Genomic DNA, 144,179 nt, shown 5'->3' on the forward strand with positions numbered 1-144,179 from the left:
TACCATTACAGAACAGGAAATGTGACCTGGGAGCAAGGATAGATTCATTTTTAACCTGGAAGGATCAAATTGATCTCGTCAGGAAGGCCGACACTAATGTCCGATTAATTCGGCAAATAAGATTATATCTCAGTCACAGATTTACGACAAATGGTTCAGGCTGCAGTACTTTCCCCCCATTATTAATTTGAGATTCTCTAAAAAAATTGATGGTCCAATTATGTTATTTTGGGGCATATTTCAGGAGTTTTCTGTTCTTTACATGAGACTGGGCCTCTGTATTTTAGGGCCTATTTCAGTTTTCTGTTCTTTATATGAGACTGGGACTCGGTATTTTTGGGACCTATTTCAGGAGTTTTGTGTCCTTTACACGAGACTGGGCCTAAGCAGTTTGGGGTCTTTATCATGAGCTTTCTGTTCTTTACACGAGACTGGGACTAAGTAATTTGGGGCTTATTTCAGGAGTTTTGTGTCCTTTACACAAGACTGGACCTCTGTATTTTGGGGCCTATTTCAGTTTTCTGTTCTTTCCAATAGACTGGGCCTCAGTATTTTTTGTGGCCTATATCAGAAGTTTTCTGTTCTTTACACGAGACTGGGCCAAAGTAATTTGGGGACTATTTCAGGAGTTTTCTGGCCTTTACATGAGACTGGGCCTAAGCAATTTGGGGCTTATTTCAGGAGTTTTGTGTCCTTTACATGAGACTGGGCCTCAGTATTTTGGGGCCTATTTCAGTTTTCTGCTCTTTCCAAGAGACTGCGCCTCGGTATTTTTTGTGGCCTATTTCAGGAGTTTTGTGTCCTTTACATGCGACTGGGCCTATTTCAGGAGATACATCCTTGTTCGAATTTTGTGGTTGCAGGCGGATATTACTGAAACTTTTGTCTGCAAGTCAGTTTGGTACAGTTATATTCAGGAAACGAACACTCTGGCAATAGGCCCCATTGAGTTAGAATTCTTTAGCAGTAATTTTAAGACAGGAAATAGATTATTTGCCATTTCACAAACCACATTTGAGGCCTCTGTTTAATAAAAAAAGGTTATTTAGTGGTCATATTCTGAATTGCTTTGCTGGCTGGATGTTTAAATGGCAGATTTGATCTGAAAAGATGGTTAGCTGATATATATTATGTGTTAGGGTTTTATTTATGGATTGAGCGGATATAAGATAAGTGGTCCAGATTTATGGCCATGCTTACTGTAAGGTTAGGGGGCTTGAGACACTAATCTTAAGTATATGGTATTTTATAATTCATATTACATATTTTCCAATGTGTAGATTTTTATTGCAATTCACTGACTTGTTTGGCTATGCAGAACAGAACTGTTATATTATATTGAATAAAATTAACCTCCATGCCTCATTTTTAATCCCTGGTTCTGTCACTGACACTCTCTGTGTGTAACCTCAGGGCAATTCACTTTATCTCCTGTGTCTCAGTTCTAATCCCCGGCTCTGTCGTTGCCTCTCTGTGTCTAACCTCAGGGCAATTCACTTTTGTCTCCCTGTGTCTCAGTTCTAATCCCCAGCTCTGCCACTAATTCTCTGTGTGTGGTGAGTCTCTTTCGTCTCCCTTAGCCTCAGCTCTAATCCCCAGCTCTGTCACGGACTCTCAATGTGCAACCTTGGGATGGCCACTTTATCTCTCTGGGCCTTTTTATTCAAAGACATCAGTGCAAGAAAACAAATCCTGCCCCTTCCCCTTGCAGTCCTGCACTCCTGTCTTGCTGCATGTTGTGGGGTGAGGGGGATGCATTTTGGATATTTTGGAATTTAAAAGCAAATTGAAAGACAGATATTTCTATAAAGTACAAGAAAGAGACCTGGAGAGATATTTATGTAGATTTCTGGCCTGACAATGCAAATATTCTCAGGGGGTTACAAGGCAACATCTGAAACATTCATAGTAGGACAAGTTAGCAGAGAAGGCTCACACTTAATCCAATGTAAGGAAATTGGTTCAGAAAACCCACTCCAGATAAAACGCTCTTGTGGAATCTCAAATAATTATGCAGGGCCCTAGAAAGGACATTCCATGATGCAAGACCTACCACAGGCAATACCCTGAACCCATATGTATGCAAGAGGTATTCCCTTTAATAACGGAAAGCTAACAGTGCTGCATTTTGAGACTGTAATGAGGGTCCTGGAAGCTCTCCCAGAAGACTGATCTTCAGCTGTCGAATTTTGGCAGTGGAATCAGGCTCAATGAACTTCCTGGTCCCCCAAATTGTTTTGCCTTGAGAGTCAGCATCACCTCTTCCTCCTCCCCTCAAGCACCCCTGCTGCACCCCACCCAAAGACATTTTTAGGTATCTTAAGCATGGTGGAGGGAAATGACAGCTGAAACTGAGCAGAAACTACAAGACCCAACATGCAATGGGACAAAACCAGGCCTGGATCAGATAGCCATCTTAGATCTAAGCTATTGAATAAGACCCCTTTCAAGGAGAAATCCCAGGACATTGACTAAAGTGTGTGTGCACAGGTTTAGGGTGGGAGGGAGGTGATCTCTCCTTTTTTTTTGTCTAAATCTTCCCTGGGGGCTATTTGCTCTTCCCAGTCAGCCCAAAAGGGCACCTCATTCCTGGACTCTGGTCTCTGCTCTTCTCTGAATGTGTTCGGACTAACTTGGAGCTGGGAGGCCTGGGACTGAGGAAGGCTGCTGTCTCAGGAGACCTGGTTGTGCTGGGGTCAACCACAGATACCCATTCAATGAAAATTTCATTTCAAGGAGGCGGCATTCCATCCCCCACCCCAAAGAGGCATTCGAGTGATTCTGACTCTTCTTACATTTGAAAATGTAAAGCTCCTAATAAGACTTTCTTTTTTTGCTGCAAATTTGTTTTTCTAAGATGCACCTGTGGACCGAGATGGGGATAGAAGAATTTATCTTGTTCCTCCCTGGAAATTAATCAGAAAGAAAATGAAATCCATATGTAACATGCAGCTGCATCTCCAGCACTGAGGAAGCTGATAAAGCACAGCTACAGAAGAAGCAGCTTCTTTTCAGCGTTACAGATGAAGTCTGTGTTCCTCTGTTTAAATCAGAAATTTTTCAGTATTATCAGTCTGATGCATACTCCATGGGAAAATCTTTACCCTTCCAGTGCTATCAGTGTGCTCCTTTAAGAGCCAAATAGGTGAGTAACTCGTGGTTCCATGGAGAGTTGGTGGCAGAAGTGGGATCACATCTGGTTCATGTCATTGACTGTGGGCCATGCAAGTGTTTTCATGCTTGCCTTTTCTCCCTTGGTTCTGGTTCTGTCAGTTCATTTTAATTTGGCCTGGTGGTTTCTTCCTGTTCCTTGGGGCTTTCCGTTTAGTTGAATCTGGCTTTCACTTGAATTATGGCGTCACGAACCAGCAAGACCATGAATGTTTAGTTAGAGTTGTCTTTAGAACTCTAAACCTTGTGCATTATTTGTAGCAGATACATAGCTGAAATAACCTTTCATATCAGTGATATTAAGGGCTATCTGGTGTGGCTAAAGACTGAACCTCCTGAATTACCTGATGATCATAGGGAAATCTTGTTTCTGGTTGCTTTTACTTGAGAGGAGGGGAGATCTGGGCATCCAGCTGCACATTGTTACAAAGCTTTTTGGGCTACTGTAGGTTACTGGCATGGGGTCTTTTGTCTGAAACCAGGGACTCTCTAGGTTTGGGAAGTATTGTGGAGGGGGTGTGACAGCTAGAGGGGAGGAGGGAGGGATGTTGTGATGGAGCAAGGACATGTATTAAGGTGAATGGAGATGGAGGAGGGGGCACTTACAGGGTTAGCCTTAGAGCAGGTTCTTTTTAGCCTAGGGCTAGCCAATAGGTAAAACATGAATACACATAAACAGTGACACTCACACACACATATATAATCACACAGTGTAATGCACACATATGTACACACACATACAGTGACATACATACACATACAATCACACATGTGCACACACAATTCACTTACATACACATGACACCCACCCACAGATGCATGTGCATTGACACACATGCACACACATGTGAAAACACACATACAGTGGCACACAAATAGTGACATTTACACACAACACAGTTACACACATATACAATTATGCACATGCACACACATCTCACAATTACACACTCACAGTGACATGCACACACACACATACACACATATACAGTGACACATACACATGCATGCACACATACACACATGCAAACACAAAGCGTGACCTACATACATGACAGACAGACAGACACAGACACACTGACACAGTCCTGCACAACTGGTAACCAAACTCCTGTCTCCTGTCAGTTTTTAACTAAATGGTATCTCCTGACAGGATAAGAGGTTCCCTCCTTCCTCCCCCGCCCCTTCTCCTTGCTGCTTTTGCCTACCTGACGAGACCTGCCTGGGGTGAAGTAGGATCTGTCTAGAAGGATTTATGATGTAAAACATGTTTTCTCATGGGCCGGGAATGCCCAGGGGTTTTGGTTACAAATCACAAAAGCTCTCACTGCGCAGTCTGACACAAATTTCATGTGTATGTAGAGGGGAGGGATAGAAAAAGATAGGGGGGAGGGAAGCAGGGCAATGAACGGAGAGAGAACATCATAGCGGCAAAGTCCCTCAGGGACTTGATGTGAACCAATTTCCAGGGGAGGGTGCAGAGCCTGGGAAAGACAGAGAGAAGGGAAAACTAGAGAGAGGGAGGGAGAGAGACTTTTGCACACAAAAAGAGCTCTCAACACATCTGACACCAGCACAAGAGAGGGGGGAGAGCCTGGGCAGGAGTCGATCCCCAGTGCCAGAAAGGGAAGAGGAGACTGAGACTGCCTACAAGTTCCCTCTTTCCTGATCTCTCAAGTTTGCACCAGGAACAGAGAGAGAAGAGACACCAACAGACCAGGAATAACACCCCCCCTCCATCTCTTCCCTCCATTACCCCATGGCTACATCACGCCTGGAAGGGCTGGAAGCACCGAATAGGATCTGAAGTACTTGATCCGTGGTCTTGGATCCTGGGGAGATGGAAAAGTGCCCAAGATGCTGCCGGAGTTTCGGGAATCCTTCATTCCTCTTCCTTCTCTTCATTCTTCAAGGACTCCCAAGAGCTCAAACAGGTAATGACAAGAACTAACCCTTTCCTCCCTAAACACCCTTACAAATAAATCCCCAGCTTAATCCCAGACGTTGAATGTCTTTAAGGGATGCATGGGAGGAGGGAGCTTGGACAGTTGAGGCTTTGAGAAAGCTTTTCTTCCAGAGAGAAAGTTGCATGGTTGCTGGGTTCATCCACCTGAATAAGTTCTAAGGTGACACCTCTTTTGCATCAGCTAGTCTTGCTATTGGGAGCTGTCACTCCCTATCCTGGGTCTAAAATTAGAAGTGATGCCGATTCCTCTCTGTGGAAAAGTGGGACAAGCAGGGAAAGCAGCCTGCTGGCTAGAGACCATCCGTAACCTGATTTCTAAGGCTTTGCCATCAACTACTGACCAAATCCAGGGATTTGAAGAGCTCAGGCAGCTTTTCTCTTAGTAGAAGGGCATTCGCTGTGGCCTAGGCAAACAGGCTGGGTTGGTGATGCCCCTGCTCCTAAAAGAATGGAATTATGGTGACATCTGTTATCATGAAGTATAGAGCTACATGTATGTCATGTTACTCGTAAGCAGATGAAATATTTATTGGTTCAGGTTCGTTTTATTTCCTTGTAAGTTTGGGAATTTCTTGGAGCCTTGTCCCATCTAACTGCCAATGCAAACCCCCCCCCCCCTTCCAGGAATAGAAGAACTGATAGAGATGGGACTGGGGTCGTCAACTACACCCAGATTCGATTACCCCCATGGCATGCAGGACCTGTGGTTCCGATTTCTTCATTGGATTCCCTAAGAAAAGCAAGACTACAAGTCCCTGCACGCATTGGGGTAAGCCCAGGACTGGATCAACCCTGCCGGCAAGTCTGGATTTAGTTGGCAACCCTGGATGGGACCTACAGTGCCAAACCCTGTGCTCAGTCTGAAACCAAAACAAAAGCAAACAGAAAAAAAGATGCACCTGGATTTTAAAGCTTCTGGGTTTGCCTCAAGTTTCCAGGACCTTCAGGGTGCCCCTTTAGCTTAGCTGGAGTTTGTTCTCCAATGACAGTTGACTGACCTCCTAGCCACCTTCCATGAGTTTAGGTGGCCATAGAGAGGGGTATAACCAGCAGAAGAAAGGAGGTGTTGATGCCCCTCTACAAGTCATTGGTGAGGCCTCATTTGGAGTATGGTGTTCAGTTTTGGAGGCAGTATCTTGCTAAAGATGTAAAAAGACTGGATGCGGTGCAAAGAAAAGCTACAGAAATGGTATGGAATTTGCATTGCAAACCGTCAAGGGAATGACTTGCAGACCTGAACAGGTGTATCTTGGAGGAAAGGACAAACGGGGGTGACATGATGTAGACGTTCAAATATTTGAAAGGTATTAATTCGCAAATCATTTCCAGAGACAGGAAGGCAGTAGAACTAGAGGACATGAATTGAGGTTGAAGGGGGGCAGACTCAGGAGTAACGTCAGGAAGTATTTGTTTCATGGAGAGGGTGGTGGATATGTGGAATGCCCTCCCGCGGGAGGTGGCGGAGATGAAAACGGTAATGGAATTCAAATGTGTGGGATAAACACAAAGGAATCCTGTTTAGAAGGAATGGTTCCGTGGAATCTTAGCGGAGATTGGGTGGCGACACCAGTAATTGGAGAGTAAAACCAATGCTGGGCGGACTTCTACAGTCTATGCCCTGATCATGACTGAATAGATAAGGAATGGACTGGAGTGTAAATTTTAATGGACTTTGATGTTAACTTCAGAAATGTTAGTACAAGAACAGTGCTAGGCAGACTTCTACAGTCTGTGCGTTGAAAATGGCAAGGACAAATCAAACTCGGATATACATATAATGTATCGCATACCACGAATAATGAGTTTATCTTGTTGGGCAGTCTGGATGGACTGTTCAGGTCTTTATCTGCCGTCATTTGCTATTTTACTGTGTTACTGTTACTATCCCAGATAGCCAACATGGAGGCAGCCATTTGGTTTCCTAGTGATGTCATTGATGACATCCATTATACCCCCAGTTTTCATGGAATCTCGTTTGCTGGCCTTTTGCATTTCCTTCCATGGCTTCTTTTAGGTTGTAAATTTGCATTGCTAGAAGAGATTGTAGTCTTTCCCTTACCTTAGGCCAGTTTAATCATTTTTGATGACTTGTTGCGTATAAATAGTAAGAGAGAGAAGCTATGAAACATTAGTATTTAAAGAGCAACACAATGAAGAAAGGAGAGCGGTCGTCTTGATTTCTGCTAGTCCTGACCTCCCATAATACACTGCAAGTGATGACCTCAAAGTGCTGGAGATGTTGATGATGAACTTCAGTCACAGGGTTACATGGAGAAACCAAGGGGAATTCATAGAAAAGTTGACTTCAGCCACTTGCTAACAGAGGAAGAGTGACTCTGACCTTGTACAATATTCCTCCAGGTTCGCCAACCCAACTTCCAGGTCTGCAGCAGACGATGGGGTTGGTGGCGGGATTACCAGCTCACATCCCAGTGCAGGCTGTGCTTTCTGGACCTATATTGGGTGCATCAGGGTGGAAGTGGAAGCTTTGGAAGACCAGGATGGGATCCTGATAACCTCCCAACGTCATAGAGTCTCTTATCTTAAGCTTTCATGATCTCGGCAAAAGAGGTCCTCTGTGAATGGCAACCTAACAGCCAGAAAGAAAAATGGGGGAATTTAGCCTCAAGAACTTGGCGTATGGAGATGAATATTGACAAGACATTTCCCCTATAATTAGGGATGCAAAGTTGTGTGCATGCTTGCCCTATTGGGTAAAGAGTGTATACTATTTTTGGTAGAGGAGTGTGGTAGCTGTGTTAGTCCACTCTTAAGGTTATCAATAGAAATCTATTTTTGGCAAATGACAAAATGGACAAATGAAAATGAATAAAATAAAAATGTCCAGACATTTTCTGGCTGCCCATCCCTACTCAAATATAATATGTGGGTGAATGTTTATAAAGGCAGTTAATAAATCCCAATAAATAAAATATAGTTCATTAATTCTAGAGTATTTTTGGAATATTTTGCTAAAACAGGTTAGACTTTTGCAAAATGTTTTGAGCTTCTAGGATTATTATTATTTATTTATTTATTTTTTACCAGTGTTCATAATTTGGTAAAATACCTGTAAGGTATTCATGAAATGCAAGGCTGTCTGCTAATATTTTTCTGAAATTTACCCTGTTTTGAAACCTTTGCTTGTTCATCCGTTTCTCTGCGGTTTTGACAGAAGTGGCTTGTGCAGACATGTCCGGACGTTTTTTTGAAGTTTTTAGAGGAATTTAAGAGGATGTGGAGGGCTTTGTCTGAAATATTGGGACGCCAACTTTGTGTTCTCAGAATAGAAGTTGGGAAATCACCCAGTCAGACTCCAAAATATCTTGAAGTGTCGCTTTGCATAATCGAGTACCTGGCAACATGCTGCCTTTTTAGACGTTGATGTGAAAGGTTGAGTTTATATGAAATAAATATATTTAAAATTAAATGCCAAACAATGAAATGCAAATGAGCCATATTGCTGGGACTCAATATATTTGTGATGAGTTTTCCAGTGCTCAGCTCCTGCCATTATGGTCAGTACAGAGAGAGATTAGGGAGTAAGGCTGCCCCAAGGGAACTGCAGTTTGGAGGTGTAAAGAGAGGCAGTGAGTGCAGATGGGGACCTCCATGTGGGGGTATCACAGGAAGTGCTGGTTGGTAGTGTGTGGGGTTGGGGACCTCGGTGTGGGGGTGTCACAGGAAGCACTGGCTGACTGTGTATGGTGTTGGGGGTCTCAGTATGGGGGTGTCACATGGGTGCTGGCTGGCAGCGTGTGGGGTTGGGGGTCTCTGTGGGGTATCACAGGGAGTGTTGGTTGGTAGTATGTGGGGTTGGGGACCTCGGTGTGGGGGTGTCAAGGAAGCACTGGCTGACTGTGTATGGTGTTGGGGGTCTCAGTATGGGGGTGTCACATGGGTGCTGGCTGGCAGCGTGTGGGGTTGGGGGTCTCTGTGGGGTATCACAGGGTGTGTTGGTTGGTAGTGTGTGGGGTTGGGGACCTCAGTGTGGGGGTGTCAAGGAAGCACTGGCTGACTGTGTATGGTGTTGGGGGTCTCAGTATGGGGGTGTCACATGGGTGCTGGCTGGCAGCGTGTGGGGTTGGGGGTCTCTGTGGGGTATCACAGGGAGTGTTGGTTGGTAGTGTGTGGGGTTGGGGACCTCAGTGTGGGGGTGTCAAGGAAGCACTGGCTGACTGTGTATGGTGTTGGGGGTCTCAGTATGGGGGTGTCACATGGGTGCTGGCTGGCAGCGTGTGGGGTTGAGGGTCTCTGTGGGGTATCACAGGGAGTGTTGGTTGGTAGTGTGTGGGGTTGGGGACCTCGGTGTGGGGGTGTCAAGGAAGCACTGGCTGACTGTGTATGGTGTTGGGGGTCTCAGTATGGGGGTGTCACATGGGTGCTGGCTGACAGTGTGTGGGGTTGGGGGGTCTCCCTGTGGAAGTCAGTGAGAGCACAGTCACTCGATATCACTTAATCCTCCAATGACCCAGATACAAAATAAGTACCTGTATATAATATATAAACCACTTTGATTGTAACCATGTAACCACGTGGGTATCAAATCCCATCCCCTTTCCTTTGCCCTTTATGGTGTAAGGTCAGTCCAGGACAGTAACTCCAGCAAGGCTGCCTCTGACCCCTGGATTGGTTGGTTTCTTCTACCCATCTCAGCTGTCTGTGGATCTCAGTGAGGAGACCCCCCTGGCCTTAGTTCAGGCCAATACTAAAGCAGATCTGAACACAAGAAATGTCATCCAGGTTCATCTGAGGACTGTAGGGTGGGTTTTGCTTTGTGTAGGAGCAGGTCTGCCCAAAGGGAGCTCTCCAAACCTCTCCCTGAATACCAGAGCACATTAAAACAGATGATAGACACTATTCCAGACTAATATGAACTGCTGAATTCAAAGAGCTGCAGACTGGGGAAAATGCTCTTAGAATGGGGATAGCCTTAGAACAGAGATTCCTTCCCTTGCAGGGCACAAGCTGAGCACGGATGCCAATCCTGAGATTATTCTGGGGTTACCCTTCTCCTTAAGTGGCGGAAGCCACGTCGTCTTCAGGGACCCTATGGAGAATTTTTTAGGGAGGAAGGAGGAGGGAGCTGGCTTTGATTCTCCATGTCTACTACTACTACTACTATAAATCATTTCTATAGCGCTACCAGTCGTACGCAGCGCTTCACAATTGAACATGAAGAAAAGACTGTCCCTGCTCAAAAGAGCTTACAATCTAAATCAGGACAGACAGACAGGACCAATAAGGATAAGGGTAAGACAGACAGAAGGACACATAGGGAAAGGGACTATTGAAGAGAGGAAGACAAGATAAAGGTTACGAGCAAGTGACAGGAGTCAAAAGCAGCATCAAACAGGTAGGCCTTTAGCCCGGATTTGAAGGCGGTCAGGGATGGAGCTAGTCGTAACGGCTCAGGAAGCCTATTCCAGGCATAAGGTGCGGTGAGACAAAAGGAACGGAGTCTGGAGTTAGCGATGGAGGAGAAGTCTAGGGCTGGCTTAACCATTACACAGACCAGGCTGTTGCCCAGAGAGGCAGCTCCTAGGGGTTGGCAAAGAGCAGCTACAGTCAAAGCAAAATAAGAGATTCTGACAACTTTTATGCGATCTGCATGGAGGAATGTTTGAAGAGGAGGTTGGGTGAGAGTAGAAGGAGTTGCAAAGTTACATTCATAATTACAAAATCCACGTATACATGTATTTCACACATGTCCATTTAGACCTCAAGCATTTGGAAACATGCACAGGTACATTTTAGCCATGATTGTAGCAGGCAAAACACAGAGGCACCTTCATGGCTCCTAGCCTATGAAATTATCCTTGTTATGGCACTTAAGTTTGATTATCAAAATCTTAGTGGGGGCACTAGGGGCCTGAACATAAACTAAAGGAGGCAGAAGGCAGAGGGGTCATCAAGGGGACTTAATAGCTCTGTTTGTCCCTGTAATAAAGCAGCTTTAGAAACGTGACCGGAAGACTGGATTGGTTAACGTTGCCCTCTCTGACCTTGTTCCATCTCCAGGCGCTGAGTAACTTTGGATTCTTATAATTCTGCTTATAAAATGATTTTCTCACAGTCTTACAGTTTCCCACTGCATGCCAGAGCAGGGAACATAGCAGAGGCACCCAGAAAGAAAGTGACTGTCTCCTGCTCCTTCTCGCCACTAAGGGTTCACAGAGCTGGGGATTAGGACTGAGGAACAGGGAATAAAGTGATTTATGCTGAAGCCACACGCAGACTCTGTGCCAGACCTGGGGATTAGAACTGAGGGTCGGGGAAAAAAAGTGACTCACTCTGAGACCATACACAGTCAGTGACAGAGCCGGGGATTAGAACTGACGAACAGGGAGATAAAATGATCCACCCTGAGGTCACACACACAAAGAGTGAGTGACAGAGCCAGAGATTAGAACTGAGGCACTGGAAGATAAAGTGACTCACCCCAAGATCACACAGAGAGTCAGTGACACAGCTGGGGATTAGAACTGAAACACAGGAAAACACAGTGATTCACCACGAGGTCACCCAGGGACCAGATGTGAGCCCAGGAGTCCCTGACACAGAGAGGTGGGAGTAGAATTTGGGGAGGGATTTCCAGTGCAGTGTTGGAGTTGCCCGTGAGACATTCTTTAATCCCTGTTGATAAATGGAATGATATACAGCCTGAAGCAGCTGAGAATGGAAGAACTGGCAGTGACATATTGTGTTAATGTTTTGCCACTGTCACGGGGAATGGGAGTTAGTAATGTGCCCTTCTCAGTGGGACAAAGCTGATAAGATGGATAGTGAAGAACCCAGTAGCCACGTAAACTGTGAACTCCAGAAGAGGGCGTTCTGACACACTGCAGATGTTAACCTGAGCATTAGCAGTAATTATGAACCCCAGAAGGGGGCGCTCTGGCATTCTGTAGGTGTTAAGGTGAGCAGCATTAGCAGTGAATCTGAGATGTTGAGATCATCTCCAGTGTAACCCGGCAGGCAGGTGAGATTCATTCCAGTCATGCTATGTGTATGAGAGACCTCATCCCGGACACCTGTGGCACTTAGATAGTGCTGCTATGAGGAGGCCTACTATCTACTCCTACTTTAATCACAGAAATGTGGTAAAAGCAGTTAGCTTAGCGGGGTTTAAAAAAGATTTGGATCGTTTCCTAAAAGCCATTATTGAGATGAACTTAGGAAAAATCCACTGCTTATTTCTAGGATAAGCAGCATAAAATGTATTTTACTGTTTTGGAATCTTGCCAGGTACTCGTAACCTGGATTGGCCACTGTTGGAAACAGGATGCAGGGCTTGATGGACCTTCGATCTGTCAACATGTGTGTGTGTGGTGAGGTGGGGGGGGGGATGTTTATTCCATTCTCTTGCCATATAGGGGATCTTCTTTGTTTGTCCCACACCTTTTTCAATTGTCACCATTTTTAGTCCCACCACCTCCTGTGGAAGAGCATTTCAGGCATCCACCACCCTGTTCATGAAAAAGTATTTCCCATGTGACCATCGTTCTAATTAGGCAGTCGTCTTGTGCACTGTGTAAAAGAGACCTGTCCTCTGCTCAGGCCGGGATCCTGTCTGTAATCTGTATAGCAGACCAAGCCCTGGGATTTAATTACAAGTAATTTGTGGAGTGCAGAGGTTTGTCTGTAAACAACTGCATGAAAGTCTCAGCTGTTCAGATAATTCTGGAAAACGAGATATTTGGTTTCTAATTTAATAGTAGGTCTGTTGTATTAGCCCGTGTTTCCTTGTGGAGTTCATAGAAATTTGGAAAGGATGCGTGTATTTGTAATGCTTTCAGCTGTGGTAAAGAAAGGTGTTCCCGGAGGTGGTTTCAGATCAGGAAAGTGAACCCCGTGCATAAAACTGGATTTAGAAATTCACGCGTGCAGTGTTGCCCTCAGCCCATGGAAAGCACAGGAGCAAAGTTGTATGATCGCAAATTTCATGGGTACGTTGCACTCAGAGAGACCACTGGAACGTGAAACTCTGCATTTCCTTTCAGTCCTAGCTCTTTTCTCCTGCACCTTTGCACTGCCAGCTCAACAGAACCAGGGCTGGGATCTGGTACCATGATCCACCTAGGGACTTCTCCTCTACTCCCCTTCCCCAGTCAATTGCAGTGATGGTCCTGGGCCATCTCCCCCTATGGAACCTGCAGTCAGAGGCCTTGAATACAGCCACTAGATGGTGCTGTTGCATAATAACTGAGGCGCTTTCCTCTTCAGGGGCTGTGAGTGCTACCCCTGCAGCACAGCCAATTCTGGCTGACCTGGGGAGTGGAAGCCCTAAACTGGGAATCCATGGATCCTCTATCTCTTATAAGAGACTGTGGCTGAAGGGTGGAGCTTTGGGGGTGGGAGGGAGAGAATTCACATTATTTTAGGATGTAACAGTAACACTTAACTCCATGCAGGTTTCAGGTGACCTGTGCCAGGAGGAAAGCAGGCATGCAGCCACCTCTGAAATTAGGGAAAGGTGTGTTGGGGAGGGGAAAGGGGGACGATGAACTGGGAAATCAGTATTCAAATCCTGCACCTCCTACTGGTGTTCCTTGAGATCATGGGCAAGCCATTTGATCTCACTGTAACAGGCAGGGACTTATTTAACATAAAAAATGATCAGCACTGGACAATGCAGCTTGGGACCAGCAGCAGCATTTTGTAGAAGGGGAAGGAGAACCTTTGGAACTTTTCTTAAGCTGAGATTTTACCCCAAAATGTAACTTTTCGCTTTGATTTTTGCTAACCTGCATTCCACTTTCCCTAGATTCCTCCGCGCTGAAAACTGGTCTCTAGCACACTAGCAGAAGCAGTCGGAAGAGACAGAGACAAAATTGTGGGGGAAACAAGTCAGAACAAGATAGGAGCAGGTTGAGCATTGAGAAGTTTGGCTGCTCCCTCCCTCCTTTACTCTCACGCCAGGTTCAGATTGCACAGAATCCTTCTGGTATTTCCATTCCCAAATTTGAGTGACTGCCCCATTGTCCATGACTGTGAGTCAGAGAGTAGTGTGGTGGCTATCAAAGGTTTGGAAGAGATAGGACCAAAACCTTCAAATACTGGGCAGATTTCAACAAGGTGCCGGGCTAATTCCCACGGCATGCTGGGAACTGTAGTTCTGACTCCTCTGTAAAACTTCATCCATGTGGGATGGAGATGGGGATGGGGATGGGGCTGGGGCGGTGAAAGCCAGGACTGGCTCAGCTTGTTTGGCTACATCGGAGTGAGTTGGTGATGGAGGCATTCTTCATGGAAAAAGGAGCTCGGGACAAAGAGTACAAGACAGAGGTGATCCCAAGAAATATTTTATTACCGAGGTGGGGTCTAGGGTGCTTGAGACTGTAGAAATGGAAACTGATGTCAGGGGTCCAGCCTGTCTCAGAACTGACCCAGTTCCAGGAGGGAGACTATTTGGCCAGTTCTGGTTTTAAACTTACATCCCAAAAGCAGTGTAGGTTTTTTAGTCTCCCGATACTACCCATTGCAATCCTTCCTGCAGGTCCAGTAATCCATTATAACAGGAGTGTTAGAAAGCCAGGATCAGTCTAAAATCTCCCTTTTGAAATTGGCTCACTTGCCTGAGTATTAGCAGTAAATCTGAATTCCAGGAGGAGGCGCTCTGATACACTTCAGATGATAAACTGAGCCAGACCACACTTACTTGACAACAGTGCTGGGGATTAGAACTAAGGAAGAAGGAGATAAAGTGACCCACCCTCAGGTCACACAAAGAGTCAGTGGCAGAACCGGGGATTAGAACTGAGGAACAGGGAAAATAAGACTTACTCTGAGGTCACAAAGAAGGTCAGTGACAGAGCTGAGGATTAGGACAGAGACACAGGGAGACGGGTAGAGTGAGGGCGAGGGAGGAAGAAGACCTGAGATCAAGGAAAATCTGTTTTCCTGGGACAAGCAGGATGCATCAGCCACGTATAGGTGACGTCCCCAATGGCTCCCATTGAACAGAAACTTATTCTGCTGACCACAGAGAACCTACATTACAGGTAAGTAGCTACATTTTCTGAAATGGCAGCAGCGAGAGTTTTGGTAACTAAGATTGAAGGTTGCCAAGCGGTGCCACATTTTCCTAAAGGGCAGATCCAGTCCTGGGTTTACCCCAGTGCATGCTGGGACCTGTAGTCTTGCTTAGAGACTGCAATAGGGAAAATCAGAACTACAAGTCCCTGCAAGCCTTAGGTGTGAGCAAGCTTATTTCTTACCTGTGATGTCTGGTTTCTTTTCGACATGTTTTAACGGTTTTATGTTTGTTGCTTTTTGGTACTGTTGTACTGTGCTTACATTTATGATTATGAAATCGCCCCTGAATGCTTTGTTCAGTGAAAGATGAACAGAAATGTTTCAGATGAAATGTAATTTTAACTGTTTTGCCTTTCCTCAGGATGTGCAGGTGTTGGGATGCAGGTATATTGTTTCATTTGCTGCCTTGCTGAACCTTGATGTGATTTATTTCTTTATTATTATGGATTAAGAACTGGTTGAAAGATAGGAAGCAGAGAGTAGGATTGCGTGGCCAGTATTCTCAGTGGAGGAGGGTAGTTAGTGGGGTCCCGCAGGGGTCTGTGCTGGGTCCGTTGCTTTTTAATGTATTTATAAATGACCTAGAGATGGGAATAACTAGTGAGGTAATTAAATTCGCCGATGACACAAAATTATTCAGGGTCGTCAAGTCGCAGGAGGAATGTGAACGATTACAGGAGGACCTTGCGAGACTGGGAGAATGGGCGTGCAAGTGGCAGATGAAGTTCAATGTTGACAAGTGCAAAGTGATGCATGTGGGTAAGAGGAACCCGAATTATAGCTACGTCTTGCAAGGTTCCGCGTTAGGAGTTACGGATCAAGAAAGGGATCTGGGTGTCGTCGTCGATGATACGCTGAAACCTTCTGCTCAGTGTGCTGCTGCGGCTAGGAAAGCGAATAGAATGTTGGGTGTTATTAGGAAGGGTATGGAGTCCAGGTGCGCGGATGTTATAATGCCGTTGTATCGCTCCATGGTGCGACCGCACCTGGAATATTGTGTTCAGTACTGGTCTCCGTATCTCAAAAAAGATATAGTAGAATTGGAAAAGGTACAGCGAAGGGCGACGAAAATGATAGTGGGGATGGGACGACTTTCCTATGAAGAGAGGCTGAGAAGGCTAGGGCTTTTCAGCTTGGAGAAGAGACGGCTGAGGGGAGATATGATAGAAGTGTATAAAATAATGAGTGGAATGGATCGGGTGGATGTGAAGCGACTGTTCACGCTATCCAAAAATACTAGGACTAGAGGGCATGAGTTGAAGCTACAGTGTGGTAAATTTAAAACGAATCGGAGAAAATTTTTCTTCACTCAACGTGTAATTAGACTCTGGAATTCGTTGCCGGAGAACGTGGTACGGGCGGTTAGCTTGACGGAGTTTAAAAAGGGGTTAGATAGATTCCTAAAGGACAAGTCCATAGACCGCTATTAAATGGACTTGGAAAAATTCCGCATTTTTAGGTATAACTTGTCTGGAATGTTTTTACGTTTGGGGAGCGTGCCAGGTGCCCTTGACCTGGATTGGCCACTGTCGGTGACAGGATGCTGGGCTAGATGGACCTTTGGTCTTTCCCAGTATGGCACTACTTATGTACTTATGTACTTAAATGAATTTGTGCAATGTACACTCCCTTTCATCTCTTGTCTTGTGTCTATCATCTGTGTTTCCTAATTCTGCCCCTTCATCACTGCCGTCAAAACCGCCAACCCCTATATTAAAAGACTATTCCATTTCTGAAAACATCTTTTCACCCCCATGAAAGCAATTCCAGAGATGATGACACTCAAACTATTGGCATAGCAGACTGGGGTGCAAGGGGGTGGGTATATCTTTCCACCTACCACCCAACAAAAGCTGTCCAGCAGTACTGCCACCCTTACACTATAGGTGTCTGCACCAGGATCTGGAGGGAGGATCATTTGCTGTCAGGATGCCTGAAATGAAACCAGGACTCCCAATCTGAGCACAGAAGTGAGGGCAGGAGAAGGATCCAGAAAGCAGAGTGTCACAGAGTTCGACTAAAGCAGGAGGAGCAGGAGCTGAGTCTTCCATATCCCATTTTGTCCTCTTTTTCTAAAGAAGCCTTGGAAAATGCTCCAGGGGATTTCTATGATAAACACAGAGAAAGGCTTTATTAAATGGGGGGAGTGAGAAGCCGGAAGTGACTGGGAAGAATTCAGGGCAGAGTTAGTTTCAGCATCCACCCAGCACTGTCTTCCCACCAATGTAAGTAACTTCACTTTAGAAATATATATATAGTTGAAGGGCATGGTAGGAAAATAAAGAACCCATCACCACCTCACTGGAAGGCTCAAGGGATGGGCACAGGGATACAGAGCCTGTCACCTCTACGACTGGAAGGCTCAGGGGATGGAGACAAAGATACAGAACCTGTCACCTCTAGGACTGGAGGGTTCAAGGGATGGACACAGGGATACAGAGCCTGTCACCTCTATGACTGGAAGGCTCAGGGGATGGAGACAATGATACAGAACCTGACACCCCTAGGACTGGAAGGCTCAAGGGATGGGCACAGGAATACAGAGCCTGTCACCTCTACGACTGGAGGGTTCAGGGGATGGACAAAGGGGTACAGAGCCTTTCACCTCTAGGACTGGGGGGGGGGGGGGTTCAGGGGATGGACATAGAGATACAAAGCCTTTGACCTCTAGGACTGGAGGGTTCAGGGGATGGACACAGGGATACAGAGCCTGTCACCTCTATGACTGGAAGGCTCAGGGGATGGAGACAAAGATACAGAACCTGTCACCTCTAGGACTGGAGGGTTCAAGGGATGGACACAGGGATACAGAGCCTGTCACCTCTATGACTGGAAGGCTCAGGGGATGGAGACAATGATACAGAACCTGACACCCCTAGGACTGGAAGGCTCAAGGGATGGGCACAGGAATACAGAGCCTGTCACCTCTACGACTGGAGGGTTCAGGGGATGGACAAAGGGGTACAGAGCCTTTCACCTCTAGGACTGGGGGGGGGGGTTCAGGGGATGGACATAGAGATACAAAGCCTTTGACCTCTAGGACTGGAGGGTTCAGGGGATGGACACAGGGATACAGAGCCTGTCACCTCTATGACTGGAAGGCTCAGGGGATGGAGACAATGATACAGAACCTGTCACCCCTAGGACTGGAAGGCTCAAGGGATGGGCACAGGAATACAGAGCCTGTCACCTCTACGACTGGAGGGTTCAGGGGATGGACAAAGGGGTACAGAGCCTTTCACCTCTAGGACTGGGGGGGGGGTTCAGGGGATGGACATAGAGATACAAAGCCTTTGACCTCTAGGACTGGAGGGTTCAGGGGATGGACACAGGGATACAGAGCTTATCACCTCTAGGACTGGGGGTTCAGGGGATGGACAGAGGGATACAAAGTCTGTCACCTCTTGGACTGAAGGCTTAGGTGACAGGAACAGGGACACAGGTCAGTTCACCCAGGGACATGCAGAATCAATGAGAGATTTGGGAATTGGGATCGATGCACAGGGAGAGATAGTGAGCCATGTTTTGGGACATCCAATAAATCGTACTGAAACATGCTAATTCTAGGGCCTTCCTTGGTCCCAGAATGTGAAGGTCCGTTATCTCTTGTTCATGGAAGAGAATCTGCTTCTTGTGAAATGTTTTGCTGCTCTGAAGGATTTCAGCGGATTCTGCCCTCCGCACTCCTCCTCTGTTCGGATCAGCAGGGTGCCATCTTTATACCCTTTTGGCTACTTATCTGTGTTGGCTTTGCAGAGGGCGAGGGCACCATGTAAAGATGATAGAATCAAATGCAACATCTTATCTTAGCAAGGTTGGGAATCCGATGAGATAGAGGCATGTGAGAAATCAAAGTAGGCAGGCACTGCACAGGGACCGGTAGCTCCTTGATCTGTTTTCACAATATTTACTTTGGAAGGAGGCTGAGGATGGCGGAGTGGGGCCTGGGAGGTTTCCCAAAGGTGAAGAAGAAGGCGGCTACCAGTTCTACCCCATCTAGATGGGTCACAACAGGATCTCACCCCACCTGGGCTGAAGCTCCCAGGTGAATCCAGTCCTGGTTTTCACTCCCTCACTTCTCTTTCTGCCTCTGGATCTGCAAATCCTGCTACTCTTAGCAAATAGAGGTGAAAACCAAGATGTGGGTAGCCTGCACCCCTCCCCCAATGACCTGGAACTTGATGACTCATCAAGGTGGAAGGAGGTCACCCTTGGTCTCTATCCTTATTCCACTTTGTCTGAGTTCAACTTCCATCTCTGCCTTTGGATCTCCTCCTCTGAGATTTGACAGGTGTGCACCCATTCTCTGATTCATCTTCCTGAGGGATCCTTTTGTCTGCCCAATACAGGAGGTAGAATTGAAGGCTTCAGGGAATAAATCAAGGCCAGTGCGGTTTGCTCCCTTTATTGCTCTGACAAGATAATAGACCCAGGCGGCCTGGCCCCCAGCCAGCATTTCTGTGGTTTTCTTCATTAACAGCCAGTCTGGGGCTGGCTGTCTGATTCCCGACACTTACAGAATGTTAAGATGGTGGCTAAATTAAAAACAATATCCCTCAAGAGGTAGGAAAGAAAACAACATCTAGCTAATATGCTATATTTTAATATAAAGGGGCTTCTCCCTTACAGAATAATCCACTATTCTGTTCTACAGCACAGACACCATGAAAAACACACTGATCAGCGCCTGTGATACAATAATCCACTATTCTATTCCAAAGCATAGTCACTGTGGAAAAACCCTGAAAACCAGGCTGGGTTGTGGATCTTGAAGACTGGATTTGAGGATCCCTGCCTCGTGTTGAATTTTCAAAAGGGAATGAATGTGGTAAAGGCAGTTAGCTTAGCAGGGTTTTAAAAAGGTCTGGATGGCTTCCTAAAGGAAAAGTCCATAGACCATTATTAAATTGACTTGGGGAAAATCCATATTTCTGGGATAAACAACGTAACATGTATTGAACTTTTTTGGGATCTTTCCAGGTATTTGTGACCTGGATTGGCCACTATTGGAAACAGGATGCTGGGCTTGATGGACGTTTGATCTGTCCCAGTGTGGCAATACTTGTGTCTTAACAGAGCAATATTGGGATATGTACCTGCTACCAGGACTTTTAAGTTTCAGAAAAGTACTCCACTTCAGGGATTAGGGGAGGTCACCCCCATAATCCCCCTCCCCCCGCCCAGATTTTGATGTTTCTCCTGAACGTCAAGCTGGCAAGGGATACCTGGCTCTGTGACAGCTTCAGGAAACCAGAACCTCTGTTTTGAAAATGGCTCAGATAAATATTTTGTGGTCAGGCAAATAGATGTTTATTTTGCTGTTTCACAATGTAAATATTTTCATGGTAGTATATAAATGTTTACATGCCAAATTAGAACCCATTGATTTTGTGGCAGTTCATGCCTAATGTAGCCCATACATAAATATCCATTTCTTCATGTATTTCAGAACAAGATCGATGTTGGCACATCCTGTTCTCAAATGCTATGAAATGTGGATGTTCGGACTTGGGTGTCTCCATTTCAATTTGAACATCCTTTCTAAAATGCCAGTTCCCACGAAAAGAAAAATAAATTGATGCGCAGACAGACAAGCTCATGTAGATAACTCTTAATGTATGGAAACTTATAGAAGACTATTTGGAAAAATCACAGGATTGTATGATGTCATTTTGTCAGTCTTATAAGTATTTCATATTGGACTCAAATTTCACCTATATAATTTGATATAGTGGAATTAGAAAAGGTGCAGAGAAGGGCGACGAAACTGATAAAGGGGATGGGACAACTTCCCTATGAGGAAAGGCTAAAGCAGCTAGGGCTCTTCAGCTTGGAGAAAAGGCAGCTGAGGGGAGATATGATAGAGGTCTATAAAATAATGAGTGGAGTTGAAAGGGTAGATGTGAAGCATCTGTTCACGCTTTCCAAAAATACTAGGACTAGGAGGAATACATTGAAGCTACAATGTAGTAAATTTAAAACGAATCGGAGAAACTTTTTCTTCACTCAACGTGTAATTCAACTCTGGAATTTGTTGCCAGAGAATGTGGTAAAGGCAGTTAGCTTAGCGGGGTTTAAAATAGGCTTGGGCAGCTTCCTAAAAGAAAAGTCCATAGACCATTATTAAAATGGACTTGGGGAAAATCCACTGCTTAATTCTGGGCTAAGTAGCATAAAATGTTTTGTACTTTTTTGGGGATCTTGTCAGGTATTTGTGACCTGGATTGGCCACTATTGGAAACAGGATGCTGGGCTTGATGGACCTTTGGTCTATCCCAGTATGGCAATACTTACCTAGTAGCCAAGATATGAAGAAAAGACAGGATGGAGGTAAGAAGGCACCCAAATTCAACTCAGAGCGATATCAGAGCAAGCGAGGAGAGGGCTGAGAAAGTTTATGAGGGTCTTCGGCTGGACAACATATAGGATAGAGGAAGGGGGAGAGACATCAGGATTCCACCAGCAAAGAAATGGGATGCTCGACCCTAAAAAGCAAGATTAAGAAGGGTATATTACAGTGGTCAAGGACTGCAGCCTCCTCCTCCCAACTAATGTCAGAGATTAACATGAGGATGAACACTTCATGAAGAAAGACTAAGGAGGCTAGGGCTTTTTAGCTTGGAGAAGAGACGGCTGAGGGGAGACATGATAGAGGTATATAAAATAATGAGTGGAGTGGAACAGGTGGATGTGAAGCATCTGTTCACGCTTTCCAAAAATACTAGGACTAGGGGACATGCGATGAAACTACAGTGTAGTAAATTTAAAACAAATCGAAGAAACGTTTTCTTCACCCAACGCGTAATTAAACTCTGGAATTTGTTGCTGGAGAACGTGGTGAAGGCGGTTAGCTTAGCAGAGTTTAAAAAGGGGCTAGACGGTTTCCTAAAGGACAAGTCCATAAACCGCTACTAAATGGACTTGGGAAAAATCCACAATTCCAGGAATAACATGTATAGAATGTTTGTACGTTTGGGAAGCTTGCCAGGTGCCCTTGGCCTGGATTGGCCGCTATGTTGGACAGGATGCTGGGCTCGATGGACCCTTGGTCTTTTCCCAGTGTGGCATTACTTATGTACTTATGGGTAGGTAACAGAGGCTGGAGAGTCAATTAAGAAATGGCTGTGAGTGTGTAAACTAAGGAACTTCTACATAAAGTCAATATTATGGAACTTTGTAAGTCTAAGACAAGTGCTTTGAAAATGAGCCCCTGTCAGGCTTATTTTCGAAAGAGAAGGGCGCCCATCTTCCGACACAAATCGGGAGATGGGCGTCCTTCTCCCAGAGTTGCCCAAATCAGCATAATCGAAAGCTGATTTTGGGCGTCCTCAACTGCTTTCCGTCGCAGGGACGACCAAAGTTCCCGGGGGCATGTCGGAAGCATAGCGAAGGCGGGACTGGGGCATGCTTAACACATGGGCGTCCTCGGCCGATAATGGAAAAAAGAAGGGCGTCCCTGACGAGCAATTGGGCGACTTTACTTGGTCCATTTTTTCTTACGACCAAGCCTCAAAAAGGTGCCCGAACTGACCAGATGTCCACCAGAGGGAATCGGGGATGACCTCCCCTTACTCCCCCAGTGGTCACTAACCCCCTCCCACCATAAAAAAACTTTTAAAATATTTTTTGCCAGCCTCAAATGTCATACCCAGCTCCCTGACAGCAGTATGCAGGTCGCTGGAGCAGTTTTAGTGGGTGCAGTGCACTTCAGACAGGCGGACCCAGGCCCATCCCTCCCTACCTGTTACACTTGTGATGGTAAATGTGAGCCCTTCAAAACCCACCAGAAACCCACTGTACCCACATGTAGGTGCCCCCCCTTCATCCCTAAGGGCTATGGTAGTGTTGTACAGTTTTGGGGAGTGGGTTTTGGGGGGCTCAGCACCCAAGGTAAGGGAGATATGCACCTGGGAGCAATTTGTGAAGTCCACTGCAGTGCCCCTTAGGGTGCCCAGTTGGTGTCCTGGCATATCAGAGGGACCAGTGCACTATGAATGCTGGTTCCTCCCATGACCAAATTACTTGGATTTGGTAGTTTCTGAGATGGGCATCCTCGGTTTCCATTATCGCCGAAAACTGGGGACAACCATCTCTAAGGACGACCATCTCTAAGGTCGACCTAAATGTTGAGATTTGGGCGTCCCCGACCGTATTATCGAAACGAAAGATGGACGCCCATCTTGTTTCGATAATACGGGTTTTCCTGCTCCTTTGCCGGGACATCCTGCAAGGATGTCCTCAGGAAAACTTGGGCGCCCCGTTCGATTATGCCCCTCTTGGAGACCTAAGCCATGATTTGCATGAATATATGAACATGTGTATAAAATGAAGGTATGTGTACATGGTGTGAAAGAGAGACCTGCCCATTCTTCAGACCGGATTCAGGGTTAGTAGTGTTAAAGGAGACCTGCCCTGTCCTCTGGCTGGATTCAGGAATTGATGGAGGAAGTTCATAGCTGAAGCCACACCTGCAGCCATTGGCTCTTCCCCATCTATCCCCTCCTCTCTCACCAATAAGATCCCAACCATTGCCACAAGGGGGCGGAGACCACAATTACCATCACAGTGTTTGATGGTGCAAGTTGACTAGGGTTTCAGTCTGGTATCTGCGAGTGTCACCTCTGCAGGGTGGGGAGGACCAGGGTTCTAGTGCAGGCTGTTCTATGTCCCACCTAACAGTACTTTCATCTCTCCCCCCCCCCAAAAAAAAACATTGTTTTTCAGCCATTCCCCTTGATGTGCTCCAGGCTTTGGATCTGAGAGAAGGTCTAGAGGGAATCACCTTCGCTTCAGGCTTCTGCACTCAGAGGAAAGGTGTAGAAGAGTCAGACATTGCCTTTCGCCTGGAGAACAGGACTCAGCTCAGCGCGCCAACAAAGCAGCTTTTTCCAGGTGAGTAGCACATGCCTGCAGAAAGACAAACCTGTAGCCTTTCTGTGCCCTTTTTTCCATTTCCTGTCAGTAGGGCACTGTGGTGGATTCAGCACTGCACATGGTGGTCACCCAAACTGTGGTGTGTGTGTGTGTGGGGGGGGGTCCAGCACCAGGACTGGAAGTCCAAGGACATAGCGAGAATGTAAATGCCCTGGGAAGCAGCCAGTGTCACTGCCATGGATCAGGAAGGGCAGCGATTCTCACTATTTTCCATGTGGAGGACACGTTGGCAAACGATCTTCAAGGTCGGAGCCAGGACAGTTGCTGGACAAAGTGACCAGTGCCCTGAGCAATCAGGAGAAGCTGCCAAGTCACTCAGTTCCAGGCTGGAGACTTTTTGGCCAGTCCTGGGTTTGAATTTATATCCCAAAGCATTGTGGGATTTGCAGTGCCTGATCCTGCCCATTGAAATCAGTGCTGCAAGTCCCATAATGCACCTGGATGGGGTGGTCAGAAATCCAGGACTGTCCCAATATGTCCAGTCTGGAACTGGATAACTTGGCAGCTTGGCCAATGATGTGGTGACACACTCAGAGCGACTTCTGTCTGTAACAATAGTTGATTGTCCTGCACGCTCCGTTTCAGCCTATTTAGGGGGCAGGGGGAGAGGTAAGGAATATTGGGAAGACAGTTGGGAGTGGTGGGCGCTGCCACCAACTCCTGGGATTTACAATGAAGAACACTAGGCTATTATTAAGTCACAGGCTTTCTTTAAAAGGTAAGTAGAGAGGTGTGGTAGCCGTGTTAGTCCACTCTTAAGGTTATCAATAGAAATCAAACAAAATAAAACATGGAAAAGAAAATAAGATGATACCTTTTTTATTGGACATAACTTAATACATTTCTTGATTAACACCAGTGATTTCACAGTAAGAATCCTGAAAGGTAACTTTAAAACAATACAGAAACGTAAGACCTTTGAAGTCAGAATGATTGAATATTTTGACACCCAACAGACAGGACTTAACAAGGATCTGGGTTTTCTAGCCCATTATAAACCATAAAGTTGTATTGCTCTGTTTATCACTCTCCTCTCAACTACCCACACCCATCCTGTTAGACTATCAATGAAATGAAATGCTTTGATGTACCCAACCCCCACCTTGCTAGACTGTCATTGAAATGCTTTGAAGCTTCACTTATATATACTATCAACTAACACATTTGCTTATTTCCGATCTGAGGAAGAAGGGCAACCTTCGAAAGCTAATCAAGAAATGTATTAAGTTATGTCCAATAAAAAAAGGTATCATCTTATTTTCTTTTCCATGTTTTATTTTGTTTGATTTCTATTGATAATCTTTAAAAGGTAAAATACCCCCTGTATGCAAGCCGTGAACAATTTATGGGGGCTGCCACTTGTGTGATGGTTTCTTGACAGGTTATTGGTGGGATAGTCCTAGTGTACTGGACCATCACCTTCCTCGGTTCTTTTTACCCTCAACAATGTCTGTCTCCATCAATGGACAACAAACCCATTGACCGTCTAGTTGAGATCAGCAAACAGTTTTTTATAAATGGCACTTATCAAGGACATCATGAATGTAGCATTAAAACAGAGTTGTCAAGTCACCCAGTACCAGGAGGAGGATCCTAGGCTAGTCCTGGATTTCTAACCACCCTATCCTGATGCATTTTGGGAACCACGGTGCTGATTTCAATAGGTGGAATCAGCCACTACAAATAGCATTCTGAATTGGGATGTAAGGTCAAAATCTGAACTGGCCAAATAAATAAAATCTCCCTTCTGGAACTGGGTGGTTCTGATTAAAAGAAAATGTCACACGTAATTTATAGCTGCCATGGTATCTAACCTTTCAAAGAAAAATCATTGTTTGGGTGATATTGAAGCTGAACTGAGTGGGCTTATTGTTCAGCCTCTAGTGGCCGGAAGTCAGAAGTGCAGCTCCAAATGTTGAGGCATCCTGTGCTCCCCTCGTCTCAGTTGTGCACCCTCCAACCCAAAGCTCTAGTATCTTTCCATAAGCCTTCGACATCCTTGCCTTGTGTCGTTCTACAGTGTTTCCATCATTTTCAGCATGACAGAATCTACTTGAAATATTTCAAAGTCTTCCACTGCACCAGAAATCACTCTTTCCAGCAATCTGAACTTGCCTAGGCAGATGTTGCCTTTAGGGAATGAGTCACATCACTGGGGGAGGGACTTAAAGTGTCCATTCCTTTGCAGATGGACCATTTCCCCAAGACTTCTCCATCCTGACCACTCTTCGGGCCAAGAAGGGCTCCCAGTTCTTCTTGCTTTCTCTTTATGATGAACATGGTAGCCAGCAACTGGGTGTCGAGATTGGGCGTTCCCCAGTTTTCCTCTATGAGGACCAGGATGGGATGCCTACCCCGGAAAAATATCCCTTCTTCAAAAAGATCAACCTCGCTGATGGCAAGTAAGTCATTCCTTCTCCGCCAAGGTGATGGAGGACTGAGAGAGGCTGATGGCAAGTAAGTCATTCCTTCTCCGCCAAGGTGATGGGGGACTGAGAGATGAATCAACGTTGATGGATATAGTAAGGTGGGGGGAGTGTTTGACCACCATTGTAGACTTGTTTCAAAGGGAGGAGGGAGTGTTATATTTTCTTTCAGTACTTGTTAGGAATGGGCATAGACCTCAGGCATCCTCAAGGGATTGGAAGCTTGTTTTGCCTCTGTTTAGAGCAGTTTGGAGTTCTAGTGGCTGTATTGGTTCAGGATAAAGTTGAATGCTTTTCCAGCTTTGATGTATATTATCAGAACCAGAACATGAGTTGCCAGAACCATTCAGATCTCTTCTTCAGGTGAGGTGACATCAAAAGAATCATGTCGGCTCTTGAAAACCACAGGCATCTCTGTGTCAACCAAAAATGCTTAGACTGTCCCAGCTGGTTGAGGACATCTCGTTGTCCTGCCCTGCCAACATGTCCTAACTAGCATTGTATGGGTGCTGTGTGGCCAGGGCCATTTGTGGGAGGTGTTGGAGGGACCAGCAGCCAGTGGTTGGACTACACAAGGTTTGAGATGTGGCTTGCATCTTTCTCACTTCAGGGCTTGCGTTTGTCCTGCAGGTGGCATCGGATAGCCATCAGTGTGGAAGCCAAGAACGTGACACTGATTGTGGATTGTGACAAACAACAGCTCCATGAGTTGGCTCGAGGTGAAGAGCCTGTGATCAGCACTGAGGGAGTGACAATATTTGGGACCAGGTTATTGGATGAAGATGTGTTTGAGGTAAGACAGAGGTCAATGGTGATCTGCTAGACGTGTGCATGTGTTTGTGTGTGTGAGAATGTGCGTGTGATTCCCTTTGGCTGATTCTTCTGTTTGTGAGTGTATTTGTATGTGTATAGGTCTACTTTCTGATTCCCTTTGGCTGATGTGGGATGACTTCCCAATGAAGAAAAGCTGAAGCAGCTAGGGCTTTTCAGCTTGGAGAAAAGATGGCTGAAGGGAGATATGATAGAGGTCTATAAAACAATGAGTGGAGTGGAATGGGTAGATGTGAAGCGTCTGTTTACGCTTTCCAAAAATGCTAGGACTAGGGGGCACACGATGAAGCTACAAAGTAGTAAATTAAATACGAATCAGAGAAAGCTTTCTTCACTCAACATGTAATTAAACTCTGGAATTCGTTGCCAGAGAATGTGGTAAAGGTGCTTAGCTTAGCGGGGTTTAAACAAGGTTTGGATGGCTTCCTAAAGAAAAAGTCCATAGATCGTTATTAAATTGACTTGGGGAAAATCCACTGGTTATTTCTAGGATAGGCAGCATAAAATGTATTGAACCTTTTCGGGATCTTGCCAGTTATTTGTGACCTGGATTGGCCACTGTTGGAAACAGCATGCTGGGCTTGATGGACCTTTGGTCTGTCCCAGTGTGGCAATACTTATGTACTTATGATTCCCCTGTGTATGTGTGTGTGTGTAAGTATCTGAAAGCTTGGGTAAGTCACTTAATCCTCCATTGCCTCAGGTACAGTCTGAGGGGCTGATGCAAAAAGCTACCGTGAGCTCAGCTGCGCAGTTAAAGTATGTTATTGAACGCCAAATGCAGAATGAGGTTGAGTTGAGCAAGCGAATGTGCAGAAATACATTTGCAAATCCGTTACAGTGTATAATAATGAGCTCATGTAAGCATTCCAGGCAATGCAGATGAAAAAATGGTGACTTCTGCCGTGCATGTTATGCGAGAAATTATTTGCCAGGTCTGGAGCTTTGTGAAAGGGTTTGCGGAGAGGATTTCTTGTCAATTTTTCACATTTAACTGCCAGTTTTCTCTTTTTGTGCAACCAGAAGAAAGAGTCTGCAAGTTGCAAAGGCAGATGGGAGGTAACAGACTTGTGTGCGTGTCCGAACAAAACCGAAAGTGGAAGCACCACATCAGCGCCTGCTCTGTGCCTAAAAATGAGCCTCGCAAAAAATGTCCTGCCCATAAATTATTATGAGGCTCATGTTTAACAGATGCTGATACTACTGCTCATGCTTTTGGTTCTGTTCGCACATGCACACGAAAGCTGTGCTTTCCGCAAAACCTTTGTGCATGTGTGTCTGGCACGCTCCCCCTCCCCCATTAACAGTAAATTTTCTGTGCATAAAAATCTACATATATTTATCTCTCTGCGTGGTGCTTTATTACACTCACAGTAGAAGCCATGCGTGAGGTTGAAACTTTCTGCTCAGCGTGCTGCAGCAGCTAAGAAAGCAAATAGAATGTTAGGTATTATTAGGAACAGTGCTTTTTCTGAGGGGGTACTTGGGGGTACTGAGTACTGGCACCTTTTCCATTGTCTGCTAAAATTGACCCATGGTCCCCAAGTTTTAATGAAAAATCTCAGGCTCTACACACCAGTTCTGCCTTGTTATAGATTCTGTGACTGGTTGCAGGGGGGCCTAGCTATTGTGGGGTGGGTCTCTCAGTGATCACCCCATCCCTGAAGGGTGACCTGGCATTTGAGTACCGGCACCTTTTTTGCTAGAAAAAACACACTGATTAGGAAAGGAATGGAAAACAAAAAATGAGGACGTTATAATGCCTTTGTATCGCTCCATAGTGCGACTGCACTCGAATATTGTGTTCAATTCTGGTCACCGCATCTCAAGAAAGATATAGTGGAATTAGAAAAGGTGCAGAGAAGGGCAACAAAAATGATAAAGGGGATGGGGCGATTTCCCTATGAGGAAAGGCTAAAGCGGCTAGGGCTCTTCAGCTTGGAGAAAAGACGGTTGAGGGGAGATGTGATAGAGGTCTATAAAATAATGAGTGGAGTGGAATGGGTAGAAGATGTGAAGCGTCAGTTTATGCTTTCCAAAAATATTAGGTCTAGGGGGCATACAATGAAGCTACAATGTAGTAAATCTAAAACGAATCGGAGAAAATTTTTCTTCACTCAACGTGTAATTAAACTCTGGAATTCGTGACCAGAGAATGTGGTAAAGGCGGTTAGCTTAGCGGGTTTAAAAAAAAGGTTTGGATGGCTTCCTAAAGGAAAAGTCCATAGACCATTATTAAATGGGGAAAATCCACTATTTCAGGGATAAGCAGTATGAAATGTTTTGTACATTTTTGGGGATCTTGCCAGGTATTTGTGACCTGGATTGGCCACTGTTGGAAACAGGATGCTGGGCTTGATGGACCTTTGGTCAGCCCCAGTATGGCAATACTGGTATACTTGGGATTCTGAATGGAATCTTGCTACTCTTTGAGGCTCTACATGGAATCTTGTTGTTCTTTAGGATTCCAGAATCTTGCTGTTCTTTGGGGTACCACATGGAATGTTGCTACACTTTGAAATTCTGCATGGAATCTTGTTATTCTTTGGAATTCTAGAATATTTGTTACTCTTCAGGATTCCAGAATCTTGCATTCTTTGGGGTTCTACATGGAATGTTGCTACTATTTGGGTTTCTGCCAGGTACTTGTGACTTGGATTGGCCACTGTTGGAAACAGGATGCTGGGCTTGATGGACCTTTGCTCTGTCCCAGTATGGCAACACTTATGTACTTATGTACCCTACCATGAGACGCCTTCTCTAACAGCAGCTTAATAACACTCACTGATTCCCAAGCAAGAAAAGGAAAGTCTCCTTGGCGCTCACAAATGAGCAGTTTTCCTTTAACCCTGTGTTCCTGGTAGGTTTCCTTCACAGCTCTGTGTCCCCAGTTCTCTGTGAAACCCGGAAGCTGTGTGAGAGAGAATCCGTGAGATTCCCAGCCCTGGAGGAGTGGGAATATGAGAACTAATTAAGAGAGCATAACTTTTGCAAAGTCAGGACGTGTTCCTAGCCAGCAGAACACCCCCTCCCGAAGACCGGGAGCCCAGCCAAAATCAGAGCTCAGCTGTTAGCTTCACCCTCCCATGAACCCCAGACTGGTGACCCTGCTTAATGGGAATAGAGAGTCGAGGTACAGACAGCACCCAAAATCTTGTGTGAGTTAGATCCCAGTGCAACATTTATCCCTCCAAGCTGGGCTGCGGGATTCATGTGGCAGCTTTCCGACTTGGATTTATAGAGGTTCTGTTGTATAACACCTTTCCTAGCACGAAACACATCCCTGTGGGAGATGAGGGGAGGGGACGCTCGTGCCACTTTGAAAGGGCACAAGAAAAGAACGAGACAGAGAGGGGCTGATATTTGAAAGGATTTAACTGGGCTGGAGGAGACTCCTGCCTGATGTAATCGTGCTGAGTATCGTTTATCATTTAATACATTTGATACACCGCTTTAGTCGGCGTAGATGAGAGTGGCTATAACTAGACAGTGCTGCGAAATCTCCGCTCTGACCATCGTGGCAGTGTCTGATTCATGCTAGGCAGTGCATTTTATCTAGCGAAAAAGGTGCCGGTACTCAAAATGCCAGGCCACCCTTCAGGGGTGAGGTGAACACTGAGGGATCCACCCCACAATAGCCAGCCCCCACTGCAACCAGTCACAGAATCTATGACAAGGCAGAATTGGTGTGTAGAGCCTGAGCTCTTTCATTAAAACTTGGGTGTTCATGGGTCAATTTTAGCAGACAATGGAAAAGGTGCCGGTACTCAGTACCCCCAAGTACCCCCTCAAAAAAAGCCCTGGTGCTAGGGCAGTGTGGGTGAGGATACGGGAGTTATATAAGCACCGGCCAGTGTTCTCATAGCTCAACCACGTAAACAACAGACCCAACTATTCTAAGGGACTTCTGGGGACTGATAAAAATCCTCCCTTATATCCAAACTGTGCATCAGTCAATCACAGCTTACTGTTGTTTCATTCCCAGTCACCGACGCTTTCTACGCATGCTTTAGTTGTCTCTTTCCTGCCATATCCAATGCACTGTTTGCTTTGCAAGATTAATGAGCTTATTTTCGAAAGAGATCGCTGGCCATCTTCCGACACAAATCGGGAGATGGTCGGCGATCTCCTGATCCCGGCCAAATCGGTATAATCGAAAGCCAATTTTAGCTGGCCCCAACTACTTTTCATCGCGGAACCGACCAACCTTCAAGGGAGGGTACAGAAGGCGGGACGGGGGCGGGATGGGGGTGTGGTTACGAGATAGCCGGCTTCACCCCATAATGGAAAAAAGATGGCCGGGTCAGACGAGCATTTCGCTGGCTGCACTAGGTCCATTTATTTTTAGGTCCAAGTCACAAAAAAGTGCCCCAATTGACCAGATGACCACCAGAGGGAAACGGGGATGACCTCTCCTTACTCCCCCAGCGGTCACCAACCCCCTCCCACCCAAAAAAAATGTAAAAAAACAAAGTTTTTTGCCAGCCTGTATGCCAGCCTAAAATGTCATACCCAGCTTCCTGACAGCAGTATGCAGGTTCCTGGAGCAGTTTTTAGTGGGTGCAGTACACTTCAGGCAGGCGGACTCAGGCCTATTCCCCCCACCCCTGTTACACTTGTGGTGGTAAATGGGAGCCCTCCATCCCCCCAAAACCCACTGTACCCACATGTAGGTGCCCCCCTTCACCCCTTAGGGCTATGGTAATGGTGTAGAGTTGTGGGGAGTGGGGTTTGGTGGGGATTTGGGGGGCTCAGTACCCAAGGTAAGGGAGCTATGCATCTGTGAGCTTTTTTTTTTTTTTAATTTTTAGAAGTGCCCCCTAGGGTGCCCAGTTGGTGTCCTGGCATGTGAGGGGGGCCAGTGCACTACAAATACTGGCTCCTCCCATGACCAAATGGCTTGCATTTCGCCGGGTTTGAGATGGCCGGGCCCGGTTTCCATTATGGCTGAAAAACGAAGCCGGCCATCTCCTCTAAACCCGGCGATCAATTTAGCTGGCCCCAACCGTATTTTGAAAATACGGTTGGCTCCGCCCCCTTGTGGAGCCGGCTCCGAAGATGGCCGGCCATCTATTTGGCCGGCGCCGTTCGATTATGCCTCTCCACGTCTGCAACATACGGCTAACCTTTTGACCGTTTTCAAAGTCATTTTTTATAGCGATTCTCGCTTCCAAGTCTAGCGCAGTTCATGTACATTGGCTGGACATCATTCTGTATGCCACTGTGTTAGGACCAGCTGTCAAGTCAGTTCACTCTTAGCGCAACTGCTGTGTCGGTCTCTTATCTTTGTGGTTCAAAGAAGCCTTAAGACTGTGCAAAACGGTCTCTTATAACCGAACTGAAACACATGGGATGTCCGATTCTCTCAGCCGGGAATAAAAGTTTATATATTTATTTACTGGGATTATTAACCGCCGTTATGAAGAGAGATTTAGTTTATCTGAGTGTCCACTATGTGCAGGTCCCTTATAACGAAGTTCTACTCCATGTGGGTTTGACGCTAAGGTGCTTAATTTAGAAGCTCTTTTCACGTTAGGGTCCACAAACCAGCATTTAGATGTCTAATACTGAAAGACGTCTATGGGGTAAATTTTCAGCCATCGTTGGTGTAATGGCCAGACATGGCATGTCCGGACAAACACTGAATGCCATTGTATGTGCGCTAGCCAGCATTAAGTGGTGAAGTGACGAGAGAGGACTGTGTTTTATGCGATGAGATTTAGAGTTTATTTGGACTCTGTATATCACCTGGGCTAACTCACAGATCTAGGCGGTTGACTAGCGAAACAAAAACTCAGAATAGGAAAAGAAGTAACATGCAGACAAGAAAGAATAGCACAGGCATCTGCAGAGGACAGAGGGGCTGTAAAAGGAGAGAGAAAGGTGAGCAGTACGGGAGGAGAAAATATATAGGGTAAGGGGTTAATGGGAAGGAAAGGGAACAGGACTTGATACACTGCCTCTCTGTGGTTACATTCAAAGCGGTTTACATAGTATATACAGGTACAATGGAGGGTGAAGTGACTTCCCAGAGTCACAGGGAGCTACAGTGGGAATCAACCCAGTTCCCCAGGATCAAAGTCCGCTGCACTAACCCCTAGGCTACGCCTCCACTCCTTCCTCTTTGGGATTCCGGAATCTTGCTATTCTTTGGGATTCTACATGGAATGTTGCTACTGTTTGACATTGTTCCTGGAATCGACTTGATACAGTCTTTCTCTGCTTTTGCAACTACATTCAAAGCGGTTTACATAGTATATACAGGTACTTATTTTGTACCTGGGGCAATGGAGGGTTAAGGGGTCCTTTTACTAAGCCTCGTAGGCAACCACGTGTACCCAAAATGCGCCAATTCAAAACTACTGCCCAGCTACTGCATGGCCCGGGTGGTAATCTCACTTTTTACTCACTCCCACTACGTGCCCCAGAAAAGTTCTGGTGCGGTGCTAACCGGGCAGTCATTGGCATTATATGTGCGCTGACGATTACCGCCTGGTTAACATGTGAGACCTTACCGCTAAGTCAATGGGTGGTGGTAAGGTCTCAGGTCCAAAATGGACACGTGTTAATTTTCATTTTGCTGCATGTCCATTTCCTCCCCCCCCCCCCAAAAGACCTTTTTTGCAGGCACACTGAAAAATGGACCTGCATGCATCCAATACATGCCTCTACAACAGCGCAGGCCATTTTTGGCACACCTTAGTAAAAAGACCCCTCGGTGACTTGCCCAGAGTCACAAGGAGCTGCAGCGGGAATCAAACCTAGTTCCCCAGAGTCTCAGGCAACTGCCCTAACCACTAGGTTACTTCTCCACTCCTGATAGTTACGGGCTATAATATCTTTATTGATGGAAGAAGTATTGCACAGGCTGTTTTGCTATTACAATTGGACTAGTGTAAATCACTCTACTCCCAGATTTCAACTAAGCAGTTAAAGTGATTACAACTGATGCAAAATATGGCCATCAGATTAATAAGAGGTATTGGAAGTTACGGAAGCGTATCCCCTGTTTTTCAGGTTTTTTGTTGGTTGATGACACATGAACATATCGATTTTAAAATCCATTCTTTAATTTTTAAATCGGTTTGGATTCTGGGGGTCTGAATGAGCTGTTGGCATTCCCATCTGCAGATAGAAAACTTGGTTTTCTGAGAACTTTGAAATTAGGTTTTCCTTCTGTAAAAAAAAATATTTGTTTTAAATCTGTTTTTGAGGCTTCTTTTCCTTTTGGGGGGGGGGAGGAGGCTAGAGTATGGAATACACTTCCTCTGAAATTGAGGCTTGTATCTCCTTATCTTTCTTTTAGGAAATTGTTGAAGACATACTTATTTGAGCAATGATTTTGTTCTGTTTTGTGGACTCTGGATTTTAAATTTGTTTTTTGGGTTTATTTATATTACGTGCAATTAGCTTCTGCCATTGTGTAACTTTGAATTGATATTTCCTTCTTGCAATTGAAGTTTCTTTTATCTATTGTAAACCGCTTTGAATCCTTTTTGGAACGACAGTGGTATAGAAACCTCCGACAGTATAGAGTAGTATAGTATAGTTATATCTTAGGCAGAATTGAAAGCTCGGTCAAAGATCCAAGTCTTCAAAGTGGTTTTAAAGTTTTTAATTGATAATTCAGCATGAACATCTAGAGGGAGGGAGTTCCAAAGAAAAGGGGTGACGATGCACAGTAGTTTCAAGTTGGGTAGGTCTAGGACCAGGATGAACTAGACAATGATTATTTCTAGAACGAAGAAGGTGAACAGGAGATTAGGGGATAGTGAGGGAGACAAGACTTAAATGCTGAACATAGGCACTGAATCACAAAAGTGCAAGCTACATCCCCAGACCGCCCACAAAATCACTGGCTTCGTGTTTGGCAGTCAGCGATTTAACCGGGCAGAAGCCTCTCTTGCCAGTTAAATCACTCTGGTTATTGACTCCCTTAAGGTCACTGAGAATATTCTGGACCGTACTAGGGCAGGTCCAAAAATAGACATTTATACCCCATTTCAGAAGGGGACTGAATGTTTACGTCCAAAAAGATGGAGGGCGGGAGTTAGACCTGCTGCACATGACGTCCAGGCTTTAGAGAAGTGAAACTGACAAAGGATACTGGGCTCTGTGACAGCTTCAGGAAAAATGAACCTTCATGTTTTTAAAACTGCTCATACAAATATTTATATTCCAGTATTTATGTCCTGTTTCTGTTTTGCCTGGTTAATAATATAGACCAATGTTTACCAAGTCCAGTCCTAGAGTACCCCCATGCCACTCAGGTTTTCAGGATAGCCACAATGAATATGCATGAACTTCATTTGCATATATTGTCTCCATTATATGCAAATCTCTTTCTTGCATACTCATTGTGGATATTCTGAAAACCTGACCGGCAAGGGGTACTCCAGGACTGGATTTGGGAAACCCTGATTTAGTCGTCTATTTTTCTAAAATGGATGTTTCTGCCCCATGTAACCAGTGTATGAGTATGCATCCCTGGCAAAATCCCAAAACAGTACAATACATTTTATGCTGCTTATCCTAGAAATAAGCAGTGGATTTTTCCCAAGTCCATTTTAATAATGGTCTATGGACTTTTCCGTTAGGAAGCCAACCAAACCTTTTTTTAAACCCCGCTAAGCTAACTGCTTTGGTAACGAATTCCAGAATTTAATTACACGTCGAATGTGTGCGTGTGCCTGTGTGTTCACTGAACTTGGTGCTTTCAAATACTCTCGAGCTGTAGGTTTCCACACACCAGGGATAAGCGTCCAAGTTGACCTTGGAAACAGGGCAGATATGTGAACCAAGATATCCATGGCGTAGCTCTACCCACTTCAATATGTGCTACAGTTTATCATTTTCTACAGATAGAGGGGATCAACAGTCAAAGGATTTGTGCTCCTGTCTTTGCGAGTTAGGGCTCCCAAATCATTCTCTTTGAAAATATACTAGGGCTCAGTGCCTAACTTTATACTCAAATTTTAGGTACGTAAAAAGTGGCAGGTTTAGGGTGCAGGAAAAATAGGAGCTTAGCACTGATTATCAGCTCTGGGCTCTGAAATTAGGCACCTAAGATTATGAGCATAATTTAAAACTGGTCGATATTGAAAACGATTTAACTGGCCAGAAACGGCCGCTGATCGGTTAAATCGTTGGTTTGGGGCTATCTGCTAATTTTCAGTGGCACTTAACTGGTGATCTCCGCTGAAAATTAGGGGTTAAAGCCTAAGTGAAAACTGGCTATTTTAGGGGTGGTCTGGGGGCGGAGTCAGCACTTAACCAGCAAGGGTAACCGCATAAAACACAGTCCTAACTTTATGCGGCAGTCCATGGCTACTTTAAATTCTCAATATCGATTTAACTGGCTACTTGTTAGCCAGTTCTGCACGACTCAGATGCTCAGTGCTGAGGACCAGACATGGCTCGGCATTGAATATCCAGGAATAACACCTGCAGCGATTAGCAAAATGCTCATTTCGGCTGCCTAAATATTTACCCCTTAGGTTCCTAGGTCTGGCTAAAAATAGAGCGCATATTTCATCAATATTAGGCTCTGCTGGAATGCGCTCCTTCACCTCTCTCTTTCTTTGGATTTGCATATGCAAATGTTTTAAGGTCCCGGGAAGTACAACTGATGCACCTCTAGCCAACGTCTTAAGGGAAGGTTAGAATATCCTGTCCCATCTCCTCCAGTTAGCTCCGGCACGGTGGTGGGGAAGATCCGGTTCAAGTGTATGCCTACCAAGTTCTGGCTTGCTCATCCCTCGAGGTGAAATTCTTTCACACGGGCATTTCTGGATGTCTTCTGGGACATTTTCAGAGGATACAGGGCTGTGGCAGTAATGGATGAGACAGTGGGTCTCCGGTTTCAGAATGTGGCTTCAGGTGTCATAGGGGGCACATGCCGCAGACTCGATTTCTGGGGTAACAGAGAAAACCCTCAGCTGGGAACCCTTTGTTGGCCATAGGTCAGCCCCTCCCCCACTTCCTGCTCTTGATGGTCACCAACTGCGGCTTCCCCCTTCTGTGCCAATGAAACTGGGCAGCTCCTTTTTGATGGGAACTATTCCAAAGCGATGGAAACATTTGATAACACCCTGTCTCCCAACCCCCCTACCATCCTACCATTCAGCCACAAGATTTTGTGACCCCCGTTGGATGAGTCATGGAAGACCTTTTCCCAGCCCTTAGAACTGAGAGAGCAGAAAGCTAATTAATTTAAGTACCTCACAGTTGTTCTGATACGCTGCAATCCCCTTTGGATATTTTTTCCTCTCGTTAGCCACGCTGGCGAATGACTCAGGCTTGGAATGTATGGCAGGGTGCGTTTCTAGCCATGAGACACACTCATTCTTTCCTCCAGGTGCTGTGATAGAAAATGACCCTGGCATATTTGGGGGCTTTGGAGGGAGGTGGCATAAAAATTCTTCTGAGTCAAAGTGTGTAATATGTGTGTGTGTCTTTTCTTTGTATATACACTGCCTGTGATGTACCTGTTCTGTGCTGGGGCAGTGTGAGCATGTGTGTGTTTGAGTGTGTGTGTGTATGTGATTGTGTGAGTGTGTGTGTGATTGTTGTGTGTGCATGTGTGTATCTGTGTGTTTTCTTTGTACCTGTCCTATCTTGGCCAGTCTGTGTGTGCGTTTGTGTGTGTGTGTGTATCTATGTGCGCGTGATTGTGTGTTTGTGTGTCTGTGACTGTGTGTGCTTTTTTTGTACTTGTCCTATCTTGGGCAGTCTCTGTGTGTGTGTCTGTGTGTGTCTAACTGTGTTTGTGTGCATGTGTATCTGTGTGTGTGATTGTGTTTGTGTGCGTGTGTGTATCTGTGTGTGTGTGATTATGTGTCCGTGTGTGTGTATCTGTGTAAGGTATGTGTTACTGCTGATCCTGCCGTACTTATCCTGTGTTGAGCAGTTTTATAATCTTGGAGTGGTGCCTGTTGTGAACATTGGACATGGTGTCCTGCTGGAGATGAACTCCAGAATACGGGTCCCACTTCATCCCGGTCAGCACTGGTTGGCGATGTCCTCAGCACCCACCTGCTGCCCCTGTTCTTCACTGTGTTAAGGAATCCAGACAACTCTGTCCAGTGTCGTGAGGAACCTTAAACTAAAGACCCTCTGAGAATTTTATTTATCTGTACAAATGTAGCTAATGGAGAGCTTCTGATCCAACTGGGGAAGGTGGGGGGAAGGGGGTGGGGGGCTGTGCTAGCAATCACATCTGACAAGTCAGATAGGAGCTGATAACTATGATAAGGCATCACCCCTTCAGGACCCTTTGCTATTCCAGTACTGAGACCCAGATCTCTGACAATACACCTCATTCCTGCCCTGCAGCACCCCCCCCCCCTGCTATTCCAGGGCTGACACACACACACACACACACACACACACACACACACACACCTACCTGCCAATACACCTCATTCCTGCCCTGCAGCACCCCCCCCCCTGCTATTCCAGCGCTGACAGACAGACAGACAGACACACACACACACACACACCTGTCAATGCACCTCATTCCTGCCCTGCAGCCCCTCTGCTATTATGTTGGTCTTTACATTTCTTTATGGCCTGGATTTGAAGAATTTATGAGCGATAAGAGGAGTCTCTAAGAATGAAAAAGCCAAGACACTTTTAGTTATTGAACATTTTAATGCCAGAGGCACAAACCTCTGAGAAGCTGACAGGAGTTATGCGGAGCATCTGTACAGAATACTCAGAGGGGAATCGTGAGCACTGTTCTGTCTGATTACAAAACAGATTAGGACCAGCCTTTGTAACTCTGCTCTTTTCTGCAGGGGGATATCCAGCAATTACTGATCGTTCCAGATCCCAGCGCTGCCTTCGAATACTGTGAAAGCTACATGCCAGACTGCCATTCCCCACTCCTGTACCCGCTTTTTCCACAGGACCCCGAAATCCTGGAAGAGGTAAGAAAGCCAGTGAGCCGCTTCGGATGAAGCACAATATCTAGGGCTGGATCAGTGCACTGATGCTTGACTAGGGTTTGCCAACCCAGCACCTGTTCTACTGATCAGGCTGATCCCATCCTGGTTTTTACCGCTCTCATCCCGCTCTGGCTTTGCCTACATCACAGATTTTTGGATCAGACTGGCTGGCAGAACTGGAGGCAGGTGGCAAACTGAATAGTGGCCAAGAACAGGATGTGACTCATCCTCCATGGGGACTTGGGGTTTCCAGCTGGGTTCACTGTTGCCAGGCTAATCCGGTCATGGATTTACCCCCCCCCCCCTCCCCACTCAAGTTTGTGAGTTTCTGAGGTTCATCTGCCCAGCTTCTGATCAACCCATTGAAATGAAACTTTAAGATGCCCATGTGGTGTCAGCAAGCTGATGACAAGCTGAAAAAGGGATGCCAGGCAGTATCATGAAATAATTACTTAGCAGTTAGCACTAATCTTTAAATGCCGCCCCCCCCCCCCCCCTGGCAAAATGATGATCAGTGGCAGAAAAAGATGTTCCTCTTTTTTCTTTAAAAACAACAAAAAAAATCCCAAATAGCTTGAGCATCTCACTTTTATTTATTTTTAACCAGCAAATCTGAGGCAAGATTCAGCTTTTGGATTCTCAGTGGTTCACCTCCCTCCATCTCCACCCTGTCTTGCTCGTCCTTGACCTCTGCCCGGGCAACACCAGGAGCCCTCAATATCACCAGCAGCATCTTTCCTGATGGTCAGCAGTGCCCACCCTGGTGGGGTTTGCCCTCCCCCTCCCTCCGACTGGAATTCCATCACGTGGCCTCTGCAGGATGCCCAGTCACCCACCCGTCGTCCCATTGGATGGGGAAACTCAAGCTGCTAAAACGTTCATATTATACAATAATTATATTACTGATAATGATCTGGCTGACTGTTTTACAGAAAGAACACCTTACAGGGAAACAAAGTAATGTCTTTAGAGAAGAGACATAAGTAAACCAAACTGATTACAAAGTAACTACAAAAGCAAAATATTGCTTTACAGAGAAAGTTTACAAAAATTCTGATTGCAGAAAAATGAAGGGGCCGTGTTACCAAAGTTTGTTAGACACGTAGGGCCAGATTTTATATATAGCACCAACCCCCCTCCCCCCCCCAGTCCTTAGTGGTATTCTATAAACTTCACCTAACGTTAGGTGCAGTTTATAGACTACTACTGGAACCATGCCCGTTTCCTCAACAATGAAACGGGCCCTAGGTAGGCTGTCCTGTAAGCTTTGTTTTTCTCTCTCCCCTGCCCTCCCCTCCATGTCCAGCGATTCTTCCCTCCCCTCCCCTCCATGCCCAGCGATTCTCCTCTTCCCTGCCCTCCCAGCCGTGTCCCGCGATGCTCTCCTCTACTGTCCTCCCATCCCATCCATGTCCATCAATTCTCCTCTGCCCTGCCCTCCCCGTCCTTCCTTCCGTCCTCCCTCCCTCCCCTCGATGTCCCACGATTCTCTCCTCGCCTCGATTTGTACCTGAATGTTCTCTGGCTGGCTGGCGCTGGCTTCCGTTCCGTTCGTAACATCCCTCCTGACGTCAGCTCGCCTCCAGCGTTCCCTTCCCTCTCGTTGTTCCGCCTTCTGACGTCATTACGTTTTGACGTGAGGGTGGACCAATGGGAATAGATGTTACGAAATCAGCCATCCAGACATAGAATGTTGGAGGTGCAAATTATTATACAGAATGCATAGCAGCTAACCCATGACTAAAATTTAGATGCAGCCCTTTACACCAAGTAAAACCTGGTGCAAACGCCCATGTCTTATTTAGGCATGGATTGGGTGTATTCTGTAACAGTGCATGTAATTTTCAGGAACGTCCATGCCCCGCTCATGGCCATGCCCCCTTTTCTGAGCCGCGCGTTAGAATTTTACACTCACCACTTTACAGAATATGCTTAAAAAGTTGCATGCGTAAATTCGAATTAGTGCCGATAATTGCTTGTTTGCAGCCAGTTGTCGGCACAGATTAGCTTGTTACATTATTAAGTTGCGCATGCTAATTGTCTACACGTACAGATGTCAGCAGCCAGCTTTAGTTGCTGTTTTATAGACTCTGGATATATTGAGAAATTCAACAAATGGTTTCGGTATGATCCATGGTAAGCTAGTATTCTATAAAGGATGCTCTGTGCAGAACAACCTTTACCGAATTCCAGCTTAGCGTGCATTTTGCGCCAGACTGTGGGCGTGAGCATTTACACCTGCCAAAGGCTGCTGTTAATGCTGGCGCCTGACTAATGACAGTAAGGTGTGCAAATGCAGGTATTCTGTAACATCACGCCTAAATTCTGGGAACGCCCCTGATTCGCCCAGCCCCTCCCATGGCCACACCTTCTTAGGAGTTGCCTGCTCTGACATTTAGGTTTGCATGTCCTAGAGTAGGGAATAGGGCAGATCTATGCGTAACTCCCAATGACTGCCAATTAAGTGCTTGCCAACGCCAATAATCGATCGTTAGCACCTAATTAGTTAATTCGTTTACGCGTGGATCTGTGATCCATCCCAAACTTGAGCACCCAACTTAGGGTGACCTATTAGAATCCAGTGGCGAACATGTGAAAATAGGCTTCCACTCAGGGGTTCCCAAACTTTTTTGGATCACGGCACTCTTAGTGTCTGAGCAATCTTTTGCGGCAACCCCTCCCCAGGCCACATAGTCTCCATACTCCCCCCCCCCCGCCACATAGGTCTCCCTTTCCCTGCAGCCCCCTCTTCCCAGAAAGTCCAGTACACCATTCCCTTCAGCCCCGCTCCTCCCATAAATCCAGCAAACCTCTGCCTTCCCCAAATCCAGCATCACTAGCTACCTTCCTTCCTGCAGGTCCAGGATCACTGCCACTTCCTTCTCCTTCCCCTGCTGCCGCTGTAGTGCATAAGTACATAAGTACATAAGTACATAAGTAGTGCCATACTGGGAAAGACCAAAGGTCCATCTAGCCCAGCATCCTGTCACCGACAGTGGCCAATCCAGGTCAAGGGCACCTGGCACGCTCCCCAAACGTAAAAACATCCAGACAAGTTATACCTAAAAATGCGGAATTTTTCCAAGTCCATTTAATAGCGGTCTATGGACTTGTCCTTTAGGAATCTATCTAACCCCTTTTTAAACTCCGTCAAGCTAACCGCCCGTACCACGTTCTCCGGCAACGAATTCCAGAGTCTAATTACACGTTGGGTGAAGAAAAATTTTCTCCGATTCGTTTTAAATTTACCACACTGTAGCTTCAACTCATGCCCTCTAGTCCTAGTATTTTTGGATAGCGTGAACAGTCGCTTCACATCCACCCGATCCATTCCACTCATTATTTTATACACTTCTATCATATCTCCCCTCAGCCGTCTCTTCTCCAAGCTGAAAAGCCCTAGCCTTCTCAGCCTCTCTTCATAGGAAAGTCGTCCCATCCCCACTATCATTTTCGTCGCCCTTCGCTGTACCTTTTCCAATTCTACTATATCTTTTTTGAGATACGGAGACCAGTACTGAACACAATACTCCAGGTGCTTGCAGTTTACATTTTCGGGCCGTCCGTGATTCACACAGGCACTGTGGGGCCTTCCCGGTCTGCCTCATCCGGCCCTCTCTGATGCAACTTCCTGTTGTGAGGGCCCAGACGCAGCAGAGGGAAGTCCCCGCAGTGCCTGTGTGAATCGCGGACGGCCTGAAAATGTAAGCTGCAAGCACTGCAGCGGCAGCGGGGGAAGGAGCAGGAAGCGGCAGATTCTGGACCTGCAGGAGGGGAGAGTACGGAGCGATGCTGGACTGAGGGTGGCGGGAGGAAGGTCAAGATGTGCCGCGGCACCCCTGAGAGTTTGCACAGTTTGAGAAATGCTCTTAATGTGTTTTGTGGTATTTTCCCTGTCTACATGTGCTAAACTGTGCATTCTTGAACTTTTAAGAAGTTTTCTATCTGGGGGGGGGGGGGGGCCAAGGCATGGGCGGAGTGTGGTCATGGAGACATTACCCAACTAGTGTGTTATAATCAGAGGTGTAGCCAGACCTCTAGTGTGTGTGTGGGGGGCATTTTGCTCCCCTTCCCTGGTGCTTTCCGCCCCTGCCACAACCCCACATACCTAGGCTGACGGGGGTCCACAAGCCCCACCAGCAGAAGACTTCCTGTGGTGATATTTGGTGCTGCACTGCCTGCACTGGTTTCCTGCTCTGGTGCACATGCTGGGTTTTAGTGAAACTGAGCTTGCGCAAAGCTCGCACGTGCTCAATTTCATTAAAAACCAGCGTGCGCACAGGGGAGGGGGAAGCAAGGCAGGCAGCAAAGTGGTGAATATCGCTGTTGGAAAGCTTCTGCTGGCAGGACTTGGGGACCCCTGCCAGCCAAAACAGCAGACTTTGGGAGCCCAAACTCAAGTTGGGGGGGGGGGTCCATAAAAACATAAGAGTAGCCCTACTGGGTCAGACCGATGGTCCGTGTAGTCTAGTATCCTGTTTTCCAAACAGTGGCCAAGCCAGATCAGAAGAACCTGGCAGAAACCCAATTACCAGCAATATTCCAGAACCCCAAAGAGTAACAAGATTCCGAAATCCCCAAGAATAGCAAGATTCCATGTAGAACCCCAAAGAGTAGCAACATTCCATGCTCCCAATCCCGGGGCACACAGTTGCTTCCATTGTCTGTCTCAATAGCAGACTATGGACTTTTCCTCCAGGAACTTGTCCAAACCTTTTTAAAACTCAGATATACTAACCGCTGATACTACATCTTCCAGCAAAAAGAGTCCAGGCCCCTGTGGCTACGCCATTGGTTATAATTATTGTAGGGTTTATGTGGGAGCTCTTGCTGACCCCTAAATGGGAGGCAGCAAGTGTTACTACATTAATCTTCGGCACATAATGAGAACGTTAGCGCACGACTTGCAAAAAAACAAAATCGTGGGAAAGCCCTGAAAAAGCGCCATGTAAAACGAGCAGTTCTTGCCTGGGAAGATCCTGCGTTAAAATGCATTATCTGCAAATTTTAGTACAGTTCAGTAAAAAAGGCCCCTGAGTAAACCAAAGAAATGACTTTACAGAGAAAATGTGTAAACAAATTTATTACAGGAGAACAAAAAAACAAACAAGCCTAATTTATTTTCCAAATAAAAGTAGGCAAAACAACTTTACAGAAGAACTGAATAAACAAAATAAATTGTTTTAGTGAGAAAACATAAATAAAACTGATGAACAATCAGTAGCTTTACAGAGAAGCTGTGTAAACAAAGCTGATGACTTTACAGAGAAAGTAAGTGACTGCTACTTAACAGGATCATCCATCAGTCTTTGGAAATTAGCTGGTCACATCTTCACAGGTATAATTCCTCCCTCTGCTGACTGGCTTGGTTTTGTACCGGCAAGTTGTAGGATGCACAAAATTTGCTGAGGAAAAAACAGGAGGCGTTATGGGCATTCCTGTAGTACGTTTGCATTTGGTGGGTTAGTGCCAATGTTCAGCAGCGACTGGCAAAGATACCTGGATGGATAACTGTGCTAAACAACTTTATCCACTTAACTTTAGAGCAGTTATTGAACCGGGATACAATTAACTGGACACAGCTGTTCAGTTGACTTTCCCACGCAAGACTAAGGATTTCTGAGAAAACAAAACATAATTTTTTTACAGAGACACTAACAGGATTATTTTCGAAAGAGAAGGGCGCCCATCTTTCTACACAAATCGCAAGATGGGCGTCCTTCTCACAGGGTTGCCCAAATCGGCATAATCGAAAGCCGATTTTGGGTATCCTCAACTGCTTTCCGTCGCGGGGACACCCAAAGTTCACGGGGGTGTGTCGGAGGCGTAGCGAAGGCGAGACTGGGATGTGCCTAATACATGGGCGTCCTCGACCAATAATGCAAAAAAGAAGGGTGTCCCTGATGAACACTTTTTACCTGGTCCTTTTTTTCTTACGACCAAGCCACAAAAATGTGCCCTAAATGACCAGATGACCACTGGAGGGAATCGGGGATGACCTCCCCTTACTCCACCAGTGGTCACGAACCCCTTCCCACCCTCAAAACATTTTTTAAAAATATTTTTTCCAGCCTCTATGCCAGCCTCAAATATCATATCCAGCTCCATGACAGCAGTATGCAGGTCCTTGGAGCAGTTTTTAGTGGGTACTGCAGTGCACTTCAGGCAGGCGGACTCAGCACCCCCCCCCCCCCCGACCTGTTACACTGGTGATGGTAAATATGAGCCCTTCAAAACCCACCACAAACCCACTGTACCCACATATAGGTGCCCCCTTCACCCATAAGGGCTATGGTAGTGGTGTACAGTTGTGGGGAGTGGGTTTTGGGGGGCTCAGCACACAAGGTAAGGGAGCTATGCACCTGGGAGCAAATTCTGAAGTCCACTGCAGTGCCCCCTAGGGTGCCCAGTTGGTGTCTTGGCATGTGAGGGGGGACCAGTGTACTACGAATGCTGGCTCCTCCCACAACCAAAGGGCTTGGATTTGGTTGTTTCTGAGTTGGGCGTCCTCGGTTTCCATTATTGCCGAAAATCAGGGACGACCATCTCTAAGATCGACCTAAATTTCGCGATTTGGGCGTCCCCGACCGTATTATCGAAACGAAAGATGGACGCCCATCTTGTTTCGATAATATGGGTTTCCCCGCCCCTTCGCCGGGACGTCCTGAAACTTGGGCGCCCTTTTGATTATGCCCCTCTATGGTCAACAAAACTGATTATTTTATTTTAGAGAACCTAAGTAAACAAAAGTGATTGTTCCCAGAGAATGTAGGTAAAAAAAAAAACCTGATGATTTTCCAGAGAACCTAAGTAAACAAGTGTTTACAGACAATGCAAGTAAACATCTGTAAACAAAAGTGATTGTTCACCGAGAATGAACTTAAACAAAGCTGTTTATTTGACAGAGCATTTAAGCCAACAAAATTGATTATTTTACAGAGGGAATGTAAACAAGACGTTACTTTTCGGATACTTACAAAACTGTAATTACAAGACCACATGGAAAACCCAAGGATTTTACAGAGAATTTTCTTTTCGTTAGACGTGTTGTAAGAGCCAGTTACTGAGTTGAATATGTGAGTCAGAAGCTAGTGTGATGTGTTTGTGGGAGTGGGGTTAAAAACCAGTGGCCTTTGTCATTCCTAAGAAAATGAGAAGAGGTGGGGGGTCCATGGAGGTCTTGAGAACTTTTATAGGACCAACAGAAAAAATGTTTGTACTTTCAAGACCTCTCAAATCCCTTCTAACAAGGGTTAGACAACAGCTGTATAGAAACATGCCAGATGTTCCTGCAGCTGCAGGTAGGAAGCTCTGTTTATAGAATTTGCCCCCTTCAGCTTCCTAGCTCTAGACTGGAGCTGTATGTGGTTCTCACCCTCAGCATGGAAGGATTTGCATTTGTTACGGTTAACACTGCTCCTATCTGGCACCAGTCACTCCTCTGAGTTTTCTACATCACTTTGCCTTGATCCCGGGTTGCCGTATCGACTGCTTTATTCCCTTTTGGCCTGGCCTTTCCTACCCTGAACCAGCAGCAATGCAGGGGGATGAGAACAGTCCCATTGATGAGCTAAAGGCCCTGCATGGGAGACACTCCATTCCCACCAGCTGTTGTTGGCAATGAACTATCTCCTTGGCATGTAGCTGAGGTTTTTCCCTGCATTGTCTGCCAGGGGAAGGTGGGCTGCTCCCTGGCAGGGTCCATGAGATGCATTCCACAAGGCACAGTATCAGTGTTCAGTGGTGAGAGCAGAGGGCAGGGCAAAGCCTGCACAATTGAATGGCACAAAACTGGGAGGTGTGGGGTGTGGCTGTGTTATGAAAGTCAACACGTGTGTTTTATCGGAAGGAATTCCCTCTGCTTTTGGAAAAGTCTCACGGCAGTCATGAAACAGGAACACTTTGGCCTTTTGCAAAGCCCCGACTGTTGCATGATGTGCTACAGGAACACTCGCTTCTCTGCAAAATCCCTGCTGATTCATGGTATGTTTCAGGAACACTCAGTCCTTCGGCACAGTCCCCGTTGATTCATGAAATGTTGCAGGAACACTCAGCCTTTGAACACACTCCCTGCTGATTCATGATATGTTTCAGGAACACTCAGTCCTTCTGCTGATTCATGGTATGTTTCAGGAAAACTCAGTCCTTCTGCACAGTCCCCGTTGATTCAAGAAATGTTCCAGGAACACTCAGCCCTTGAACACAGTCCCTGCTGATTCATGAAATGTTGCAGGAACACTCTGTCCTTCCCTGCTATGTAGTTTGCTACAGATTTCTAAATAAACAACTGTATTTGGGATTTTTTTCATGCTCAGACCCAGTCTTCAAAAGCTTTCACTGTGAGCAGCATCTCTGAGGGAATGCAAAACGCATTCCACGGAGGTCAGCCGCAGCTGGAGGAAGCGAGACCACATGTTCGCCTCATCTTTCATTGCAGATTTGGATTTTTGCCTTTTTTGCATCACTTAAATAGGTGCGGTTAACCCTATCACCACCCCCCAGACCTTGTCTGCCTGCCCACCCACCATGCAGAAGACTGAATGGATGGGAAGGGAAAATAACCTATCCCTTACTGATGCTGTGACCCTGCTGGGGAAGGGGTCGCCCTTCAGTCTAATTGAATTCCCTTTCCTGTTGGTGGAAGCAATATATTTGACAGATAGTGGGGAACGTCCCTTATGGATGTGCTGAGTTATGCTGGATTGCTGGCAAAACCCCATCCTGAGGCATTATGGGACTTGCAGTGCTGATTTCAAACAGAGGAATCATGGACTGCAAATCCCATGCTGCTTTGGGATGTGAGCTCAAAGCCAGGACTGGCCAAAAGGTTTCTGGCTTGGAATTGGGGAGTTTGGCAGCTATGCTTGATTCCTGGGAACAGTAAGTTACCCACCCAGGCAAGCACATGCCTCTGTTTTTGTTTTCTCAGATTCTGCTAGTAGGTTATATTTTCTTTCTTGGAGGTAACTTCCAGATCTTTCTTTGGACAGACATGCAGTGGAGATGGGGATGTATGGGAAAACGGACTGAGGGTAGCTCCCCCTCCCCCCCAAAAAATCCTGGGGTGCAAATTCTTGCAAACAGCCCATTAATTCCTTATTCATTTTTATTTCATGCAAAAGATCATTTCTCATTTATATTTCATTCTGAGCAGGTGTTTTAATGATTATTACAAAGGTGACACTGCCTCCTGTGTAGCAGAACAGATCAAGGGTGCTGCTGTGCTGGTCATCATTATAGTGCCCTATCCCGTGTACACATCATAGGAATACAGCACGGACAGATGAAGAGCAGATATTAAGCAAACCTCCATGAGGGTGTCATAGTAAAAAGTGCAAAAGCATGAATACAGCACAGACAAAGGAAGAACAGATCTTCAGCAGAGCCCCATGTGGGTGTCACAGAGATATATGTAAAAGTATGAATACAGCACAGGAAGAGAAGATCTTCAACAGACATCACACTGATACATGTAAAGCATGAATGCAGCACAAATGGATGAAAACTGGATTTTCAATAGAGTCCTGTGCAGGTGTCACACTGATAGAAACAGAGAAATATGACGGCAGATAAGGGCCAAATGACCCATCCTCAGTAACCCCCAACTCTTCCTTTTCCTAAGGGATCCCACGTGCCTGTCCCACACTTTCTTAAATTCTGACACAGTCCTCGTCTCCACAACCTCCACCGGGAGGTAATTCCACGCTTCCACTACCCTTTCCATAAATTAATACTTTCTTAGATTCCTCCTAAGCCTGTTTCCTCTTAACGTCATCGTATGCCCACTCGTTCCAGAGTTTTCCTTCATTTGAAAAAGGCTCACTTCCTGTACATTAATGCCAGTGAGGTATTTAAATGTTTCTACATATCTTATCTTTCCCGTCTCTCTTCCAGTTTATACATGTTGAGGTTCATATGTCTGTCTCTATATGTTTTATGACCGAGACCGCTTACCGATTTTGTAGCCGCTCTCTGGACCAACAGCATGAATACAGCACAGACAGCATTCTAATGGCATCAGCGTTGTCAATCTGAGACTGATAACCAAAAGTAAAAACGAAGCTCCAGCACACCCTGACTTTCCTTACGACAAGCTTCAAGTTAACTGCACCATCTAAAGCTTTTCCCTGATAACCAATGGAAGGAACCCCTGACCGTCTTGGATAATTTTACTAAAAATGTTGTTGTTTGTCTCTCTCCCAGAATGCTTCAGAAAATAATATATATTAAGGGCAAATGAAATGAGACCCAGGAATAATACCTGCAGGTGGCTCAGGGCTGCTATTACTAGCCCTTTAACAGGAAGACATCATCAAAGTTTGGAATTTTGACTAAAACGTTATTAAAAGTGTTCTCCTTCAGTGATGATTTACTCATACAAGTGCTACCTTCTGAGGGGAGAGGGGTGAATTGGGGGGTGACCTTAGCCACTGAGCTTTTGGGAAAGAGGTGTCGGTGCAGTGATGATAACATTACAGGTACAATAAGTCCCTGTCCCAAAGAGCTTATGATCTAATTGGGCACCTGAGCAGTGAGAGCTAGTGACTTGCCCAAGATCACAAGGAGCGTCAGTGACAGAGGAGGAATTTGAACCCAGACTTCCCTGGTACTAGCTCTAACTACTTCCCCCATTTCTTCCATATCTTCTGGCCCTCTGCACACCTCATTCTCTCCCCCACCCCCGCCCCCCCAGTGTTGCCCTTTTAAGCTCTTTGTTCTGTGAATCTTCCTTCTCCCTGCAGGCCCAGCCAGACCCTGGCCCGGTGAAAAATGGGATAAAGAAGGACAAGAAAGGCAAAAAGGACAGAAAGGGGAAGAAGAAAAAGAAAAAAGCTGTTTCCGAGTACCAGGATCTGGTTCCATCCACTGTGGCTGGGGAGAAGGTAGAACCAGTCCTGGTCAGTGTCTCAGTAGCTGAGCTGAGCCTGGACTCCCCCCCCCCCCCCTCCCTGGCTGGTCCAGAAGCGCTTTGTAATCTTCACCAGGGCTGATTCCTAGCACACTAACCACTAACCTGAGTCCTGGCATCAATCCGCCTTACAGTCTGACATCAACGAGTGGACCCTGCTGTAGCTGCTTGCTTTGCTAGCTCTGTGCATTCTTAAAATTGTCTAGTATATGGGGCATAAAAGAACGAGACAAACGAAAAAGGAGGAGCAAACCTCACGGGAACGTGAGCATCAAATCAAAACAGCTAAGGTAGATCCAGGAAGGATATCAAAAGGTCTTTATTGGGGAAACAGCTGATTTGATACATAAAAGAACACCCTGGAAGGCAGGGGGAGCCTTAGCTATCATGCAACAGTGACACCTAGCTGAGAGAACCATGATTTCAGGGTTTGGAAGGGAGCCCTGCAGTATGGTTCTTGGCTACCTTGCAATGACTGGCTAAGACCCCCTTTTACTAAGGCGCACTCATGTTTTCAGCACACGCTAAACATTAGAAACACCAATGCATTCCTATGGGAGTCTCTAGCGTTTAGCGTGAGCCCAATTTTAGCACGAGCTAAAAACGTGAGCGCGCCTTCGTAAAAGACCCCCTAAGTGAGGTGGGGGAGGCAAATAAAGGAAGGAGGAGAACTCCAGAGAATTGGCAGTGGTGCTGAACCCACTAGATGCAGGTTCCAAATGATCCAGGAACCCAAAGGAGTAGGAGGGAAACTTCCAGGTCCAAAAAGAAATAGTGGAGAGTCATTACTATAAGACTGGCAGAATGCGGTAGGCTAAGTTTATCCCCAGTGCATGATGAGACTTGTGGTCTTGCTTTTCTTAGGGAATGTAATGGGGAAATCAGAACTACAACTCCCTGCATGCAATGGGGTAAAACCCAGGACTCGATCAACCCTGTCCTGCAAATCTGGATCCAGTTGGCAGCTGAATGGAGGAAGGGCGATACATTCACATCCTCACACAGAGAGAGACATTATTCTAATGAGATGCCGGGTGAGCCAGTTCCTGGATTCTAATGGCATCAGCGCTGTCAATCTGAGACTGATAACCAAAAGTAAAAACGAAGCTCCAGCACACCCTGACTTTCCTTACGACAAGCTTCAAGTTAACTGCACCATCGAAAGCTTTTCCCTGATAACCGATGGAATGAACCCCTGACCGTCTTGGATAATTTTACTAAAAATGTTGTTGTTTGTCTGTTTGTCTCTCTCCCAGAATGCTTCAGCAAAGCTTTGCTCCATTTTTTATCACAAGTGTAATGCTCCATTCTCATCGCATTTATCACACACTGTGATGCATCACTTCCCTGTCCATCTCAGACGTGCTCCAATGTGCTGTCTTACCATGCTACGTGTGCCATGCAGTGATGATAGGGAGTTAAGGTTTACACGATGAGTGAGGGAGTAGGGAGGGCAGGAAAACTAGGACTAAGACAAAAAGACTGAGTTGGTGGAAGAAGGGGGTACTGGAGAGTGTCCAGCTTGATGGCAAGTAACACATTTTCTTCTTTGTCCCATCCCATTAAGGCAGAGCGCCCCACCAAGCCTACCACGACGGAGGAGGTTTTCCCTGAGGATTACTACCCTGCTCCATCAGAGGATATTTTGGTCTCCACGGTGACAATAGGCCCGAATATAACTGACTATGAGGTACTGTGCCATGAGGGAGGTGGGACAGAGGAATAGGAGAGAAGCATTCAGGATGAGACGAGAAATGCTTTTAGGAAACTAACAGAGTGGAGGGTTTGTGTGTGTGTATATGTATATCTTTTCTAGTTCTCATGGACAGTTGGGGGGAGGGGCAGGCTGACTGTCATTCCCAAGTCTCCATTACGGAACAGAGGAGACCAGCTCCTACATCTGTCTCATGGCCTGCAGATGATTTGTAGGACACACCTAAAGAGTAACTCTGTAAACTGGATGCTAACATTTAAGAGCCCGTTTCATGGGTAAATGTTTAGATTACTAGCGTTTTGTGCCTATGTGTGCATATTCCCACTCAAGTTCTAGCATAAGTACATAAGTAATGCCATACTGGGAAAAGACCAAGGGTCCATCGAGCCCAGCATCCTGTCCACGACAGCGGCCAATCCAGGCCAAGGGCACCTGGCAAGCTTCCCAAACGTACAAACATTTGGGAAGCTTGCCAGGTGCCCTTGGCCTGGATTGGCTGCTGTCATGGGCAGGGCACAGAAGCTCTATTCTTCACATACCCACATAAATTAGAGACTGCAGATATACAAAAGGAGAAGCATGGGCAGGGCTCCCTCTTAAGCACATATATCTGCTGCATTTATTTGGGTATGTCGATACTGGGTTATGCTCGCACTCTATAACAGAACTTGAGCGCCCAGCTTCCATTATAGAACAGGCTTCTACCACGCAACCTACTTATAGAACTACCTTCCCAATGTGTATCTCAGGGACCCTTATTACATTTTAAGTGTGGAGGAGGGAGTTAAAGAGACTATGCTGATCAATGTTCTCCACTACCACTGAGACACTGCTAAAAGTTATAGGCTTATGCTATAGCAGGGAACATTTAGGTTACAGATCACTGAGAATGTTCTAACTGTGAAGGTAGTTGAGCACTGGCAAAGGTTAGCTGAGGCTGGAATGGAGGAGGTGTGGAGAAATTTTAAGAGCAATTGATACGTGTATAGAATGGCCAGTGGATTCTGCTTGAGGCTGGAGATAGAGCAGATGACCTGTTAAAGTGCCTTCAAATCTTGTCCTTTCTTGATGCCAAAGATCTTTCTGAGATCTAATCTGCTTCTTCAGATCCCTTCCAGGCTATCTCCCTATGCTTCCAGATGACATATTGAGATCTCATTTGATGCCATGCTTCTGTAACTCTGGTCTAGATGATCTCCTTGAAATCTCCTTCAATGTTATGCTTCTATGACCCTAGTCTAGATGTTCTCCTGAGGTTTCCCCTGATGCCATGCTTCTGTGAGTCTAGTCTAGCTGATTTCCTGAGACCCCCTCTTAAACCATACTTCTGTGAGTCTAGTCTAGATGATTGCTTGTGATCCCTTCATACACCATGATTTTGTGGCTGTAGTCTAGATGATCTCCTGATGTCCTCTCCAGCACCATGCTTCTGTGTTTCTCATCTAGATGATCTCCTGAGATCCCCTATGAATCCATGCTTCTGTGACTCGATCCCCTCATGCTTCTGTGAATCTAATCTAGATGATCTCCTGAGATCCCCTATGATGCCATGTTTCTGTGACTCGATCCCCTCATGTTTCTCTGATTCTAATTTAGATGATCTCCTGAGATCTCCTCAAATGCCATGCTTTTGAAGTCTAGTCTAGATGATCTCCTGAGATCCCCTCTTACACCATGCTTTTCTGACTACTTGAGAGTCCTTTTCTAGCCTTGTCCTTTCATAATGATTCTATAGATGTTATATGGAGGATCAGAGAGAGGTAAATTCTTGTCTTTCTTCTCCCCTCCTGTTCAGCTTAACTTACTGACTTCTTCCAGAAATGTACCTGGTTTCACGAGAGTTAAAGAGCCCAGAAGCCAGAGAGATAAAATACCTGTGGGCTGGCTTGTGGATTGGGTTGACTGGATGCATGTGCTCGGCCATAAATCATTCTTTCCCAGGCTCCCCTCCCCCCTTCTCGGTCTCTCATCATATATCCTCTTTCCCTTCCTTTCACTCTGTTATTAATTTTCTATAGCCCTTGGAACATTTTTTTCCTTCTAGTGTTTTCTTTAGCCTCTATGGCACTTTCTTCACTTCTGTTTGACTGACACACAATAACTGGGATAGACAGAATCCAAGAGATTAGCGAGCCAGCCTTTGCCCCAGCATGCCAGTGAGTACTGAGCTATGAATTACACCTAGTTCCAGCTGCCTGTGTGAGGGGGCTCTATGTTCACTGCCCCCAGTACACAGCCTCCAGGCTCTGTCCTAGTATTTCACCCAATTTCTGGTGTGCTTAGTTGCTTCTTATCTGCCTGCTGGATCCTCTGTATCGTTTTCCCTTCACTACTGAGTACTTCTAATAATGTTGTATTTGATCCATGTGGCAGGAGATTGTGGAGTATGTGCCGGGTAGGGAAGAAGATCCCAGGAGACGCGGCGAGGACTTTGAGATCCATGAATATGAAGAATACTATGACCGAGAGTCTCTGGACCCTGAAGCCGACCGCAGGTCGGAGAGATTTGGACCCGTTGAACGAGGAGATGTAGAAACTCAGCAGAGAAAGGTAATTGTGGCACCAAAGGACCAGCCTGGCATCCTCGATCCTCTCTTACAGGCAAAGAAACATCAAAAATCGCAGCGAATAAGGACTGTAGATCCAGAGGTCCCAGTTTTCGCTGGCTTTCTGGAACTTCTTTGCAGCTAGGGATCTTCATGCATGTCCCAGATTTCCTTGGGACAAGCAGGAAACTCTCTCCAGAGTCCGCCTTCATCTCTGACCCTGTGTCCCTCCCATTCCCTCTGCTCTTCTCTCTCTCTCTGTCTCCATTCCCTTTATATTCTCCCGCTTTTCTAACTTCTCTTCATACCAAGACTTGTGATCATCCTCTTCTCACTCTCTCCACTCTATTAACTCTCTGTCCCATCCTTAAATTCCTTCCATTCTTCAACTTTTCTCTCCTCTTATTCCATCCCCCCCCCCCCCCCCCCATCAAACTGCCTCTGCTCTTCTGACCAGTCAGGAAATAAATCTGAATTGTCTTCATCCATTTCAAAGCCTGTCCAAAGCTTCCCTTCTCCTCCTTGGCCTGTGAATGTCATTTCTCTTCTTGTACAAGTAGAAAGTATTTGGGCTACTGTTGATTGAACTCAGCAGGGATAAACAAGAGAAAAGGAAAGAGAAGGGAGATAAAGGGGAGGGGGGAGAGTAGAGGCAGAGGGAGAAATGGAATGCTGGAACTCAGCCCTTGTAATGGTGTCATCCTATCGCTTTGGTTGTGAGCTCCACCATTGCCATTCCTGTCCCAGCATGCACTGCTTTCAAAGCCCTGGTCTCCATGCTGCACTGTTCACTAATGCCTTGGTATTGCATTTCAGGACATGTACCCTGAGAAGGGAGAGAAAGGAGAGCCTGCTGTCCTTGATCCGGTGAGTATGGCCAAGAACATGGTACTCTGGCCCAGTAAGAGTAACAGGGATGTAGGGGGCTGGGGACCACCACATCTGTTGCTGCAGGAGGGGGGGGGGGTCGGGTGACTCACCAGACTAGCATAGTGACAGCAGAGGCAGAGAAGGACAGGCTGGCAAAAAAGTTCTCACACCTTCATGTCTTTCTCATTATAGGGGACGGTGTTCACGGGACCCCCAGGACATCCAGGATATCTGGTAAGAAAACACTGTCCGAGGCTTGTTCCATATCTTCTTTAACAATAAAAAAGAGATGGGTTTTGGAGCAACGGGTGCAGTCTCGTACCTAGTGTTATATTTCTGAGGAAAAGGGCTGGGGCAGGTTTGCCACCCATTCAGTTGCCGGATATCAGGATTCTTTCCGTGGTGCTTTAGGTGCCTGTAGTCTTTGCATTTTGCTGGTCTCCTCTGCTATTTTCAGTCCCTGCACCCTCTCCATTTTGCTGGAGTCTCTTCTGGTATTTTCAGCCTCTGCACTCAGCATTTTGCTGGTCTCTTCTGCTATTTTCAGTCCCTGCAATCTCTCCATTTTGCTGGAGTCTTTGGTAATTTCACCCCCTTTCTCCTACACTCCTTCCTACTCTCTGCATTTTGTGGGAAGTTTTATTTGATTTCTTCTTGGAAAATCAGTGCCCAGTAAATATCCTTACATGATGGGCAAATAGATTTTCCCAGTATTGTCTTCATCATGGAATGCTCTCTGTTGCTTTCTAGTGGCCATAGTCTGGAACTGCAGCCCCTCTGTGTCATTTGAATGCTCAGAAATAAAAGTTGATAATGAAAACAAAAATACCAGAATATAAAGTAATACCTTGGTATCTGACTAGCTGTTAAATAAATTTGATGTGTCTTTTTAAGCTAGAAGATCACAATAAATATCCTTCAGCCGTTCTCTGGTCCATGCAGAGTTGTGTTTTAATTCACAGAGGCTGGATGCACTGGAGAAATCGCATGCCTTTGGGGGCTCCAGGACATACCAGGATAGGAAGGATTATGTTTTCAACCAGGGTAGACTGGAAGGGCGGGACAAAACAGCTGTTATTTATAAAGGGCTACTAGTGTGCCGAGTACTGTTTGACAGAAAATATGAGATTTTAGGGGTTCCTGGCTGAGCACGAGACTGTTGTTGTTTCTTTCCACAATAGTTTCCCAGTGTTAATAGCTATCATGCACAAGTCAACTTTGACCCTGTGACCTCTGGGTTGGAAGGCAGCCACCTTCCTGGAGGAGCCATTCCACCTCTTGAGGAGGCAGCTCATGTCTAGCTGTGTCTTGTATTTCTGGTAATCTTGGTTCCTGTTTCCTAACTGGCCCAGCAGGAACCAGCTCAGGACAAGTTTTAAAATTTCTGCCCTGCCTCTGGGCTTGTTTTCTGTTGCTTCAGTGTTGTTCCTGTTCTGTTGCCCCCCTCCCCCCGACAGGGGTTTGGATTTGAGCCTCACATTGCATGCCTAAATTTTGTATCTGTACCATATTGCATAGTCTACCGTGTTTCCCCGAAAATAAGACACTGTCTTATATTAATTTTTGCCCCCCAAAATGCGCTAGGTCTTATTTTCAGGGGCTGTCTTATTTTTTGGGAAACATTGGGGTTGGATCGGGGTTGGCCTGCCCACCCTCCGTTGCTCCAGGAACTAACCTTAAACACCTCCTTTCACCTTCGCAGCAAGCAGCAGCAGGGCAGGCCACTCCTTCCTTCCGTGTCCCGCCCTCGCCTGACGTAACATCCGCGAGGGCGGGGCACGGAAGAAAGGAGAGGTCTGCCCTGCTGCTGCTTGCTGGGAAGGTGAAAGGAGGCGTTTAAGGTTAGTTCCGGGAGCGATGGAGGGTGGGTGGAGGGGGCCCCGACGACCTCGGGTGGGGGGGGGGGGGGGGCCCGGGGGCGGCCTTGCCCGGCTCTCGGCGGCCCTGCTTTCAAACAAAAATTTGCTAGGTCTTACTTTCGGGGGAGGCCTTATATCTACCAATTCAGGAAAACCTCTACTAGGTCTTATTTTCGGGGGATGTCTTACTTTCGGGGAAACAGGGTAGACAGTGTTTCTCAACCCAGTCCTCAGGACAGTCAGGTTTTCAGGATATCCACAGTGAGATAGATTTACGTACCAAGGAGGTAGTACGTGCAAATCTCTCTCGGGTGGATATCCTGAAAACCTGATTGGCTGGTTGTGTCCCCATGACTGGGCTGAGAACCCCTGGTCTACTGGTCGTATAGAAATGATAAATAGTAGCTGTATGGGGTCTTTCACCAGGAAACTTACAGGTTGGGTCTGAGAGTTTATACATTGCTCTGAAAGTCACAGGCAGGACATTCAGCTCTCTGGTCTGCTGTGCTTCATTTTCTTACTCTGTTACTTTCTGGTTATAGGGTGAACCAGGACCTCCTGGTGTTATGGGTCCACCCGGTATCCCTGGAGACCCTGGCGAGAGGGTAAGAAGTTCAAGGTCGATTGCATACTGGGACATGACCCCTGTCAAATTCATGGCCTATGTTCACTGAACTTCAGCCTACCTAGTGCATCCAGCAGTCTCCCCCTCCCTGCTGTAATCATCAGCATCCCCTGCCCCTCCCTTAGTCCATGAGCCCCACTTCTGAGAACTATTACCTTTAAGTAACCCCCAGGACCTCTGCTTTGCCTCTGAGCTGTGCCTCCCTGAGGCTGTTCACACCTAGATAAGGTTTACTGAGTAGATTGGGTGCTTAGCACTGAGAAAAAAGCAGGACTGACAGATCTGTTCTTCCCCCCCCCCCCACCTGCCCCCACCAATGCCTTCCCCGGCTGACTGGATGGAATATGGGCATTGAATTAGCCCCTTGGAGTGACCCTTCTGCAGCACAGCTGTGATATACATTCTGGAGGCCATGGGGGTGAGGGTGAGTGTCCATCCAGATCTTCCTGAAATAGTAGATTCATGCAGTCACAAATCCAGATAAAAGTGCTTCTGTGCCGCTTGGATTTCCCCCTTCCTTCCTGCCCCCTCCCCTCATCAGAAAATCTGGATTCTAAGTGAGCCATAAAATGACTTCCTGCCTCTGTGACCCCCCTCCCTCCACCATATCCCTTCTCTTACCCTGGACTCCTCTCCAGAGTGCAGATGAGATTTCAGCAGGAATCAGCCTGCTCCTCTTTCACATGCTCTTCCAAATGCGTCCTCTCTACCTGCCCCTTCCTCTTCCACTCCCCCTCCACATATTCTTGCCCCATCACTCTCTTTCTCCCTTCTCGTCTCTCCTTCTCCGTGCATTTTTTCCATTCCTCTTCTCACCTTCTAACCATATCTCCGGATACTCTTTTCGTTCTCTTGTATCCCATCTGTTCCATTCATTCTCTGTCCCTTCCATTCCCTTCAATCCTTGTGTTGTCCTCAATGTTCCACTTCCCTCCCTCTGTCTCTCTCTCTTCTCTTCTTCTCTCCTTCACCTTTTCACCTCTGCTCACCCCACCCAATCCTTCTCCTTCTGCTACTACTTCTAGGGTCCCCCAGGACGGTCCGGTCTCACAGGAGCTGATGGGATTCGCGGTCCTCCAGGAAACATGATCATGTTACCGGTAAGTTCTAGCAGAGGTGGTGGTGTGAGGTCCACACAAAGTCAAACATCCTTCAAGGTATTGGAGGGTCCCTTCCCCCTCCATGCTCTGCTCCTCATCCAGGCTTATGCTGAACACTGGGAGGTCCATGTACACCAGGTCACTCAGTACAGACTGACCAGGGACATTACTCCTTTGACAAGTAATTCTGTAATCCTTTGGACATGCGTCCACCATATCAGTTCTAGGCCTGTAGAATAGCAATATTCTTCATTAACTCACTGCCTTCAGCATGTCTAGCTGGAGTCTGTATTCAGAGCAAGGCCAGAGACTTTCATAAGAACTTGCTCATCCAAATATGCTGAGAAGTTGCTTAGATTGGATTTTTAAAAGACATTCAAATTACGCTGGTTTTCCCAGTTCCCTCCATCTTCCACTGTTTCATCTTTACTAAGATTAGAGTGATGTAAATTGGAAATATCACCTCCCTTGCCTCTCTTCTCCTAGTCACCCCCAAATACAAGTTTCATGGGCCATCAGGGAGCCATCTGCATAATGAAATGTGTGCCAGTAGCAGGCATCCCAGGGGGCCTTCATGCTGCACTTCAACCTCTTTCTCTGGTTGAACTAGGCCTCAAAAATGGATGCTGAGGCCTAGTGACCCAAGACCATTGCTTGAGGGTGTCGGAAACTTGGTACCTTTGTTAAATTTAAAACTTAAATTATCTGAAAAATTAGTTTCTAATAAGTGAAAAGCTAGCAGAAACCACAAGCCTGTGTGTGCCCTTGAGCTCTGGCAAAGCTGAAGAAACAGCAGTAAGATGCATCCATCTGTGAGAATGTGGAGATGACGATAAACATGAACGATTGATGGTGGACCACTAGGTGCCTCTATGACCCTATGACCACCTCTAGCTTCTATTTCTCTAAAACTAATTCTGCCCAAGCCTTTGGCTTGTGCTAAGCTTGGCCAGCATCATTTATCAGATTACATCTAGAAATACATGGACCATTTCAATTGTATTTTGAGAGAATGGACTTTTATTGTAGGAGACTCTGTCTTGCCCACCAGTGACGTCTCTCGATGCCCTGAAAATATAGCATCTGCCAGTCTGAATAAAGTAGCTCTTTCTGATGAATGTGTTAGATCACTTTTCATTTCGTAGTTTAATTCTCTCTTCTTGTTCTTCCTACCTAGTTCCAGTTCGGTGGTGGCGATTCCCAGAAGGGGCCTATGGTCTCCTTTCAGGAGGCCCAGGCCCAGTCCATCCTACAACAGGCTAAGGTAAGAGCTGAAGCCCATCTGGGAACAGGGGGAATGCGGGGCTTGGTTCTGGGGACTCCAAGCATCAGACGAATGGCCAGATCTAGCAGTGAAAGACTGACGATGTGATAATACTGAAAACTGATACGTACTCTAAATAATACTTCTGGTACTTAGGTGATGGTAACGTCCATTTTTCATTTTTGTAGCTTGCGATGAAAGGTCCCCCTGGGCCCACGGGTATGACAGGGAGAGCTGGGCCTCTGGTAAGTTTAGATTCTACTTACACTCTGTTCTCTCAGTGCACCTGACCCAACTGGAGTTCAATTTACAAGCTCTCAATCGCTTCTTCCTACAAAGAAATCCATCTTCCTATCCGCAGCCAAAGTTGGCAGCCCAATGGAAGGGCATTTCATGAGGGTGAATGGGGAAAATGGGGGTAATCGAGTCTGGTTTAAAGAGAATGTCAAACTAATAGGAATTAGAGATGACGGCCAAAAAGTTTTCCCATGTCGTTGGTGGGACTTCGTTCATTTTCATTTGGCTGTTTTGTCCGCAGTCTTTGGAAATAGGTGTGAGCTGTGTGGAAAGAGAGGCCACTCTTTTCCCGATAAGGTGTGCCCTCTTTCTGAGATGTGCACCCCATTTCTCAAGACAGGCCAGACGGGGTGCCACGCTGAGTCTGAACTGAGGTGAAGGTTACTGTGCCTGTAAGACGTTTCCTAGCTGTTGACCAATGACTGTTTCCATTTCCTGTCCTTGTGTTCAGGGCCCTCCAGGGAATATGGGTCTGAAAGGAGAACTGGGGGACACGGGGCCCCAGGTAAGTTCTGGAGAGCAATCGGATAGCAGTGTTCAAAGTGTATGCCCACAACTACCCTATACACACCCACCCACCTACTAATATATGCATTGATGGCTTGTTTATATAACCCCAAACGAGTCTTATAAGGCTCAAAGCACCAACATAACTACAAATAAGTGAAGCTATATAAGGTTCTAAAGTTACTGCCAATCGAGGGACGAGGTACGACCTAGTAGTTGAGGAGCAGCATTGGGGATAGGTAAATAATCCATTATCCAGATGGCTTTAGAGTTTGATGGTTTCAGTTTTAAATGATGCTTTTCCAACCAAAGAGTAATTGAGTGAAGGCCATCAGTGAAGACTGTGCGATTCTGCTGCTTAGGGTCTATATATGTGATTACTTGGTGTCATCTGCTAAAAAGTGAGCTGAGTTCTCTCATAAGGGAAGGGGAGCGGAAAAACAGGGTGGTTACCTCGGTTTTGGATTGAGATTTAGTCCTCCCACACAAAGAGAGCTATGCCATTTCAGTAACAAAATCCACACACAACTCTGCTAATGCACCTCATGCCTTCCATGAACACCCCCTGCACTTTTCAGCACTGAGCGTTCTGTACAACACACACTATACACACACACAAATACATGTTGTAATGGCCCAGTAGCAATCCCTCGGGGATGGTGGCCGGCTCTTTGGCCTCTCTCCCTTCTGTTCTGCTATTACCAGGGTTTTCAGCAATCCAGCTCCTCCATCTAGTAGTCCACAACAAAGTCTTTCAAGGCAACACAGCTTTTAGTTCCTGCCTGTTTATTGCCCCTCCTTCACAAACGCAGTGCAAACAGGTAATGTCCCATTCAATTCCAAAAGGAGAAAAAAACATAGCAAAAGAAAACTCTCCCCCTCAAAGTTCAAACCTCCTGGTTTTCAGTTTCAAAGTCTTTTGCTCTCTAGTGGTTGCAGGATGGCAGTACCCTCCCACTACAAAGCTACTTGACTCCTGTTGTGACCACCCACCGCCTTCAACCCATGCAACCTTGCACCAGAGTATAATTACAGTCCATATCCATCTGCTCCTCCAAACCTGGTAATCCTGAGCTCTCCTCCTCTCCAGCCTCCAAACTCTCCATTAACTCCGCTTCCCTCACAGCTTGTCTGTTAGATCTCTCCTCCCCCTCCCAGGTGGAAGGTATCTTGTACTGATTTCTGACCCAGGAAAATTGAGCTTTCGCATCACTGCTCCCCCTCCTGGCCATTGATCGCCATAGCAGCTGCTCCTTCCACTCTTTCCCTCCACCTCCCCAATGTGAAGTCCCTGGCAGGTTTTTGACCATACCTTTCTGCTTCCCTCTCCCAATACCTCCTGGGACATGTAGTTTGGCCCCCGCATTTTATCCCCCCCCCTGCTTGAATTTGCCAGCCTTATCACAATGTACATACATAAACACACCCTCACACCCCCAAACATACCTTATACCCCTCACACTTTCACTTTTGTACCTCTACTTCAACCACTAACCTTATCAATTTTCTCCCACTCCAACCTACACAATCCCCCACCAACCCTGTCTCTGGACTAATACCCTCTCCTCTCTTTATTCTCTTCCTGCCCCCCCCCCTTCTTCTTATAGGGTCCCCCTGGGGTGCAGGGCCTGCCTGGCCTTTCAGGGAAAAGAGGAAGACGGGTGAGTATCAGAGAAAGAGAGAGATAGAGAGAAAGAGAGATTGACAGAACGAGAGAGTCAGGGAGTTAAAGAGGAAGAGAAGGAGAGAGATTGATAGAGAGATTGAGAGAGACAGAGTGAGAGCGACACAGTGTGCATGTGTGTGTGTGTGTGTGTGTGAGAGAGAGAGAGAGACTGGGAGACGGAGAGAGTAAGAGAGAGAGAGAGACAGACAGTGTGATAGAGAGAGAGAGATTGAGAGAGAGAGACAGAAAGAGAAAGAGAGAGAAAGCAAGAGAGAGAGTGACAGAAAGAGAGAGAAACAGTGAGAGAGACACAGTGTTACATGTGTGTGTGTATGTGAGAGAGAGAGAGAGAGAGAGAGAGAGAGAGAGAGAGAGAGAGAGACTGTTCCTGCCTCCATCAGCTCCCTGCACAGATCCCCCCCACCACTCCTGAAGAAGTGGGCTTTGAGACCGCCTGCTCTCCCTATCTTTCTAGGCAGCTTCAGGGTGACAAACTGGGAAGGACTAAAAAAAAAAAACTCAGTGACATTTCAGTTCCAATCCCCAGCTCTGCCCACCTGGCGTACTGTCCATCCAGTCAGGAGCCACCCCCCCCCCCCCCATGGTAGGAACACATGCCTTAGAGTTAGGGTTACCATATGGCTCCAGAAAAAGGAGGACGGATTGAGCCAGCTGGGTTTTACTTCCATTGTTTTCAATGGAAAGCAATTGCTTTCAATGGAAGTAATTGAGCCAGCCGGGTTTTACTTCTATTGCTTTTCCATTGAAAGCAATGGAAGTAAAACCTGGCTGGCTCAATCCGTCCTCCTTTTTCTGGAGCCATATGGTAACCCTACTTAGAGTGAATGTTGCTGTGAAGGAGATGCAAGCATGATGACCTCTATGACTTGAGTTCTTTCCCCACCCTCTCTATTTTAAGGGTCATGCTGGTGCTGATGGAGCCAGGGGATTACCCGGAGACACTGGAGCTAAGGTCAGTTTGCCTGTTTATTTGTGGGTTTTCATGGGCCTGTTTAATGCTGGCCACTGAGATATGGATGCACCATGTCAAGGTTGTAGAGGGCACCAGTGAGAAGAAGATGAAATGTCTTTATGTCCCAACAGGGCGACCGAGGGTTTGATGGCCTACCTGGACTGCCTGGAGAAAAGGGGAACAAGGTGAGGTGGCTGTTGTCCCTCTGAAAATTACCCAGTTTTTTGGGAGCTTCTTTGTGTCCTGTGATGATGTCTTCAGTTTATTAATTTAATGCATTTGCTATGTCGCCCTTCTGGTAAATACCAACCAAAGCGGTTTACAATAATGTTTCAGTTACTAGACCCAATAGCTAAATGCCGTTAGAATTACATTTAATCTCAATTAATACTCATGCAACACCTAAATGATATAAAACCAAAAGATGCACAACCCAATCTCATACCTACTTTACCACCATAATTGATCCCGACTTATCACGAGCCCGTAGTGTAAAAAGATCAATTTTTAACCCTTTGTAAAATGATGTAGATAGGCTTAAGGCTGGAGGAATTGTGGAAGAGAATTCCCTAATGCAGAAACTAGAGCGTGTGCCTTTTCCGTTGCTGGTTCTTCACTTTGAGATGGCCTTCCTTGCCATTTAAGATTGTGTGATAATATGTTACAGTTTAAACGACTTTTGAAGACTCATTGCTTCGTAAAGGCCTTTTTAGAAGAATGAAATGTATTGGAGTGACTGTGATTGAACTGTTTATTTCTTTGTGTCTTGAGTTTCTGTTTTAATTGTGGATGGATTCATGGTATTGTAATTTTTGTTATTATCATTACTCACTTTGAGTTAAAGCAGGATATAAATGCAAAAATAAATAAAGAAAGAAGATAGATTAATGTGTGAAATGTAATCTGGCCCGTGAGAGAGGGGAGTGATCACCAAACTATTCTGGGTCTGGGATCTCAGTTGCTGAATCAGACTAAAATGAACGAGCAACTTAGCTAATATTGAGGGTGAACCAAAAGAAGAAAAGCAGATCAAAAAAGACAAAAAAATGGAATAGGAGGGTAACACAGCATTGCGAGCTCTTACGTAAGGTGGTTGTATGACTACTTTTAGGGGTTCACTTTGCTTTTTACCCCTATTAGTTTTTTGTACCCCTGATGCAGCCTGAGGGTGAAACATGGCCACGTTGGGTAACCTTGTAATAAACCACTTCTTCTGTTACCCTCCTGTTCCATTTTTTTGTCTTTTTGATCTGCTTTTTTTCTTTTGGTTGGCTATTTCTGTGGCAGATCTTTGCCTTCTTTTGTTTCTGTCTAATATTGAGGGTGTACTAAGTAAAAATGTTTTATGTACTAAAAGCCAAAAGTCTTATATTTCATGCGATATGAACGGGGTAACCAATGTTCCTCTTTTAGGGGTGGTGTGACCAGGTCAAACCGTTTGGCCCTAGTAATAATTTTGAGGGCTAAACTTTGAACCATCTGGAGATGGTTGACCATATATTTGTTCAAAACAAAAAGGTAACCCAGTGGTATGTAGGAATCCCGATGTAAGTCACAAAATATAGTACAAACCTCAAATAATTTGTGATATGGGAGCCCTCGGTGTCCCTTCCTCCACCCTCTAAAATGGAGGGGATAGGGTGAATGTCGCAAGTCAGATCTAACCTGCAAGTGAATGGCCTCTGCAGCGACCATTAATACACTGCAGGTGAATCGTTGTGTACCAAACACACCATCATCGGCCTCTACGGTGCACAGTGCAAGTCATCAATAAAACATTATCAGCTTCTGATTTAACTTTTCCAGTCTCTGAAGTTCTTGGTCCACTTCCCACTTTTCCCTGCATTTTGTTTGATCCCGTGGGACTTCATAGTCCATCCACTCTGGTGGATTTTTTTCTTCCTTGTTTGCCGCACAGGACTTCCCCCATCCATGCCACTACCTCGATATCGCAGTTTCAATCGCACGGAGCAGGCATGGCCTTCCCTGCGCAATTGAAACCATGATATTGCTGTGCCAGCCCCCCCTCCCCCCATGGTAGGAACACATCGGCCGCCATTTTGAACGGGTAGACGTGAATCGTTTAGTCTTTCCAAAAATACTAGGACTAGGGGGCATGTGATGAAGCTACAAAGTAGTACATTTAATACGAATTGGAGAAAAAGTTTCTTCACTCAACGTGTAATTAAACTCTGGAATTCGTTGCCAGAGAATGTGGTAAAGGTGGTTGGCTTAGCTAGGTTTAAAAAAGGTCTGGACGGCTTCCTAAAGGAAAAGTCCATAGACCATTATTAAATTGGACTTGGGGAAAATCCACTGCTTATTTCTGGGATAAGCAGCATAAAATGTTTTGTTCTTTTTTGGGATCTTGCCAGGTACTTGTGACCTGGATTGGCCACTGTTGGAAACAGGATACTGGGCTTGATGGACCTTCGGTCTGTCCCAGTGTGGTAATACTTATGAAAGCTAAGAGACAAATGTTACAGACGGTGTTTCTCCACAGAGTGCCAAAAGGCAGTTCCTGATGAAGGATTCATGAAACAAGCCTTTGTAGAGCTCCATTTAAAAAGGAATTGGGGAAGCCTGCACTTTGTATGTTTTACAGATAAGTGCATTTTGATTTAGTACTTGGAATTTATGGACAGGAGATTTGCTTTTAATTTTGAGCATCTTTTTAGAGTTTTGGTATGTTGAAATTCCTATGTTTTTTCCACTTGTTAATTTGGACATGTTTACACAGAATTGGGAGAGCCAATGATGGTGTGTTTGGTACACAACGATTCATCTGCGGTGTGTTATTGATCGCTATAGAGGCCGTTCACTCACAGGTTAGATTTGACTTGTGACGTTCACCCTACCCCCTCCATTTTAGAGGGTGGAGTAAGGTACACTGAGGGCTCCCATATCACAAATTATTTGAGGTTTTTATTATATTTTATCTTGTGAGTTCCATCGCGATTCCCACATCCTGTTGGGTTACCTTTTTGTTTTGAGTATTTTGAACTTAGAGTTTCCCTTATTGTTTTTTTTAATTAGTTTTTAAATTTTCTGACTGTATATTTATTTATTTATTGCATTTGTATCCCACATTTTCCCACCTTTTTGCGGGCTCAAAGTGGCTTACAATACATCATGAATAATGAGAATACATGAGAAAGTATACAGAAGAATTTTGGGTAATATGATAATGATAGAACATGGTATTATTTAACAATCAAACATAGTAATAGAAATTTAAGAAATATATGAGAATCATAAAAAAAAATTGTACATTTGATAATGGTAGAAGATCTTGGGTAACATGATAATGAAGGACACGATAGTAGTTTGGCAGCAAATATCGTAGGGGCAATTCTGGCTGTGTGTACATAAATTCATATTTGTTGATCATTGTCGTATGCCTTGTTGAAGAGATGAGTCTTCAGTAGACTTCGGAAGTTGGCTTGTTCATAGGTCGATTTTAGGTTTCGTGGTAACGCATTCCAGAATTGTGTGCTCAGGTAGGAAAAGGTTGATGCAGGCGTTAGTTTGTACTTAAGACCTTTACAATTTGGGAAGTGAAGATTAAGGAATGTACGGGATGATTTTTAGCATTCCTGGGTGGTAGGTCTATCAGGTCAGACATGTAGGCTAGTGCATCTCCGTGAATAATTTTGTGGACTAGGGTGCAAATTTTGAACGTGATTCATTCTTTGAGTGGGAGCCAGTGCAGTTTTTCTCGTAGGGGTTTGGCGCTTTCATATTTTGTTTTTCCGAATATGAGTCTAGCTGCAGTGTTCTGAGCTGTCTGAAGTTTCTTGATTATTTGCTCTTTGCAGCCAGCGTAGAGTGCATTGCAGTAATCTAGATGACTGAGTACCATTGATTGTACCAGATTGCGGAAGACGGTTCTTGGGAAGAAAGGTCTTACTCTTTTTAGTTTCCACATTGAATGGAACATCTTCTTGGTTGTGTTTTTTGCATGATTCTCAAGTGTTAGGTGTCGATCAATGGTCACTCCTAGAATTTTTAGGGTGTCCGAAATTGGAAGATTCAATTTTGGTGTGTCAATGGTGGTGAATTTGTTCGTGTTGTATTGCGAGGTGAGTATTAGGCATTGGTTTTTTTCTGCATTGAGTTTCAACTTGAATGCGTCCGCCCATGTGTGCATGATGTGTAGGCTTTGGTTGATGTCATTGGAAATTTCCTTTAGATCTTGTTTAAATGGAATGTAGATTGTTACATCGTCTGCGTATATGTATGGGTTAAGGTTTTGGTTTGATAGTAGTTTTGCCAAGGGCATCATCATTAAGTTGAATAAAGTCGGTGAGAGGGGGGATCCTTGTGGAACTCCACATTCAGGTATCCATGTAGCTGATGTTGTCGAATTAGATGTCACTTGGTATGACCGTGTATATTTAGGCAGACCATTGAATAAAGAGTTCTCATAATCAATTCTACTCAGGATTATTATTATTATTATTAGCATTTGTATAGCGCTACCAGACGCACGCAGCACCGAACACCTGACATAGAGAGACAGTCCCTGCTCAATAGAACTTACATTCTAGTGCAGGTCTTTTTCTGCTGTCATCTACTATGTTATGTATGTGCCTGAACTAATATATGCATTGATGGCTTGTTTATATAACCCCAAACAAATCTTATAAGGCTCAAAGCACCAACATAACTACAAATAAGTGAAGCTATATGAGGTTCTAAAGTTACTGCCAATCAAGGGACGAGGTACGACCTAGTAGTTGAGGAGCAGCATTGGGTATAGGTAAATAATCCATTATCCAGATGGCTTTAGAGTTTGATGGTTTCAGTTTTAAATGATGCTTTTCCAACCAAAGAGTAATCGAGTAAAGGCCATCAGTGAAGACTGTGCGATTCAGCTGCTTAGGGTCTATATATGTGATTACTTGGTGTCATCTGCTAAAATGTGAGCTGAGTTCTTTCATAAGGGAAGGGGAGTGGAAAAACAGGGTGGTTACCTCAGTTGTGGATTGAGATTTAGTCCTCACCCACACAGAGCTGTGCCTCCCTCCCACACACAGAGAGCTATGCCATTCCAGTAACAATATCCACACACAACTCTGCCAATGCATCTCACGCCTTCCATAAACACCCTCTGCACTTTTCAGCACTGAGCGTTCCCACCCCCCATCCCCCATTCCCTCACTGATCAAGTTGCTTAGTGATTAGGTGGAGATTAAAATTGCCAGGTTCACATCACCTGTGCAGATCTGTTCTCAAATGTGTTGTCCAGCACCCAATCCTTTATAGCAGGATCACACCGGCCCCAGGTTAAGTCTTCACCAAGTACATTGACATCCTTCAGCTACCCCTCATGACCACAATTTGGGAAGCATCACTAAAGAAAACCAGGTACCATTAATAGCATGTTAATTGCGTCTCTTTCTGTCCTACTGTAGGGAGAAACTGGGAAGCAAGGTTCCGTAGGTCCAACGGGTGAAAATGGAGAGAAGGTAAAGGAATCTCCCGCACCCTCAACCGAACGGGATCCACGGATCTGGGCTCTGAAATGAAGATATATTCATTTAATGGGGCAACCTCCTCACAGAGGCAGAGGGGGGTGGGTGGGGAGAAGACCCAGGAATTGAAGGACAGGGTGAACAGGCCCCAAAAAATGGATGGGGAGGGGGAGAAAAAGGGATAATGTGGGCCCGCTGGTAGCTTATGAAATAACATTACGGATTTTCCATTTCAGGGTTCTGAAGGCCCCCCAGGACCGAGAGGCTCACCCGGAGAACCTGTAAGTTACCCCTATGAATTTTTCCTCTGCTGCCCTCCGAGGTGGCCTGCACATGTTAGAGTAACAGACTGGGTGGGACGAAGGCGGAGCTGACACATAGACATCTAGTGGTGAAATTTGTCCGCTAAATGGTTGAGTTAGGCCTAAGGTAAATGTGTTGGTGCCGCTGCTTAGATGTATATTGTATTTATTACATGACCTTGATGTATTGCTATTGGTATATATGTGCAGTACAGCAGTTTACAAGACACAAAAAGAGAGAGGAGAGAAGAAGGGAAGGGGATAAAGGGGGGAGGGAAGGCCAGTAGGAGGAGGGACAGAAGAAAGAGGGAAGGGTGGCAGGAGAGAGAGGAACAAGGAGAGGATTAGGTGAAGGGGGAGGCCATGTAACTATTGCTCAAGGGCCATCTCCAACAATCAGACTTTCTTGAAATTAGCACCTCTGAATCTACAGGCCCCACGTTCTAAACTACGTCACGTATTATTCGAATCTCTCTACAGATGCATCTTCCTTATAAATGTTCTCTCTTTGCAGGGAGAACGGGGTCTGATTGGCTCAAGAGGACCCCCTGGCCCTCCAGGACAGCTGGTATGAGAAAAACATCTCCTCTCCCCCACCTAAAATTTCCTTTACATTTTAACTCCACTGAAATCCGACCTCTCTGTTCGTTTCTATTTCTGTCCTTTGCACAGGGAGTCAGCGGCCTGGATGGCTTTACCGGTCAGAAGGGGAACTTGGTAAGATATTTGTCTGTTTAGAACCAGGGGTTAGTCCTCCCATCCTTGTCCTTTCCTCCTTCTTTGGCTGCCCAAGTAGGAGTTCCAGTAGGCTGGGCTGGATCAGCTACTGAACCTGCTGTGGTAAAGCCCTGTCTGGAAGGAGCAGAAAAAAACTAGAAATTCGGCCTTGTGGAAGCTCTTGAAGCCTCCATCAGCTTTGTCCTTCAGAGAACTCAAGATGGGTGTCTGTTGGGCCTTGAGAATGAAGCAAAGTCCAATTGTCCACCTTCCTTCCTTCCTTAAAAAAAAAAATTGGTTTATTGAAGATTTTTTAACAAACTAACAAGGAATGTTCACTTGTATAGGATTTGACAGAAATGAACAAAAGAAAGCAATCTTATTATATCTATCCATCAACTAAGTCCACGACACTGTGGGGAGGTGAGCAAGTTATATACTCAAAAAACAAGAAATATACGCTTGAACAAATTCATCAGACAATAAACAGACACTTACAGAGGTGGGCCGTTATAAACATGTAAATGCAGATTTTTAAACTACTTTGCTTCCTGGAGAGCCGGACAATACCTTTCTGCTACCTGTACAGTCAAAAGCAGGTTCAAAAAACACATTATTAACTGACTTCAGCTTAATGATACACTTGCAAGGGTGCTTTAAGAAAACCAGTGCTCCTAACTGGAGAATGTCTGGTTTCATAAGAAGAAAACGTTTCCTGATCTTACAACCCAGGAAGAGAACATCCCTTTTCTTAAAAAAACATTTTTAACAACCAATTTTGATCTGAAGGCAGTGAGAAGGTACCATCGTAGGTGACGTAACCAAATCTGTTTCTGGTGTTTCAAGAACCTCAGAGACATTCAAAACATCGATATCTGTTAATAAGTCTCCTTGCTTTTTAAAGGTCTCATTTTTCCCTGACAGCAAATAATATACTCGATATTCTGGAGGATAAGATCTGTCCGTTGCTTGAAAAAGTTTCTCGAGATAACGCCTGAACATATGTCACAAGAGGCAGACAAGGAAAATTAGTCTCAAATGAACATATCCGGCCTTATTCTCAAACCTCAATTGGGCATTTCAGCCGTATATTTTCTTTTAGCAATGACAACTCAACCAGTTGAATATTTTTTATCTGAAAATATCGATCATTCAAAGTGAGTACAGTCTCTTCTACTTGATTTTGACGTTTCAAAATATCAGCAAGCAGTGTTAAGCTGGACCTCAGCATTCATATTGAAAAGCTGAAGAGAAAGAGCTTTATCTAGTTCCACTACACTAGTCCGTATCGACTGCACCACAATCTTCGTAAATGCTGGCTGTGAAGGAGATTCTCAACTTCCAGCAGAAGGTTCACCCAACTCCTTCAGATGGGACTTGATTACCCGGAAGTGACACTAAGGTGCTTATTTTCATACCTTTGCAACTTTGTAAGTCTGTGTGCTTTGAAAATGAGCCTCCACATCTGCTTCAAAAGTCGTTGACGTCCTTCCTCACAGTAGGAGACTTCCAGCCTCTCTTGCTGAGTCACTGCTCCTGGTTCCAACAGGCTTGCTGAAAACGGATAAGGTAGGGGGGTCCGCAGGTTGAGAGTGAGAGATAGATCAGAGCAAAGTCAGATACCATCCCACCTGACAGTAGTGTTGAGACTGCGAGCACCTCGCTGACTTGAAGAGGGAGCTGACTCTCATGTGGGCCAGTCATCGAAGTTGTACTCTTGGCTCCAAGGGTAAAACCCAGAGTTTCCCCTTTTTCTTCACCATATTAGAAAAGATGAGAGCAAACAATACTGCATTGCTACCGTCTTGACCCCTATCCCATCTTCCTTCTTAACCTCTCAGAATAACTGAGTCAAGAGTGGTTACGGACAACCTCTCTTTGATCTCCTGTATAAGGGCCACATTTCTCTTGGTTGCTCAGAGACGGTCCTGCTACAAGATCCCTGATGATTCTTGGTATAAAGTGTAACACTTGTTGCTTGTGTTGCAGGGTATTCAAGGAGAACCGGGGGCTCCAGGCCAGCAAGGGAACCCTGGATCTCAGGTAAGTGCTCTTTTGACTCCTGTTCAGTCTGTTTTTCCTTTGTTGCTTTTGGATAAGCCCTACAGAAATGCATATGGATAAAACATAGGATTAATATCATCATTGAATCAGAGAAAAATAGGGCTGGAATAGACCTCTAGAGGACTTCTAGATTCATTGAAAGATAGGGTTGGAAAGGACCTCAGAATGGTCATTGACACTCTAGACAGATGAACCTGGAAAGAACTTCAGGAAGTTATTTACAGCCATAGAAAGATAGGACTAGATGTGGTTAGGAGGTCATTAAGTCCATTTGTTTCCTTCATGTAGGATCTACTGAACCTTAAATATCTCAGATGGATGTGTGTCTAACGTTTAGTGGAACTTGGGTAACTTGATTCAGACCTCGGCAGGTCTCACAGCTAGAAAGTTCTACCTAATGTTTGACTTGTATCTCCTTTGGTACAACGTCTTCCCTGTGCCCAAAGAAGAGAGGGAATACTCAGTCCCCATGCTATTCATAAAGCATCATTTATTTGAAGGCTACTTTTGAGTCACCCCTTTGGTCTTCTCCAGACAGAACAATCCCAAGTTCTTCAACCTTTTCTCATAGATCAGACTAAACCTTTCATTTTTCTAATTAGCTTGCTCTCACCTTTCTTCATAAGTTCTGGGAGCTTCTTGTTACATGTTGAAAGTTAATGTTTGAGGTGTAGGGCAGTAGGTAATCTCCAGTGGCAGGATATCTAAAGACCTATTGATATCTGATTGTTTGTTCTTCTCGGTTCTAGGGTCTCCCTGGCCCTCAGGGACCCATCGGGATGCCCGGTGAAAAGGTAAGCCCTTAGCCCAGGGGAACTTTCACAAGCTTTTCTGTACCAGATGTTTGGAGATGGGGGGTGGGAGGGATCAGCTGAAACTGATGAACAACAGGCCCGGGAGCTGAGTAGTGTGATAGAGACAGCAAGGGTGGGAAGGGTCAGACCTGAACAAAGGAAACTTTCTCAATGTGCAGATACCCAAAGAAGCCAAAAGGCAAATGTCTCAACCAGTCATGACAACCATCCCATCACAAAAGAGCATAAGAGCTGCTTTGCTATGTCAGACCAATGGATTACCAAGCCTAGTATCTTGCCTCCGACAGTGACCAATCTGTGTCACTTGGAAGTACCTGGCAGATTCAGCAGGACAAGGTGGTGGTCTCCATATCTGCATGAATAATAATTACAAATGGACCCTGAGCAACAAATTCTACAGCTTAATTGTTTGTAGACTAAAAATTACTGCGTTAAATCTGCTTTGAACTGCTGCCTCTTAGCTTCTCAGACCATCCTTTCATCTATTACTATTCTAAAAGTGGAAATAACTGTTCCCTATTCACCCATGCCACCCTGTTCAGGATTGTATAGATCCATATCAGATCTCCATTCAGCCTTCTCTTCTCCACACTGAAGAGCCCTAACCTCTTTAGGCTTTTTTGCAGACGGAGAACCCCAACCTATCATAACAGAGAACCTAACTCAGCATGATAGCAGAGAATCCCAGTACACCCCATATCTGTCTGCAGTGAATTCCATTTGCATCTCAGACAAATCCACATACTAGCAAAATAGAATGTAAGCTTATCTTAAGAGAGAATCCCCAAAACATGTGACTTAAGACCTCAAATAGAGCCATAAGATTCAGCCTATACAAATCTTGATATAGCAAGACAGTAACCCAGATGCATCCAAGCTAGAACCCTATAGACACAGTCCTATAGACACTCCCAAGCTAGAACCTTACAGATACCTCCAAGCTAGAACCTTACAGGCAGACAAGCTAGAACCTTAAAGAAATACCCAGACTAGAACCTTAGTTAGAACATTACAGATACAACCATGCTAGAACCCTACATACACCCAAGCTAAAACCCTGCACACACCCAAGCTAGAACCTTACACACACCCAAGCTACCCCCAGTGTTTTCTTACCATGCTGGGTGGTATCTGAGCCATCACTGCTGCAGGTTACCCCATTATGTTATTACTATCCTCTTGCCACCAGGGGTCCTGTATATATTTAACATGTTCCATCTTCCTCTACAGGGTCCCCCAGGCAAGCAGGGCCTGCCAGGTCTCTCAGGAGCTGACGGACCCATGGTGAGTCCCATACTGACCAGCTAGCACGGCATGCAAATAGCCTGTCATAAAACGGTCTAGTCAAGCATAGAATACTGGACTCCTAAGGGACATGGGGCCATTAAAACATAAGGATTTAAACAGTCACTACCATATGTGATTAATCCGCCATAACCAGTTGTCCTGTATTTTTAGGGCCACCCCGGTAGAGAAGGACCAGCGGGTGAGAAAGGAAACCAGGTAAGAACCAAAGCTGGAAATTAGCCCTAATTATCAACTCTTCTATCCTAGTAGGGGGACAGGGGCAACCACCTAGATAAGAGACATGCACCTGAGAGATATTATATCGATGGACTGGGCCGGGGGCTTTGAATGCCTATGTGTATATTTGTGATGTCCTGGGGCCCAATTGTGTCATCAGCTGCACCTGATTCGCTGGTAAGGGCCTGTGACATCACTGCACTCCTGATTGAAGACATGATGGTGAAAGTGCCAGGAGCGGGATAGAGAGAACAACGAAGGAGGCATCTTTGAAAGAAAAGGAATTTATGGGTCTCTCCATAGATTGATGGTTTGCATCGGTCCCGTGTTTATCTTGCTGTTGGACACTCTCTGAGCCACAGTTAAAGGAGATAAAGGTTCTTTCTTGTCTTTAAGGGGCTTCCAGGAGCCGCCGGTCCAATTGGCTACCCAGGACCTCGTGGGGTGAAGGTAGGTGTCCCAAAATGATAATACAAATATGCAGCAACTTCCTCTTCTTCATATACCTCACGCCACGTGTCTGAGGCCACCATGGGGTCTGATTTATCAGCATTTTCTTTCTGTTTCTTTCACTGGGGGAGGTTGGAGGAGGGGGTGGAGAAGTCCCTGTATCTAGCCACACAGCCATGCGACCTTAACTGACCCAATTCCAGCATTTAACTCTCTGTTTTCTAAGTGGCCTCCTCCAAAGTGACACAGCCTGAGATCTTCAGTTTCTGACCCCAGTGTTTCCCCATATCCCCTTTCTCCCCCCCCCCCCCTGCAGGGTGCCTATGGAGTGAGAGGTCTGAAGGGGAGCAAAGGAGAAAAGGTAAGAGACAGATGATGTAGCCTCAGCGCTATAGGCAGAGCTGCCAAGGGGGAGTTAGCCCTGCCCCACTACATCCAGCCCCACCCCCATCTCCACCCAGCCTTGCCCACAGTTCCACCCTAGTACACCCCAATGTCAAGCAGTCGCCTCCCCTTCCAGCAGTAGCAGGAGATGCCTTAATAAAATGTCATCTCCTGCTGCCATGGGACTAGTCCCACAGCTATCACGAGACTGGTCCCACAGCAGCAGGAGACAAAATATTAAGGTGTCTCCCACTGCCACTGCTCAGCGGGAGATCCCTGCTTCCCAGTGGGAATGTGGGAGGTGACCCTCAAAAGCGGGAGCCTTCCACTGAAGGCGGGACACTTGACTGGTCTGTGCAGGGTCTCGGGGTGTGCTGGTCAGCATGGGTCACTCGAAATCCTTTACCTAAGCCAGAAACACCCACCTTCTCATTCCAGCCCCCCATCTGTCTTGTGCTCACAGTTCTGCTTAACTCATCCTGCATGACCTCTCTGCATACCCCCCCCCCCCCCCATATGGCTCTTATCAGGGACTCAATGTGTTTGTCCAGCTTCTCCTAGTTCCTCCTACTGGCTCTCATCAGGGACTCAGTGTGTTTGTCCAGCTTCTCCTAGCTCCTCCTACTGGCTGTCATCAGGGACTCAGTGTGTATGTCCAACTTTTTCTAGTTTCTCCTACTGGCTCTCATCAGGGACTCAGTGTGTTTTGTCCAGCTTCTCCTAGCTCCTCCTACTGGCTCTCATCAGGGACTCAATGTGCTTGTCCAGCTTCTCCTAGCTCCTCCTACTGGCTCTCATTAGGGGGCCAGGGTACCCAGCCTTCCTCATTGGCCTACTCTGAGCCATTGTTAACCCCAATGCTGTCCCTCAGGGTAAGGTAAGGAATCAGAATGTGCTGATACCAATGGTTTCACTTGTTGCAGGGTGAAGATGGCTTTCCGGGATTTAAAGGCGACATGGGGACAAAAGGGGACAGGGTAAGCCCTGTGCTGGCTCTTTCCTCTCCCCTTAACATCCTGAGCAGAGACCCCAGCAGAGAGAGGACTTCTGTATCATTAAGTGCATCCCGGTGACCTCTTGTCTCATTGAGTGGCTAAAACCATCAGGTTCCCTATCTCCATGTATTATGACGACCTTCAGCAAGTTCACTTAATCTCCCCAGTCTGAGCACATGACTTAACCTCCCTCTGCTTGCTAGTTATGTGAAGCTCTCTGGGCCAGGGGCATTGTCACCAGATGAGTTATCTTGTTCAGAGCTATGCTTGCCCCTCGTATGCACTCGGCTCCTGCAGTGAGAAAGCACAGCGCAAAGCTCAGGCTGTTTCCTTCTGTAAATGATATTAAAATTGGCTTTTACTGTGCTGCGTGTCACACACACACCCTCACTGATAGGGATAATTGCTATAAAGATCTGATTACTGAAGAGTATTATATCAAATAAAGAAAGAAAGATCTTTCTGTTTCCCAGTAACCAGGTGAATATGCCGTGGTCCACTGTCCAGAGGCCCTCAGTGAGAGAGACTTGAGGACTGCGACCTCAAGGTCTCAGTTGTTCTCCTCTCTTTTTCTCAGGGTGACCCTGGGCCTTTGGGCCCTCGGGGAGAAGATGGACCAGAAGGATTGAAGGGACAGGCTGGCCTCATGGGGGAAGGTGGAGGCTCGGGCCTGCCTGGAGAGAAGGTATGAAGAATATTATTGGATGTGAGGTTAGCATATCTGCTTTCAGATTTAGCACATAGGAAAATAAATGTATACATATTTTTATTTTTTTTAAAAAGGAAATGTCTTGGTGGAACTGAGAAGCACATGTGGGCAAGCTCCATGCAGCCCTCTCTGGGCTTCCTCTGATCTTTTTCACTTCTTTTCTGTCAGGGAAAGCTTGGCATTCCTGGTCTCCCTGGATACCCTGGCCGTCAGGGTCCCAAGGTAAGTAAAGCAGGGTGTGAGGGGTAGGAGGGGAGGCATTACCCCCACAAAACCTGACCCTGGGCATTTCACTGATGTGGGCAATGGGAACGAGGGATTTTCCTGATCAGATATTGTGAATAGGAGGAGGGATGGAACTGCAAGGGAACGTGATGAGAAAAGACAATTTTGGAGACAGGGATGGGGGGGGGGGGGGGGGGGGGTAGTGCCACAAGGTGCCTCTTTGGAAAAGAAGAGTGATATCACTGAGGCAGAAGGTGCCTGGCACTGATGGTAACCTCTCAGCCCTGACACTCTGTGATGTGTCCAGTGCTGATCCTGTTCAGGGTCTGCAGTATTGCAATGGACAGTGGAGGGCAGGACAGACGGGATGAGAATGAAGATCTCCGCTATGGGTTTCCACATTTCTACAGTAGAGAGGTGTGGTAGCCGTGTTAGTCCACTCTTAAAGATTATCAATAGAAATCAAACAAAATAAAACATGGAAAAGAAAATAAGATGATACCTTTTTTATTGGACATAACTTAATACATTTCTTGATTAGCTTTCGAAGGTTGCCCTTCTTCCTCAGATCAGAAATAAGCAAATGTGGTAGCAGATAGTATATATGAGAGAAACATCAAAGCATTACTTTGACAGTCTGACAGAGTGGGAGGGTGGGGGTATGCACCGGGACATCAAAGCATTTCATTGATATTCTAACAGAATGGGTGTTGGTAGGTGAGAGGAGGGTAATAAACAGAGAAATAAACAGAGACCCCACAGTCATTCACAAAGGAAAAATATTCAACATAAAGGACTATTTTACATGCTCATCTTCCAATGTGGTATATATCATTCAGTGTAAAAAATGTAACGAAGGATGCTATATTGGAGAAACAGGCCAGATGCTTAAGACAAGATTCAATCTGCACAGGCATCACATGAAAATAGCCGGTGCCAGTCAGGCCCCCACCCCTGTGGGCCAACACTTCACAAGACCAGAACACTGCACCAGTGATTTCACAGTAAGAATACTGAAAGGTAATTTTAAAAAAATACAGGAACGTAAGACCTTTGAAATAAGAATGATAGAATATTTTGACACCCAATAAACAGGACTTAATAAGGATCTGGGTTTTCTAACTCATTATAAAACATAAAGCTGTATTTCTCTGTTTATTTCTCTGTTTATTACCCTCCTCTCACCTACCAACACCCATTCTGTTAGAATATCAATGAAATGCTTTGATGTCCCCGTGCATACCCCCACCCTCCCACTCTGTCAGACTGTCAAAGTAATGCTTTGATGTTTCTCTTATATATACTATCTGCTACCACATTTGCTTATTTCTGATCTGAGGAAGAAGGGCAACCTTCGAAAGCTAATCAAGAAATGTATTAAGTTATGTCCAATAAAAAAGGTATCATCTTATTTTCTTTTCCATGTTTTATTTTGTTTGATTTCTATTGATCACATTTCTACAGAGCTGCCAAGTTACCCATTCCAGGAGGGAGACTTTTTGGCTGGTCCTGGATTTCTGCCAACTTCATCCTGCTTCATTACGGGACCTGCAGCACTGATTTCAGTGGATAGAATCATGGTCTACTTATAAGACACTGCTTTGGGATGTAAGAGTAGGGCTTGGCTGAAAGGAACGGAAGGTTCCAGTAGCAGGATTCAAATCTGTAGAACAAAAAAAAAAAAAAGAGAGAAATCCACAAGTATGCAGAAACTCATGGGAAGGAGAACATTGTATCTGCTTCAGCGTTTTGCAAAGAACTTGGGTACAATGTGAGGAGGTAGGGGTGGGGGTGAATGTGGGAGTGAGTCGTTGGGCAACTTGAGACGTCAAGTTACCCAGTTCCAGGCTGGAGATTTTTGAGTTACTCCTGGATTTCTGATCATCCTAGTGCATTATGGGACTTGCAGTATTGATTTCAATGGACAGGTTCAGGCACTACAAATCCCACACTGCTTTGGGATGGAAGTTCAAAACCAGGACTGGCCAAAAAGTCTCCAGTCTGGAAATGGGTACTTGTCACCTTTATTAAAGGCTAGAGTTAGGAAAAGAGAAAGCTGTATCTTGCCTGGGAGTAATGGAGGGGGAGGAGGAGATGAATTGATGGTGGTGTTGCTGTTCTGTTCATCACTAACTTATGGTGTGCCTTCTCCCTCACAGGGTTCTCCTGGATTTCTAGGTGCCTTGGGTCTGACTGGAGAGAAAGGCCGACGGGTGAGTTCTGCAGACACAGCCGGAATGGAGCGCATGATCCAAAAACAAAGATATAAGGACTGATATTGACAGAGGGATCCTCGGATTTTCAGCTGCACTTAACTGGAGACTCTTGAGAATCCACCATAGCACCATCTGGAGATGAAGTTAGGGAGGATCCAGAATTTGGGCATCACTAATATTCAATGCCGATAACTTCTGGCTGCCAGGCAACACCTGGATATTTGGTACCGATGCCCGTATTAAGCCTGACATTGAATAGCTGGATCAAATTCTGCCCACGGTGGTCAGTGTCTTAAAAATTGTTGACCACAGTAATCTGAATATTGGATGCACAGATTTTTTTAAATTGTGTGTTTCTTCTACAGGGACGAGCTGGACCCCCTGGTCAAGCAGGACAGCGAGGACCACTGGTGAGTGTCAATCTCGGGTACTCCATTGGCTTCCTCTCCCTGATCCAGGCCTGGTTTTCCTCCAGCCATCTTTATGGAGTAAGAAGTCCCCAGAGGTACTGTGAGCAAAACCAGGGCTGGCCTCAACCTGTCTACGCTGACCTGGATCCACTGGGCCACCTTATCACTGCAGTTGCTGTCAATTTCCTAAACACGCTCCTGTTTTCCTTAGGGGTCTGGAGGAGGAAGAGGGCAGAGAGGTCCCACGGGGAAACCTGGACCCAAGGTAGGTTCGGGAGGAAGACAGCGGTGGCTGGGTGGAAATAGGAACCATATAGTCGATGGTTTTCTGTTTTGGATTCTTGTGTGGAAAGTTAGATATCGGATTCTGTTTTTGTTCATGGTCAAGGTTACCTATGTGTTTATTAAAATCATTTGATTAAAAAAATCAGGCTTTAAGGCCGAGCTGTGGAGAGTCTGCCCTCCTCTCCACCCAATGCATGTGGAATTAGGAATAGGCATTTTTGCTCTGCTTTATCCAGTCTCAGCTCTGGTTTCCCCCCTGTTACACACAGGGAAAGGATTGCAGTTTTTACAGGGCTCTTCTCCGTGGTTAAACTCTGGTTTACTCATGCCAAATCCCTTGAGAACTTCACCCTTTAATGAGGGGAAAGTCCTGATCTCCTGAACACTACCAAACCCAAGAGTAGTTTCTGGCTTCCTGCCCTTCTGAGCCTTTCTCAGTGTAGAATTTGTCCTTTTCTAGGGGGATTCCGGCCACGATGGCTCTCCGGGAGCCAACGGAGAGAAGGTGAGTCCAAAGCCGGGCAAGGGTGAAAACCTGATCTCGCGTGAGTAAATGGACCCTGCTTGGAAACCGGAAACCATCTCTGTTCTTGACATTACAGGGACCCCCAGGGCCTCAGGGGCCGAATGGATTTCCAGGACCTAAAGGACCATCGGTAAGACCTAACTCGATTTATTCCATCAGCTATGTGAGCAGGAGGGGTATGAGGAGCTCCTCTCTCTTTTAGGTATGAGACTCTCCATTAGCTGAAGTAGGGCTGGCTCAACCAGTAGGCAGGACTAGGTGGTGACCCAGGGCAGAAGCAGCTTCTGTGTGTGTGTGTGGGGGGGGGGGGGGGGGGTGTACTCAAAGCAAGACAATAGATGCTGACAACTGTACAAACTCGGAAAGTCATCAGCACATATTTAACCTGCCTCTTTATCAGGGGTGGACTGAGCGTGGTCTGAGCCCCCTGCCTGGCCACTGCCCGACACCCCCCCCGCCAACGCAGCTGACAGCCCTGCTGCCCTGGTCCTACCTGAAGGGTCCTGGTAGTCTGGTGGCCTCTGGGGGGGAGGGGATTATGTTTTTTCCTGCCTTCTACGCTGCCGTTATTCCCCCACCTGCTGGCGCTGCCGTCGTGTTTTCAAAATGGCGGCCGAGACTTCCCATGGTAGTCTCGACAGTCTCGCAAGACTTCTGTAGGAAGTCTCGGCCGCCATTTTTAAAATATGGTGGTGGCGGGCAGGGGGTGGGAATAGCGGCAGCGCAGCGGGCCGGGCAGGAAAGAACACGTTCCCCCCCCCCCCCCCACACACTGAGACCACTAGATCACCAGCAGCGCGTTGGGCATCCGGGCAGTGCCTCTGGGCCCAAAGGAACTGCCCAGTTGCCCGAATAGTCAGTCCACCCCTGCTCTTTATAGGATGATTATGTGATGATCATGATTATTCCAGTTGATATTTAAAACTATTTAACCGGTCAGGTATGGCTCCTGGCTGGTTAAATCGCCTTAAGCTGGCTAAGCATTAATATTCAGAGTGAGATAGCTAGCTAGTGAAAATTATTCATTGGCTGACTGCATGGGTGTAGCTATGTGGGGCCACAGGGGCATGGGCACCCACAGATTAAGCCCTGGCCCTTGGCCCCTGACCCCCCCCCCCCCCCGCTGCCGCCACCGCCCCCCGCCATGCCGCCACATCAGGTACCTTGTTTGCTGGCGGGGGTCCCCAACCCCCGCCAGCCGAAGAGTCTTCTTCAGCGCCAGTCGACTCCGGCACCTTCGTTGTGTGATAATCTGTTTCTGACGCCTTACGCCCTGCATGGGGCTACATACAGGACGTGCACGGTGCAGGACGTCAGGAGTTCGAAACAGATCATCACACAGCAAAGGTTTCAGAGTCGACTGGTGCTGAAGAAGACTCTTCGGCTGGCGGGGGTTGGGGACCCCCGCCAGCAAACATGGTACCTGGCAGTGAAGGGGGAAGGTTTCTGCGGTGGCGGCGGTGGCGGGGGGGGGGGGTTGTCCAAAATGGCGGGGGAGGTGGCTAAACAGTGCCCCCCCCCACCTCAGGCTCTGGCGCCCCCCCCTCCCGCCGAGGTCTGGCTACACCCCTGGCTAACTGGCTAAGTTTAGTGGCCACATAGACCTGCGTAAATAGCGGGTCTATCTTTGGCTGTTATAACCGAATATCGGTTTAACCAGCTATGCTTTTAGTGGCCAAAAAAATGGGAAATTCAATGCCGGTTGCCGACTGCAGGAGTTAGCCAGGCTTCCGCAGTCTCAATATCAGCTTCATTGAGTTTCATTTTCAACCTAGCAGAGCTTTACGCTCAGCTGATAAGATCTTACTAGACGTTCCCTCTTTGGAGATGTAGAAAACATCTGCTTTTAGAGTAATGAGTCCTATATTGTGAGTTTACCCTATCGCTTGACGCGCGTAAGCCAACAAGATTAAATACATCGAAAGAGGAACTGAAGACAAAACTAGTTCAGTAAATTTACGGTGATGGCTACAGATACCGATATTTAGCCCGGCTAACTCTCACATTCACCGCTAAACCCGGATAGGCCATGCCGGGCCGCTTCCAGTGACCGGCATTGACGATCTGGTTTATTTTTGGGCAGTTAGAAGATAACCGGCTATGTCGATATTCAAGCTTAGTTGGTTATCTTTGAAACAGTCAATGATATCCTACATATTGATGTCAACAAATATAGCCATTAAAGTGGGGCTGAAAAAAGATCAGCGGATAACCGATTATGGGACATTTAACCGGCCAGGTGCCGATCCTGCTAGGCCAAATGCTTTTGGATATCGAGAGAGAGGCATTTTTCTTCCAGGGCTATGATTTTGACTATGGTACAAAGTGCTGATTGATTGAGCTAATATTGTATTTTTATGTTTTTTTAACAGCTCACTTTCTTTGTCATATTATTCTTCCTGAATTCTATTGTTTGTTTTTACTGTAAACCACCAAGGATTTTAGATTGTGCCGTCTATATGTCTTCAAAAAATAAATAAGTTAATAAAATCTTGGGATGGGGCTACAGGCTCAGGGCCTGAAAGTTAATTGAGGGGTGATTTAAGGTGCCCACCTCACCTTCTCTGAGCTGAAGTGTTTTGAAGGGATGTTCTGCAGAAAATGCACCAAATCTTTAAAATGCCCTCCTTAGATATAGAAACATCTCTGCCACCTTCCCACGGTAGGTGGTGGAGATGAAAACGGTAATGGAATTCAAACGTGTGTGGGATAAACACAAAGGAATGGATCCACGTATCTTAGCAGAGATTGGATGGCGACGCTGGTAATTGGGAAGCAAAACCGGTGCTGGGCAGACTTCTACGGTCTATGCCCTGATCGTGGCTGAATAAATATGGATGGGCTGGAGTGTACATTTTAAGGGGCTTCGACGTTAGCTTCAGAACTTTTAGTAGAAGAAGAGTGCTGGGCAGACTTCTACGGTCTGTTCCCTGAAAATGGCAAGGACAAATCAAACTCTGGTATATATATAAAGTATCACATACCATGTAAAATGAGTTTATCTTGTTGGGCAGACTGGATGGACCGTTCAGGTCTTTATCTGCTGTCATTTGCTATGTTACTCTTTGGGGTTCTACATGGAATGTTGCTACTAATTGGGATTCCAAAATCTTGTAAGTCTTTAGGATTCCAGAATCTTCAGAACTTTCAGTATAAGAAGAGTGCTGGGCAGACTTCTACGGTCTGTGCCCTGAGAAAGGCAAGGACAAATCAAACTCGGGTATAAAGTATCGCATACCATGTAAAATGAGTTTATCTTGTTGGATAGACTGGATGGACCGTAAGGTCTTTATCTGCCATCATTTACTATGTTACTCCTTGGGGTTTTACATAGAATGTTGCTACTAATTGGGATTCCAGAATCTTCAGAACTTTTAGTACAAGAAGAGTACTGGACAGACTTCTACGGTCTACGTCCTGATCATGACTGAATAGATAGGGATGGGCTGGAGTGTAAATTTTAAGGGGCTTCGACGTTAGCTTCAGAATTTAGTACAAGCACAGTACTGGGCAGACTTCTATGGTCTCTGCCTTGAGAATGGCAAGGACCAGTGCCGTAGCGAGGGCAGTTGACACCCGGGGCGGGTGGCTGCTGCGCATCCCCCCCGGGTGCAGCACGGCAACCCCCCCTCGGCGCGCATCCCCCCCTCTGGAGCACACCCTCCCCCCTGGAGCGCATTTTTAATTGATTTAAAAGCGAGAGGCAGGCGGGAGGGCCGATCCGCCCCCGAGTCCACGTCGCTGGGAGCTGCGTCGGCTGCGTTGGTTCCTTGCTCTCTCAGTCCCGGAACAGGAAGTAGCCTGTTCCGGGGCAGAGGGAGCAAGGAACCAATGGAGCGGACACCCCCCCAGCGGCGTGCACCCGGGGCGGACCGCCCCACTGCCCCCCCTTTCCTACGCCACTGGCAAGGACAAATCTAACTAGGGTATAAAGTATCGCATACCATGTAAAATGAGTTTATCTTGTTGGGCAGACTGGATGGACCATTCAGGTCTTTATCTGCTGTCATTTACTACGTTACTATGATTTCTGAAAAGCATGTGGAGAGTGGCATTGCTCTGATGGACTGAAGAGGTTGTTCATGAATTGACTTTCTTTATATTTTCTTTATATTTTCTTTCCGTTTCCTTTCCCTTCTCTCTCTCCTCCTGTTTAATTTTTAGAATTAGAATTGCGGTACAGAAAGATCGGCAATAAACCTAAATATCTTGGGTAGCCTATGAAATAGATTTATTTCCTCTCTCTCTCTCTCTCTCTCTCTCACACACACACACTCCACACTCTCTCTCACTTTCTCTCTTTCTCCCCTCCTTGCGATTTTGGGTACTGTTTTGGTTCTCTCCTGACTCCTGCTGGCCTCTCGTGTCTACGGCATGTTGCTTCAGGACAAAACAGGGGAGCAAGATTCCAGCAAAACCTGGGGTGTATGATTTTGAAAGCCAGTGGTTAATGTGGCATGGTGTCCATCTTTCTTTCTTTTTTCTTAGGGATCAGCGGGTAAAGATGGCCTACCAGGACACCCAGGGCAGCGAGGAGAACCGGTGAGTACTGCCAGCCTTCCTGGCTCAGGGAGCTTTTGGTCCCACACTCCTGCTTCCACTTTCATGCTGTGATATGAAAGGGCTGAGCTGAAGGGTGGAAAATGCTTTCCTGGCTCACGTGTGGTCCCAGACATGTCCCCTTCGATCTCAGCAGATTCATACCAAGAAGAATGATGGTGACACTATTTATCTTTGTAACACCCCCAACGTATCCTGAGAGAGATGAAGACCTATGAGAGCTGTCCAACCACCTATAAGAGCTCATCCTTCTCTGCTGGTCTAGCCATCGAATGTACTTCTCTCGCTTTCCTGCTTTCAGCCAGCACACCCCTCCAGCTTGCTTGGTTCCAATCAAAAGTGGTTGAGGGGCCTAGACCAGAGGGTCGACTAACAATCCTGTAAGGCCACAAACCCTTCAGCCTTTTCATGATATCTCTTATGAATATTCATAAACCCCCATATAAACTAACTACATATATTTCTGATATAAATTCTTTATTAGTATCAAAACTTCTTTATAAAACCAACAATTGGACTTTACCAGGTTCTTCTAATCTATGGGGGTTTATGAGACATTAGTAACTAGAGTGAAATAAAGGATTCTCATTTTGTGGTACGGTATATGAATATTCATGAGAGATATTTGCATGCACTGCCTCTACTGTATGCAAATACTGGTTATGCATATTCATAAGAGATATCATGAAAAGTTGATGGGTTTGCAGCAGATAAATGCCAAACGGCCCATCCAGTCTGCCTATCCACGGCATTCACTATCTCCTCCTCTCCCTAAATGATCCAACGTGCCTGTCCCACCACCTCCATCGGGAGGTCGTTCCGTGTATTCACCGCCCTTTCTGTGAAAAAGTATTTCCTTAGATTACTTCTGAGCCTATAATCTCTTAACTTCATCCTATGCCCTCTCATTCTAGAGTTTTCCTTCATTTGAAAGAGGCTCCTGTACATTAATGCTACAGAGGTATTTAAACATCTTTATCATATCCAGGGCCGCCGAGAGGGGGGGGGCAGGGGGGACAAAATTCCCTGTGCCTGGGCCTCCAAGGGGGGGGCCGCCTGCCCTTGGCTCTGTTGACAGCCCCCTTCAGTCCGCCACCGGGCCCCCTGCATTCAAATCACAGCGCCTCACCTCCATGTGAAAGCGCAGCGGCAGATCACCTCCCTTTCGGACCTTCTCTTCCCTGTGTCCCACCCTTGTCTGATGTAACTTCCTGTTTCCACGAGGGCGGGACACAGGGAAGGAAGGCCCGAAGGGAGGCGATCTGCCACTGCGCTTTCACGCGGAGGTGAGGTGCTGTGATTTGAATGCAGGGGGCCCTGGTGGTGGACGAAGTGGGGCTGTCGATGGGGCTGGGGGTGGGCGGGTGGAGACTGGGGACTGCGGCGCGGCGACCTCGGGGGGGGGGGGGCAGCAGCGGCGCAGGGCCCTGGGGGCGACCTTGCCCCAGGCCCGGCCCAGTCTCTCAGCAGCCCTGATCATATCTCCTCTCTCCCGCCTTTCTTTCAAAGTTATACATATTGAGAGTCTTATGTCTGTCCTCAACTTTATGACAGAGACCACTGACCAGTTTTATAGCCATCCTCTGGACTGACTGCATCCTGTCTCCAGATCTGCACACAATATTCTAAATGGGGCCCTTATACAAGGGCACTATCACCTCTTTTTTTTTTCCCGCTGGTCATCCCTCTCCTTATGCACCCAAGCATCCTTCTGGCTTTGCTCATCACCTTTCCTACCTGTATGTCCACCTCAAGATCATCAGATATGGTCACCCCCAAGTCCCCACTCCTCTTTCATGTTCAGAAGTTCTTCACCCCCCTATACTATCCTGTTACTATGGATTTTTGCAGCCCTTACATTTTATAGTATTAATCTTAGTTGCCAATTTCTGGCCTGTTCTTCAAGCTTAGGTATATCGCTCCTCATGTTATCCACACCGTCAGGGGTGTCCACCCTGTTACAGAGTTTGGTATCATCTGCAAAGAGACAAATCTTACCAGACAGTCCTTCTGCAATATCACTCACAAAGATGTTACAAAGAGCTGGCCCAGGTCAGATCCCTGCGGTACACCACTGATAACATCCCTTTCCTTGGAGTGAACTCCATGTGCCACTACCCTCTGTCTCCTTCCACTTAACCAGTTTTTAACCCAATCAGTCACTTTAGGGCCCATACCGAGGGAACTCGGTTTGTTAAACTGGTCCCAGAGGACCCCCTAGCCAATCTGGATTTCAGGAAATCTACAATGAATTTGTAGACAAATCTGTCTCATTCATATTTGTTATGGATATCTTGAAAACTCTGGGACTGGTTTGAGAAAGCCTGCAGTATGACAAAGACCCAGACAACTTAGGGAAGTGGGAGATGCTGGACCTTCTCCATCACTCGATAGGGAGAACCTGAGAAAGGGCAGAATGTCGTTCCCTCAGCTGTTTCTCTTAAGAAGCATCTTTTGAGCTTCTGTTTCCTGTGGTGGAAACCCTCATGCCTCCAATGCTTCTCCTTTTTTAGGGGTTTCAAGGCAAGACAGGCCTCCCAGGACCCTCTGGTGTCATTGGACCACAGGTGAGTGAGAGAGCTCTCGGCTGTCTTTTGGGGTCCTCTGGGCAAGCAGATATCGAAGTCTGGAGCTGGGGGAAGGGAGGTATAACAATACACTTCTGAGCTGTTTTTGTATCTGTGCTGCAGGGCAAATCAGGGGAGAGTGGCCCCATGGGTGAAAGGGGTCACCCGGGTTCTCCAGGGTCTCCTGGAGAACAAGGTCTGCCCGGTGCTGCTGGCAAGGAAGGAGCCAAGGTAATGACTGTCTCATTCATTGAGAGAGAGGACAAGTCAATATCGTCCTCGCACTCAGAGTGGTGCTGGTGGAGGATGAAGGTAGGGTTGGAACTGGGTCTTCTGAAAGAAATTTTGATTTTCTTGCTGTAGGGTGACATCGGTCCTGCCGGGATCCCTGGGAAGAGTGGACCACCGGGGCTACAGGGCTTTCAGGGCACAAGGGGGGCTCAGGGTGAAGCGGTGAGTTCTGTGGCCCTCTGGGGCTCATTATCACAACCCAACAGGACAGCAATCTCCTGGACAAAGGTTTTTGGGAGGGGATTCTGGGTTTACCAGTGGACTAGCACGAGAAGCAGAGGAGACTCCAAAGAGTAAGAAGGTAGCAAGAGAACATTGATTGTTAAGAGGAAGTGGTTAAGAACCAGGGCAGTCAGGGTTCATAATCCCATTCTGACACCAACACTTCTTGTAACTTCGGGAAAGTCACTATTTCCCTTGACGTCAGATGCCTACTTAGACTAAAAACTCTTCAGGGGAGCTTAGTGTTATTATTAAGGTCCCTGGCCTGATTCTGTACACAGAGTCCATGCAGCCCTCCTCATGAGTAGAGAAGGCTGAGTTAGAGCTGGAGGCTGGGAGCTGCTGAGAACGACGTCATTAACTGTGTAACTGTTCTTCTTCCTCACAGGGCCTACATGGATTGAAAGGTGGAGAAGGTCCAGCGGGCCTTCCTGGACCCAATGTAAGTAAGAAAGACTCATGTAAGCTAATCTAACATCCTACGTGTAATCCAACCAATAAGAATCAAGTGCTACTGTCCATGGATAGGCAGAGCTGGGTAGGAGGGAATAACTTCATTTGGGAAATGAATACATTACATTAAATTGCTGAATCGACATTTATTAAGCATGTGGATGCATTTGAAGTATTAAATTTCAAGTTTTTTTCAAGGAGTATTATTATTTGCATCTGCAGTAGGTGGGTTTGAGTGTATGTCTCGGTGTATTACTGCGGTACTGGGGAGAAATGTTTGTATTTAGCGGATTTTGAGCTTACTTCTGTTAATATCTCATGGCTTTGTTCTGTTTCAGGGGTCCCCTGGGGAACGTGGACCCTCAGGTCCTGCTGGAGGGATCGGCTTGCCAGGCCGGCCTGGAAGTCAGGGTCCACCTGGGCCAACGGGAGAAAAGGGGTCTCCTGTATGTAAGCAGCTCAGAAAGCAGTCATATTTGGGTTCACAAGTGTGTGTGTGTTTATAACTTGTGCTGCTGTTGCCTCTGTGTTTGTGTGTATGTGTATGTGTATGTCTGTTTTCTTTGTATACACATTGTCTTTGCTGTACCTGTCCTGTGATGGGGGCTGTGTGTGTGTGTTGCTATATTACCTGTCCTGGTATTAAGTGAAAGATATTTCAGTAGTCCCCCTGCTCTCACATCTCCACATTTTCAGTAGCAAAGTTGATTGCCTTTGTTAGTTTAACCCTAAGTCAGGTCATTAATTACCGTCACCTGTAACTTTTCATATACAGGGCGAGAAAGGTCCTTCAGGTCCCTCTGGGCAGGATGGAATACAGGGTAATGTGGGATTACCTGGAGCAGCGGGACCCGCTGGTCCAGCTGGAGAGGACGGGGACAAGGTGAGCACTGGGGAGAAGGTACGAGTACAATCAGAACATGACCCCCCCCACTCCCTCCCCAGGAGCTGGTGAGCTGAAAATGCTGTCACTTAACTTTGGGAAGGTAACTTAAAGTTTGGACTTGTTTCCAAATAGTAGCCAACAGCTTTGGTCAGTCACTTTACCCTTATGGGCCTCAGTTTTAATCCCCAGCTCTGACACTGACTCCATGCGTGTGATCTTGGGGGTCAAAATCACTTTTGTCTACCTGTGCTAAATGTTTCTTTTCTTCCTGCTGTTGACTCTCACGTCTGGCAGCTGAAGTGGTTCTCCCCAAAATCACTGGGTTCTCCCTAGGGGGAAGTCTGTCCCTCTAACCCCTGTTTTCTTAAGTCTGCAGATGACAAACCCATACTGGGAGCACTGGCACAGTTTTCACAGGCCCACATCCCTCGGGATCTCTTCTATATTGCAGACATCTTCACCACCTTCTGAGACAAGAGGGTCTCAAAGACTGGGGGGGGGGGGGGGGGATATACAATAACCCACCTCCATCCCACCTTACTGACAGCACAGGGTGGGAGCTGAATTTTCAGATTGGAATAAAAGTGTGGAGGGGGTAAGACATAGGCTAACATGGTACACCAGAGAAAATAAGAGAAACCCCCCTCTTAAATGAACACTCTCAATGATATGTCAGTGCGACTTTGGCTGAGCAGAAACCTCCCCAGGGCACCTGACTTGACACCTCTCCTTATCATGACCAGGTAACTTCAACAGATAAATTAAGCAGTGTTTTTGGTGAGTTTTTACCCTGTATAGGTGCACTGATGCACTGCATGAGCTTTTCACCATCAACTCTTTTCACCTTTTCTTGCAAACCTCTCCCCTCAACCGCCACCTTGGTCACCTTGAGAATGGAAGAGGGCAGGAGTGTGATATCTGCACTGGCAGGCAGGGCCAGGAGTGGGGCAATTCTAGATTACTGCTAATGTCTCTTTGTTCTTTTTTTAGGGCGAGATGGGAGGACCCGGACAGAAGGGAAGCAGAGGAGACAAGGGAGATGCGGTTAGTGTGGAGCGATCTCTCTCTCCTTCCCTCCATCACTGTCCCTTCTCTTCGTCTCTCCATTACACATTCCCCCCTCATTTTTCAGGTTTGTCCTCATCGCTCTGGTCACATGAGCCCTCCCCAACCCTCTATCAGTCACCACAGAACTGGTCGCCCTTTCCAGAAGCTCCAGCTGGAATTAATTCTTCAGAAGATGACCCCACTTCTTTTCTCTGCTTCTGCTGACCTCTTTCTCTTTTCCCATACAGGGTCCCCCAGGGCCGATTGGAATCCAAGGGCCCATTGGACATCCTGGAACACCAGTAAGTGCTGGGTGACTGTTGCCCTGAAAAGTTTTATCACTAGTCGCCCAGAGAAAGGGTTGGATGGGTACAAGAGTGTGGTCCCCAGCTTTAACCTCTCCACCACCCTGGCCCCATTTCATCCAGTGGGGAAAGTATGAGTGAACAGGATAGTAGTTGAGACCTCCCACTTTCTCATCTGTGTGAATCCAGTCTTCCTTTTGGGTGGGCTCTGGTGAGTCTGGCGCATATACTCTGAGGAAGACACATGAGCCATGTTGGGGAGCTTGGCACTGAAGTGGATAACTGACCAACTTCCTCAAACTACTGAAGACCCATCTCTTTGATAAGATATACCACAAAGATCAACACATGTGAAACTCCCCACATATATCCAGAAATGTTTAATAATGCCTTCTGTTATATTACTATCATGTATTCCATTACCATGCAACCCAAAATCATTCTGTAATACCAAATGTATATTCTCTTTTTATTTCCACTATCCATGATGTATTGTAAGCCACATTGAGCCTGCAAAGAGGTGGGAAAATGTGGGATACAAATTCAATAAATAATGATGATAATAATAATAATAATAATAACCTCCTTTTCTGGGACATCTCCGACATGACCAGTGGAGGAAGCACATAGGAACAAGGTGTCCTAGGCCCTGCAAGTTCCCAGCAGCCATGGTTTAGGGATGCGATGAACTCCGCCACCCCCCACTCTCTAGGGTTGATGCCTCATGACTGTTTATTCAGTGGTTTCCCGGAAACTTACCCAATCCCCTGTTTAAAGTGAGTTGTGGTTCTTGGCCTCTCAACCTCCTGTAGCACTTCAGTCTTTTGTTCCTGTATAGACAGGTCACTATCCTAGAGGCTGCCTATGGCAATCTTGTTAGAACTGCTGGCAGCCAGTCATAAAGACCCTGCCATGGCCAAATCTGTCATGTCACATTGGAAATCTGTGGGTGACCCCAGCAATTTCATGCAACCACATGCGAAGGGCGATTGTAGAACTTGGCACCTAAACTTGTGTGTCAGAAACACCAAAACTGGCACTAACGCACATAAGTTCACAAGGTTCCGTTCTATGACATCACACCTAAGTGCAGCAGTGCATAGCTGCAAGGGGGGTGTATATGCGGGTAGAGCATGGGAAGTCCATGGGCATGACTACAACTTACGTGTATAATTGATAGACTACTCTAAGTTATGTGCTTTGCGTCATGCACATCTTATTTATGTCTACTATTGACCTGAAGGAAATGGTTTTGCCTAAATTTAGATGCACCAATTCAGGCCTACTCTGGTGTTCTATAACGGCATCTCGATGCACAGATACAGCCGTACAGTTGGTACCAGAATGTATCATGGCACACGTAAATGGAAGTGTGATGTTATAGACCTGCCCCTTGGTGTTCTCACAAGAGATACTTTTGCTACTTGGTGGCCTGGATTTTGGGTCAGGGAAAGACACTGACTGTTGGTTCTGTTGCCCCAGGGCCAGGACGGAGAACCGGGCCGCCGTGGACAACAAGGGATGTACGGGCAGAAGGGAGACGAGGGGCTGCGTGGAATCCCTGGTTTATCTGGGCCTGTCGGGCTTCAGGTAAGTGGCATAATCCAGGAGTGAGGTTTCTGTTGCTGCTGGTGATCAGTGAGCAGCCTGATTAGGAGGGTATGTGTTATCCCGGGATGGGACAGTCCATTTTCAGTGCTGAATGGAGGCAGCTCTCCCTTTGTAAGGTTCCTTGTGTTGCCTTGACAGGGAAGGAAAGAGATTCATGGATCCATGTATATTCCTAAACCTCTTCACTGCCATCAGGATATTGGGACCGTGTCAGGCCAGCTCTGACCTTTTAGGTTCCACCATTGTTGGGGGAGGGAAAAGGGTGCATTCTGATTAGGGGGTTCCCAAGAATGGATCCATTTCACTTAGATAAATCAGGCTTGGTTTTGCACACACAGGAGAAGGTACTCAAGGGGAAATGTTTGTCCTGTGCAGTCTATGTGTGGGTACCGATGAGCCAATAAGGATTGGGGTGGGAGGGGTAAAATTCAAATTCTAGATTAACATCTGTTACTTTGAGATAATGATGACTCTCGGCCACTCTCTGTCATTTTCCTCCACATTGGCTGACCGGGACCTTGCTAATACCCACTGAATTTTCCAGGGAGAGAGTAACTTGTACTGTGTTTTACAGGGAATGCCCGGTCCACCTGGGGAGAAAGGGGAAAGCGGATACGTGGGACCCATGGTACGACTTTAAGACCTCTCTTCTTTAACTGAAACTGTTTATTGTACAAAAAAATAAAATATGAAAGGTAATTTGAACTGACTAAAATATATTCAGGGCTGAAAATACCAGAAGAGAGTGGCAAAAAGCAGGGAGTGTAGGGCTGAAAATACCAGAGGAGACTTTGGCAAAATACAGAAAACACAGGAACTGAAAATACTAGAAAAGACTGTAGCAAAATGCAGAGAGAGCAGGGAGTGATATTATCAAGAGAGACTCAGGTAAGATGCAGAGTGAGGGGCTGAAAATACTAGAGGAGACTCCAGCAAAATGGAGAGACACTAGGACTGAAAATACCAGACAAGACTCCAGCAAAATGCTAGATCACAGGGGCTGAAGTTCCAGAGGAGACCCTAGGAAGATGCAGAGAGGGCATCTGGCAAAATGAAGGGACTGAAAACATCAGAAGAGAGTCCATCAAAACGCAGAGCGTGTGGAGACTATGCCAATGGTACTCTGTTTTTGGTGAGGAGTAACTTTTTGTTTCCAGAGCAGGGTCAGCCCTACCACTGGACAAATAGGAAGTCACCCAGGGTGCCTGAAGTTTGGGAGTAGCAAGAGAGTAAGCATAGGCAGCTGGGAGAAGCAAGCTTGCTGAATGGAAATCCCTAGGCTACACCAGAGAATAGATTCAGCTGGTAGCCAGTGGAAGCGTGATCTAGGGTCCTCAACATTCTTGTTCTTGCTCCTTAAGGGCCAGCACTGCGAGCACATTCAATGCCTGGCCCAACTGGGGAGAAAGAGGAAAGCAGAAACGTGGGACCCATGGTACGACTTTAAGACCTCTCTCCTTTAACTCATAAGAACATAAGAGTAGCCATACTGGGTCAGACCAATGGTCTATCTAGCCCAGAATCCTGTTTTCCAAACAGTGGCCAAGCCAGGTCACAAGTACCTGGCAAAACCCCAAATCGTGGCGGCATTCCATACTACAAAATCCCAGGGCAAGCAGTTGCTTCGCATGTCTGTCTCAATAGCAGACTACGGACGTTTCCTCCAGGAATTTGTCCAAACCGGTTCCACCTCCTCCGGCAAAGAGTTCCAGGGCTTAACTATTTGTTGAGTGAAAAAATATTTCCTCCTATTTGTTTTAAAAGTATTTCCATGTAACTTCCTCGAGTGTCCCCTAGTCTTTGTACTTTTGGAACGAGCAAAAAATCGATTTACTTCTACTCGTTCTACGCCACTCAAGATTCTGTAGACCTCAATCATAAACTCAAACTGTTTATTGTACGAAAGAAAGAAAATATAAAGGGTAAGTTGAACTGACTAAAATATATTCACAGAGGCAGGACTTCCCGATGCAAGTCTTATAACATACAACATCTGCATCAGGAAGTGATGGTCATGAGACCACATAATTTGAATGATCTCCCAGTGCCAACCTAAAAAGAGAAGGAGAGGGGTCAGGAAGCCACTGGAAATGTTCTGATTAAGTCAGTCAGGGGCCTGGAGATGGCAGGATGAGAGAGCTCGGCCTCAGCAGGGAAGGATGGGATGGGGCACAAGGCTGCAGATTTGCAATAGCATCCTGTTCCTTGATTCGGCCCTGCTCCCAACTTTGAAGCCAGTCCTGATTCTTACCTTCTGCACCCCACTGCATGCTGGGAATTGTAGTTTTTGGGATTCTGCAAAGGATCAGCAGAATTCAGTGGGAGCAGATCTCAGTCTATCTCAGCCTCAATGTAATGACTTGCAGCCCTCTACTAATTCTAAACTTCAGCCCCACGATTTCTCATTTTGCCATCTTTTTCATCCTTACTACAGGGTCCAACCGGCTCCCAAGGCCCCAGGGGTCCTCAGGGACCGAGTGGCGGTGATGTAAGTGATTGAGTTACAGTTATAAGGCTCTTCTGACCCAACGACACTGGGGACAAGGGGGTGTGGACCTGACTGGAGGTTTTGTTGGTCTGAATTTTGTTTTTGGGGTGAGACCAGCTCTAATGCTAAGTGTAAAAGTGGGCAGATGTTGAGAAACACTAACCCACTCCCCACGCAAAGGCGTTTGGACTATCTCTGGGGAGATGGAGGGGAAGGGCTTGGCATCTTCATCTCTCCACCCCAATTAATTTAATTTGGTCTGTCGTGGAGGCCACATCTGCTCTGTCAAGCCAACACACTTTGTGATAGTGGTGAGAGCAACTTACTTCAAACTGATGTTACTCTTTCATTATTGGTGGGTGGGGGGGGGGATTATTCCTTTTTATTCTTTGCCCCTACCTAAACCAGTCGAGATGATAACATGACCTCACTTTACTTCTGCAGGGCCCTCTGGGACTGCCTGGAGGTCTCGGCCAGCCAGGTGCTGTTGGAGACAAGGTGTGTAATTCCTTATGTCTGATGTTCCCAGAATCCCCTTCCCTGGTCTTGCCATTTTGCCTCTGAATCTTTCCTGCTGTTATATTTCAGGGGGAGCCAGGTGAAGCTGGAGATCCCGGGGACCCAGGAGAATCAGGCAGCAGTGTAAGTATCTGAGATAAGGTTCTTCACCATCTCTGAAGGGAAATAAACATCCAGACATCTGTGTATCCCAGGCAGACAAGTGATATTCAGAAAGATAACTTGTCCCCCATGTCCTCCCCTATCTGTAGCTCACAGTGTCACATGGTTAACATTCTTTAGTTCGAAAAGGTACCTGTGTATATCAAATATGGCTGCCTCAAACAGCGTGTGATTATACCGTTCTTTAGTGACATTTTCAGTATATTCATTAAAAAAAGAATGATTACAAAAAGTATGGCTGCCTCCCACTCTTCTCAGTAACCCATTTGGGGAATCTTTGCCTCATGTTATTACTTATTGCAATGATCCAACATGTGATTTTGGATTTCAACGATCCTTTTTAAAGATGGCCGCCTGATTCTTCCCCCTCCTCCATCCCACCCTCCACCCCACCCAAGTGGAAAATCCACTGTACCTACAGCACAAAGGAACACAAGTTCCTACTGGCTAAATGACAAGGAAGAGGCAGCATATTGGTGAGGTAACGCCCCAGCTCCATCTGTCAAGTTGCATCAGGCCACTGCACCAATATCGTAAGTGCCCTCCGGATGGCGTACCAGGCATTGTATGAGTGAATTTGTTCGTGAATATACAGGTTGCAGTCTGAGCACAATGAGGCATGGGGTGACTTTTTTTAAAAAATGTACAGTTCCTAAATTAGGCACATATGCGAATTTTGAGTCAAATTTAGGATCTTCCATTCTCGGCATTTATTTCCCGCCTATTTCCAATTAGAATCAGAGCAGGTTACAAAACAATCAACCATAGTCAAGAAAGTTACTTAGATCATAAATATTTGCTAAACAAATGAGTTTTCAATACTTTCCGTAAAATTCAAGTATATTGAAATTGAACTGGAATCAAATTCCACAATTTGGTAGCAACATAGCTAAAAGAACTGTCATGAAAATGCTTGAAAGGAACCTTATTAATAGCCGGAAAACCTAAATTTAAAAGATAATTAGATCAAGTTGACGAGCGATTGGTTGGATATAGAAACCATAAATAATTTTCAGTGTCAAACTAGCCACCTTAAAATCTATACGGATACGAACAGGCAGCCAATGCAACAATGGAGTGGCATGATCAAACTTCTTACAGCAAAATATCACTTTAGCAACACAATTTTGCAAAAATTGCAGCTTAGTTTGACGTGACTGATGGATGCCAACATATGAGGCATTACAGTAATCAACCTGAGGCAGAATAATTTCTTGGACCAGTACTCAAAATTGGCCAGTTAAAAAATAGGACCTTATCGCCCTTAGCTGTCGCAACTTAGAAAAGATCTTTCTACTTAGACCTTAAATTATTAGATTAATATTTTTTTCTAAATTTAAGATTGAAATCAATTTTTTGACACTTAGGTGCCAGCACTAAGTAGCTAGATAATTTTTCTTAGCCTGTGTCTGAGCCTGACCTGTCCATTTTGATTTTGACTGCTAGTAAAAATAGCTCCAAATTTAGATGTTCAGTGCTATTAAGTTTTAAGAGACTGATTTGGAGGCTAGCTCTTTTGAAAATTGACCCCCTAAGCACCTTACTGCAGGCTACGAGAGGATACGTGTGGACTTTGCAAAGTATTTTTTCAATTTTGTGATCTTTCAAGGGTATGAAAGGAGATGTCGGGGAGAAAGGAGACTCGGGACCCTCTGGAGCCGCTGGAGCACCAGGAAAGAGAGGCACCCCAGGAGAGGATGGAGCCAAAGGAAACCAAGTAAGCCAACAAGATATAATGTAATTAATAGTGATCATATCTGCTAAACAAAATCCATATTTCCTCACCACTATCCTTAACTCCCCCCTCCCCACAAAAAAGTTGGCTTTGATATTTCCGCTAGGTGTTTATTAAAGTTGAAAACATTTCTATTCCACAAATGTCTAGTATTAAATGTCATATAGACAATCTAGTTTTTTATTATGACTGTGGTTTTGTATGTATGATTATTCAATTGTATACTTGAGTAATTTTATTATACATCGCTTTGGACCCATTAGAGGAATTTAGCGGTATTTCATGTAAGATTAGATTAAACAAAACCATTGGAAATTTTACCCCTCTGCCATTTCCACATTTTTCACTTAATTTGAGGGTAGGGAAAAGGTTTTGATCCCCCACCCTCCTCATATTAAAAACAATCTCCCTCTTTTCCCGAAATGGGGTCCCACAGTAGCTTCCCCACATCCTCTTTGTATTTTGTGAATGTAATAATGAGCTCACATCAAACACTGCTATCTTCTCTTTTCAGGGTCCTGTTGGATTCACCGGTGATCCAGGGTCTCCAGGGGAACCAGGTATACCTGTAAGTATGGCTGTCCAAACCCTATAACACTTGTGTAAGAGGGACTCCACCTTCTATGATCACAGTCTAATAATCATGCCCCCCCCCTTACCCAACAAAACTGGTTGACTTCTCTGACTCATCATAGCACTATCTAATTAACTTAACGTTGAATAGGATGGTAAAAAAAAGACTGCCAAAGTCCGCCCAGTCTTTCTTTCCAGTAGGAATATGACATCTACTTGCTGTCTGGCTTGATCCTCCCTTCACGCTTCCTTCATCATCATGGATCCTCTGTGCTTGCCTAGGTCTTTTTGAATTCTAATACTAATTTTTACCTCCCCTCACCTGTGCATGGAGATGTTCCACTGATCCACTGTTCTTTCTGTAAATAAATATCTGTTTATGTTATATATGAGTCTACCAGCCTCTAGACGAGATTAATCACATTTATAATAACACCGCAAACTTCCAGCCACTGATTAGGAAAGTTATCTGGATTAGAGAGCTGAACGGGAATGGGGTTACTGGGAATCCTACGGTTCCCACGGGAACCCTATGGGGATCCCCTGCAGGTCCACAGGACTCCCACAGGGATCCCCTCCAACTCCACGGGGATCCCATGGGGATGGACACAGGTCTTGCAGGGTTCGTGCAGGATTGTAGTGCCAGGTCAGCCTACTTATCATTTCCTTGTGTTTCTAAGCCACCTTAGCAATTATAATAATAGCACTAAAAAAATTTATGGATAAATCCCCATAAGCACTGAGAGGGGAAGTTTCAACATGGACAACTGTTAAGTTGGGTTATTTTACTACACGTCGGGTTATTTTAGTACAGGGGATGGGCGGGGATGGAGGAGATTGCGCATGGGGATGGGCAGGGATGGAGGAAATTCTGGTGGGGATGGGCAGGAACAGGTTAGATTCCTGTGGGGATGGATAGGGACAGGTGACATTTCTGTCCCCATGCAACTCTCTAATCTGGATAAATTTATTCAGATATTCAGCAGAACTTACCCAGATAAGTGATCCAGATAAAGTTATTTGGACAGCTTTAGGACACCTATTTTTCTTATCAGAGATATCCAGGTAACTTCAGCTGATCAGGGCTGAATATTCAGAAGGAGGGGGGCTGAGGTTCAAAGTGATTGGCAGGTACTTTGTCTTCAGTGGTCCAATTTAATTAGAGTTGAAATCAACAGATCTCACGCTCATCAGTAGGTGTACATATGAGTTTTTTTTAATTTGGGGGGTGGGGGGTGGGAGAGTTTGCAGAGAACTTCAGTCCAAGATCGGAGTCTCTCTCTGTTGGGAAACAATAATCATGGCTGAAATGGATAACCACTGATTTTTAGATTTCCTTCTCCCACTGTTTATTTCCCATGTTTTCCAGGGTGTGGATGGAGAACCGGGACCGAAGGGAGACCCTGGAGAACCTGGAAACCCTGTAAGTTCGGATGCATCAGACTAGGTGTCTCTAATTGCAACAGTTATAAATGTTCTCAAACTGCAATATTTTGGAAGTGGTTTGGTCAGCCGCAAAGGGCCACATCAAAATGAAATGTATCATCCTACGGCCTCCTCCCTTTGAGCCATGTCACAGCTACAAGTATTAAGAGAAGAAAATAAGAGTCCTCTAATCTTTTTTTCCCATTTCCAAGTGCATGTCAAAAGGACTTGGAAGACAGAGGTTAAATAGACATGGCAGGATAGAGAAATCCATGCTACCGCAGTAATGATGATAGATTTTCTTTGCAGGGTCCACCTGGTGCTTCAGGAGAGGCTGGCCCTAATGGCCCCCCTGGGAAGAGGGTGAGTAACTGTTTGGAAGTCTTGTGACCCTCCTGTTGCCTGTCCTATACCGTGGTGGGGTTGTGTGTGTGTTGCCCAGGCTTTTCCTGTTTGTGATGGACATTGAGAAGTGTGAGCACCTTGGGTTGTGGTTATCGCTGGGTGATGGATGTGTTCAAGCAGTGACTGTTCTCTCTTTGTTGCCATGAGAGCTGTGGTATTGTAGTATATCCTTGACACTCTCTGTCCTCTTCATCTCTGAACTGTGAGGTTTACTAATCACTCCAACACATCGCTGTGTGTTTTATGTTTCCTTCAGGGACCTGTTGGCCCTGTAGGGCGACCAGGAAAGGAGGGAGAGAAAGGTGCAAAGGTAAGTCATTGGTTTGTCTACACTGGGATTGAGGCCCACAGTTCTGGCTCCTTCTCTGAGTCATATGATCTCTCAGTGTGTCATTGTGTGTGTGACCTTGGGGGCCAGTCTCTCTGTGTACACAGTTCTGGAGGTTGGGGTAGTGATGTTTTTCCTCCTGCCCTCTAACCTTTTAGGAAGTTCTGTGCACTCTGGTTGCCCTATCTGTGCAGTCAGATCTTCCAGGCCAGACATGGCTGTGTGCAGGTGTCCTGGGTATTGAATTATGGATCCAGAGCTCCTGGTGAAGATGAGTGGGTCTCTTCAATTCACTTAAAGATCATATTTGCTCTTTGGTTTTTCTTAGGGTGAAGCTGGAACCAGTGGACTCCCGGGTAGGACAGGGCCCATTGGTGCCCAAGGACCTCCAGGCAGAGCTGGATCAGAAGGCCTCCCTGGTATCCCTGGATCTGTTGTAAGTCTACCTGCCAAGGGTGTCTGTTATTTCTCTGTTTAGAAGTCTTCTCTTGCTCCTTTGGGGCTCGAAGATCAATCAGAATGTATCCCATCTACCTTTCCCTTTCAATAATTAATCTGTCTACTCCAACCCTACTACTGTAGCAAGGGTCGTCTGGGAAGGATACCCAGATGGCAGACCCATTAATACATGAGCACTTCAGCAGTTGGGTGATGTCTTTGATTTACAGTAGTTAAACTGTCTCTGGCAGACAGGGAAGTGAAGGAGATCTATGACAACTGCTTCTATAGCGTCCCTTGTCCTGCCTGAGCTCTGTCCATAGTCCTGATTAATCTTGAGGACCAGAAGCCAGGTTTCAGGGATATCAAACCCAGGGCTGCTGAGGAGTGCTGCCAGTTGAGTCATCCCAGGGTGCAGCTTTGTCTAACTATGGGAGATGGCCAGTTGAGATTCAGGTAGAGAGCGGAAGGCAGGCTGGATCTTCGCTGGCATCTGCTTTTGGTGGAGTAGTGTTTCTCCCTGTGACTCAGTACTAATCCCTGGCTCTTCTGCTCACATCCTGTTAGGGCATTAGGGTCTTACAGTTAAGGTTGCTAACAGGCTTCAGGTTCGTCCAACAGTGTTGATCTAGTCCTGGGTTTTCCCCATTGCATGCAGGGACATGTAGTCTTGCTTTTCTTAAAGAATGCAGTGGGGAACTAAAGTAAGCCCAGGCCCCTCTCCTCAAGCCACTGCACTGGCTTCCGATTAGGTACCGCATACAGTTCAAGCTTCTCCTACTAACCTACAAATGCACTTGATCTGCACCCCCTCCCTACTCTCTACCCTCATCTCCCCCTACGTGCCTACCCGTAACCTCCGCTCTCAAGACAAATCCCTCCTTTCAGTACCCTTCTCCACCACCGCCAACTCCAGGCTCTGCCCTTTCTGCCTTACCTCACCCCACCCCAGGCTTGGAATAAACTCCCTGAGCCCATTCGCCAGGCCCCCTCCCTGCCCATCTTCAAATCCTTGCTCAAAGCCCACCTTTTCGATGTTGCCTTCAGCACCTAACCACCATACCATACCATATTCAGGAAATCTAGACTGCCCAACTTGACATTTCGTCCGTTAGATTGTAAGCTCCTTTGAGCAGGGACTGTCCTTCTTTGTTAAACTGTACAGCGCTGCGTAACCCTAGTAGCGCTCTAGAAATGTTAAGTAGTAGTAGTAGTAGGACTGGATCAACCCTGTCGGATGAATCTGGTTTCAGTTGGCAACCATACTTACAGTGTGGTATCCATCTACTGTACCCTCTTTATAACCTTAATGTGTGGAGCTGAGATGATCCAAGGCATAATTTCTCTGTCAGTCAAATGACCGCTGGCTTACTTGTTTACTGATCATGGCAAGTAATGAGATGTTTACATATTTTTGTAGGGTGAACAAGGACTGACTGGGCCTCCAGGACAGGCTGGGCCCCCGGGCCCCTTGGTGAGTTTCTCTTCATTCCCTTCCCATTTCTGCTGTGTTGGTTGTTGAAGGAGAGAGTTAACTGTTCTCCAAAGCCCATTGGATAAGGATGGGCACACCCTAAACCTAAAACACCTAACAGGCTGGGCGTAGGCCAATCAAAATTCCAGTCCAAGCATTCTAGGTTGTGCCAATCATGTATATAATATAGCCACCTCAAAACATTAGGTTAGCATGTGGAATACTTCGTGGAACTAGAGCTCATCAACTTGATAGTTTGTCTTGCAGAATAACATTTCCTTCCCATGCTTTTGTTTTGCAGGGACCTCCAGGGCTGCCTGGGCTGAAGGGAGATTCAGGATTCAAGGGAGACAAAGTGAGTGTCACCATAACACCTCAACACATCCTAAATTCATAGAAGAACTGAACAGGCAACACCTCTAGGACTGGGAGGGGTCAGGGGATGGGCACAGGGATACAAAACCTGTCACCTCTAGGACTGGAGGGCTCAGGGGATGGGCATAGAGAGACAGTATGCATCTCAGCCCTTAATGTTATGTTTCAGAGCTGTCTCAAGTGGACAGTGACTCAAAGCCCACATCATATGAAAGCTTTTGGAGATGAAACAGTGACCAGGCTTGAGAACTGATCCTTCTTCTGCCTGTAGATTTGGTCCCTCCAAAACAAGATTGAGTCATGTTGGTTTGGCAGAGCAGGGAATCGGCTGATGGCTTCTTCCTTTACATGAACGAAGATCCCACAAGGAAATGTTAGATGTGAGGCTCATTAAGCTGCACAACATCTATGGTTTGGGAGATTTGATAGGTTGTTTTGTGTGATCTCAAGTTCTTCTCTCTTACTTCATTCTCTAAGTTCATCTTTATGTCTGTTGCTCTGTCCATACCTTCTAGGGTCATGTGGGGCTAATCGGTCTCATTGGACCTCCGGGGGAGCATGGAGAGAAGGGGGACAGAGGTCTTGCTGGAAGCCAGGGGCCTATAGGAGCCAAGGGAGACCCTGTAAGTATATAGGTTGGTGCTATATCATAGGGGTTGTGTCCCCAGGATCTGTCTAGTAAACTGTTGTTCAGTTGTTTGGAGCAAAAAGGTTCCACCATTCATTTGTGAAATGAGAAAGGATAAATCAAGTTGAGATATGGAGGAGCATGAGGGAAACACTTACACCATCCACTGAGAAACACTGGAGTAGGAGGATAGGTCGAGGCAGTCCTGGTTTTACCCATTGCATGATGGAAGATGTAATTCCTACATTTCTTAGACAGAACAGGCCTACAAGCCCCAGCCTGCAATGGGGCTGATGAAGCCAAATTGGCCAGTCCTTCATACCATGGAGCTCACTAGCAACCCAGAAATCAAGGTCATGCCCATCCTGAGCATTACATTTGGTGGTAGGTTCCCAACATCTCCTGTTCACTTCAGGAAGCTATCACAAAGGCAGAAGCCCTTCAAAAATCCTTTGTAGATTAACTCATTGCATTTGCTTTCATGGACCTAAAGAGATTTCCATCTCTTTTCAATCAGGGTGTCACAGGGCCACTGGGCCCTCAAGGGCCACCAGGAACTACAGGTCTCACAGTAAGTAGCATCTCTGTGGTTGTCTGTTCTGTACTTTCTCTCTAGCCTTGCTGAATTCCCAGTGCCTCTGCCTTGGATGTGGTCATTAGGGGATGTGCATGTACAAAAGTTTTGGTTTATTTTTAGGTTGTTTTTAATCTTTTCTTTTCCCCAATTGTCAGATAGTTTTCCATTTGTTTCGCAGATTCATTATAATAACATTTTTGTTATGTATGATAACATTTTTAAAATTATGTTCATTTGTAGGTTGATGTGCTTTAAATCAATTTATGAGACACTGAATTTTGTAAGGTGCTCTAAAGAACCAAATGTGGGCCTCCTTGTGCCTCAGTTCTAATCCCCAGCTTTGTCACTATCTGTGTATCTGACCTCAGAGTGAGTCTCTTTCTCTTCGTATGCCTCACATCCCTAGTGGCCATCTACTTTCTTTGAATGGATCTCTATATTTGAGCTGTACGTTATCTTCTCTCTCCAACTGAGATCCAGTTGTGAGGCTCAATATCAATTTAGTTTAGAACTGAAGTTGATTTTTTTTATCATTTTTTCCTAACAGGGGCCACTGGGCCAGAAAGGCTCAAAAGGAACAACAGTGAGTATCCTCACCTTTATAGACATTTCATAGGCAATGGATCCCTCGGTTGGCTTGGTCCTCTCCTTTCAAATTAAACCCCATTGGTTCTCTTATTTCTACATCCTATTGCCCTCCTTCCTCTCACATATAGGTCTTGTTTCCTATTCAGGGCCCAACATGAGCCTCCTTCCTCTAATGCCTTCCCCAGACTCTGAATCTTATCTGCTTATCTCCAATCCACTTTACTTTTCCTCTGCTGTCCCCAGCCCAGGGTCCTTCCCTGTTGTTCATTCCTCCTCCAGAATTCTTATGGTTCACCAGCTCCTCTGTGATGAACCTAATCATGCCGCTCTTGCATCTGCCCCCTTCCCTTCTCCATTTGCATCAGAGACTTTCCCTGGTCAATTGTTCCTGAGTGACTATTCAGCTATCCATTGGGCCCTTTGATTGTCTGCATAGCAAGGTAGCAGGAACTGAACCATATGCCCTGGTTCTTTTCTGTGTCTTATTCTGACCACCAACAATTCATTCTTTAAAATCAAAGCTACCTCTTCCTGACAGAGTTCCTCCCAAGATCTTGCATGATATAGAGTTATTCCATCATTTGAGAGGGCTCGCTAGAAACCTCAGTGTCTTGGTCTAGCCAGTTGAGTGATTTTTATTAATCGTATGCATTCAAGGTGGTTTAAGTCTTGGTATGGTTGCATCTTTGCAGGGATTCGCTGGCCCAAGAGGTGATCCTGGTGCCCCTGGCCCCCCCGGCCCTCCTGTAAGTATCACAGGTCAACTGGTTGATCCCATCTCTAGGGAAAGCAATTTTTACAGATGTAAGGTACAAAAGCCCAGACTGAAAATCTTCCTCCAGGAACATGGCTAACATTGCACACACCTCCTAGGGTGCCCCTGTGTAATCCTGTCCCTTGTCCCTAGGAAGAGGAAAACACTTCCGCCCTAGAGGCTGGAATAAGAGAGACAATCAGACTTAGATATAGGCGCAACCAGTAAAAATCTTTATTGGTATCTCACTAAGCTAATACAAAATAATTGTTCTCTCTGGAGCAGGTTGTCACCCAGTAGCCAGACGCACAGGCTGAATAACAAAACTGCTCAGCAAAAACTTTCTTAGCCATCACATATGTACTGTTGTAAGTTTCATTTCTCCCAAATCATGTGATTTCTCCTAAACTAACTTATGGTCATATATGGATTTTCCTGTAATATTCTGTATTTTTTTTATGTATACATATATGGCAATTTCCTACATTGTATCATCCTCTCCTCTTGTGTGCACATGCACACGTTGTGGCAATTGGCTAATTCCTTATCAGTACAGCGTGCTCACAGCGTGCAAATAACCATGTAGCAAGCAAATAATAAATATTATAAGACACCTGGTGTCCTTCTATCTAACAGGAGCAACTCCTTCTTTGGAGGGTCCTCAGTCTCTCATCACCACCAGGGTTATATCCAATTATATCTGCCATATATGGACTGCATAGCCTCTGTTCCTCCTGCCACCTTGACATGTAACATGTACTTTCCATTTCCTGAGAAAGCACTGCAACTTACCTGCAGCTACTACTACTACTACTACTATTTAGCATTTCTATAGCGCTACAAGGCTTACGCAGCGCTGCACAAACATGGAAGAAAGACAGTCCCTGCTCAAACAGCTTACAATCTAATAGACAAAAAATAAAGTAAGCAAATCAAATCAATTAATGTGTACAGGAAGGAGGAGAGGAGGGTAGGTGGAGGTGAGTGGTTACAAGTGGTTACGAGTCAAAAGCAATGTTAAAGAGGTGGGCTTTCAGGAATAAACTAAAAATATGCTGAAGACAGCAAACTAGGAAATCTGAAGGCTAGCTGGGCCATATTACAGGCCTAGTATAGGAAGGAATATACACCCCCCCCCCCCCATAATTGTAGCAGTGTTAAAAAGAGGTGCTCTTATGGACTAAGTTAAGCTAATTTTTAGTCAAAACTTAACCAGCCAGAGAGCCATGATTGAAAATAAGTTTTAACCAGATTGGCTAGTATGAAGATTGTGGTTTTAGTTCTCATGGTTGATCAACTAACTTTTGATCTTCAATCAAATGCCAATCCCAGGACTAGCCAGATTTGGAGCAGTGGAAAGTAGGTGGACAGATTTAGCCGCCACTCTATGGAGTAAACCTTTTCCCTGAGGGATCTAACTCATTCAATCACACATTAGCTGGTCTGATCCTTTAAAAAAAAAAAAAAAATCACCCCTCTGAACTCTTTGGGAGACGGTATCTTGTAACCCAGTGGTAAGAGCCTTGCAACACTCGTCTGTTTTCTGCCTTGCAGGGCCCTCCAGCTGAAGTGGTCGAATCACAGCCTCTGGATCAGCCCCGGAAGAGGAGAAGGAAATCTGATATGGAGCTGGATCAGGAGCAGGCAGACCAAGCACCAGACTATGGGATGGAAGAGGTCTATGGCAGCCTTGAGTCCCTCAAGATGGAGGTGGAACAGTTGAGGTCACCAGTGGGAACCCAAGACAGCCCTGCCCGAACCTGCAAAGAACTTCAAATGTGCCACCCAGACTATGCAGATGGTGAGTGGGGGTGGGGGTGGGGCTTCCATGTATTGCACTATGACAGGGATCCTGAGGTAGACCTTGGGAGAGGGCTGAACGTTTGGCAGGCAACTAAAGAATTATCCACATGCAGGAGCCATGGAAGACTACCAGAGGCTCCATCTCTTAATAGAACCAGGCTCATGGGTCTGAATATCAGCAACACTTCAGTAGGAAACAAGGGTGTTCTGTTTTTGGCCAGAGTGGCTGGCATTGGTAACATGAGAACTGGTCTGTCGATCAGAAGAGGCATGTAGGGCTCAACATTAGGAGGGCAGGATGAACGGGTGAGGTACCTGCAGCACTGAGAGGAGTGGCTGAGTTCCACAGTCTCACCTGGTTGGAGTGGATTTGGCCATAGATCCAGTCTGAAACCTGAATAGCCAAGGCTTCACCCCCCTGCTGTAATCATAGCCAAAAAGATTGTTAGAACTCCAGATGGTGAGTGACTTATACCCCAAAGCTGAGGAATGTGGCAGAACCACAGTCTATGTTTACGGTCTGGTTTGTCCCTCCCCCATCTAAGTCTTTCCTCTTGTTTTTCTCTCCTATGTAGGAAATTACTGGATTGATCCAAACCAGGGATGTGCTAGAGACTCTTTGAAGGTTTTCTGCAATTTTACAGCTGGGGGAGAGACCTGCCTGTACCCAGATAAGAAATTTGAATCAGTAAGTCAAGAGGAGCACTCCCAGACTTTCCACCCTAGAGAAGGTTTCACTGCCATACAAAAACGAGCTCAACTTAACTCTACTGCATGGTCTGGGGAGGTTGGAGGAGAGGGGGAGAATTCAGGAGTGTGACTTTGTCCTAGTTCTTCCATTGACTCTCTGTCACTTTACCTCCTTATGTCTCAGTTCTAATCCCCGGCTTTGTCACTGACTCTCTGTGTGTGAACTCAGGGTGTGTCACTTTATCTCCCTGTGACCTGGCTTGGCCACTGTTGGAAGCAGGATACTGGGCTAGATGGACCATTGGTCTGACTCATTATGACTATTCTTATGATTCAGTTCTAATCCCCTGCTCTGTCACTGACTTTGTGTGTGTGATCTTGGTGTGAGTCACTTTCTCTCCCTGTGCCTCAGTTCTAATCCCTGGCTTTGTTTCTAGTCCCTACAATTGGGAGCAGTTGAATAGAAGCTTGAGTTTGAAGGCTCTGTCAGGCTCAAATAGAATTTGCTCGGCCTTTAAGGGTCACATCTTTATAGGGAGAGAGGCGTTCTACTGCCTTTGCCCAGAAGGACACTCAAGGGGAACCTCCCTTCCAAGAGGTAAATTGGGAGGAAGCAGGCCTGAGGGAATGGAGTCCAGCAGAGCCCCTGAACCTGGAGAATTAGTATATGCACCAAGGTTTATTGACCAGTGTCTCCTTATTCATAGGTAAAGCTTGCAGCTTGGTCAAAGGATCGTCCTGGAGAGTGGTACAGCACCTTCAAACGTGGCCGAAAGGTGAAGATCCAGGGAACATGGTCTTAGCAGGCTGAGAGCTTGGTGTGGAGGGGATGGGCTTTACCCCTAGCACCTATATTCTACACAGTGTCCCATTCAGGTTACACAACTACGATGCAAAGCTATTCATAGTGACATCAATAGGCATCACACAGGGGTGGGTGGGGGGCCTACAGAACCATGTCCCTCTGTCAGCAAAATAACTTTCCCAATAAAGGGGGGGGGGGGGGGGTGAGTCACCAGATCTGGCATGCAGGAAGAAAATGGGAATATCTGAGATGAGTTCAAAAATCAGAAACAATATTTTCAGAGAACAGACCCTCCCTCCAACGCTCTCCACCATGGGAGACAGCTAACACATGATGAATATTGATGATTCCTCCCCCCCATCCTCTGCAGCCATCTTGTCTTGATTAAGAAAGGGAGAGAAATAGATGGGGGGGGGGGGGGGAAGAACCCTGAAGCAGCTGGTGAAGAATTGTGTACCCTTCTCACAATACACACTCACAAATGCAGACACAACAACACAGTGAACGCCCATCTCAAAACATACACCACACACAAACACCCCATGCCCTATGCACAGCAGTTGACACCCTTCTTAAAAAGCACACACATCCTCACCCACTCTGCTCAGTAGACGCTCTGAAACCTTTGTACCCAGGAAAACACACACACGACTTATCACTGTTCATTTCAGAGTGTGTCCTTGTCTATGTACACGCACACAGCCCACTCTTTGTCACTTGCCTTTTAATGTTTGAAGGTAGCCCAGAATGATTTGTGGTACTAGAGCTTCAGTTTCAGTTCAGGTCCTACATTGTTGCATGTAACGTTCTGCAGCCTTTAACGGTATCATCTAAGCTGCTTACCCATCGCTCCCCTTTCACCATATACAGTCACAACAACTGGTAAAACCATACTAAATTATATCAGGTACTCAATATGGAATGTAGGAACCTCATCACCCCCTCTACAAATCTGTGCTGGAAAGTATTCCAGATACTGTGTCTCTGCATGCTTTTCATGCTCGTCAACAAGGCTGCCCACCTTAGCCAGGGTAGGCTTCCAGGTGATCTTGATAGTTGAATTTTCTCTTCTTTCTTCCTCCCAAACCCACCATTCCTCTGCAAGTCATAATTTCCTTCTCCCTCATCTCAGTTTTAGTCCTCAGCAGTCACTGGGGTAAGGACTGTGCAGGATGTGTCCCTGATGAGAGAAAGTCAGGAAGAGGAGGCTTCCAGGCAGGGTAGCTCCAGATTCTGGTCCAACAGGGAGAGGCCGGAAATAAGATGTTGTGCTTGATGGCTCCCTGACAAGAGCCAGAAGAGCAGAGTCAGTGGAATGAAGCTTCTTCTCATGCTTTAATCTGTGTCTCCCCGCCCCCAATTTCTCTCTCTCTTTCTCTTTGTCTCTCTCTCTCCCTCTCCCTCCCTTGTTCTGAAGTTCTCTTACATGGACGCAGATGGGATCCCGATACACATTGTCCAGATGACCTTTTTGAGACTGCTCAGTGCCTTCGCCCGGCAAAACTTCACCTATCACTGCCAGAACTCTGTTGCCTGGTATGATGCTACCACTGGGGGCTACAGGCGTGCCCTCAGATTTCTGGGGGCCAATGACGAGGAGCTGACCCATCGCAGGACACCAAACCTTGATAGCCTGTACGATGGCTGTGAGGTAAGTCTCCGGCCAGGCATCCTTGCATGCTCCTTCCTTGTGCCTTTCTTGGGAGAAGACCATCCAGAGAGTACCCGGGGTGTGTACATGATAAGAAGAACATGCCTTCAATTCCCCCCCTCAAACATTCCTTCCCTACTCCCTCTCCCTAGTAGAGGTCAATGGACAGTGGCTCAATGGAAAATGAGCATGATGGAAGGTTTCTGGTTCAATTCCCAGTTAGGGACATCAGTTGGAGTTTTCTGTTATTTAATTTCTTATATACTATCTGCAAGCCTGAAAGCCATCAAAGCAGTGTATATTCAGGTATTGTAGATATTTTTCTGCTCCCAAATCTGTTCTCAGGAACTTCTGCTCCTCACAGACTTGAAGGGATATCCACAGTGAATGTGCCCGAGAGATGGCTTGCCATATGGGAGACCCAAGTTCATGCAAATTTCTTCTCTGTGTCTTCATTGTGGATCTTGTTGACAGCAGGGGAGGGGGAAGAATGAGGAGCAGGGGAGGGGATCTTCCAGGACAGCTTTGTAGGTGCACTGTGTGGCAGGGCCAAAGCCAGGCTTGAACCAGCCTACTGTAGGGAATATGGAGTTATCCAGCAACAGTGAGAAGCTATGTCCCATATTAAATAAAAATGATTTCTAAAAACCCACCTCGCCCCCATCCCCAGCACAGCTTCCGAGTCCATCCACAGAAATGCTATGGAAAAACAGGTGGATACATAGCTAGACTGATATTTCATGTACCCCTGAAGACAGGATCTTCAGCACCCACCTCCTGCCCATTGGGAAGAATGAGACAAAGGATCATGTTGGGGCTTATGGAGGAGGGGGGAAGGGGCGAGGATCAGCACAATGGGTGATGTGGGAGCCTGTAGCTGAGCACTTAAAGGGGAATCAGGTACTGGTGGATGTCTTCTCCTGCAAAGCTTCACTCTAAATTCTTCCTAATGTTTTTTTTTTTCTTCACTCCTTTCCACACCCTTCCTGCCCCTCCCAGTTACGAAAAGGCAACGAAAGAACCGTCCTGGAAATTGTCTCCTACAAGGTGGAGCAGCTGCCACTTATGGACGTTGCTATCACCGACTTTGGAGAACCCAGCCAGAAGTTTGGATTTGAACTGGGTCCTGTTTGCTTCAATGGCTGAAGCCGAGACAGAGATTGAAAAGGTGGGGTGTGGGCATTGGATTAAAAAAAAAAGAAGCAAAAGACAGACAAAAAATGGACTTGAAAACATCTTTTTTAAACTCCACAATAGCAAAGTGATCAAAAAAAGAACATGTCCTTCAATGCAGCAGTGGCTGCCACGTCTAATGTTTTCCTATATGTACCTAACTGTTGGGATTTTGTGGTGTGTGTCTCTGATTTTTGTTGTTTAATTTTTTAATCGATTTTTAAATATGCAAATAATTTGCCCTTGTAGGGTCCACAAAGCCTTGAATAACTTTCCTCAAAAGTTCAACTACTGTCCCGCCCTCACTGACTGTGTGGGGGAAATGGGCGAGCTCTATGCATTGCACCTGCCCCCTCAGAAGACAGGGTGGAAATGGGGTGGATAACATTCCCCTGGTCCCAAAGGCTACTTGAGGTGTGAAATGACTCTCAGGCAGCAGGAGACCAACAAGGGCCAGTGTTTTCTGTAAGAACTGGTTTGGGCTTTATTTATTATTTTGAACGGAGTGAACCTGTGCCAGGGAGGCCTGGGGGTATCCGGTATTACCAGGCCAACCTGACCTCTGAGGGGAGATTTGGGCTTCACTGTCCCCATTCTTGCCCGTTGATGGGCCCGTGAGTGAAGTTGGGTCAGGAATCGCAACAGAATATGTTTGTGATACCTTTGTGAGCTTGTTAAAAAGTGGATCAGTGTTCAGGAAAAGCGCACCTTCAAAAACCCTGGATGCAGAAGTTCTTCACCATCTGATGAAGGCGGTCAATCTGAAACCTCAACTATTCTAATGATGAAAAGGGCCTCAGTAATAATAGGTGTCTAAAAACTATCACTCACTGCATTTGGCACATCCCCAGGTCCTCCATTCCTAGAGGTAACAGGCTCTGTATCCCTCTGTCCATCCCCTGAACCCTCCAGTCCTAGAGATCAAAGGCTCTGTATCCCTGTGTCCATCCTTTGATTCCTCCTCTAGTCCTAGAAGTGACAGGCTCCATATCCCTATATCCACCCCCTGAACCCTCCAATCCTAGAGGTGATGGGTTCTGTATCCCTGTGTCCATCCCCTGAATCCTCCACTCCTAGACGTGACAGGCTCTGTGTCCCTGTGTCCATCCCCTGAACCCTCCAGTCCTAGAGGTGATGGGTTCTGTATCCCTGTGTCCATCCCCTGAATCCTCCACTCCTAGACGTGACAGGCTCTGTGTCCCTGTGTCCATCCCCTGAACCCTCCAGTCCTAGAGGTGACAGGCTCTGTATCCCTGTGTCCATCCCCCGAATCCTCCAGTCCTAGAGGTGACGAGCTCTGTGTCCCTGTGTCCATCCCCTGAACCCTCCAGTCCTAGAGGTGAAAGGCTCTGTATCTCTGTGTCCATCCCCTGAACCCTCCAGTCCTAGAGGTGACAGGCTCTGTATCCCTGTGTCCATCCCCTGATCCCTCCTGTCCTAGAGGTGACAGGCTCTTTGTCCCTGTGTCCATCCCCTGAACCCTCCAGTCCTAGAGGTGAAAGGCTCTTTGTCCCTGTGTCCATCCCCTGAACCCTCCTGTCCTAGAGGTGTCAGGCTCTGTGTCCCTGTGCCCTCCAGTCCCTTGATTCCTCCAGTCCTAGAGGTGACAGGCTCTGTATCTCTGTGTCCATCCCCTGATCCCTCCTGTCCTAGAGGTGTCAGGCTCTGTGTCCCTGTGCCCTCCAGTCCCTTGATTCCTCCAGTCCTAGAGGTGACAGGCTCTGTGTCCATCTCCATGACATACTGGGATCTGTAGGTTTGACCAGTGCATTATACAACACTAGCAGTTGAAAGGTCTGGAAGAAGCTTGAGCTGGGGACTGAAAGAGCTGTCTGTCATAAAGTCTCTCTCCCTTCTCTGCATTGTAAGGGGAGAGGGTGTGAAGAGTTTTGGGGTGGGTTCCAAAAGTGAATGTATTTATTTAGTCTGGTTCTGATGCCTCTCCCGCTGTTGAAAATTCAGGAAGGTGCTGGGGAATGGAGTGATATTTTCATGTTGAAATCTTGCTGGAAATAATGAAGTTGTTTTTCAGTGCCAACATTACTGTAGTAATTTAAATGCCGGCAGCAACACTGAAATAAATGCCACTCTGCTCATGATTAGCAGTGCTGAGTATTCACATGTTCTGTGGTGGCTTCCACAGCCTAAACAGTGTTACAGGGCTTAATTTCTGGGGGAACGGTCTGGGGCTCAGCGGCATGTGGGGTGTTTTGCATTCAATATCTCTGTTCTTGATACCCTTCAGGAAAGAGGAGGGGAGGAGGTGAGCCTGGACCGGTCACTGCACTTTCTAATCTCACCCCACTTCTGCAGTTGCTCCTGTCCCTGGTCCATTGGACTCTTTCCCAGCTCCATAGGTTCATTTTTTTTTACTTTAAATTAAGCCCTCTTATAGCTGTCTTCAGGTTTGTATAATTGTGCTCCATCCTCCACTATACAGATTGTGGTTAAATGTCATCGTTGATGATACGTTGAAATCTTCTGCTCAGTGTGCTGCTGCGGCTAAGAAAGCAAATAGAATGTTAGGTATTATTAGGAAAGGGATGGAAAACAAAAATGAGGATGTTATAATGCCTTTGTATCGCTCCATAGTGCGACCGCACCTTGAATATTGTGTTCAATTCTGGTCGAATATTGTGTTCAATTCTGGAATTAGAAAAAGTGCAGAGAAGGGCGACAAAAATGATAAAGGGGATGGGACGACTTCCCTATGAGGAAAGGCTAAAGCGGCTGGGGCTCTTCAGCTTGGAGAAAAGGCGGCTGAGGGGAGATATGATAGAGGTCTATAAAATAATGAGTGGAATTGAACAGGTAGATGCGAAGCGTCTGTTTACGCTTTCCAAAAATACTAGGACTAGGGGGCATGCAATGAAGCTACAATGTAGTAAATTTAAAACGAATTGGGGAAATTTTCCTTCACTCTGCGTGTAATTAAACTCTGGAATTTGTTGCCAGAGAATGTGGTAAAGGCGTGGCGTAAGGGTTTATGGTTAAAGTTTACATGTGACTGCAGGCTTACGCTAGTATTCTAGAACCGATTAGGCACAGCTCTGCTGTTGTTCAATGCGAGCTTACCATCCAGGTTTTGGCGCCTAAACTTTTAGTGACGTATATTGAATTTACCCCCAAGCTTGAAATTGGGCTCAGAGGATTCTTGAATTAGAGGGTATCTGTACTGGTTTTGAATATTGGAGCAGAAGGAAGTTACACAATATTTAGTAGCTGCTGGTAAACCTCTCACATCCTTTAAAAATCGTCTGCATTTGATTTCCAGTAAACTTGTCCACCTACTCGTGCCTGGCCTGGCTTCTGCTTCTCAGGCCCAGGGAGTTCTGATCAGACTCCCTTTACCCTTCCCTCCCCCGGGACACAGTCCTGGCCATCCTACTGACCAGTTTAATAGTGCAGCTGTAGCAACTGGACACAAGGGAGGGCACTGAGGAACAACCCTTGGAATGCAAAGAAGTGTGCAGGGAGGGAGGGGGGCGGAATGATCCTTATAGAATCCTATTTCAAAACATCAACCAGCCATAGGAAAATGATTTTTGCTCCCCCTTCCCCCCACTCTGCCCCGCCCCTAAAATACCAGCATCATCCTGGTCTCCTTTGGTGTCTTCCGGTCACCATCATCATCAGTTCTAGATGGAGGATGGTTGTATCCACATGGGGTTAGGAGTAGTGGAGGTTTGGTATTTTTTTTTTTCAATATGGTGCTAACATCTGTAAAGTGTCTATGCTTCATCATTCAGAGTGATGGAAATGTTTTTTTTATTTTACTGGGAAGATGTGTGTTTGTATATATTTAATGCTCCCATTGAAGTAGTATTCTCTGATTTTGCTGTGTTTTTTTTTTCCATTCAAGCTATCATAATCCAGCAAAACTTCTTTCCACGTGGAAGCAAAAGAGCAAAGATCTGGATATCTTTCAAAAGGGCTCTAGAATGCAGATGTGGGGGAGAGTCAGAGGGCAGCGGAAGAGGGGGGGGGGGAATGGTTTTAGAGGAAGGATCAATTTCAAAGCCATTTCTGGGTTGAATTAGGACTGCTTCAAAGTGCACCACCAATACTGTGTAAAGAAGACCTGCCTCCTGGTAAGGCTGTGACCCCATGACCAGTAGAAAGGAGACCTGTCTTTTTATTTACTATGTGACTCCTGCTCAGGCCACGTTAAGGAGACCTGCCAACTATGCAGGTTGATGTCTTTCTCTTCGTAGATAGGAGATTATATGGTGAGCCTCACTAGACTAGATGCTGTATTTTTTTTTCTGTTAATGGTACTGTAAAGTGAAGGTCTGAGTCATTAGGAGTCTGGCTAATGGACCTCTCTTTGAACATGTCCATTAATTCCATTAAGATAATTCCAGGGACTTTTAATGGAGTGAGAAAAATTTGTTTCAAAGCAGGGTTCTTGTGTTAGGACTTCACACTGCCCCCCTCTCTTCAGCCTGTGATTCAGCTGCAGGGGCAAAGTTATCAGGTTGCAAATAGCAACTTTCAACATAACAGAAAAGGAGAGGGCTTGTTTGGGAAACTGGAACCATAACCAGCATCTCCATTCGGTTCTGGGTCAGGGCTGGTTTTGGGAGGGGGCGAGGAACCCCAACCCAACACAAGAGCCATTAGCTTTATGGTATCATTTGCTAACCGTATCCAAAGAGGTTAGAACAATGGGAGACTCACCGGTTTCCACATTCATCTGCAAAATGAATACATTCCTTAGCAAATCTCCTGTGCCCAGCCTCTGAGCCCTCCAGACCTACATACAATTCAGCCTTCTTTCTCTACCTCTCTTGTGACTGAATACAGTCAAAGACATTTCTTCCTCTTATTGAAAAGAAGCATGCCTTGCTGTTATAGTATAGCTTAGTTTTGAAAGGCTGGTGGGGAACAAACATGGTTGGGGGGTGGGGAGAAAAGAAAACCCTGATACATAGTCCAGGATAAGGAAGATCAAAGATAGGCAAGTCAAGGAGACACTTTACAAAAACTGTACTTCTTTGTTTAAAGAAGAAATGATAAAGGGGAACTGGACAAATAAATACTCTACTCTGTTCAGAAAGGCTGGCTCACTGAGAGATATTTTGCTGTCCATCCTCCTGGCTGCCAGAAAAATGGGTCAGCTTTGATGGGAAGAGCTCTCTAATGTGGGCCAACAGCCAGCACTTTTTTTTCCGGTAGTTTCCCTGAGGATTTTGGTAGAGGGGGAGAGTAGTGGGTTTTTACAGTGGTATGACCTCATTGAAGAACCACCAATCTCTATGAATGATAACTTCATTTGAACATCATTGAGTTTCTGCAGCTGTTGATCAGAAAAATCTGCGATCAGGCGGAGAACTCGAACGCCCCACGGGAAAGCACAAGTAAAGGTAAAAGTGGGAAGTTTGAACACGGAAATACAAATCCTGGAGATGAATATCTAAAAAAGCTTCTTTATTGATGTAAAGAGTCTTTTCATCAATAAAGAAGCTTTTTTAGATATTCGTCTCCAGGATTTGTATTTCCGTGGTCAAACATCCCACTTTTACCTTTACCTGCAGCTGTTGATGTCATGACACTCCAAGTCTCTTGGCACCAAGGGAACTCTTGGATGAGAGAGACAGACAGACAGACAGACATTGAATATGACAGCTGATTATTAGCTTAATATGGACAATTGGTATGATTTGTCCACATTGACTGTTTCTTAAATTCCTGGTCGGTCTCTTGCATCATTTAATACACACCGTCTAGTCCTACCAGCTCTCGTGTGCACACACTATGAATCCACTGGACACTGTTTTTTTTCTCTTTAGTCCCTGAGACTGTGGAATGATTTACTTCAATCTGAACTGTCTTTTAAGAAATTCAAGATTGCTCTTAAAATACAATTTTTTGAAGTAGCATTTGGTTGCAGTTGTCGGATGTTGGGTATGATCATGATGGCTGTACATGTCTGCTCTTGTCTTTCTTCTCAAGTGGATGTAGCTGCCTCTCTTATCTTACTGAATGACATTCTTTTCTGATATGTCTTTGTAGCTTGTACTCTGCTTTGATCTGTACTCGAGAAAAGGTGGTATATAGTAAGTCCTGATTATAAACATAAAGTTTTAATGATGGCCCAGTAATAGCCGTCACCCCTCCCCTCCTATCACTCCTCATCCTATGTCCCCTACACCCCCAGTAATCACCCCTCCTCCTCTTTTTCACTTTTCACCCCATGTCTCCTACACCTCCAGTTCTAAATAAATATGGTCTCTTAAATCTGCTTCCGAGAATGGGGGGGGGGGGGGGGGCAGAACTGGATATCACTAGTCAACAGTGAAACTTTCCTATTATTTTCCAGTTTCACTTTCATTAGCTCAGCTCTGCCTCGTGTCCCACAACAATTTAAAATAACTTTCACAAAAGAGTGTACCTCCTCCTGTTCACAGGCAGCTTGGGAAAGGTAGCAATTCAATTTCAAATCAATTTATCCTCATAGTAAGTAGTCCTTGGGACTTCAATGCTAGTCAATTGGTTTATTTATTTATTTATTTGCTGCGTTTGTACCCCACATTTCCCCACCTATTTGCAGGCTCAATGTGGCTTACACTATGTTACAAAAGGTATAATCATAAACAGAGTAAGAGGTATGGTCTAATTTAACATATTACTGTGTAAGAAATTAGGTAGATAGGTCAGTAGAATTATTTACATAACACAAAATAAAACAGGTAAGATATAATGACCAATAGTGATAATGTTGAAGTTGGGGGGCTGCTGACTGTGCAAGAGAGATGGAAGCCCTAGACAGCCCCCCTCGGCCTTTCTCCTCTCAATAAGCTGAAGCCAGAGAGCAGCTCCTGGGGTATTCCAGATAAGTGTCTTCATTTCAAATATCTACCAGACACAATGGAGCAAGACATGCAAAAACCTTAGGTTCCAAAAAATTCACAACCTAAGCTAGCTGGCTATTGCCTAGATTAGGTTGGGAAGGCTTTGGATCTTGAGGTTTTTGCATGTTGTAGGCAAAGGGTGATCCAACCAGTGAGCTGATAGTTCAGGTAGGGATTTTATTTGATCTTATTCCATTTGTTGCTTTTTATAATGATTTTCACATGTAATTTTCTACACTTTGGTCAATGGTTATATATTTAACACACTATCAAGCTCATTTTCAAAGCACTTAGCCTCCCAAAGTTCCATAGAAACCTATGGAACTTAGCCTCCCAAAGTGCTTTGAAAATATGCCTCTTTGAATATCATGAGATACATTTGCATGCAGTACCTCCATTGTATTCAAAGCTATCTCAGAATATTCATTGTTGGTATCCTATAAACCTGGCTGGATGGATGCATCCTGAGGACTGGGTTGAGAACCCCTGTTTTATGTGTGAATACAGGAGCTACTGCTTTTTGCTTCAGCCAACTGCCTAGTCTCGCCTAGTCTGGCTGTTGGTATCAAGCACCAGCATGATATTAAGGGCAGTCCTCTCTCCAAACCAGTACTGGTCTACAGCCTCAGTATAGTGATGGGAGAAGGGACATTTTTCCCCTCTGAACTAGCTGGTTTGTCTGCAGTGATTTCCAAGGGCAGCTCTCAAAGGGAAACCCATCCATCTTACTGACATTTCCTGCTCCCTCCACATTCCAATTAAGGGGCAGGAAGCCAAGTGCAACCAGCCAGAAAGAGGGGCAGAGCCGGGTAAGCTCTGTCACAAACACACATACACACCTCATAGAACACCTGCAGTGATCAGCCTTCTGTTCCTAGTGTTGAAGTGAAGGGAAAAGTCAGTGATCAGCTGGGGTCTGCAACACATAGTAACATAGTAAATGACGGCAGATAAAGACCTGTATGGTCCATCCAGTCTGCCCAACAAGATAAACTCATTTTACATGCTATGTGATACTTTATATGTATACCTGAGTTTGATTTTACCTTTCCCATCTCAGGGCACAGACCGTAAAAGTCTGCCCAGCACTATTCTTGAACTTTCCATATCTATTCAGTTACGATCAGGGCATAGACCATAGAAGTCTGCCCAGCACCGGTTTTGCTTCTCAATTACCAGTGTTGCCACCCAATCTCTGCTACGATTCTGTAGATCCATTCCTTCTAATCAGGATTCCTTTGTGTTTATCCCACACATGTTTGAATTCCATTACCATTTTCATCTTCTCTACCTCCCGCAGGAGGGCATTCCATGTATCTACCACCCTTTCCGTGAAGAAATACTTCCTGACATCACTCCTGAATCTGCCCCCCTTCAACCTCAATTCATGTCCTCTAGTTCTACTACCGTCCCGTCTCCAGAAAAGGTTCATTTGTGGATTAATACCTTTGAAATATTTGAACATCTGTATCATTAGTAATAAAATGACGACCAGACACGGGTAGTACTACTAACGTCATTTATGTGTATTGCCGTTGAGGCGCTTCACAGTTAACTGCTCAATTCGTGTGTTCTAAGGAAGTCCTACAGCCACATTTTCCTTGGTCTTTTATCGAGTGACAACCTAAAAAGATTTGTTTGACCCCTGATGCAGGCTTTGATGCCGAAACACGGTGGTGTCGGTTCGTCATTTGATTACTAATAAAGTTTTTTGGATTTCCTCTTCAACTCGTTCTCACTTTTTGTGTTCATTGCTTTTGATTTGCGTGAGGATTCTCCTCCCTGCTTTTTGTTTTCTGCCCATACTCCACCCATGTGTACACCCCTCACACTTATGTACTGAGCGATGATGCAAATCATTTAGAACTTATGCATGTACTTGCTAATTCGTGGTGCCAATCGGGAGCCTAAGTGCTGGTATTCTGTAACTTATGCCAAAAGACATTGGAAAAAAGTCTTGAAGACCTAGCTATGTAGATCCTAGAGGAAAGGAGGGATGGGAGGATATAATGCCAATGTTTAAATACTTTAAAAGGTATTAATAGGCAAACTAATCTTTTTTAGAGACGGGTAAAAGTAGAGGTCATGAGTTGAGGTTGCAAGGTGGAAGACTTAAGAGCAATGTCAGGAAATACTTTTCCAGAGAAAGGGTGACGGATCCCTGAAATGTCCTCCTGGGGAAGATGGTCAATACAAGAATGATGACAGAATTCAAGACTACGTGGGATAAACACAGAGGAACACCATATGGAAAAAGGATGGAATGTAACTAAAGCAAAACTTAAATGACCTAATAACTGGAGTCGGCTTTGATGGCAGCTTCAGAGATTGGGAACTAAGACCAATACTGCATAGTCTTTTATCATCTGGATCCCATAAATGGTGAAAACAGATCAGGATCGATGCTGGAGTGGGTTTCGGCAACTCCAGTAGTTGGGAAGTAGGATCGATGCCTGGTAGACATCTACAGCCTGTGCCCCAAAATGAGCAGGGAGAGACAAATTATAGCTTATTAAATTTGATATACTGCTAAACGTTATATAAAATTAAGTATACCAGTGTTTAATCATGAAGAAGTGGAACCTGTGTAGCGTGCCAGATACAGTCTGGCCACCTTGTTGGGCAGACTGGATGGACCGTTCAGGTCTTTATCTGCTGTCATTTACTATGTTACTTTTTGGGGTTCCAGAATCTTCAGAACTTTTAGTACTTTTAGTACTTTTAGACTGGGCTGGGCCCAGGGCAAGACTGCCCCCCGGGGTCCGCCCCCCCAGGTCACTGCCACCACTCCCCCCTTCCACCCACCCCCTCCGTCCGCCACTGGGCCAGGCCCCCTGCATTGAAATCACAGCGCCTCTCACCTCCATGTGAAAGCGCTGCAGGCAACAGCAGATCGCCTCCCTTCGGGCCTCCTTCCCTCCCTGTGTCCCGCCCTCACGGAAGTTACATCAGACGACGGCGGGACACAGGGAAGGAAGGAGGCTCGAAGGGAGGTGACAGGCAATCTGCTGCTGCTTGCAGCGCTTTCACACAGAGGTGAGAGGCGCTGTGATTTCAACGCAGGGGGCCCCGGCCCGGTGGCAGATGGTCGACAACGGAGGGCGGGTGGGACTGTGGCTCCAAGCTTGGGGAATTTTATCCCCCCCTGCTCCCCCTCTCGGCAGCCCTGGAGTACTGGGCAGACTTCTATGGTCTGTGCCCTGACAATGGCAAGGACAAATCGAACTCAGATATACATATAAAGTATCACATACCATGTAAAATGAGTTTATCTTGTTGGGCAGACTGGATGGACTGGGCAGGTCTTTATCTGCCAACATTTACTATGTTACTATGTTACAAGCACAGCTGATGCCTCACTTTAAGCCCCAATTTATAGAGTTGCCCTTTTAGATTGTAGATCACCTATTATCTATGTGTGTTCTTTTGTACTTTAGGCCTGATCACCATAGCTGGAGTAAGCAATTGGAGGAGTAGCCTTGTGGTTAGTGCAGTGGACTTTGATCCTGGGGAACTGAGTTCGATTCCCACTGCAGCTCCTTGTGACTCTGGGCAAGTCACTTAACCCTCCCATTGCCCCTGGTACAAAATAAGTAGCTGAATATATGTAAACCGCTTTGAATGTAGTTGCAAAAACCTCAGAAAGGCGGTATATCAAGTCTCATTTCCCTTCCTCTTAATTCAAGGCATGTATTTGGCATGTCACACTGTAGCTCCAAGTAGGTGTGTTTCAGGTACCCCTTTATAGAAATGCCCTCAAACGGCATTGTGTGTGTGTGTGTGTGTGTGTGTGTGTGGTGGGGAGGGGGGGGGGGAGGTAGGACAGGAAAAGTAGTGTTCTTCACTTGATGATCCCAATGAATTAAATTAAATTGCTGGCACAGGAAAAAGGAAAGGGGATGGGACTTGACCTACTGCTTTTCCGTGGATACAATCAAAGCAGGCGGTGGAGGGTTAAGTGACTTGCCCAGTCACAAGGAGCTGCAGCTGCAGTGGGAATTGAATCCAGTTCCCCAACTCATGGCAGAATCCTCGCTCTCTCCCCTCTTGTGTGGGCTGCCTTTGCTATTTCATCTTTAGTTGCTGAACTCCTTCATTTGCTAATGGACATCTACAGAGAGCACTTAAGAGGAGGTGGAGGGGAGGGGGCAAGCTATAATTTATTTTTGTAAACAGAGCATGCTGTGTCTTTATGAACTCTCAACAAAGTATGTATTGTGTGATCCAGAAATTCATTTATAAGATCTGGGACTGGTACAGTCATTCAGGGCTGGGCTGGGCTTGTATATCTAGTCAGCTTCAGGAAGGTACCAGAAGGAAACATTTTCCATAGAATGGAAACCTCTAGAATAAGGGGTTATCAAATTAAGTTGAAGAACAGAAAATTAAGAAGGGAATTTAGGGAAACAATTTTTCACTGGGAGGTTGGGGGACATCTGGACCAGTGATCCATTCTGGGAACCAAAATTCAAGCATGAATGGGATAGACAAAAAAGGACCATAGCTGGAACAGCAGCACAGATGGAGTAAGACCTATGTCAGCTCAGTAAGCAGACACAAATGGACAGATCAACTTTTGGGGGGAGAGAGGTTTATAACAAGTTATCTTTTATACTCTAAATCCAGCCAGCAGCTAGCCATATTGTTTGTACAAAATTGGATGAGTCAAACTACATCTAGATATTTTTCTACCTGAACCCATCAGCACGGAGAACCCCAAAAAATACATCCCAAACTGGCATCTCAGTTAACTCCCCCCCCCCCCCCACACACACACACATACACTTCCTCACCACCACCACCACACTTCCAATCAAAGGTTAGTCCACATGCCAGAGTAGAGGGCTTCAAATAATTTCAGGCACAGTTTAGGCAGGCTGGTTATCTTTACCATTATTTTCCATGTCTATAACTTTACAAGTTATCCACAGCAATGGACAGACACACTCAAAAGACACCTAGCAGCTGAAACTTCTGCAATCTTGGGCTAGGCATAGACTTTCTTCAAAGTCCACAGACAGGAGGGAGTCGCTTCAGAAGCTGGCAGCTGTCCGTGGTGCTGAAATGTGTAATGTGAGACGACCTGATCCACCAGCTATTTACAGTGTTCCATTTAATGTGTTTAACCCCAGCCATGTCCCCTCCCCAAGTCTGGCTTGTGAGCAGTACTGCTGTGCCCCACTCTTGGAGGTCCTCTCAAGAATCACTTGGGTTTCTCCCACTATGCCAATCTTAGGTAACATATGTTTGGATGCTAGAATCCCCCCCTCTTCTATTTTTTTAATTGTAAAGTAAGGTCCATACTTTAAGAACATATAATTTTAGCACTTTATGTAGGCATTGAACCTCAGCATATCTTTTCCAAATGGTCCTATGGGAAGGTAACAACCCCTGTACTAATGACAGAGACCTTACAGATTTTGACACATTGGGTGTTTTATATACCAAGATCCAACTGGTACTTTGCCCATTTATAATAGTGGCATGAAATTTGAATTTTTTTTGCCTGGAGGGACTGCATCTTTATATTCTTAATGGGATCAAGAATTATGTTCAAGGGCAAGTTAGCAACATTCCCCTGAGTACTTGGAGGCTGGTGATTAGGTGAAGGAAGTCAATTTGTGACCAACATTCCTTAAAATTACAGCCTAACACCACACTGAGACTGGTGTACTAATAATGTTACTGCTGTGCAATGGTATCACCCATCAACATGGAACATCAGTGACCATAGACACTGGTGAATGTACACAGACTCCCTACATATTATCCTTTATTTTCATATTTTTTTTTGGGGGGGGGGGAATAAATGGAGTGCACTTTATATTCAAACCACATCCTACATATTTAAAACAACTTTTCTTATGATCTACCAGCCATCTCTGTTGTATTCATGCTTTACAATTATCAGTGTGATACCTGCATGGGGCTTGATGAAGATCTGTTCTTCAGTTGTCCATGATGCATTCATACTTTATGTGTATCAGTGTGACACATACAAACAGCTCTGAGGAATTTTCTTAGACCTTCAATGTTCTGGGGAATAAAATAAAACCAGAATGCAGCTGAATGGTGAACTTCGGAATTTCTTTTGGCTTTTAAAGTAGGAAAACAGCCATTGCAAGAGTACAAATCTCACACTGTGCAATTGAGTCTTGGGGCTGGAATAGGCTGCAGCCCAACTTTGCAATCCATAACACGTTGACATATTTAATTGTGGTGCAGAAAAAGGATTTGATCTGTTTTTCTATTAAGGAATAGTTTTTCAATTGCCTGTCCAGATATGGTCCAATACCCCACACACGATTATCTAATCCTACCCAGCAAAATGATTCATTTACTTTTGTAATTAACTTTTGGGTACATTAGAAATGAGGCAACTAGTATTCTGATGTGATGGTTGTTCATTTAAACTGAAGGTGGCAGTGACCTAGCACTGCTAGTGGAGAAGGGGTGATGCTGAAGGTCAGAGGCAGAATGTCTCCATTTCCACAAAGACCCTCTCTCCCAGTAACCTGATTAACAGTCTCAATAGAGGAAGGTCCTGCTACCAGGGTTAAGGTAAGTGAAATAGGGTTGGTCCCATTGCAGATTCATGGATCCTGATTTTCCCTATTCAGGGCAAGGTATAATCAAAGGATGGGCTCTGCCTGATGAGATGGTATCCTTTGGTAACCTAACCTTGACACCCAGGTCATCAACCAACTCCAGGTCAGAATGTTTCACAGGAACTGAAACTATCTCATTCTATATCTTTTATGTGTAAAGGACAGCTCAGATACATTCAGGTGATTCTTAAACTTCTGTGCTCAATATGCTTGAATTAACTCACATGACAAATTATTTATGAGCTATATTTCTGAATCTTGACATTCAGAAACAGTGCATCTCCTGCCCCCACCTCCAGTCATTATATCACCAATAAGACCAAAATAGAACATGTGATTTCAAAATTGCAATAAAAGTGCTTTCAAGGAGATGGTGGTAGCAGTGGGATCAGTGATAAGGTGTTCCAGGCCAACAGATCTAGATTAAGCTGGTTCTTGTTTAATCACATCCCTCCCTGCTCATCCTCACTCCCCTATCCTGATAGTGGTGCTCAGATTGATATTCAATCCTCTCAATCCCCCACCCTTCCTCCAATCAGTCTGGTTTTCAGGATATCTCTGTTGAATATGCATGAAATATATTTACATGTGCAAGGATATGTTGGCACTTTAGGCAATCCTTTACTCTTGTTCCTTCATGCATCTCACACCCATGCCACCTTCTTTAGCCACTCTGGCAACCTACCAGCTGAGCCTGGCTACCCAAGAGGTCCTAGCTGTTCAGCCCCTGTGGCCAGCAGGATCACTAACAGTGTGCCAGGTTCTTATGTCATGTAGGGCCAGTCTTGCAGCTTAAGCCACGGGGTTATGGATCTCACAGCTCACACTGTGAGACTGACCCTGCACAAAAGAGGAAACAGTGCTATTAAGGGCCCTCCTTCCTGCTGGCCATGAAGACCTAGCTACTGGGATAAGTGCTGGGTTAGGGCATCTAGGAGGGTGGGAGTTAAGAGGGAGGGGATTTCAGTTACCTGCCCACTGCCTTTTGCTGCCCCCCAGAATCTTGACACTCCAGGTGATGCCTGCCCTGCACATATATTAGAAGCAAACATATTTCATGAATACAGGACGGTTTCATATGGAAAGTCACGAATCTGGACTTGGAGACAGGATCTTCTTTGAATGAATCCAGCATATATTGCACTGTGATAGACAGCACTGGTTGCCACATTTAAGTTAAGTGGTGATATTTGAGAAGTTATAAAAACAAAAGACATTTGAATAGATATCAGCACAGACCGACTTCCTGTTAGTACTCAAGTCTGTACAGCTGGTTCATGTATTTTATATTTTTGTGTTTAGAAATGTGTATGATTAGAATGAATGTGATAGGAAATGTGATAGGATAGAACAAGAGGTGGAAAATAGGGTGATTACACGTATTTAAGGTATATATAATTACAGTTAAGATAATAAAGAAAGAGTATTTATATACATACAGTGGTTACATAGTATGTATATTGTAATATATAAAGAGTGACCATATGTAGTTTATAGAGCCTAGAATTAAAGGTATAATGAATATTCATTGGAGATATCCTGTAAACCTGACTAGCGTGGGTGTTTTAGGAAACATGGGAACATGGCAACAGCAGGACTGCCCAATGGCCTGGAGCTCATTGTGAGCTCTGGCATGGGACAGAAAATATGAAGAAAAAAATCCCAGATTGATTGATAGCGCTTAATAATTATTCAATATTCTAAACTATGAAGCAAATGAGCAGTAAGAGAAACCCTCAAGAGAGCCCTGACAAGTCTGAATTAAGCTGGCTCCCCTCCCGCTGTCTTTATGGTAATTAGTAGGTGACAACTTAACTTGACAAGCTGTGGAGAAGGGATGGGGTGGTGCTGAAATAATAATTAAGTCCCACCAGAACATCAGTCCTGAGCTGAGGAGACCTGGAGTGACCGCAGAACACAAGTCACGAGGATTTCCAGGAGCGAACATGGGAGAGAGAGAGAGTGGTAATTTTCTTAAGAAGAGGTATCAGATTGGGACCACTGGTGGCCTCCATCTTCCACTGTAGTTGCAGTCAGAAAAAGGAAGCTCACAAGTCATTCCAGGTCAGCGGCCTGGCAGAAAATCAGCACTAAAGACAGGGGAGAACAGAGGGAGGGGATGTAAAGGAGGTGCCAGCCACCCCCAGCTGTCTAGACCAGGAGTGGGCAGCCATGATCCTTGAGGGCCACAACGCAGTCAGGTTTTCAAGATTTCCACAATGACTATGCATGAGATTGATTTGAAAATACTGCTTTCATTGTATGCAAATAAATTCATGCATAGTCATTGCGGAAATATGGCCTTTGAGGATTCTGGTTGCTCATCCCTGGTCTAGACAGTGCCAACACAAAAACATTGTCTTCAGGTCCCTCATCCATGTCTACATCAGGTTACCAGAATCTTGCAGTCTCAAACCAAACCTTGATGTTGGAGGAGTGGAGTGTATAGAATGCTCCTTCCATGGCAATCAGCATGCAGTTATGTAACCCACATGTAAGAAAGGGACTGGGAAGGGTTTGGGAGACCTGGATCTTCCCTCCCTCCCTGACCTGTGCAAACAGGAGAGATGGAGGTCCTGCCCTTACTAAGGAAATCAGGAATTATGTCTGTTTGCATATATAGAGTTAAAATGAGGCTGGCTTGTTGTGATATGGGGATATGCAGTCAATCACCCCCTAACCTGGAAGTTAATGCATCAGTTTTCGATTGCTATTACAGTTTGGGAGGAGTCAACATCCATAGCAGTGGGACTCGAGGTCTGTAAAATGTGATATATAGCCTGGGACTACTGTGCATGTGACCAGAAAAGTAGAAAAAAACAAGGATAGTCCTCAATCAAGGTCAGGTACTTTTGGGATTGGTCCATTTAAAAGATGTTTTGACTACAATTCCCAGGAGGGTATGGTGATGTGCTCAGGAGAGGTGGGAAGCTAATGACTCATCAGGCTTCCAGATGGGTTAATTAGCATTGCCTTCCAGGGATGTGAAAAGGGGAATTTAAAAGGAAGGCTTTTAGTTTGGAGAGGAGGAGAGACATACCAGGGTTATAGAGAGGCTAGTACTTGCCTCAAACTCAGCGTGTAACTGTGCCTGGAATAGGGGGAAAGGGAAGCTGCTCCTGGTAGGGTTAATAATACCTTGATGTAAGGAGTCCCATCATGGAGAGGGCAGTACTCCAGTAGGCTACTGAGGAGAAAGTTCAGTGTTTGAGACAAGGGAGCAGGATTCTCTGACGCTAGGAACCAGTCCAGTGGTTGGGACAGGAGGGTTCAAGCATTGTGGGTTCATGTTCCACTTAGCCCAGAGGAGCTCCATGAGTTAGGATAAGTCCCCAGACAGTTCATTGTGTTTACTCTCCTGAATGGTGTGATAAAGGGAGAGGGGTTTTTAATGTGGTATGGAAGTTTGTGGGAACAAGGGCACAAGAGAATACCCTGTCATTGGGGAGGGGGGGAGGGCTTGTGGAAAAGCCAAACCCATGTAGCTAATTTAAAAGGTGAAAATAAATGATGTTTAAAACTCTGGTTTGTAAGGTAACATGGGGCGGGGGGAGGGGAGAGCCAGTTAATAAATACCCTATAGCTATTTGGATGGATGAAAAGACATGTGATTTAATCCTTGTTATAAATGATATGAAGAAAAGTTCCCATTGATTGCTTGTTTGTAAAGGAAGCTGTGCTTGTATTGGACCAGTGGTAAACACTGGCCTGAATTGTGAGTTTGAGCAGGGTCAGGCAGAAGCCTTAAGTAAAAGATTGCAGGAATAGATGTGATGTATCTTTATGACAGCTTGTTGTATGCTGTTTAATTTAGATTTATTAAAAGAACCTGTCTCTTACTGACTGGTCTTAGTTTGTGTCTCATTATGGGCAGTCCAAAAGTGAGAGGCTTCCAGGAGCAGAGGGTAAAAGCTTTGTCCCTAGGGCCAGAAGGGGGTGTCCCAGTGGGAGATATCACAAAACTCATTTTCTTATTCAAAATCTGTAACTTGGTTCATAAAATCATTCATGGCGAACCTCCGACATATATGTTGGACCTCATAGACTTACCAATCAGGAACATAAAAAGATCAGCACCCACATTCTTGAATCTCCACTACCCCAGTTGCAAAGGACTTAAATATAAATCAATATATGCATCTAGCTTCTCCTAAGTCAGCTCGCAACTGCGGAATGCACTACCAAAGGCCTTAAAAATAATGCATGACTTAACAGCCTTCCGGAAGTTACTAAAGACCAACCTGTTCAAGAAAACATATAATATTGAGCCATCACAAATGACCTAACATCAAAACTCTATTAGAACCAGATGATACCGTATTCTCTACACCTGATTGTATCAATCAATTTGTCACCAATGAACATTAACGCATTACCTCCTTATCTCTTATTCCTGTAATGAACTGCTTATCCAATGTACTTTATAATTTACTTTTAACATTTATGAACTTTATTGTAACATTAACTTTGTATTTCTCACTGCGGAAATGGCGATCAGCATTACGGAATAATGTAAGCCACATTGAGCCTGCAAAAAGGTGGGAAAATGTGGGATACAAATGTAACAAATAAATAAACCTATCAGTCATGGTTTCAACCCAACACAAGAGGATCCTCACTCAACATTCACCCAACAGTGCTCATCACCAGCTAGGACACTCAATATTCAAGAGGGCACTTTCCATGTCATTTCCCCAAAAGAAAGGGACTTTGTAAAGAATTTTAGCTCAGTTGTCTGACTGTGATGCTGTTAGATCTTGAATTATCTAGAGTTTCAACTCGTGTTGACTGTGCATCATCTAGAGTTTCAACTTGTGTTGACTTTGACTAAAATAGATTTGGAGTAAACAACTCTGTCTTATAGATTCCCAAGGGAGGAAAAAGCCAGACCCAGCAGCACCATGGAAACAAAGTTGACCACCTCAATGATCCTAAGGACTAAGGTGATCAGAGGGTTGCAGGTCTCCATGGACAGCTGGTCCAGTGCTGGTTTTTCAGCACTGTATCTATACACTTGTAGGCCCTGCTTCCCTCTGATAAAGTGGGAACCATTGTTGGGAGAGGGGATGCGGGAGGGGGTGGGAATCAAACCCAGCTTTTCCTGGTTCTCAATTTTGATTAGAGAGGAGGTGCAAAACCAGTGCAACCTCTCTCTGCTCCCCAGCACTGCTGTCAGAAAACTGAGAATTTATTTATTAATTGTGGCCAAACAAGCCAAGGACTATCAAACACTGGCAATGCTCTGCCAACCCCCCTCCCCGAAAATAAGAGTAGTTAAATTATTCAAGAAAGTGTCAACCTGAGCCCCTTCTGCTAATTAACTTAAACACCAGTGCACAGCTGTAAGAATTGCCATGACACATTTCTCGGAAGAGGAGATAATAACAGCCTACAAGTGACAGCCCAGGCAAAGGAACAATTAAAGTCGCTTTTCACATTTCAAGAGCCTGTTAAAAATAAAAGAAAACCAATACAATAACCAATTAGATTCCAAACACAAACACAGAGGCAAGACTGTGTTCTTTTTCCTAGGTTTTCCCAGTTAATGAAGTTCACAGAAAGTCTTCAACTTTCTGAGGGATGGGCAGCCTGGAGTCCCAGCACATAAAACCCCCTTCAAACCAGCATGAGAGAGATGGGTTTTGGGTTATCTGAGAGGACCTGGAATGGGTCAGAACTGGCACAGCCCAGTTCACAAGAAACCAACAGGACCTACAGTTCATCTTGTATGAAATCTCATATGAGGAAAAGCTAAAGAGGTTAGGGCTTTTCAGCATGAAAAAGAGATGGCTGAGGGAGGGAGGGGGAGGGATAGGATTGGGGTCTACAAAATCTTGAGTGTGTAGAACGGGTAAAAGTGAATGAACTTTTCACTCTTTCAAAAAGTACAAAGACCAGGGGACACTCTACGAAATTACATGGAAATACTTTTAAAACAAATAGGAGGAAATATTTTGTCACTCAAAGAATAGCTAAACCCTGGAACTCATTGCCGGAGGACAGGGCCGCTGAGAGACTGGGCCGGGCCTGGGGCAAGGCCACCCCCAGGGCTCCACCCCTGCCGCCTTCTTCGCCCCCCCCCCCCCCCTGAGGCTGCCGCTCCCCGCTCCACTCCCCCAAGGTCACCACCGCTCCCCCCCCGAGATCACTGCAGCCACTGCTCCCACCTCTATCCCCCCTGAGGTCTCCGCTGCCGCTGCCCCCCTCAGTCCGCCACCAGGCCGGACCACCTTCATTGAAATCGCAGTCTCACCTCCGTGAACAGTGCTGCAGGCAGCAGAATGCCTCCCTTTGGCCCTCCTTCCCTCCTTGTGTCCCGCCCTCACGGAAGTTACATCAGACAAGGGCGGGACACAGGGAGGGAAGGAGGGCCAAAGGGAGGCATTCTGCTGCCTGCAGTGCTGCTTTCACGGAGGTGAGACTGCGATTTCAATGCAGGGGGCAGATGGTCGACGATGGAGGGCGGGTGGGACCATGGCACTGGGCCCTCCTTGGAGGCTTGGCCCTGGGGAATTTGGTCCTCCCTGCCCCTCCCTCTCGGCAGCTATGCTGGAGGATGTGGTAACAGCAGTTAGCGTATCTGGTTTAAAAAAAGGTTTGGACAGTTTCCTGGATGAAAAGTCCATAGTCTGTTTTTGCGATGGACAAGGGGGAAGCCACTGATTGCCATGAGATTAGTAGTAGCATATAATCTTGCTACTATATGGGTTTCTGCCAGGTACTTATGACCTGTATTGGCCATGGTTGGAAACAGGATTCTGGGTTAGATGGATTATTCTTATGTTCTAGTTTGTATGCAGTGAGGAAAGTGGCTTTCTCTTATCCAGATGCTCACAGGATGCCCAAGTTCTGGCAACAAGATCGTCTAGGCTCACCTATCAGCAATCTTACTGTAACCTCAGAACACAAGAAGGGCAATGAGCAAGTATAGATTGAGACGAGAGTATGTCCCTTATCACCATGCTGGAACATTGAGTTAGAGGGAGGAGTTTCCAGTAATACTATGCTGGGACACTGGGTCAGTTTTGATTCTGAGAGGGAACATGGGCAAAGGGCCCTGCAATGCCTTTTCAACCCTACTGAATAACTGGATGGACCACATTGGTCTTTATCTGCCATCATCCACTACAGGTACAGGAAAGTGCTTCATCCTGTGTGACCCTGCTCCACTTCTTGAAGCCTCAGGTGTTCCTTGAAGGTCTCCTATCCAGGTCTTACCTAGCACTGCTTTCAAGACCTCAAACATCTCATCTTATTTGGAGTTACTTCACACCTTATTTAGTAGTAGCAGTAGCTCACAGTGAGTTACATTAAGGTATAGTAGATATTTCCCTGTCCCTGGAGGGTTCACAATCTAACTTTGAACCTTAGACAATTAAGGGTTAAATGACTTGCCCAATAATGCAAGAAGTGTAGTGAGATTTGAAGGGAGCACCCTGGTTGTCACCTCAGTTCTCTAAGCACTAAGCTACTCCTCCACTTCTTTAGCACCTTAAGTTTTAGTTGTGTTTCTAAAGGCTGAGAGTGCCTATAAGAACTGGAACAGACTGAAGGTCTGTCAAGCCCAGTATCCTGTTTCCAACCGTGGCCAATCCAAGTACCAGGCAAGATCTCAAAAGAGTGAAATAGATTTTCTGCTGCTTAATCCTAGACATAAGCAGTAGATTTTCCCAAGCCCATCTTAATAATGGCATATGGACTTTTCTTTGAGGAAAGTAGCCAAACTTTTTTTTAGACCCTGCTAAGCTAACTGCTTTTACCATATTCTCTGACAATGAATTCCAGAGCCCAACTACATGTTGAGTGAAGAACATTTTCTCCTATTTGTTTTAAATTTGCTACTTAGTAGCTTCATTACCTGTCCCCTAGTCCTTGTATTTTTGAAGAGAGTAAACAAGCCATTCATGTATACCTATTTCTGCTCCACTCAGTAGTTAGACTTCTATCATATCTCCCCCTCAGCCATCTGAGACCTAGCTGCTTTAACCTTTCCTCATAGGGAAGTCATCCCATCCCCTTTATCATTTTTGGCACCCTTTTCTACACCTATCTTTTTTGAGAAGGTCTTCTGAGGTCCCTCCCAAGTCTACCTTTCTGATTCTAGAAGGTCATCTACAATCAGAGAAAGCTGGACTTGGAAGGGACTTCCGATGATCTTCTAGAATTGGAGAAAGTTGGTCTGAGCAGGGACCTTGAGAAATTAGGGCTGGAAGAGACGCCAGAAAGTTATCTGTAAGTAGAAAAATATAGCGTTTTGAAGTAACTAGGTGGGGGAAGCAGGAGTAATAACCAGAGCGACAGGAAATGTTTGGGGTGGGGGGGGGGGGGGGGAGAGAGGGTCCAGAGATACAGCAACCCGGTTAAAGAGAAAGCTCAAAAGCAAGATAAAGGGAAAATACAGGGCAAAGTGTTTATGTATTTTTGATTGAATGACTCTCCCGTTAGTGTCCAATGTTCCCGTAATAAGCCATATGGGAACAGATTGATAGGAACATTGGACACTAAAGGGTTAAGGGAAGGTTACATTGTTTGTGCCTGTGCGTTGGAAGGATGGAGCTTTTGTTCTTATCAACGCCAGTTCGAACTGTGTGAAGAAAAACAAAATAGAGAAATGTTATACATAATAAATAATAAAAAAATAAATAAATAAAACACGTGCTAAACCCTTGAGCCACAACTGATTTATTTATTGGGATTTATTAACCGCCTTTACAAGAAGATTCACGGTGCACAGCAGGTACAATTCAACATAACTTACAATTTTAGTAAAATGACCAAATGTAACCATAACTACAAAAGATTTCAACAAAGACCATAAGAAGTGCAATTCCTCCATCAGCCCTGCCAGAGTCCCAGTCCCACCCCCCACCCCCCGGCCGTAGGATTGAGAAAACAGAAGCTCAGACCCCCCCCCCCCCAATTCCTGATCATGAGAAGGAGCCCCTGTGAGAAAAGAAGCTTCCCCCACACCAACTGCTTCCTGGACCCCCCCCCCCCCAAAAAAAACACTTACCAAAGCCAAGGGAAAGGAGAGGTCGAGGGGGGGGTAGAGAGCTGCTGGTGGGGTTGAGATAGAAAGATTGAGGAGGGAGGAGGTGGTAGGGGTCTGGGATGAGGAGGGGGTCTGGGTGAGGGAAGGAGGAGAGAGCTCGGGGCTGTTCGCTCCGGATGGAGACCAGATCCTCCCGCGAGCAGAGGATGGAGAGAGGCTGGAGGAGGGGAGGGAGCGGGGGGCTGCTCTCCGGGAGATGTCAGCCGCCCCCGGGGGCAGTGAAGCTGGGTGAGCAGGAGAGGGGGGGCCAAGTCATGCCGCTCTCCGTGTGCCTCCGGATCTGGCTGCTGCTGCTGCTGCTCGGATGCCCCGGTCAGGTGAGTGGATTGATCTGTGTCCCTCGCTCCCCCGATCAGATGTGTGACACGATTTGTCCCCCAGTAAGGTGAGTGGTCTGAGTTGCCCCCCCCCCAACCTTCCTCATACTCCAAGCCACGTGATTGACACGTTCCGTCCCCTTCCCGCCGCCCCCCCCCCCCCCCCAATTTTCTCTTTAGTCCTTTAAATGAACGTTTTGCACTAGGGTATTTCAGGCTGGGAGGAATGGCAGGAGAGTGTAGGGGGGTAGCAGAGATGGAAGGGGGTCGTTTAATTTGCACACTGGAATGTTTACTCTTTCTAAAATTTAAATTGTGTAATTTGCAAGAAAAAAACGTTTGTTTTAAGGGGAAAAAAGTGCGAAATCAAAAAGAACATTAGCCGGTTCTTCCTGAGAAAATAACATATCCCCAGCCCTAGTAATGGGGTTTGTCAACTTTTCTTTGCTACAATTTGTCATCATCCCTCCACTACAGTCCTGAAGTTGATGGAGGAGATGGGGGAGGGGGTGTCTTTTGCCAAAGGTTTCAGGGTGAAATCCCTCCCAACCCAGGGTTTTCAGGATATCCCCGTTTCAAGACCTAATATATGCAAATGTATCTCTTGAATATTCATGGTGAATATCCTGAAATCTGGGAGCCCCAAGCTAGAAGTCTAGGAGGTGCAAGTTCCAAACCAGACTGACCTAGAAATTAAAATGGAACCAGCTGGATATTGTGCCCAGATCCCTCACAAAGAAGGCTGCTCTGGTTGCAGATTCTCCCAATAGGGTTGGTCCACACCACATGCTGGAATTTGTAATTCAGATCTACTGTTACTAGTTCTCATTTCTATGTCACTACTAGACTTACACAGCACTGTACACAAATACAGAAGGGACAGTCTCTGCTCCACAGAGCTTACACCGAACCACACTCCCTAAAATAAGCTAGACTACAAATCCCTGCATGCAATGAGGTATGCCCAGGACTGGATCAACCCTCTTAACTGAACCTGGAGCCAAAATTTCCAAAATTGATTCAAAAGCTCTCATGGTGGCATTCTGGGATGCAAGTGGGTGGAAGAAGGTAGTTTATAAGAGTGCTGGACCTTGGCTTGGGGAAGGGGTGGATTTCAGAAGGTTATGAAGGAAAGGCTTGAACCCCTAGCAAACTCATGGGTCATGTGTCCCACTGTCCCCTGCTTTAAAATGCCTGGGAATACAAGGTAGGGAGAGAAAGCAGTGCATGTATATTCTTGTGGGATAGAGGAAAGGAGACTGCAAATCCCCCAGAGAGCAGGAGGGAAGGGAGAAATCCAGGAAGCAACTGGAATCCTCTTGTACCTCAGAGACTGTCCCCTAGGACAGTGGTTGCGGCAGGCAGGTGGATGGACTTCCAGGACTTAGGACTCACCTCTTTTCTTAGGGGGTGGGGTAGGTGAACCTCCTAAAAAGTTCTCAAGTGGTCCAAGGAGGAATTGTTCCTACATAGCAGGAGTATATAATAAATTAATTAATATCTATACCTGTCTATAGGTGATATTAGAGCTGAGACTTGCCCATCAAATGTTTTCTCCCTCTTTCCTTCCAAGCTGCCTTTGTTGTGACAGGATTGATCATAATTTCTTGAAAATCATTTATTGACAGACTAGAAGGATTGTCCTCAATAGAAAGCACACTAGTTTCAGATTCAGGCTAAGATTAAACTTTGGAAAAGATTTTGCCCCCTCTCTTGACCTATCCTTGACTGAGATTAATCACGAGAACGTCGGCAGTGAGGGTCTGATAAAGCTCTATTCTTCAGCTGTCCGTGCCATATTCATGTTTTCCGTGAATTAATATGACAAACACTGTTCAGCTGTATTCATGCTTTATGTGTGTCAGACCACCTGCATGAGGCTTTGATGAACATCTGCTCTTCAGCTGTCCATGCTGTATTCATGATTTACATGTGTCAGTGTGATGCCTGTACGGGGCTCTGAAGAAAAGATCTGCTTTTCAGCTGTTTGTGCTGTATTCATGCCTTATGTATATCAGTGTAATGCTTTCAAAGGGCTCTGATCTTTAGCTATCTATGCTGTAATCATGCTTTAAGCATATCAGTGTACCCTCTGCATGGGGCTGTGAAGAAGATCCATTCTTCAGTTGTCCGTGCTGTATTCATGGTTTATGTACACTGTTGCAATGCCTATATGGGGCTCTGATGAAGATCTTCAGCTGTCCGTGCTGTACTTACAATTTTGATTTGGCAGTGTGATGCCTGTGCAGTGCTCTGATTATGGGGTCATGGCATTATAGAGGAAATAAAGAGTTTCAGGGGCCCTGGGTTTAAACTTTAAGCAGTGCCTTGGAATATTGAGTTCAGTTTTTGAGGCCATTTAACATTAGAATACAAGACCTTTCGGAAACAGCTAAAAATATGTTGGGTTTTTTTCATAAATACTTTTATCAGTTTAGGACTGATCATGCACTGCTGTTAGCTTACTTTTTGGCTTGTAAATTCTTGTGGTTTGTCTGCACTCTTTTGATTGGTGTAATGTGCACTGAACTGAAAGATTTTGCAATATAACCAAGTATCAGTATAAGGACATAAAAAGATTTGAAGCGGTTCAGAGAAAAGTGAGGAAAATGGTAGGGGGTTTGCGTCACAAGACATACAAGGACCTGAAGATGTACACCCTGGAGGAAAGGAGAGACAGGGGCGATATGATACAGACATTCACATATTTGAAAGGTATTAATCTTACAAACAAACCTTTTCCAGAGACGGGAAGTTGGTAGAACTAGAGGACATGAATTGTGGTTGTAGTTTGCTGACTTAGGAATAACATCAGGAAGTACTTTTTCATGGAGAGAGTGGTAGATATCTGGAATGCCCTCCTGCAGGAGGTGGTGGAGATGAAAACGGTAATGGATTTCAAAAAATGCATGGCATAAGCACAAAGGAATCCCATATGGAAGGCACGAAACCAAACAAGCTTAGTGGTGATTAAGTAGCTATGCCAGTAATTGGGAAGCAAAGCCAGTGCTGAGCAGATGTCTACTGTCTGTGTGCCCTGATGGTCACTGGACAGATTTGGATGGGCTGGAGTGGGGCTTAGATGACAGCTTCAGTAGTTGGAGAACAAAGCCAACGTCCTGAAAATGGCAAGGACAAATCAAGAACACCAGGTACACACAGTGGATCCAAAAAAGAGTCCTCTCTCATGTAATGTCTTCCCAAACAATGTCTTTATTAAAATCAATAAAAGCCCGACACGAATCGTGTTTCGGCCACACCGGCCTGCATCAGGGGTTTATCAGCTTTGGTTGGAACAGATGAAACAGCTGAGTTACAATGAAATTGTAAAGAACAAGGATGTCTGCTAAAATATCAAATCATTAGATGTCGTTGGCAAGAGATTTCAAAGGATGGATATTATAAACCAAGCAGAGTGCTTCTGTTTTGTCCCATATTGCTCTGCTTTCCTGAATTAGGCAAGGACAAATCAAGATCAAGTAGTATCACATCATACCTTATGCAATGAGTTTATCTTGTTGGGCAAACTGGATGGACCGTACAGGTCTTTATCTGCTGTCATCTACTATGCTACCTTTAAGCATGAAATGGAAATTATTGTTAAAGATCGGGTTAATCGTTGGCCCCTTGCCTATACTGTCATCCAGGTCTGATGGGATTTTAGCTGGACTGGACCTGTCTACTGAGAAGCTGTCTCAGACCCCAGCAAGTCACTTTCCCTATCTTGACAGCCTCGATCTCCAACGTGCTCTGCTTTTGCAGTTATTGTCAGCCCGTGCTGGATTTGAACCTGTAACTCACAGGTGGTAGGACATGATAGATCCCCTGACACAGCTGAATGAGATCCTGCCAGCAGAAGAGATGAGCCAGTTGAAGTTAGGACTGTTTGGTACGGCTGAAGGATGTTGAGCTATGAGAGCTGTTGGCAGAGGCACAGATGCTAAGGAGGGGCCGAAACGCAGGATTCACGCTTTGAGTGCCTGTGCCTAGACAACATATTAAAGAATAGGAGCAGAAAGACTTGAAAGCAATTACAATTTAAGGCTTTGGATAAAGAACGGCAGAACTAAAGCTTTTTAAACTGTCTCTAGCCTCTAATTATGTCTTCATCACACAGCAGGCAAAAGCAACCAGCTAAAACCAGCAGCAGTACGTGCAACCAAAAGATGAGATTTTCTTTTGGGTGATTCTATCTGCCAAGGAGTTCCTTGGGTGTTTGTCCTGTTTATATCTCACACCTGAGAAAGTATCAGTATCTAGAGATTTCAAAAATTCCTTCTGCTCCATCACTGTCATAGCTGGAAAGCAAAGAAAAGCTGCTGCTGCACTGCTTATAATCAGAGCATCCCATAAAAGCACCACATTGATACATGTAATGTATGAATACAGCATGGACAGCTGAGGAATGATCTTCATCAGAACCCTGTGGAGGCATCACACTGATACTCATAAAGCATGAATACAGCACAGACAGCTGAGGTGCAGATCTTCATCAGAATCCTGTGGAGGTGTGACACTGATACCATAATGCATGAATACAGCATGGACAGCTGAGGAGTGGATCTTCATCGGAGTCCTGTGGAGGCATCACAGTGATACCATAATGAATGAATACAGCATGGATAGCTGAGGCATGGATCTTCATCAGAACCCTGTGGAGGCATCATACACATATAGCATGAATATAGCGCAGACAGCTGTAGGCATCACACCGATGCATGCAAAGAAGGAATACAATATGGACAACTGAAGAGAGAATCTTCATCAGAACCCTGTGCAGATGTCCCACTGATACACATAAAACATGAATACAGCACAGACAACTGAACAAATTCTTTATTAGCAACACACTTCCTGAGGGAAAAATAGAGCAGGCTGGGCTATATAAAAACTATTCATTAGCTGAATATGTCATACATGTCACACACAGATAACACAGAAAAACCCTCACCAACTGCAGAGCACAGGGACCACAAATATGCAGTCAAGAACTAAATTACTGTCCACTTTAGTTTCATTCCCTCCTCTCCCATTCTCTGCAGAACAGGGAGAAGGGAGAAAGGGGGTAACAAGAGGGAAAGGGCTGAATTAGGGAACAAAGCGGCTTTCATGAGCTTTCTACTGCTCTGTCCAATCTAACTTTACCCCTCCTCTCTTCTTCCCCACATACTGCCTGGGAGGGGAGGTCTATAGCAGGAAGCACTGGTTAATAGGATCGTGAGGCAAAGCCCCCTATGCATATGCATAGAGGTCCTTGATGCCACCTCTGAGATTTCTGTGTTCTAGGGGCAATCATCTAGTCTGCGAATGGAAGAGCCAGCCATATCTCAAAAAAGATATAGTGGAATTAGAAAAGGTTCAAAGAAGAACAACAACCAAAACGATTAAGAGGATGGAACTCCTCTCATATAAGGAAAGGTTTAAGAGATTAGGGCTCCTCAGCTTGGACAAGAGATGGCTGAGGGGGGATATGATTGAGGTCTACAAAATTCAGCTATTGAAGGTTGCTTAGATTTGGGAAATTAAAGTTTAAGTGTTGAATCTAACTGTATTCCAAGGTTCCTGACTTGTGATTTGAGGGGGAGTTCATACTTCCCAAAAGGGATTTTGATGTCAGGTATGTATCCACTTGTGTTAGGGACCCAGAGAAGCTTGGTTTTACTTGGGCTCAGGCAACGTTTCTTGCGTTTAGCCCATTCTTGAATTGATGTTAGACAGGTAATCAGTTTATTCAGGGCTGTAGGTAAGTCAGGTTCATTGGGTATAAGTAGCTGCACGTCATCCACATACATATAGAACCGAGTGTCCATTCACCAAATCAGCTCAGCTAGTGGCTTGATGTAGATATTGAACAGAATAGGTGACAGTATTGATCCTTGTAGTACCTCACAGGTCAGTGCCCCTTGGTGGTGATGAGTTGCTGCTATTCTCCTATCTTATTTTTAAGGCTTCTAGCATTTGTATAAAGACACTTCAAATTGTCTTTTTTCCTTGCATCTACAGACTGCTTTGATGTTAATGGGGATAATTTGCATATCATTGAACATTCCTGGCTTTCTTTCACCATTACTAGAAATCAAACAAAATAAAACATGGAAAAGAAAATAAGATGATACCTTTTTTATTGGACATAACTTAATACATTTCTTGATTAGCTTTCGAAAGTTGCCCTTCTTCGTCAGATTCACCATTACTGAAACCTCTCTATTGGGAATCCCTAAAGATCCTGTTTCAATAGTATCCTTCAAGGATACTCCACACTGAGCCATGCGCTCCTGGGTGACTGTTGGCTCTCCCCTCTGCCCAGTTTAATTTAAAAGTTGCACCATCTCCTTTATAAATGTTAGCACCAGCAGCCTGGTTCCATCCCAGTTAAGGTGGAGTCCATCCTTTTGGAACAGGCTCCCCCTTCCCCAGAATGTTGCCCTGTTCCTAACAAATCTAAATCCGTCACCCCTCCACCATCGTCTGAACCACACGTTGAAACCGGAGCTCTGCCTGTCTCTTGGATCCTGTGCATGGAACGGGGAGCATTGCTGAAAATGCTTCCCTGGAGGTTCTGGATTTCAGCTCATTACCCAGGAGCCTAAATTTGGCTTCCAGAACCTCCCTCCCACAATTTCATTTTCATTTACATGTCAATTGTACCTATATGTACCAAGACAGCAGGATGCTCCCCAGCACTGGCTAAAATCTTACCTAGGTGATGCATGAAGTCATAAGTACATAAGTGTTGCCATACTGGGACAGACCAAAGGTTCATCAAGCCCAGCATCCTGTTTCCAATAGTGGCCAATCCAGGTCACAAATACCTGGCAAGATCCCAAAAAAGTACAAAACATTCTATGCTGCTTATCCCAGAAATAGTGGATTTTCCCCAAGTCCAATTTAATAATGGTCTATGGACTTTTCCTTTAGGAAGCCATCCAAACCTTTTTAGCCGCCTTTACCACATTTTCTGGCAACAAATTCCAGAGTTTAATTACACATTGAGTGAAGAAAAATTTTCCACTATTCGTTTTAAATTTACTAATTTGTAGCTTCATCGCATGCCCCCTAGTCCTAGTATTTTTGGAAAGCGTAAACAGACGCTTCACATCTACCTGTTCAACTCCACTCATTATTTTATAGACCTCTATCATATCTCCCCTCAGCCGCCTTTTCACCAAGCTGAAGAGCCCCAGCCGCTTTAGCCTTTCCTCATAGGGAAGTCGTCCCATCCCCTTTATCATTTTCGTCATCCTTCTCTGCACCTTTTTTAATTCCACTATATCTTTTTTGAGATGCGGCGACCAGAATTGAACACAATATTCAAGGTGCGTTTGCACCATGGAGCGATACAAAGGCATTATAACATCCTCATTTTTGTTTTCCATTCCTTTCCTAATAATACCTAACATTCTATTTGCTTTCTTAGCCACAGCAGCACACTGAGCAGGTTTCAACGTATCATCAACGACAACACCTACAGTGGGGGAAATAAGTATTTGATCCCTTGCTGATTTTGTAAGTTTGCTCACTGACAAAGACATGAGCAGCCCATAATTGAAGGGTAGGTTATTGGTAACAGTGAGAGATAGCACATCACAAATTAAATCCGGAAAATCACATTGTGGAAAGTATATGAATTTATTTGCATTCTGCAGAGGGAAATAAGTATTTGATCCCTCTGGCAAACAAGACCTAATACTTGGTGGCAAAACCCTTGTTGGCAAGCACAGCGGTCAGACGTCTTCTGTAGTTGATGATGAGGTTTGCACACATGTCAGGAGGAATTTTGGTCCACTCCTCTTTGCAGATCATCTCTAAATCATTAAGAGTTCTGGGCTGTCGCTTGGCAACTCGCAGCTTCAGCTCCCTCCATAAGTTTTCAATGGGATTAAGGTCTGGTGACTGGCTAGGCCACTCCATGACCCTAATGTGCTTCTTCCTGAGCCACTCCTTTGTTGCCTTGGCTGTATGTTTTGGGTCATTGTCGTGCTGGAAGACCCAGCCACGACCCATATTTAAGGCCCTGGCGGAGGGAAGGAGGTTGTCACTCAGAATTGTATGGTACATGGCCCCATCCATTCTCCCATTGATGCGGTGAAGTAGTCCTGTGCCCTTAGCAGAGAAACACCCCCAAAACATAACATTTCCGCCTCCATGCTTGACAGTGGGGACGGTGTTCTTTGGGTCATAGGCAGCATTTCTCTTCCTCCAAACACGGCGAGTTGAGTTCATGCCAAAGAGCTCAATTTTTGTCTCATCTGACCACAGCACCTTCTCCCAATCACTCTCGGCATCATCCAGGTGTTCACTGGCAAACTTCAGACGGGCCGTCACATGTGCCTTCCGGAGCAGGGGGACCTTGCGGGCACTGCAGGATTGCAATCCGTTATGTCGTAATGTGTTACCAATGGTTTTCGTGGTGACAGTGGTCCCAGCTGCCTTGAGATCATTGACAAGTTCCCCCCTTGTAGTTGTAGGCTGATTTCTAACCTTCCTCATGATCAAGGATACCCCACGAGGTGAGATTTTGCGTGGAGCCCCAGATCTTTGTCGATTGACAGTCATTTTGTACTTCTTCCATTTTCTTACTATGGCACCAACAGTTGTCTCCTTCTCGCCCAGCGTCTTACTGATGGTTTTGTAGCCCATTCCAGCCTTGTGCAGGTGTATGATCTTGTCCCTGACATCCTTAGACAGCTCCTTGCTCTTGGCCATTTTGTAGAGGTTAGAGTCTGACTGATTCACTGAGTCTGTGGACAGGTGTCTTTCATACAGGTGACCATTGCCGACAGCTGTCTGTCATACAGGTAACGAGTTGATTTGGAGCATCTACCTGGTCTGTAGGGGCCAGATCTCTTACTGGTTGGTGGGGGATCAAATACTTATTTCCCTCTGCAGAATGCAAATAAATTCATATACTTTCCACAATGTGATTTTCCGGATTTAATTTGTGATGTGCTATCTCTCACTGTTACCAATAACCTACCCTTCAATTATGGGCTGCTCATGTCTTTGTCAGTGGGCAAACTTACAAAATCAGCAAGGGATCAAATACTTATTTCCCCCACTGTAGGTCCCTTTCTTGGTCGGTGACTCCTAACGTGGAACCTTGCATGACGTAGCTATAATTTAGGCTCCTCTTTCCCACATGCATCACTTTGCACTTGCTCACATTAAACATCATTTGCCATTTAGACACCCAGTCTCGTAAGGTCCCCTTGTAATTTTTCACAATCCTCCCTCGATTTAACAACTTTGAATAACTTTGTGTCGTCAGCAAATTTATTTACCTCACTAGTTACTCCCATCTTCAGCTTCAAATCCACCATCCACCCAACTATCTACATACCTAATAATCAAATCACCAACTGCAACAGCCGCCCTAACCCCTCCCTACTGGGCAGAAGCTCCTGGAGACACATCCTCCTGTGAGAGGATATTGCATCCCCTGATGGTTCTCTGCTGCCACCTGCTGTATATACCTGGTGTTGCCTGCACATCTGTGGCCCGTAGGTGCTTCCCTTTAACCTTCTCCCCTCAGTTCTCTGAATCCATTTCCTCTACTATTACCAGGCCCCCCGGCATCCTGATCAGCCCCATACACAACCAATCAACAGGGGATAAGTGGGGGTCAAGTTCTATTCTAGATTATGGGGGAGGGTCTGAAAACCAGGCTGTCTACAGATATTGCCCTGTCTCCTCAGTGCTGCAAATTTTTGTTCTAAGCACATAGCCATATAGAAATTCTCCCAAAACATACTGTATAAAATTCAAACTAGTAGGGTGGGCTAGGAGGATATAGCACAGATGTGTAAAAAAAAAGCCATTTCTCCTCCTCGCCCATCCAACTCATTCTGTGACCCTCAGAAAAGCTGTTTAAGTTTACCATGCACACATGAACTAGCAATCTGTTCAAGACAGGAACTCGCTATGAATGGCCTCCCTCCTTCTCTGTAGGCACCAGAGGATTGCTTAAAATGCAAACATTATTTCATGAATTTTTACAGTGGAGTCCCAAACCCTAATGGGGGATAAAAGGAACACAAATTTTTATAAACCTTTAACAACTACTAGACAGATG

At 45.7% G+C, this 144,179-nt stretch overlaps 1 protein-coding gene across 2 annotated transcripts; it reads left to right on the plus strand.

Annotated features, from left to right (window-relative positions):
- The first annotated feature begins 4,617 nt into the window (after window positions 1-4,617).
- On the plus strand, window positions 4,618-112,547 carry COL5A3 (collagen type V alpha 3 chain). 2 transcript variants are annotated; one of them, XM_030197096.1, is made up of 67 exons: window positions 4,618-5,105; window positions 23,900-24,067; window positions 26,298-26,511; window positions 27,166-27,328; window positions 39,165-39,296; window positions 50,057-50,197; window positions 51,791-51,913; window positions 54,311-54,487; window positions 55,300-55,350; window positions 55,546-55,587; window positions 57,755-57,817; window positions 58,863-58,937; window positions 60,115-60,201; window positions 60,390-60,446; window positions 60,950-61,003; window positions 62,613-62,666; window positions 63,591-63,644; window positions 63,776-63,829; window positions 69,062-69,115; window positions 69,358-69,402; window positions 69,938-69,991; window positions 70,096-70,140; window positions 72,130-72,183; window positions 72,954-72,998; window positions 74,250-74,303; window positions 74,478-74,522; window positions 74,940-74,993; window positions 75,310-75,354; window positions 76,301-76,354; window positions 76,950-77,057; window positions 77,250-77,303; window positions 79,466-79,519; window positions 79,888-79,932; window positions 80,144-80,197; window positions 80,678-80,722; window positions 80,820-80,873; window positions 85,232-85,285; window positions 87,817-87,870; window positions 87,994-88,101; window positions 88,234-88,323; window positions 88,772-88,825; window positions 89,175-89,282; window positions 89,612-89,719; window positions 90,713-90,766; window positions 91,018-91,071; window positions 92,557-92,664; window positions 93,260-93,313; window positions 95,120-95,173; window positions 95,618-95,671; window positions 95,762-95,815; window positions 97,464-97,571; window positions 98,104-98,157; window positions 99,532-99,585; window positions 99,897-99,950; window positions 100,249-100,302; window positions 100,649-100,756; window positions 102,179-102,232; window positions 102,534-102,587; window positions 103,123-103,230; window positions 103,753-103,806; window positions 104,360-104,395; window positions 105,093-105,146; window positions 106,709-106,955; window positions 107,533-107,645; window positions 108,355-108,423; window positions 109,870-110,103; window positions 111,103-112,547. In XM_030197096.1, the coding sequence occupies exons 1-67, from the start codon at window positions 5,012-5,014 to the stop codon at window positions 111,247-111,249; spliced, it is 5,376 nt and encodes a 1,791-aa protein (XP_030052956.1). In that variant the 5' UTR covers window positions 4,618-5,011; the 3' UTR covers window positions 111,250-112,547. The 2 variants fall into 2 exon arrangements, with proteins under 2 accessions (XP_030052956.1, XP_030052957.1); XM_030197097.1 differs by lacking the exon at window positions 111,103-112,547 and having other exon boundaries at window positions 109,889-110,010.
- Window positions 112,548-144,179: the final 31,632 nt, after the last annotated feature.

The sequence above is a fragment of the Microcaecilia unicolor genome, chromosome 3 (assembly GCF_901765095.1).
Source record: "Microcaecilia unicolor chromosome 3, aMicUni1.1, whole genome shotgun sequence".
In the NCBI taxonomy this organism is placed as follows: domain Eukaryota; kingdom Metazoa; phylum Chordata; class Amphibia; order Gymnophiona; family Siphonopidae; genus Microcaecilia; species Microcaecilia unicolor.

What these genes read in the sequence shown, in the direction of transcription:
- COL5A3 (XM_030197096.1), top strand. Translation starts at nt 5,012, where the DNA reads ATGGAAAAGTGCCCAAGATGCTGCCGGAGTTTCGGGAATCCTTCATTC. An exon ending in ATCAACCTCGCTGATGGCAA is followed by an intron (nt 26,512 to 27,165) that starts GTAAGTCATTCC and finishes TTTGTCCTGCAG; the next exon opens with GTGGCATCGGATAGCCATCA. An exon ending in CGGGTGAAAATGGAGAGAAG is followed by an intron (nt 69,116 to 69,357) that starts GTAAAGGAATCT and finishes TTTCCATTTCAG; the next exon opens with GGTTCTGAAGGCCCCCCAGG.